Source organism: Lissotriton vulgaris, chromosome 4_1, assembly GCF_964263255.1.
Source record: "Lissotriton vulgaris chromosome 4_1, aLisVul1.2, whole genome shotgun sequence".
NCBI classification, from domain to species: domain Eukaryota; kingdom Metazoa; phylum Chordata; class Amphibia; order Caudata; family Salamandridae; genus Lissotriton; species Lissotriton vulgaris.
In genome coordinates, this window is record NC_141691.1 from 1,935,922,349 (window position 1) to 1,936,066,527 (window position 144,179).

The window sequence follows — 144,179 nt, forward strand, 5'->3', positions numbered from 1 at the left end:
TGGCACAGTGGGGTCCGAGAATTTTGCAAGTTCGAGTGCCTCAGTATCAGGATAACAGTTCAATGTCGGTCGGTCTTTGTTCAGGAGCTCTTCTTGAGTGTTGACGCTTTCTGTCGTGGCCAGGTGTGCAGAGACCTTCCCGCAGTGATGTGCGTGCAGCCAGTGCCTCTTCCCCTCCACTCGAAGCGCCGTCCGTGTGGTAATCAGCACTTGCCAGGGGCCCGTCCACCGGGGTTCCAAACTCTGGTCCGTTGGAAATTTCGTATTAGCACGAAATCTCCCGGTTGGATGTCGTGGCCGGGGCCCCTGGAAGCATCGGGGATGGCCTGCTGCACCTGTTGATGAATGACAGACAACGTTTTAGTTAACTTGCACAAATAATCAGATAGTAGGACGTCCGGGACGTCATGAATGGAGGTTGGCTTGGGAGCAGTCCAGAGGTTCATCAGTCGCCCGAATACAACCTCGTAGGGGGTCAAATGGTGTTTGGTGGGGGTAGAGCGCATCGATAGCAGGGCCAAAGGGAGAGCGTCTGGCCATTTAAGTCCGGTGGTTGCCACTATTTTTGACAATTTCAACTTCAGTGTGGCATTATGGCGTTCCACCAGGCCGGCAGATTGGGGGTGGAAGACTGCGTGGAATCTCTGTTTCACCCTCAACCCCTTTAAGATTAGTTGGATAACCTCAGCTATGAAGTGGGGGCCATTGTCGCTCCATAAAATTCGACAAAGGCCATAGCGAGGGAAGAATTCTTTCAGTAGTACTTTGGCAGTTGTCATGGCAGTGTTGTCACGGGTTGGATAGGCCTCTACCCATTTGCTGAAGGCACATACGATGACTAGTACATACTTCAAGCTTTGGCATCTCTCTAGTTGGATGTAGTCCATCTGAAGGACCTCAAAGGGGTGATTGGGGGTCCCAAACCCTCCCCGGGGTACCACAGTTCCTTTCCCGGGGTTGTGTTGCAGACAGATAAGGCACTGCTGGACTAGGCGTCTGGCTGAGTCGGGGATTTTGTCGTTGTGCCAGACTTTGGAAATGAGTTCGATCATGGGTGCAGATCCTATGTGTGCGGGGGAATGTGCCATTGTCAGTATGGGGATCAGGTATGAGTCGGGCAGCAACCATTTGTTTGCATCTTTTGTTCGCCAGCAGCCCTCCTCATCCTTCAAACCCACCCCTGCCCACTTAGTCAGTTCGTGAGGGGTGCTGGCCGACTGGATGTCTCTGATCATTTCCCTTGCGTCAGTCCATTTCTCTGCTTGTGACCTGGTCACATACATGCGTGTTACCGTCCTATTCTCAGCTGTGGTTCGTGCAGTGATGTCGGCCAGTGCATTCCCTTGTCCGACTAAGTCTGTCACCCTTTTGTGTGCCTGATCACCGCTAATCGTTTGGGGAGGAGAACTGCTTCAATCAGGGCGGAGACTAGATCTCCGTAGAGGATAGGGGTGCCGTGAGACGTCAGGAATCCCCTCTCCCTCCACAGGAGCCCAAAATGGTGGACCACCCCGAAGGCATACTGGCTGTCTGTATATACGTTCGCGGTGGTCCCTGTGGCTATGATGCATGCTCGTGTGAGGGCTATCAGCTCTGCTGCCTGGGCAGATCGTTGTGTGATGCAGGCTGTTTCAACTACTGTTCGGGCTGTCGTTACTGCATAGGCAGCTGAAGTGGTGCCATCTGGGAGCTTGATGCATGAGCCATCTACCCATAGCTCTCCATCGGGGTTAGTGAAAGCAGTGTCTCGGAGGTCAACTCTACTCCTAGTTTGTTCGTCTGTGAGGGTCACAGAGTCGTGTATGGGAGGAACGTCGGGGTCATTTTCAGGCAGGGGCAACAATGTGGCAGGATTCAAAGTCGTGCATCTCTTTAGTGTGATGTGGGGTGCAAGTAGCGTCAGTTCGTACCCTGTCAGTCGCGCACTAGTCAAATGTTGAGTCTTGGTTTGGTTCAGAAGGGTGTCGACAGCGTGGGGTACTAACACGGTCAGCGAGTTTGAAAGTACGATTCCTTCGCTCTGACGGATAGAGACGGCAGCGGCAGCTACCGCTCGAAGGCAGGCAGGCAAGGCTCTGGCTACAGGATCAAGAGTGGCGGAGAAGTAGGCACAAGGGCGCTGCTTAGGACCAATAGATTGAGTTAGGACAGACAATGCACATCCCTCCCTTTCGTGGGTGAAGAGGGAGAAGGGTTTAGAGTAATCCGGGGTTCCCAGGACGGGTGCTGAGCAGAGTGCATCTCGCAATTCTTTAAAGGATGCTTGACACTCAGCAGTCCAAGGGAGCGGGAAGGAGGCATCTTTGGTTAATAGGGCAAGTAGGGGTTTTACAATGAGGCTGAAATTAGGTAACCACTGTCTGCAAAAAGAGGTTAGGCCAACCAAAGAGCGGACTTGCTTTTGTGTTTTTGGGATGGGGGTGTCTAGGATGGTTTGGATTCGGTCGGGTGTAAGTTTCCTCCCTTCTTTGGACAGGAAATGGCCTAGGTATGTCACTTGTGGCTGGCAGAACTGTAACTTCTTTTTGGAAACTTTATGGCCATTTTCTGCAAGAAAGTGTAGGAGTTGGACAGTAGCTGTGATTGCAAGTGGGGTGGTGTCGGCCGCCAAAAGGATATCATCGACATATTGGATCAACACCACTCCATCTGGTAGCTGGAAGGCATCCAGCTGTCTTTTGAGGGCCTGGCTGTAAATGCTGGGGCTTTCGGTGTACCCCTGGGGGGCTCTACAAAATCGGTACGAGCGGGATTTTAAAGTGAAGCCGAAGAGATAACGGCTGTCTGGATGGATGGGGATAGAGAAAAACGCATTCTTAAGGTCGATAACAGTGAAGGTGGTGGCAGTGGACGGGATGAGGGTCAGAATGGTGGTGATATCGGAGACTATAGGGTATTGGGGTACAACCACTTTGTTAATTTCTCGCAGGTCGATGATGAAGCGGTATGCTTTCTCATCTCCTTCGCCTTGCTTCTTAACAATAGGTAGGATTGGACTGTTGCAGACGTTGCTAACCACCTCTTCATCCACTCCTGCATCCACCAGAGATTGAATAATCGCTACCAGTGCCTTCTCGCCCTCGGGGGATATCTGATATTGTGGGAGTTTCGGGAGCATAGCGTCCTGTCTTACGGTTATACGAATGGGGTCAATCATCATTCGTCCCACATCAGAGTCATTTTTGGCCCATAGGTATGGAGGCAGAGTATCAAGCAAGGACAGGTCAGCATCGATTATGGGGCACATGTGTCGTGCAGGGCAAGATTTAGGCATGTCTGGGTTGTCGTACAGGATGACTCGTATTCCATCTGGGGAACACCTAATGGTAGCTCGAAAATGTTTCAGTAAGTCAATGCCCATAATGGCGTCAGGGGAGTTGGAGGAGAGCAGAAATGTCGCGTCAGTGGTGTTGTTTTCTAGGTCAAAGGTGATAGGTACGGACAGGGGATTAGTGGAGGGCGTTCCATCGAAACCTATCGATGTAATGTGTGAGCCAGACAAGGGTGCCCTTGGAATCAGTCGTTTCGATAACACACTACGTGTCGCTCCAGTGTCTACCAAAAATGGAGACTCTGTACCCAGGACCTTAGCAGTGACGTAAGGACCTTGCTGGTCAACACAGAGCTCGACTGGATCCCTCCCTTGCCCCTGGCAGTCCTATGCAAAGTCGGGGGCATTCTCACCATCGGATAGTTGGTATTGGTTCTGTCGGGGGCGGTCAAATGTGTTTAATCTCCCTGATCTGTCATTGTTGGTGCCGTTTGTGTGCCCTCGTCCTTGTCCTCTATTGCTCGGACCACCTGCCACATCCCTGGTGTCCCTATTTCTATTCATCTCTAGCAGAACCGGACACTGGGATTTCCAATGGCCAAATCCTTTGCAGAAGGCGCATTGGTCAGTGCTAATGTCTCTACGTCCAGTGTGGGGTGTTGGGGTGTGATCTTTAGGAGGTAGATTTCTGGGGGTGGTCGATTGGTAGTTCCCCCTTTGGTGTTCCCGTCCCACTGCTATACCTTGTATCTGGGCTATCATCACCCTTTCTTTTAAATCTTTCTTCTTTTTCTCGGACGCCCTATCGTTCTCATTCTTTTGGTGCTCGTAATACTGAGCCATCTGAAGGATATCTGCGGGTTTGGAGGCCCCCCAACTACTCTCACTCGTCTGTAGTTTTTGGGAGACCTCTTGTGATAGGCCCTTTACATAATTTTGTACGAACAGGTGTTGTCCGGTTGCGGTGGTCATGTCTTGGCCACTGTAGTCGGAGAACACTGTCTCGAATCGGGAGAAGTATTCTGACACATCTTCCTGGGGTTTCTGTCGACAGGCCGTGACTATCGACCAGTCTACCTTTCTCTCTGGGATCAGTGTCTTTAACTTCTGAACTAATTTGTCTGGGAGTTCTAGTATGTCCTTTACTGGTTTCCTTCCAGGCTCTCGTTGTCTATCTAGTTTACCGAGTTGGTCCCTGGTATGTCCAAACAGATCCGCGTGGTCAGCCTTCCGGATTTGCTTCCACACGTCAGCTGGCAGGCATAACCCGAAGAACAAGTCAATGTCCGTTAAAGTCATTATCGTCGAACCCAAAGCTGTGCCTAATTCGGTATAGAATGCTGTCGGGTTCTTTCTTAAATCGGGCAGAGTTTGTTTAAAGGTTAGGATATCTTGTCGGTCCCATGGTTGGTAAACCCAATTGTACACAACCCTCCCTTTTGCATCTGCATGATTAATATCATCGCTCGTTCCCTGGCCACGTGGCGGGATCCAGTAAGGGGCCGCCTCTCTGATGGGCATCATAGTATTGGCTACTTCTACTGAGGTTGTTTCAGGGACCGTAACCTTGGCTTCTGGTTTTTGTTCCGTGAGGTGGCGGAGGACCTCAAGCATCTGCATGAAGAGCTCCGTCGCCTCACATTCAGTCCCATCTCCAACATCAATCTTCCATTACAGCGTTGTTAGTTTAGCGGGGCCCTTACTTTGATACCTATCTTCATATGCGTTCAGGGTGTGGTAGCTGAATCGCAAAATGAAATGCCGTCTGTGGCTGTTGGCATGCAAATTATATATGTTCATTGTGTATTCTTCGCTCTCCCTTCGTTCTACTAATGCCTTCGCTATTTTGTCGATCCCATCCCGCTCATCTTTGCTCAACCTATTTAGTCTGGCTGGTGGTTGTTTGCTAGCCTCGGGGTCGTCTGATGATGTTGTCAATGTGGCTGGTGCAGAGGCCGTGAGGGCTGGTGCACTAGCGCTAAGGTCACTTTCACTCGCACTCGGGGCTGGCAAGCTTTGTTGGCTGGGAGCATATGGAAGGGGCATGTAGATGATTGGGGGACCTAGCAGTAACTCATCGTTTGCCCGTTGTTTGGAGGGCAATTCAGGGTAGAGCGCAGAGGGGGTCCTAATAGGGCATTGACCTGTCGACCCGGATTCTTGGTTTTGTGCTGCTTCTTTTCTTTCTTGTATTTCTTCTTCTAGTTGCTTAGCGGCTAGGTGGGCTGCCTTTCGTAATTCTTTCCCTATTTTTGCTTCTTCTCTTTTCTTTCGTTGTTCCGTTTCTTTGCGCCACATGCCTATACTATCGAGCATAGTGGGCGTGGTCTTATTTTTCTGGAGCGCTATTTCCAATGTTTTTATTTTGTTTTCATCAAAGGAACCTATCAGTGGCCACTGACTTTCAGGGTTCTTCTTTGTATATTTATGCCATAGTTTAGTATAAGCTATAGCTACTAGTCCATGCTTAGTGAACATGTCCTTATTAGGGGTGCCCTCCAGTGGAGCTGGATGGTTCATCTCTAATAAGCGGTCCGGGCTGTACAGGCTACCAATCAGTGGGGAGAAGATAGGCATGACGGGTTACAACGGGGACAAAGGTCTGCACTACCTATCTTATCACGGCGGGCAAAGACTAGACAGAATATTTCTATTCTCCGTTGTTTGCCGGCGGTGAATACCTCAAAAGAACCTATACCGAACAATCAATGTTCGGTCAATCAAACAATCAGTGGGGAGAATAAGTGGGTGCGAAAAAGGTTTGCGTTACCCACTCTTTCTCTACCTGCAAAGAGAGACCTTGTTCTTCCCTGTTTGCGGACAAAGAATCTCCAGACAATAATCCACGAACGATAGTTCGGGAAAACAGTGGGGGAGGAAGATAGGCACGACGGATTACAATGGGGACAAAAGTCTGCGTTACCTATCCTTCACTGCTTGCAAAGAGAGAGCCTGTTGTTTTCTCTATTTGCAGACGGTGAATCTCCAGAGGTTTCAACAAAGCGTAATACTAGTATTATCCAAACCAAACAATCATTTCTCAGTTTGTCGTGTCTACACAACCTTACCCGGACCGCATGGACGGTTTCCTGTCTTCTGAATCCAGCGCCCGATCGTCCTCTCTTCTTCGTGACGTTCGTGGCACTCCTGATGGTTCCCAGTCAGGACCGTAGATCACTCGAGAGAGGTCTGTTCGGAACTAGTGAAGGTCGGATGATCGGCTGTCAGACGAGGGTCTATCGGACACGAGCTCTCCCGATCGTTGCAGTCGTTCACTCTGTCGTCAGGACCTCTCCCACTGGATCCACGTGTCACTGATGGGCCCCACGCTTTGGGACGCCAATTGTGGAAAAAGGTAGGGCTATGACCTTTTTCAGGATTTGCCCGGCGCTAACCGCCTCTGTACCATTCAAATTACCAAGCAATGAGGCAGGCGCCGGAGACCAGAAGGCAGGAAACAGAAGTTTTATTCCGACGGAGCAGAACACATCAGATCGGACAACAAGGTATCGTCTAGAGGTGCTCTAACAGCCTCTCGGAGGCCTGGCCTCTTATACACTGGTTTATGGCATGTGACCTTTCTTTATTACAATCAGAACATTGTGAAGTAAGGAAAATGACATCCCCGTAATCCTCGTGTCAATCCCACCCCCATATACCTTCACAATAGAGGTCCTCAACCTGCTGATAAGGGGAGGGGGTCATCATGCAGCTGAGTGTTTCGCCAAGTCTTAGAATGTGTGCGCCTGATCATATCCCAGGGGGTGGGGAGGCCCTGATCAACAGTGTGTCCTTTGAAGAGGGGCGATTCCATACAATGAGGGGCAGTAAATGGTATCTCCCGGCTTAGGCAATGGCCTCGGACCTGTGTGGACAGTCGGACACGGGGTAAGGGGTCATCAAAGGAGTGGTATTCATGCCGCGTGGACAATTGAGCGCGGAGGGAAGGTTTATCAACAGAGGGGCATTCATGGGAGGAGAGGAGGTGCTGGTCAGGCGCAGGCGTGACTCCCAAGGACAGGGTCATGCAGAAGGGTTAGGCTCATTAGAGGGAGGGAGGGGGAGCCAGGATGCGCGGAGGATGCTTGCTGGGTCAGAGGGGCGCGCTGGCGATCGATCGTGGACAGGGAGACCATGATACCTAAAATGGCTGCCGTGCACGTCGTACGTGGGTGACAAGCTGGCGCAGATGATGTTCAGCCCGTAAACCAAAATTCCACACTGCTTCTACATAACCAAACTGTATGATCCTAGGCAAATATTATTTCGGGCCTACTTCCTTTATGTTCATTATCCCATACATGAGAGCACCTGGGAATACATGAGTTTAGGATGTACGCTGCACAACCTTCTCTATCGTGTTTCTTTAACAGACTATAGTCTTGCTCCATGTAGCTGAAGAATCCAGGAAATAAGTAGAGTGTTCATTTTTAGTTCACTAGTAGCATTGCCATCAAGGCAAGGGAGCAAGAATGTTTATAAATTCATATTTTTCAAAATTAGCACGTTTAATACATCGTAATTCAGTGATCCTATATGATGTACAAAAGTGAATCTATGAGGCATGTTACTGAAATACGCTTTTTTCCATTTTAAGGACGCGTCATATTTTTAGATGATGTGTTTTTTTCATGATTTACATGTAAATGTTATTTGCTCGGCTTGTGCAATGCCTCTTAGAGTGAAGCCAGACCCTTGGCTCTCCCGGTTAAATTGTTGGTTGACCCACCTATACCTATCCTTAGTAGCAGTGTGAAGATGTTATCTATCAATCGAGAGCTAGTAGTGAGGTGCATTCCACCCAGAGGCGCTGTCAACCACCACTTTAGCTGCTACAGAGGGATGGGGTTCCTTAAGGGCCACCTCTGTCTGCAACTTGGCAAATACAATCTCATAATTAAAGCAACATGTAAGAAAAACTGATGGTTGGAAAGATTGATAAATGAGTGGGTAAAAGGATGGGTGGGTGAAAGAACGGTGAATGAGTGCTTCGGGGGGAAAGGATTGTAGAGTACAAGGATATCTGTTGGGGGGTGGATAGATGGCAGCGTACATTGAAATCTGAGAGGATGTGCGGATGGCAGACTAACTGGGCATGTGAAAGGATCAGTGAATAGACAAGAAGGTCAATTGATGGAAGGGTAGGTCAAATTATGGATGTACAGGTGGATGAATGCATAGTTGATGGATATGTGAATGATTGATGGACTGGTCAGTTCATGGATGGAACAGTGAAAAAGTGAATGATGGATGGATGAAAGAATGAATGAATAAAGAACGACAGCATGTAAAGGTGAAATGGACATGAGTGGGTGAATGGAAAAGTGAAAAGATGACTGAATAGATGCTTGGATAGAAGAGACAAGGGAGCTCTTCTGGGGCGGTTCGGGCTCACTTACTTGGTGCCCTTGCAGGAACCATTTGTTTCAAAGTGGGGGGTATATTCTTTTTCTGACTACTTGCTTGATTCTGCCACTCCCCTCTGCTCCAAGAACAAGCAGCAAGTTAACTACACAATACCTTTTAATAATCTCTTTCTTGATGGTGGCACTGTCAGACTTCAGTTCCCATCCCTCAGCATACACAGAAGTGCAAGTGTTCTGGTTGCACAGATCTTTTAAAAACTAAGGTGTGAGACTGCAGTCAAATCAATCAAGATATAGAGATCATTTATGATCAGGTCTTAGGCGAGCTGTCCGTAAGGGTACCTACATCTTAACTGGGATCATAAATGGGAGCAGCACAGATCATATATGGGAGTATTTGCTAGCAGGCCTTGGTTGATGCCGCTGTTTGTAGTAGCTCGTTCTCACGCCAGATGAAGCTGCCAGTGTATTGCACCGCTTTCTTCACTAATTTTCATAAGTCTCAAGGGCCCTCCTCTGTTGCTTTAGAATGCAGTGCCACATATTATTGTCTGTATTGTAATGTGTGTGTAGAATAGTGGCCACCATGCTCAGAATACTAACACAGTGTGCAACCTGCATTTTCTTTTTAAATGGTAAAATATTCAAATATTTAAATATTTAAATATTTAAAATATGTATTTATTATAATATTTATTTATTTAGTTGCCAGTGTAATAATGGTGATATATTAGGTTAATAACGCTTACACAATTGCAGTTTCTAGCATTTATGTTGCAATGCATGAATTGTGCTTTGGGTGCTAGGTTTAGTCTCCCTAGCTTGTCGCATCTTGATATGGTCTAGTAATTCCTTTAAACAGCGAACTTGAGTCACAGGTTTAACTACTGATCAGCTTTAACTTGTAAAATTCCTCATTGTGCTAAATCTGATGTCACTTTCAGTGATGTCACACGCTGTGAACTCACATGCCATGATGTCACACTCCATTATGTCACTTGCATACTGCCCAACATGGTGAGTCTCCAACTTTTTTTTTTAGGACTTGTTATGTTATGTTAAATAAACTTATAATGTGCATGAAACCACCCCATATGGGGTATATCAGCGCAGTAGACACCATAAGTGGGCGGCCGTAGTGTTAGAACAGTTCAGTTTTAAGAAGTTTCCTGAAGCTACGGTGAACAGTACATTCTTGTATGTGAGTAGGAAGTTTATTCCAGTAATGAGGGGCCAGAAATGAGAAAACTCAGCCTCCAGAACGAGATTTGTGGTATCATAAGCAGCGACTTGCTCATTGAACTTAAAGGCCATCCTGGCCGATAAGGAATGTGTTTCTCCACAAGGTATCATAATTATAATTATTATAATTATAATTATTTCACATACCGGAAGCCAATGGAGTGACTGCAACTGGGGAATTGAGGCAGATCTAGCCTGCAGATTTTGATTTAAGCGAGCAGCTGTGTTTTGTACTACTTGGAGTTTATCCAAAAGGGATTTGTTAACAACCTCAAGAAGAGCATTTCCATAGTCCAGGTGACTAATCACCAAAGCTTGCACTAAGGTCCTGGGCACTGAAAATGGGAGCAAGGGAATGACTCTGTGCAGCACACTCATTGTGTGAAAGAAAGCAGGTGCCAGTGGTAGCCATTGCATGATCTTCCATAGCAAGAGACTGGTCCAGGCGATCGCCCTGGTTTTTTACTGAAGATTTGGGGGAAGGTGCTGCTCCTAGTTCTGAAGGCCGCCAGTCACGGACCACAGCTGCAGCGCAGTGCAGAAAAGCATATTATCTGTTTTGCAATTGTATAACTGGAGGAAATTCTCCATCATCCAAGCCGAGATGGCTTTCATCCCATTAGTAAAGCGCTCTCTTATTGCGGAAAGGTCTTTATCAAATGAGATCAAATCGTGAGTATCATCCGCATATGAGAGAAGTGTAAATCCAGAGGCTCTTATAGTTTGTGCCAGGGGGGCTACATGTATATTAAATAGTGTGTGGCTGACACAAGAGCCCTGAGGTACCCTTTCTTAATCTCCATGGTACATGATCTGAAAGGACCCAGATTTATGGTCTGAGTTCGATGAGACAGGAAATGTGTAAATCATTGCAGAGCTGTGTCCAGAATGCCTATCTCCTCCAGTCTCTGTATCAGTCTGGAGTGAGATATTGTATCAAAGCAGCTAATAAATCTCGCCGTACTAGCATAGAAGGCTGGTTTTTATCCTGGCAGCATACATTATGGTCCAAAGCTGCTATAAGCACAGTTTCTGTGCTGTGCATTGGTCTACAACGGACTGGGATGAGTGTAAAATCCTGTTGGACTCAAGGTACTTCACACGTTGCTTGCTGATATGAATTTCCATTATTTTACTTGACATGGGGAGAAGCGAAATGGGATGATATTTAGATATATCTGATGCGGGAAGGTTTGTCAACTTCCGAATTGGGATGACTTGAGCAACTTTCCAGTCTGTTGGAATTTCACCTGTACTCAACAAAAGATTTAGGGGTCTCTTACGATGGCGGGCGGACAAAGTCCACCCGCCACCGCAATAAACCCCTAAATAGGTGTGGTGGTCCCACCATACAAATTAGGATGCGCACCCCACACTGGTGGGCACATCCCGCATTTTATACATTGCTGTAGGCGGTGCTGTAAGCAGCACCTGCCGCAATATAAAAACTGCATGTTGTGCATTTGCATGCACAATGTGACAGGTACCGCGCAGGGCCTGCCACCTTGTGCATGCAAATGATACCCCCATGTGCAACCCCCCACATCCTAAACATCCTGGGGGCCCGCAACGGGCCCCCTAAAGCTAAGACTGCATGTCTTTCCATGGCTACAACGCCGCCATGGAAAGGCTGATCTCCGCCATCAACATAATATTGATGGCGGTGTCTTGCAGATACCGCCACCATGTTATGCCCCTTTTCCGCCCGGTCGACGAGTCGACCGGCGGGAAAGTAGCGGACAGTCTTTCCGTCTGCCGCGGACCACCCAGCCATGCAGATATGGCGGGGGGGTCAATCAGGCATAGATAGTGGGCGGATCATCCCCACTGGGCCAGCGGTGGCTACCGCCGGCCCGGTGGAAGCGATCCACCCACCATCATAATAGACCCCTTAGAAGGGAGCTAAAGGTGATCCGGTTTTTGCAGCCTTCAAGTCTATGCAAACAGAATTGGGCTGAGTGGAGCCAACTCCTCTAAGATACAAATGTTGGAGGCCTTTACTGGAGAGCATTTAAAATCAGAGCTTACAAAGTTCGACAGGCTTGGCAGATAGTTGTAGATCTGATTTAATTTGTCGTCCAGGTGGTCTGCGATGGCATTACATAGAATTTGTGAAGGTGGGATATCTGTTAAATAGGCCTGAGGGTTGATGAAGGAATTGAGGATTTTATATAATTCCAGCCTGTTCAAGTTGCAGTGAAATATACGTTTTATATGCTTTCCTGATATTTCCATGATAGTGTACTAAGGATTTTTTATAGACCTCGCTATCTATTGGGTTAATGGCTGATTGCCTACCTCTCTTCAGTTTTTTACCTGGGGTTCATTCACTGCGTAATCCAGGAGTATACCATGGTACACAGGGACCATGTCTAGATGAAGAGTAGTTTTTCATTGGAGCTAGGTTGTTATTAGCTGTGTTTAAAGAAGTGTGACATTATATGAGTGCCTTCTCCACATCTTCTTCCTCCTCTATGTCTGAAGTGGGGTGAACAACACTTACAACTCAACTTTTACATCGCAGAGCCTTTACAACGTAACCATTACAACGCAAACTATTACAACGCATTGCTCTGGAGGGCGCTCTAGGATAGGGAATAGGTTAATTTACTATCCAATAACCTTCTCTAGTGTCCACGGGGACTGGAGTTGGAATAGTAAATTAAACTATTCACTATCCAGCGCCCCAAAGCACTATGCGTTGTAATGGACTGCGTTGTAATAGTTGCGTTGTAAAGGCATGCGATGTAAATGCATGCGTTGTAACGTCATACATTCCTGAAGTGGTGAATTCATTGGGGAAAGCGTCTCGTGTAACTTTGTATAATTGTCTACTGTGATTTGGCTTGGCTTTTTTTTTTTGGACGTTAAGATATATGAACCAACGGGATACGAAAATCAATTTGTTAGTGATCAGTCCACAGGAGGGGGCAGGGGAACTCACAAGATAATAAAGGGGAGTTAGTAAAAATCACATCCAAGGTGCGACTTGCAATATGGGTTTCTACTGAATGCAGTCCAAAGTTCTCTTGAGATATGCAGTAATCGGGCTGTGTTGTCAGTGATAGTCAGTCCATCTTGATACAATGATTTTGCACGGTACATCCAGGAGATTTCAATGGAGTTTCAATGGAGTTCAGTAGTTCTTCCTTTAAGATATGTTCCCCGGGGATTTACGTCTAATCAGATAGCAAATGGTTCCCAAGGTAAAAATGATTGGATACAGACTGGTCAAGATACTTATTAATGATTGATGATTTGTGGTTCCTGGATCTTGTGCGGAGGTCATTCACTGTTTGGCCTACATATTATTTTGTACAGATTTCATGCTAGCACTGAATCACAAAAATAATGCATGTTGAGTGACATGTAAGAATCTTTAATATGCCATAAGTCGTGCTTGTAGCAGAACTCATTACGGATGATGTTTGTAAAATGCATGTGATGCACCTATTAGAATCACAGCAATAAACCCATGCTTTTGTAACAGCTTGCTTGAGTCCAGCTTTCACTATAAAGCTCTTCAAATGGAACACACATTACATACAGTGATTAATCAGAAGCTAGAAGGAACCCCTGGTCCCTCCCTAACCAATAGGGAAACAGTTTACAAGGTAACCATACCCACTTTTACAGCAGTTCCTGGGCGCCCCACAACACACAAACCCAAAGTGTCCCTGTCTGCCCAAATTCAACATTGCAGAACCTTTCTTACACTGTGCAGAGCCCTGTGCCTCCCTTAGGATACAGCTCCTTCTCTGCGTTCCCTCAAAAACCAGTTCAGTGGTGACTTGTCTACCACTGGGATGGGTGTGTAGCTGGCTAGGAGAGCAAAGGAGGGGCAAGCCCATGTGTTAGCTATATCTGCCTGTAGAAGTGTAGGCTTCCTTTAAGTTAATTAAGTTCCTGGAGGCGGCCCAGATGGGCTCCCTGCCAGAGGAAAAGAACACCCGCCCCTAAGCCCTTTGTGTCAACTATGGGAGCAAGTTCACACCTATAGAAGGAGTTTTTCAACCCTTGGATGGCAGTTGGAAGTTCATACAAATGGGTTTCTGGGGGCTTGAAGCAGATTCAAGGTGAGTTTCTTGAAAATACATTTTGTAAGATATTTATTACCTTACCAGTGAAGAGAACTTATAAAATATATTGTAAACAGCCCTAAACTTAGTTTCATAGATAACGTAATTAATGTTATTATTATATGCCAAAGCTTTGTTATGCAACAGCTACACCTGCTACAGTGAAATAGCTTTTGGGTCTGTGTTAATGTGAGCACATTTTTTACATTAAATCTTTACATGTCCAATTTTTAAATGCAATGCACCCTGTCTTATTTGACATTAACACTTTATAAAGCAACAAGTGCAACCCATAAACCCATTAGACCTGGGTATAACAATTGAAGAAAAACATTAGTACTGGTAGGCATTATTTACAGGGTCTCCAACCTTTTCTGAATTGAGAGCTACTCATGTTCAATGAAACGCATAGACAGCTACAAATATAATTAGTGCTGTGTCGGTAATCAATAGAATATGAGAAGACTAATTAGTGTCAAGCATTTGATGCAAAATGATAAATTAACACACATAACCACCAAGATGCTTAAGAAAATATGTATTTACAATATCCATACAGTCATATACTGTCATGCTATGGGTATATTGATGTATAAAGGTGTGATGTCAAGTGACACCAATTGTTCAGTATCAGGCCAAAACTCATATCAAAATGTAATCAACAACAAACAATGTGGCACCCCTTTGAGGCTGCCGAACTACTTTTGCTAATCGTATGTGGTTGTTTGTTATGTGTAACACACATGTAAATTTATATTGCAGAAGGTTACCTATACTTTTTCCCTGTGGTTCTGCTGCACTGGGAACACTATGAATCTTATATAGTTGTCTTTAGTAATTTTGTATAATTCTGTATGTTAATGGATATTGAAAATTCATATTTTTTTTAATCATCTTTAACCCCTTCCATGCGGGGCGTATTTTCCGCCTGTGCTGACTCCGCCTTGCGCGGGCGGAGTCATGACGGAACGGTTCCGTCATCAGCACAGCTCAACTGATGCTGATGACGGAACCGTTCTGTCATCAGCATGGAAGGGGTTAATCGTCTTGATGGTTTTGTTAATGAATGTATCACTTTGCATCACATGTGGGGGGATATTTAGCCTACTGATAGTCTATTGATATTGATAAATATTGGCAATGAGAATTATTGGGCATTAAGGCCTACTTAGGGATGAACTATTAATATATAAAAGGAGGATTCAGGCATGTCATAAGGACTTATTGTGACATGATGACACTCTACTGGTGGCTCAATATGTGCTATATTCTACTACCGACACATAACTTACAGGCCCTGGGTACACTTTGTACAACATTCAAGGAACTTACAGGTAAATTAAATACACCAGTTAGAAGTATAACAAGTTTTGGCATGTTTAAACCAGCAGAAATCAGTCCAAAAATAGAAATGGAGGTGATCATGCAAAAAGGGGCATTCTCCTACAGATGAAAGTTGAGGAGCAATTCAGCCAATCCCTGGGCAGTTTTCATCTTCTAAGTGGAAGAACATTGAAAGGCCCTCTATATTGGCATTGTCACTGTAGGAAAATGGCTATGTATACACTACACCAGAGCGAGGTGAAGGGTGAAGGGTGCGCAAAGTCCAGTGGATCTCCAGAGGTATAACAGAGGCTAAAGTAGATATTACTAACAGCTGTGATAGTGTGGTCGAGCAGTAAGGCTTATCAGAGGGCGGTGTACAGCATTATTGTGCACACTCAAGCAGTAAATGTTATCACACACTCCAAGACTGAATCCAGACCAATTGTAAGTAAAACAAGTTGTACTTTGTATATTAAGGACCAAAGGTTAATGCAGGTAAGTTGTAATGCTTTCAAAATTTCAAAACTTTTAAGGTAGAATGATTTGTAGATTTTCAAGCAATACTTTTGAGTTGTAAAGAAAATACTTTGTATTCAGGATATTCGGTTAGAGCAATACAGAGAGAAACCTATGCCATCCTGTGAAGGGAATGACAGGTGATGGGCTTACAAGTAAGTGCCAGGCTTAGATTTTCATTATTCGGGTGGTCTCAGGCCAACACTGTGGGCAATGTTGGTCGCGGGGTACTGGGGCACCCATAGGTGCAGGATCCAGTATCTACGCTACGGCAGCTGATACCCGCCATGAGATTTACTATTGCAGTTCACGGAGAGTAATGTAGCAGGTTGGTCTTTAGCAGACCGCCAACAGGGTTACCATTGTGTTCACTGGTGGCTGGCTGCTGTTAATCAGATGGAGAAATTCTGCCTTTGTCGGACTGTCACATGCGGTCACGGTCAGGAAGGTGGGACAGGAGGCACTGGAGGAAGATGACAGGGCCACTTGCTGTAAGGTACAGGCTCTCGGGTATCAGCTCAGGAACAGCTGGCGGTCATGTGGCCGAGGATCCCTGGAGGTCATAGAGACCGTCCTGCTGGGAGGCTTTTCTTCTAGCATGACAGAGTCATGGCAAAACTAGTGTTGGTCCTCATTGTGATGGTTCTTGTAGCGGTGGATGCCCGGGATTAGAGCCTCTAGTCCAAAGGCAGATTCTTGGTGTTTTGTGGGGGTTTCAAGGCCTCCGGGGTTTCTTGGAGACCAGGCAGGGTTTCTGGAAGGGCAGCAGATTCAATGGTTGAACCGTGTGCAGGTGGCAGGGTTCTTTCCGGGTTTGGTATGCAGCGGTTCAGTTCCTGGTCTGGCAGCAGCCGTCTTTTTCTTTGGTTTGTCGAATCTGAAGAGGTAAGGTTCAGGGGTGCCACTAAATACTAGATTAAGGGGAATTACAGGTCTGGACCAATTGGTCCTTTCCTTAGGGTGTCTACACCCCTTAGTATGCCAACCTCCAGTGGGAGGGGGGCATGATCCTCTTCCTAATTGGCTGAGTCCCTTCATCTTCAAGATGGAGGGGACTGAGATGTGTGCTTCACCTCGCATCCCCTACCAAAGGAATGAGGTCGGCAAAGGTGGACACATCTCTCTTCCTGGCTAGGTTTTCCCACCTGTTCTCGTGCCCAAATGGGGTCAGACCCAGTGGAAGCCAGTTTGCTGACACCAGCAAAAGGATGGTGTAGCTAACAAAGGTGTCGACCCTTGAAGCTCTCTCTTCATTGATGCTGCCCATCCAGGGGGAGGAGGCATGATGCTTCTGCTCAGGATGTGCTTTGTTTCCAGACCCAGAGAGTGGAGGGCTCGCTACCCAGGGGTTCTGAAACATGTATGGTGGTGGCAGATGGCTGGTGGCCAGTCAGGCTCCATGCCAGAACAGGTCGTGTATCAGGGGGCACCTCTAAGATGCCCTCTGGGTGCATTTTACATTAAGTCTGACACAGGCATCAGTGCGGGTATAATGTGGTGATACCAAACTTCCCAGTCTTCAGTAAACCCATCATGGAGCAGGGTAGTTCGTGATGACAAACTTTCAGCCCATGTACTCAAAATGGCATAACTGCAGTTATAATGTCCGGGAATGGCACAGACACTGTTGGGGCACAGGGCTCGAGCCACTGTGCCCTCACCTGTGGTATAGTGCACCCTGCTAGACGGGTGACTTGTCTATGCTACAGGCAGTGTTTGTTAGGCATGGCACCCAGGGACAGGTGCAATGTCGACTTTTGGGTTTGGGGTCCGACTTTGACACACAATGCTGTGGTAGGGCCTGGTTAGCTGGACCCCAGCACACACTTTAGTCAGCTTGGTACCCGTTCTAGGCAAACAGTTAGGGGGTAACAATGCAAAAAGGGGCAACGTCTTCATAGACCAACCACAGCAGAGGCTTCCCTTTCAATGGCAGTTCGATGTTTGGGAGTAGTCGCCTAGTGTAAAGGCAAATGGGTGATCCTGACCCTTACCATTTAGCTGTCAAAACACTGCCACAATGTCATGTTCTGAAACATCTGTTTCTATTTTACAAACTCATTGCTGAAAGCAGATGCCTTCAGCATAAGTGCTGAACACAGCACCCAATTCAGGGTGTCAAATGCCTCTGATACTCCTCAGTCCATATGATCCTCTTTACCTGCTTCTGTGAAGTCAGCCTTGTCAGGTGGACAACCATAGAGCAATACTCATTGACACACCTTCTGCAGTAACCCGTAGTAGAATTAGTGATCTAGTTTATACATTCAAGCATGCCGCTCTGATATCATTCATATATGGTGGGATGTATGGTCACAAATGTTTTCATACAAGCAAGCAAGCCAAAAGTCCTGCAACTTACTCAGTTTTCTAATCCTGCATGCACATAGCCTTTACAAAATCTGAAATTTTATGTTTAAAACTTTTGAGTGTGTGTTATTTTACAGACTTTCCTAAATTCTGTAGCTATATTCTCCTTATAATGCACAATACAGATTGAATTCAAATTCATAGTCGGCCTTTGGTGGCTGCCTCTGTCCCATCCCTGATTGAGCTTTCACAATTTTTTTTTACTGGTACTTACTTTTCCTCTGCTACTTTCCTGTTTATTATTTGGTAACTCAACCCATCGATATCTATGGTGTACATTAAAGTTCTACTTTCCCAAAAATCCTGGGGCATATTTATGAGATGATGACACAGTGCAGCACTGCAAGCCATTTTGCCGTGCTGAGCTGCATCATTAGGAAAGCGCAGTGATGCAACATATTTACAGGAACATAACACATACCTGTGATTTCCTCTGCGTTAGTGTACAATAGGCAGCCTAGCTCCAACACAGGCACGCTTGCACCCCGGTGCAAGGGTGCCTGCTCTGCAAGGATGATTCTTATTCTGCAGGAAATTGCACCTTCCTGCACAAAAACAATCATTGATTGCACTTTCCTCGTTCTATGTGTGCTCGAGAATACCTCCCCTTACAGCCAGAGGGACGCTGGAAGTACCGACGGACAGAGCGGTGCTTCAATTACCTGAGCTGTTTGCCAGGTGAGGTGAGGCAGTACTCTCCTGCGTAATATGCTGGGAGAAGGATCCTTCACTAATACCCAGTTGATACCTTTTCCTTTTTTATATTTCTTACACTACACTAGCAGTAGCGACACAGGTCCTGAGGAATGCAGTGGATACCTGTGTGATCCGAAATCCTGCTGAAACATGTCGACCAACCTGTTGGTAGCTATTAGTTGAAACTACCAATTTCGCTATTTTTAATTCTTAGAAACTCTGAGGTCTGCAATAAATAATTTTTCCCCAGAGCTATCTAATTTTACATACCACTACCTTGCACTTGTTGCACTTTTTCACACCCCCTCGCACTGCTTTTCAGTAGCCCCCTGCGACCCTGATATATCATCACTGGTCCTTATGCTGTCAGTTTTGACCAAACTAATATACCATCCTTCATGGTTAGAAGGAACCCACATGATGAAAAGGGCGCCTAGGAAGAGCTACTGATGGGTATTTTTCAAAAACCACGAATGATGTACCCTGTCTAGTGGACTATTGCTACTAGTTCCATCACATAGTCGTCTCTTGTGAATTCCATATCTTCTGACCCTCCACTATTATTTGTATTTTGTCCAGTTACCTTCGGGGAGTGTAGTGCTGAGTGGTCATTAAAAATAATCCCTGAGACCTAAATCTACTCTTATTTATTTGATGCTCGAGAATGCAACATACATAGAAAGAGCAAACACTAGGAGAAATAAAGGTATTCCTCCTCCTTTTGCCACTTTTATGCCTCCTCTGGGGAGGCGTTGGAACCTGACGTATTCCCAGGTTTACAAAACCTTGTAAATCTGGAAATGTATCAGAATCTGTGGGTGTTGCATGGGAACGACCTTAGCAACACCCATTGAACGGCCCTTTCATGCAGAGTAATGCATGAAAGGGGGCCATATTTTCAAGGCCCTGAAAAGCCCTGCAGGGTAACCCTGTGTGGTCTTGTAAATATGGATCAGCACACTGTGCCACAGGAGCATCAATGGAGCAAGGGGCTTGTAAATATACCCACTTATCTGTTTGTGGCATCTATCTAAGCAAAATAATTCTGCTTCTGTAATCTGGGCTTCATTTGTCCTCTGGAGTAAGGTCAAAACTAGACTCTTTAATTGCTTCAGTCTTCCGAATTATAAATGCACTCTCTATTACTGTATCTTTGATACTCTATCAATATACTGTTTCAACTGCAGTTGCTTTATATTTTACTTCTTTTAATTTCCCTTCTTTAATATCTTCTTCATTACTCTCTTTTTCAATAATATGGCTTTCATTTGAGTATTTTACACTTTTCCCATGATTTTGAAAAAAAAGCAGTTGTTATTTGTTTCTTGATGCTCTTCTACATATTAGTTGATTGTGCTTTTCATTTATTTAAATCTGCATTGCCCATCATAGTAATTATTCCTTCCTTGTTCTTGAATATTGGTTATTGTGATAGGGAGGTGTTTAGGGATGGTAAAGAGGAGATTAAGAAGGGACGTAATAATATAAACATCAAAGCATGAAAAAGTATGATCATTGCAATACAATGAGAAACCTGCAGAAAAGGTACTCCAGCCCAGTTTAGGATTAAGTCTAGCAACACAAAAGGCTACTCATACGAACGGAAACACACTCTCATAGAAAATAATCAATTCAGGGGCGTAGTAGTGCACACTAGAGGAAATATTCTTAAAATAATTCTGACTTTTTTTTACTTTCAAATTAAATGCATATACATTTTGTTTGTTATAAAAATCATACAAAATGAGTAGCTATTTTTTTAGTCTAGAAATGAATATTCAACTTTTATTTAATATTAAAATGTAATTTGCAATAAATAAACACAACTTTTAATAAAAGTTTTTAAATATTATTTAAAAATGAAACTGTGAGGTACAGTGTTTTACTTCATTATGTTTACAAATATTATTTAAAAGATCAGATTGACCGGACTTCACGCAAACAGTACAGCGACAAAGGAGATCTTTTCTTACGATCAAGAAAAAACTGAGGGACAAAGGGCTCAAGTACACCATGTTGTTTCCAGCTCGCCTTCGGGTGGAGGCGAGGGGACGGCATGATTTTTGGCGCAACCAGAGGTGGCCGCTGACTGGCTGGAGAGCCAAAGGGATCAAAACTCTTGCTCTGATGAACATGAGGGTGATTTGGACACGCAGCAGAAGGGGTGACCCACAGCAGTGAATCTTGCATTAGCTCAAACTCAGAGGTTAGCTGGGTTTCAGGTACAAGGTACCCACAATTATCCAGGCCTGACCAGAAACTTCCTCCTGTGACCAGCCTCAGACCACTGGGTTCTCTCTTGCTTTCGGTCCTAGGACATTTAGTCCGGGATGGGGGAGATGGAAAGACGGAGAGAAGTGCTCACTCCCAATTTCTTCCTTTAGTTCTCTGTTTGGGCGACAGGCACTCTGCTAGTTTCACATGGGAAGTTTCATGCCCAGAGGGCAGGGTAGCAGGGAGGGGGGCTATTGGGTGGGGAATTCTCGTTCGATGTTTGTTACGATTTTATCATCAACTAGTCGTATTCACTTGGTTACAGAGGGTGCAAGAAACTATTACCACCTAGATGAGTGTGCACTGGGATAAAAGTGTCAAAATAATTAGCTGGAATGTGAATGGGCTAGGGGACAAGATTAAACGTAGTGTTGTCTTACAGTACGTTAAACGCCAAGCCCTTGACATTATCCTGCTTCAGGAAACACACTTAATAGGGAGCTCCTGCAAGGCGTTACATAGATGGGGATTCAAAATGTTGGCCCACGCGGGATTCACAACCAGTTTACAGAGGGTTGTAATCCTGATGAGAAACTCCTTTCTCCTTACTGAATGCTCCACATGGTTGGATGACCGCAGACGGTATATAGGAATAACGGGTTAATGGGAGGGACACACCGTAACAATTTCGTCAGTATATATGTCACCTTGTTTGCAACACACCACTTTTGCCGACCTGGGCACAATCTTGCTCTCTTTACCAGAAGGACTTCTAGTGCTCAGTGGCGACTTCAAATCATTGGTCTTGGGATCACTGGACCATCACCACAGTGAGATATAGGTCCAGCCGCAAGATGGTTGCCCAATTTCCTAGAGGCCCTGGGACTGGTTGATGGGTGGAGGACATTTCAACCAGACACAATACAACACACTTTCCACTCTGGAGTCCATCATAGCCTAACCCGCATAGACTATGTCCTAGTCCCTGCGTCCCAGGCCATACACATTCACCACATTAAACACTTAGCTACGAGCAACCCCGGTTTGGGTTCAGTTGACTCTTGGCCAACCGGGAGTGGGGAAAATTGCCCCCATTAACCCTGTCATATGGATACTTCGTTACATATATTGCGTTAAGTTAGCATGAGTGCATTACATGTTTAAACAGCCTTTTTTCCTTCGGCTTCAGTTTTGCACACGACACATACTTGTTGTTGTCGCCTTCACCCTAGAAGCGGTGAGGTGGTTTATTTGAGAATAATATGTTATTTCTATGCTATCAGCTTTGCCTGGTACACTTGGTACAACTGTCTGCACACTGAGAGCTGCACACTCTAAAATTAACCTAACACAAGGTTGCTGGGAGGCTTGATCCTCGCACCACATTAGACATAACACAAATAATGTTGATGCCAACATTTTGGGCTCTACGCGGGTTTAAGATAGAGTTACACGGAATGAACGTAGACACTTGGTGCTGCGCATGAAGAGAGCTGGTAGCTGTTGATGTGATCTGCTCCTACTGACATTGAGAGGTATGGGGCCGCCCTGCTAAAGCCCGAATGAGACCTTCTTAGATATAAAATAATATGCTAGATAGGGTGCGCGAAATATAGGTGATATAGATTTCTATAGAAATTGCATTATAACATGCTAGCACCTTTTGCTTACTATGGATTAGTGACTATGCTGCTGACTCTGATTTTTATAATCTGCATTTTGGTATTATACAAGATACTGCGTTTGAGAACTTTGCATTGAATAATAAATATTTCAAACTTGCACTTGTGTTCTTTGACTCTCAGTTTTGGTTTGAAATGATTATATAACGAAAGAGTGTTCATGTGTTCCACGACTCCTGAGGTATTCTAAAGATCATGTTCTGGTTTGTCTAAGACATGGATCATTCCATAATGATCCATGAGACACTGTAGCTAGCTAGGTAAGGAGATTTCTGACACTGAGATGAGTTTTTGGATCATCCTAACTCACTGAGGTTCTAGATCTCTATGCACAGTTCTGTGGGAGAACGGAAACCCTGCTACATGGCGCCCAACGGTTTGGTTGGCCTTATTTCATGACACTCGAGTAGTATATCATTCAAACCTTTACACCTTCATTCCCGTTTCCGGTAAACGGTGGTGTCGGAAAAACCTACCTATTTTTGAAATAGGTCTTTTCAAGCTTGAATTCTTCTGAAAACGGTTTCTTTGAATTACTACCCAGTTGTGCTACAAACTGTTCTTTGTCTCTTTTCACTTCCTGTGCTAACATGGCCGTGGACATAGCGCAGCATAGCCGCGTCGCGGTTCGTGACCACTTGCGGGGTTATAATGTACCTGCGGAAGGCTTAGCTGTGGTTCTAGTGGTGAGTGCGGAACATGCGTACCCGTACGAATTGTTTTATTCCTGGGTAACATTTCCGGCTTTGGACGCTAATTCGGGTGTCTTCCATTCATACACTGCCACGGATGTACCGGCGGCTTATGCTCCGTACAGGGCACTGGAAGTACCTATCGACGCTTGGCAGCACGGAGTTTGGTTTGGTGGCGCCCTACCCCATTCTTTAACGGCTCCGAGGTTAGGTCCTTTGTCCATTCCGGGCACAAATTGGCCCGCTTTGGGTGGATTTACTCCTCATCCTAATCGCGCCACTTGTAACGTGGGTGACCTGCGGCGTCTTCATGAGGTCGCGGTTGGAGTGATTAGAGCGCTTGTTCATTACATTGGTCGTAATATTCATGGCGCAGCCCCCGCAGGTGCGCAGCTTCGGGCAGAACAGGCTGGTTTGAAAATCAGTCCTGTCTTGGTGAATTCCGTTATGGGCAGAAAGCCAGAGAATAAGGATGATTTTCCTTACTGGCTTGCCGAGAAATTCGACCAGCTGGAGGCTGTGTTTCCTAATACGACTCCGGGTGAAAAACACCGGATTCTTACGCTTAGTTTACCGAAAGATTTAGCCCCTGAACTTGCTGACTGTGAAACATGGGGTAAGACTTTTGCAGCGGTTTACTCGAGGTGCTATGGCACCCCGTCTGTGTCAAACCTTTCTGAGGTCCTTAAACGTGTTCAGGATGATCACGGACCTGAGTCGGCGGTTGAATTGGGTATGCGCCTGAGCGGCTCGTTTGAGACAGTTTGCGGTCTTATCCTTGCAAATGTCAAGGGGGATGCAGTGAACTTTCAGGTGGCCAATGCTCTGGCGTTAATTCCCGAGGCTGAGAAACCCCGTCAGCTGGCAAGAATTATTGTGGCGGCTTATAAAATGGTTGGCCGCACTTCTAAGGGTTTGAAAGCTTTTTCTGAAAAAGAGAGGAAGCAGCCCCAGGGACAGTCTTCGGAAACGGGTGGACAACCCAAGTCCAAAAAACAAAATTGGCCTAAAAAGCAGAAGCAGGGTAAGCAACAACAACAGCAGACACAGGGTTCTGGTCCTGCGCCTTCGCAGCCTGCGCAGTCAGATCGAGTTTATGATTTGCGCGATCGCGCGATGATTAAAACGCCAGAGAAATATCAGGCTTCTGACCAACGCTCTCCTCGTTCCTTTCAGGACTCATCGGCTCCGTCAACCGGTGGTGGAGGGGGCGGCAGGGGCAGGGGTGGCCAGCAAGGACGTGGCCAGCCCCGCACGCGAAGCGAAGGGGATCAGCGGGACGACTCTACGCCAAAGAGACCGCAGTTTGCCAAGAAGAAAGTCGCAGCCTTAACAGCGCATCGATATGCCCCAGATAGTGAGAACGCGGCTTCGGAATCTGACGTGGGCTCTGACCTTGCTGGACAGCGCGGCGGAGATTACCATAGTGAGAGAGGCCCTCCGTCCACTGTTGAAGGTGACAGCGACTGAGACTTTTATTGTGATTGAAACAGCAGATACGCATGTTGCTCCCCCTGAAAGACTTTTTGAAATTGTCCTGTTAATTGAAGGTGACATGCAGCGAACTGTAAAAGGGGTATTTTGGGAGAATCTTTCGGATACGTATGACATTTTGCTTTCGGAGGCTGACTGGCCCCCACCTTTTGTTCTCGCAGCTCCGCGAGGGGAGGAGGTAATCCTCCCCAGTTTCGCGCACACTGTACCGAGAGTGGAAGCGCTGCATTTTGCAGAAGAGTGGGCTCTGGCGCTTGCGCCGGCTGTGTACCGAAATCAGTGTGGCTGGGATAAATTGTCACCTAGCCATGAGATTCCTTTACGGTCACAGCCGCAGCCACAACCCCAGTATCCCATACGGCGTGAAGCTAAAGCTTCGGTCGCGGCTATCCTTGAACAATTGGAATATCAAGGTGTAATTGAAACATGTGTGTCACCAATGAATAATCCCCTTTTTACTGTTAACAAGCCGGACGGCTCGTATCGTCTAGTTTTGGATTACCGGCATTTGAACTCGCATTGCCGTAACTGTGCAGTACAGAATACTCACGGCTCTGCCCTGGTAAATAGTCTTGAGCGTAAACGGTTCAAAACCACGCTTGACATTTCCAATGGTTTTTATGCACATAGATTAGATGGTCTAAGTTCCCAATGGACCAGTTTTACGTGCGGCGGCGTACAAAAAATGTTTAAACGACTCCCAATGGGATATAAAAATAGTCCTGGAGTGTTTTCCGCCCGCATAGTCTCTCTTTTGGAGAGTTTCGATCCAGTTGCATGTTCGTATGTGGATGACATTTATCTCACAGACGACGAGCTTTGGGTGCATCTGTGTCGAGTAAACAGCATAATTTGTAACTTTGCAGACATGGGTTACAAGTTTAACTTTGCAAAATCACACATTGCGGAGTACACAGTGTTGTTTCTAGGTTATGAACTTAACCATGAAGGAAAGGGATTGGCTCCTCACTTCCTGGAGAAGTGCGCGCAGTTGCGCTCTCCGACAACGCTGAAAAAATTACAGTCTTTACTGGGTTTTTTAAATTTCGGGAGGACATACATTCCGGAATATGCCCAGCGTATCAAGCCTTTATATGCTTTGGTACAACCATCTTTTTCCAAATCATGCTGGCTGCCTGAGCATTCAGCCATTCTGCAGTCTTTGCAGGCTGATTTGCTCTCTTCTGACTACTTACAGACCCGTGATAACCAGACCAACCTGGTGATAAGAATTATCCCTGGGACGGTGGGTTTCACGTACCTTACTTTTAATGAGGGGGATACTGTACCTATTGCTTACAAGTCACACTTGTACACTTCGGCTGAACTGCGTTTTTCCACTGTGGAGAAAGTTTTAACGGCTGTGCAGATGGCAATTCTTAAAGAACGTGCCCTGTCGCAGGGAAAGCTCATGTTGGTTGTTACCCCGTGTCCTGCCTTGGAGGCGGTCACGAAAGCCAGTGTACCGAATTCTAAAGCTTTGCACCCTCGGTGGATTCAGTGGGCTACATCCTTGACATCTCAGGATGTCACGTTTATTTTTGACGCCGCTTTACGGTCGCAGGAGTATTTACAGTATGAATTTGTTCATCCTGCTCCTTTAGCAATGCGGCCGTTGGAGGATTTCCATTGTATCATTTACACGGATGGTTCGGCGCAGGTTGCGCATGGCTCTAAACATGCCTACGTTTCCGCATGCGCCATTGTGGTCGGTGCCATGGTGAACGATGAGTTCAAGTCCAGTGTCGTGCACACGCAGACGCTTGGGGACTGCACCGCACAATTAGCTGAGCTGCGTGCTCTGATGCTTGCATTGGAGTACGCTGATCCTTGTGTGACGACTTTAATCGTAAGTGATTCTTACTACTGTGTCCAGTCTTACAATGAGAACTTGTTCTTTTGGATTCAGAATGATTTTCATGATTCCAAGGGTAGCACAATAAAACATAAAATGATCTGGGTCCGAGTGGCAGAACTTAAAGAGAAACTGCCGCTCGTGTTTGTGATTCATACTCTCGGCCACCAGCGCGTGGGGGTCCACGCTGTTGGCAACTCGCTTGCTGATGAAGCAGCGAAGTCAGCGGTATCAAAATACTTAGTTGCAGCAGTCACGAGGTCCAAAAGCAAAATAGATGATGACATCTTGGCAGCTGTGGCTGCCACGGAGAAGGGAGGTAAATATCCTGCGGGGTTCCCTTCGAAGTACACATACCACTTAAGTCCCGATAAGGTTCCTTATGTGAAAATTCCTGAAGTTGGAGAGCGTTTAGTTCCCAACTCGGATCGCAGAGCGTCTCTGATTACAGCGGCTCATGAAGGTGTGGCGTCTGCGCATGCGGGCGTCTCAGCCACTGTATCTCAGCTACAACAGAGGTTCTGGTGGCGGGGACTGTACAAACAGACGCGCGATTATGTCCTTATGTGTGACATTTGTCAGCAGATTAAGCCTTCTACTGCTGCGCGTCCGCCTCAGACACAGTTGTACATCTCTAATAAACCACTTGGTTGTGTTTATTTGGATCACTGCGGTCCTTTTTCTTCTGATACTGCGTATAAATACATCTTAGTAGCAGTTGACTCATGCACACGCTTTGTATGGGTATGGCCGCATCGAAGCGCTGATTCGCGAACTGTCATTAAGGATTTGCGTGTCTTTGTGGGAATCTTTGCTTGTGGTGCTTTCCATTCGGACCAGGGTCCGGCTTTCGCCTCTAAGGCGTATAAGGATGCTATGGTTTCGTTGGGAGTACAGGTGAAGTTTTCAAGTCCTTACAGGCCTGAGGGCAATTCTGTAGTAGAAAGAATGAACCGCGACTTAAAGCAATCTTTGACAGCCCGTGTTATAGGCACTGGTAGAAACTGGCTGACCCACCTCTATGGCGTGCAGCGTGCGCTTAATAATCTCCCTAGAAGGTCTCTGGGTGGGCGGACCCCATACGAAATGCTCTTTGGTATCAAGATGTACGTCCCTGACCTTGATGGTGCAGACTGCCAGGCCCAGGCCGCGGCCTTTGACGTAGATGAACATTGCAATGTTTTACAGGATCTACAAAAGACCAGAGACAGTCTTGCAAAGGAACACTTGCCCTCCACGTCGGATGATGCGTTGCAGATCCCGGTAGTTGGCTGGCTACCCCAAGTTGGAGAACTGGTTCGAGAGAAGATCGATAACAAGAAAGAGTTTGGTCCCTCGTATCGAGCGCCGGTTCGAGTCCTTGGAGTGAAGGGCACAAGAACAGTCATTTTACCACCACTTCCAGGTCGTAAGGAAAACAGATTTATTTCTATTGACAATGTCAAGACACACAGGGTGGCCGATTCTTCATAGCATGACACCGGCTTTATCCTGTCCTTCCATGGTGAGGCACTCTGTGCTGGATATTACATCTGGTGCAGATCAGGAGGTGTCCCTCGAGATGCCTGCCATATCCAGTCCTTTATTAAATACTATTCCTGTTACTAACATTGATGAAGTGACATATGCAGATCCTGCTGATTTATCTATGTCCGATTTACATGCTCGTTTGGCTAACCAGTCCAGATTCTCTTTTGACTCTGATTCGGAACTTTCAAAGAAACCATCGACTATTGCAAAATATGCCACGTTGTTTAAAAAACATTTTTTTATTCCACCTTGGACATACATTTGGCTGATACTATTTTCATTTTATCTTTTTATGTCAATTGGTTTTGTGTTTTATTTTTTCCGCCTGATCGATGGCCATTATGTGAAAGAAAGAACAGGAATTCAGTACCTTAATGGAACATTGGCCCCTCTTTCCTCCTCACATTCAGCACACAGACTAAAGAGAGACTTACATTCAGTAGAGATTACTGCTTGGCCTGTCCTTGACGGGATTGTGTGGGATGCGGTTAGGTTTTAAATACATGGCCCCACAGAAGTTATTAATGTTCCTAATGTGCTTAGAGTAAACATGGGGGATGTGATTAAGCAAAATATTCGTTCTGATGATTGGGATCTTCAGGCCGTAGAAGCATTGTTCTCTGATCTGAAATATTATGCGGCCTTTGATGATGAGGATTTGTATTTAGATTCTGTCAATTATGGTGATTTGTTTTGTTACCAACATTATGGAAATCATTTCTTGCACAAGACAAGTTCCAGGAGGGTTCCTGTGAATTACACTCAGTGGGAACATTGCCCTACTCCTTTACAGGGGAGCTCAAGTACATTTCTGGGAAAATACTCTTACTTTACAGATTTTAATCAATCAAATCCTGAGTCGTTTTATTTTAAAGTGAACCAGAAATTCATGCCCAAAGTTAGACTAACTGATACAAAATTGCTGTATTCAAAGTCCTTTCTAGAAAGGTTATCTGTGGATGGCTATGAGTCATGGAAGGATGCTATTGACCTTAAATCGGTTTGGGGTACCAAAGATTGGCAGGTACAAGGCACTGAGGCTTTGCATCGTGCATGTCTCATCCCCAATCACATGTTGTTTTTAAATTCTACTATTTCCCAAACAACATGTTTTGGATTGGCTACATCTAAAAAATTAAATACCCCTACTATCCCTGATTTGGAAGAATATTCAGGTTGGAGTAATTTCACTACATTATCCATCAGTGGGATACAAGCACATTTGCAGAATTCCTCCTTTAATATTTCCAGTTTTGATCCAGATGGGTGGCTTTTGTGGCAAAGAAGCTCTGATTCTTGCCAACGTCGTTTTTTGGGTTTGTCTGAAGGTTTTACACACATCAGGCCAGATCCCAGGTTTGAAACAGATCACACTGTTACAACTTATTCAGTAGGCAAATTGTGTCAGAACTGGTTACAACATTCCACTTTAGCTGCAGTTAAACTGCATCTGTCCCAGTTGAATGAGAATATAGAGCTAAATGATTTTATAAAAGGCCCGACTAGGGGTAGGTCTAAACGCTTTATTTATGCTGTTTACAATGAAATTTGGAAATTTTCACAAGTTGAAGCAGCTAAACGCCTGAGGGCTATTGATCAAGCAAATTTGGAAAAAGTGCTTGCAGTGGTCGATAACAGTATTAACATGCTTTCTTCCAGAATTTACACATTGGATAATATTGTTTCTTCTGTTGTTGATATTGTACATGATGAAGTGTCCACGTTATACCATGGTCAAAATCAATTGCGTTCTGTAATGCAGTTTGCCTGGACTCTACAGACGATTAAGGCTGGTCGAGTTCCCTGGACCTCATTGAACGTTTCATCCCTTTTCGCCCCTTTTAATCTTACTGAAAAACAGCGCATGCTTTCAATGCGTGATGCATCATTTTCTATGTTACATATTGAGAAGCTAGAATCCTTGCCTTTTTCTGTTGCTGAAACCACTACTGCCACGTGGCTTATTCATGGTTTAATTACATTACCATTTCCTTTATATAAATTTACTAACTGTATGCGGTATATTGCTATAGGACGATATGAACCACTAGGCAATGCATTCCTACATGAGGCATGGTCATTACCATACACATACAGATGTCTGAAGGATGGGAAAGAAGTGAATCTTAATGGTGAGGAATGCACACAGTCACCTGACCATTCATTAATATGCAGACACATTCAGTTACACGGTTCTTGTAATCAGGACCGCCCAAATTTAGCATGTGTTTTAAAAGGCACTCCAGTTCCAGCAGTGGTTCCCACATTCACATTATTAGCTAATGGTAGTTATTTGCTTTTAAACAACGAATTATGTTGTGGTTTATTAATTGGTGTGGCTTATGTGGTAACTGTATCAGAGCGTGTGGTGTGCTGCAAGAATGTTCTATACCCACCCACGCATGGGTCTTTAGATGTCTCCATCTGGCCACGGATTCCAACCTTGGAAGCAAAATTCAATGGTTTAAGCAGAATAAGGGCCCTTTTGTCTCAAAAACAAGTGACCCTGAGTTCGGCCCGGGAAACTTATGTCCTTCACATAGCTAACACCCGCACGGAGGTGCAGGCGCTTTTAAATACTGATTTGCCGTTTCATTTCTGCGAGCTGGTACACCAGATTTTTAATGCTTCTTCAACGACTGGGCTTGCACATTTTTTCAAGTTAGTAAGCAGTGGCCTCGTGACTACGTTTGAAAAAGTTTTTGGTATCATTCCCACGTTTTTCCACACTATTTTTTCGAGTTTGTTTGGTGGACTACCTGTGTTGCTGGCTGTAGCCGCAGGCATTCTGTTGGTGTTTTTCTTCATAAAACATGGATGCCCATCCTGCGCAAGACGCCGTTCAACGCCTCCTGACACTGTGCCGTAATCGGATGCTCAATTACTATGGAACATTGCCGCTTGCAGCATTAAGCACGGCCTATAGATTGTCATTTCGGTTCACCGACTTCACGTGTGTCCAACCTGTGTTTCACTGCCTGAGCTGCGAGTTCGATTGGGCCATTGATTTGTGCCTATGCTTGAGGACTGCTCCTGACGTCGATTTTGATCAACTAATGCGTCCCGTGGTGGCTCATGAGCTGATCTGTTCTGGCGAAAGAGTTATGGCCTTGGCAGCGATAAATGGAGTTTTGGGCCAATGGGAGATCTCTGCAGCGGCGGATGCCTTTCTGACACACAGCGATCTGGTGAACCCACCGAGTTGTCCTCTGGCGTTACAGGAGGATCCGATGCTGGAGGAGCACGTATGTTCTTTCCCATTGCTGAATTGGATTGCTGAACTATTTTCGGATGATGGCAGTGATTTCATACTGGAGGCTGTTGCAACTTTCTTTGCATATACTTTCCATTCATGACATGCCTGGGAGGAGTGCTTTGTTGTGAAATATGACTTTCCCCTCGCTGACTTGGAGAAATGGAGTGTGTTCAGCTGATGGAGAATTCAATCACGTGATGTCGCTGAGGATAACGTCATTGTGGCACATGCCTTTGGATATCGGATAAGTGCCTTGTTTTTTCTCTTACAGACATTTGGATTGATGCGGCCTGGTCCTACTTTCATATTTTTGAGACCTGGCGAATAACTTTTGGTTCGAAAGTTTTGTTTTTATTTTTAGACTTGAGGCCACTGTAGGCATTCATACATATTCATTCATACATATTTTTAGCTTATTTTAGCTCAAGATTATTGAACTTTGCTTTCAATTTTTGTATCTGATTTAGTATTGCCTTTTCCCTTATGTTTGACGGTGCTCGGACCAATGGGGGGGTGTCATATGGATACTTCGTTACATATATTGCGTTAAGTTAGCATGAGTGCATTACATGTTTAAACAGCCTTTTTTCCTTCGGCTTCAGTTTTGCACACAACACATACTTGTTGTTGTCGCCTTCACCCTAGAAGCGGTGAGGTGGTTTATTTGAGAATAATATGTTATTTCTATGCTATCAGCTTTGCCTGGTACACTTGGTACAACTGTCTGCACACTGAGAGCTGCACACTCTAAAATTAACCTAACACAAGGTTGCTGGGAGGCTTGATCCTCGCACCACATTAGACATAACACAAATAATGTTGATGCCAACATTTTGGGCTCTACGCGGGTTTAAGATAGAGTTACACGGAATGAACGTAGACACTTGGTGCTGCGCATGAAGAGAGCTGGTAGCTGTTGATGTGATCTGCTCCTACTGACATTGAGAGGTATGGGGCCGCCCTGCTAAAGCCCGAATGAGACCTTCTTAGATATAAAATAATATGCTAGATAGGGTGCGCGAAATATAGGTGATATAGATTTCTATAAAAATTGCATTATAACATGCTAGCACCTTTTGCTTACTATGGATTAGTGACTATGCTGCTGACTCTGATTTTTATAATCTGCATTTTGGTATTATACAAGATACTGCGTTTGAGAACTTTGCATTGAATAATAAATATTTCAAACTTGCACTTGTGTTCTTTGACTCTCAGTTTTGGTTTGAAATGATTATATAACGAAAGAGTGTTCATGTGTTCCACGACTCCTGAGGTATTCTAAAGATCATGTTCTGGTTTGTCTAAGACATGGATCATTCCATAATGATCCATGAGACACTGTAGCTAGCTAGGTAAGGAGATTTCTGACACTGAGATGAGTTTTTGGATCATCCTAACTCACTGAGGTTCTAGATCTCTATGCACAGTTCTGTGGGAGAACGGAAACCCTGCTACAACCCATGGTACCTTCGAGACCCCCTTATTAAAAAGAACTTAGCAAGGGCATGGACCATTACTTCCAAGAAAATGAGGGTACAGTCGACTCTTCCTAGACCCTGTGGGAAGCCTTTAAATCTTTCATAAGGGGTCAAGCCTTGTCCTTGATAGCTGGGTGGAAAAAAGACAGACAGAAAGAAATCTCACAAATTGAGGAGGAGGTCAGCCAGCTGGAGCAGGAGTTGGATACCGGGATTACACCTGAGAAACTACACCTATTACACCTCAAACAAACTGAATTTAGAGCCCTAGCAATAGACAAAGCCAAATATATGGGAAAAGAAAAACTGGGCAGAATTTACGACCTGGGTGACAAAGCTGGGAAGCTGATTGCTTGATTCGACAGAAAGGAGTGGGCTAGCCGCCTGCTCCTGAACTATGGGGTGAAGGGAATAGCTGCATAACTAACCCACATGACATCATAACTCAGTTTGAACACCACTTTCGAGCAGTCTACACGACCGCGGCAGCCTACACCGAGGGAGAATCCCATGAACTTTTTCACGACATACCACTCTCCACGCTGTCTGACGAAGATCACAACTTCCTAGACAGCGACTTACCTGCTGATGAGGTAGCTCAGCCCATTAGATCACTGCACTCTGAGAAGGCCCTTGGCCCTAACGGGATCCCAATCAAATTGTACAAACTTAGGCCCGATAAATGAGCTCACTACTTGAAGGCCATGTACGAAGAGAGTAAGGAGATTGGAAGATTACCAGCGGACCAGAGGGTGACTACTATAGTTACGATCCACAAGGAAGGAAAGCCTAGGACTGACTGCACATCCTACAGGCCGATTTCAATATTAAACGCGGAGCCTAAAATCCTAGCAAAACTTCTGGCAAATAGGCTAAGCAAGGCTATTTAGAACCTAGTGCACCCTGACCAGTCAGGCTCCATGCCACACAGAAACACAGCTCTGAATCTGCGTAGGTTGCACGGAGTCCTGGGTAGAGTGGTCACCATTCTGGAACCTGTGATAGTGGTGTCGCTAGAGGAGACTATGGACTTTGATAAGGTTGAGTGGCCATACCTATAAGCAGTACTTACCAAACTAGGTTTTGGGCCGGGTTTTGTTCAATGGATGCGCCTTCTATACTCAGAGCCCATGGCACAAGTTGTTGTAAATAACAAAAAGTCCAACACGCTCACTTTGAGTAGGGGCACCCGTCAGGGTTGTCCCCTTTCCCCCTTCTATTTGCTTTAGCGTTGGAACCTTTAGCGGCATGGATCAGGAAGGACCCAGTAGTGCGAGGTCTGAGCTGATCCCCGGACTGGGAGGACCGCATCTCGCTATACGCAGATGATATATTATTGGACCTAGCCTCCCCTAGAAAATCGTTGGCGGCAGTCCTGGACATTCTGGCAATATTTGGTAGGTACTCAGGATTCTCCATCAACTGTGATAAATACTCGGTTCACTGTTGGCACACAGCCACCAAAGCGCTTGGCTGGGGGCAAAAACTGACACTGGCAACCCCCCTATTGGATTCTGAAACACTGGGTGGTCTATGGAGGTCGAAGGGATTTGATAAATGGGATTTAATTGGGTTATCCAAGATTATAGATTTCTGGGAGAAAGGTAACATAACGTCATTTGCATCTCTACAGCAACAACACGCGTTGGCTGACTCACAGCACTTCAGATATCTACAAGTCCGCCATGCACTTCAATCACACATCGCTAGAGGCACCTCTACCCCTGATTCTTCTCCGTTGGAAGACAGGCTATTAGATGGCCATCTGCCTGAAAAAATTATATCACTAACATATAAAAAACTAATCAATAATATGGACGACCCCCTTCGGGCAATGCGGGACAAATGGGTAAGGGATGGCATTGAGCTGGATGATGAAGAGTGGAGGGAAGTGGTCTCCTCCCCCGGAGTTGTAGTGATTCCAGCTAGACTCCGTCTAGTGCAGCTTAAAATTCTTCATTGAGTATACCTGACAGGGCCTCGCCTGGTGCAAATGGTTAGGGTAGAGAGGGCAATGTAGAAGAGGGTGCGGCCAAATAGCCACATTTATGCAATAATATGGGAATGCGAATACACACAGCCCTACTGGTGTCAAATACATGACACTTTGAGCGAAGACTCACAGCGGTTCTCTGCCCAGAAGCACACCGATGTCTCCTAAATATTTGGCAACTCACTGATTTAAATAGCTGCCACATACAATGGGTCACATTGTGACTAATGGTGGCAAAGAGGAATATTGCACAATTATGGGGATCTACACATCCGCCCTCTCTGGAGGCTTGGGAGAGGGACCTTGACTGGTGCATGTTTAGGGAAACGACTGTTTACGTGGCTATGGGATGCCCCCGCAAATGGTCCCAAATCTGGGGCCCATGGAAATCCTACAGAGGTAAAATCTGCATTCCACCACACAGATTGAATCATGATGATCCTCCCCACGCCATAATTGATTTTATTCTATACCAGTATACCAAAACGTAACAAGCTGCATTCGTCAGCTCTGTAACCTTTCTTTTTATATCCTGTGTACTGTGATTTACTATTGTTGATGACCGTTAAATAAAAATAGAACTATTAAAAAAAAGAAAAAGAAAATTGACATTTAAATTACTAATTAAAAATATGTTTTTGAAGAGGTAATCAATCAATCAAACAGGGGTTTGTACAGCTCGCTTCTCACCTGTGAGGGTCTTAAGGCACTGAGGGGGGGAGGGGGGGGTAAAGCTAAAGATCAGTTGAAGAGCCAGGTCTTGAGGCACTTCCTGAAAGTGTGCAGAGTGGCTGACCGTCTGTTGTTGACTGGGAGCTTGTTCCATGTCTTTGCTGCCATGTGGGAGAAGGCTCTTCCGCCTGTCCTGGTTCTACGGATGCATGGGGTCTCTGCCAGGGTGAGGTTATCGGAGCGGAGGTTCCTTGTGGGTAAGTGGAAGGAGACTCTTTCGTTGAGGTATTTGGGTCTAATGTTATGGAGGGATTTGTAGACATGGGTGAGTAGCTTGGAAGTCACTCTCTTCTCGATGGGGAGCCAGTGGAGGTCTCGTAGGTGCTGGGTCATGTGCTCATGTCGTGGGGTTCCAAGGACGAGTCTGGCTGCGGTGTTCTGGATGGATTTGAGCTTGTGTAGCAGGGTGTTGTTGATTCCGGCACAGAGGGCCTTCCCTTAGTCCAATTTGCTGGGTATGAGTGCGTGGGTGACAGTCTCTCTGTATTCCGGGGGATCCACTTGAAAGTCTTGCAGAGGAGGTGGAGGGAGTTGAAACAGGTGGAGGCAACAGCATTGATCTGGCGGGTCAAGGTGAGGGAGTAGTCTAGAATGATGCCAAGGTTCTGGGCGTGGTCCGTAGGGGTGGGTGGGTTTCTGAGGGCAGGGGTACACCAGGAGCTGTCCCACACAGGGGGGCGGGTCCGAGGACGAGGTAATGTACTCTAACATTTTATTCCATTAGTTCTAAAGTAGAAAAACTATTCTATTTCATGTTACATTTATATTCTATAAGAATATAAATCAATTATAGTTTTATTATTTATCTATTTATTCCAGAATTGGTAAAGATCTTTACCACTATAGTGAAGCTCTCTGTCTATATAGTACCTTTACACGCATAAAATCGCCCCAATTGCCCCCTGGTTTCAGAGTGTGGCAGAGTCTGAACTTTGGAGTAAATTTGCACTCGAAAATGGGGAATAGCCAAAAGTTGTACATTTACTCCAAAGTGTAAGTGAAAATCTACCCACATGCAAATTTACCTGTGAGAATAGGCCTCACTGTTTTACATTTATTATATTGAATGAGGGAAAGAGAGAGAGAAACAGAGAGAGAGAGAGAGAGACAGAGAGAGAGAGATGGATGGGCAGGCTTGTAGTATGGCATACTTGTAATGAAGGGTGAAGAAGGGTATGAAATAAATTGAGAGAAAGTTATTCTGTGTAAACTGAGGGGATGAAGAATGACAAACTATAAAGGTAGGAGGTGAATAAGAGTAAGTGGAAAAGGGAGAGTAAATAAAGAGGCAGAAAAGGAAGCAGAAAGAGAGAGACAGAAAGGGAGATAATGAGAGGGGCAAGGGAGGGAATTCAGAAAGAGGGTGTGAGAAACAGAGAGAGAATATGAAGAAAAAAAAAAAGAGATCATAAACAAACAGATTGAAGAGGGGGTCATTGAAACAGACAGTGAGTAGCAGAGAGGAATGTTAACAGAAACGGAGGGAAAGAGAAAGGGAAAGGGAAGCATTGAAAAACAGAAGAAGAGTGAGAGAAAGAGAAGGAGGAAGAATGGGAGGGTGAGAAAGAGCATCCAGAAATTAGCATGGAAGGGAATGGAATGGATATATTGAATAAGAGGAATGGTGAGTGAGGAAATGAAAGCGGCATAGAAGAAGAGAGCGACAGAGAGAGAAAGAGATGGAAACTAAGGAATGAGGGAGGAATAAAAAAGTGAGATAGAGACAGAGACAGGAATAGTAAGGGAGATTAGAAAGAGAAAAACACGAAGACAGAAAGAGAAACAGGGGTATGAGAGAGAAATGGACAGATAGGGAAGGAGAGAAAGAGAGAGTTAGAAGGAGAGAAGAAGTTAATAAATGAGACGCATAGAAAGAGTAAGAGGGAGACAGAAAAAGAGATATAGACTAGAGAGCAAGATTTAAGGGGGAAGGGAAGGAGATAGGTATGAAAATGGAAAAGGAGAGCTGAAGAGAGTGAGGGTAGAAGGAAAGACAAGGAAGAACAAAGGGATGAAGACTCATTTATGGAAAATGAAATGATGCAGGGAGGGAAAGTGAAAGGAAGACAACAATAGAGAAAGAAAAAGACTGAGGCCACTTAAGTGTATTTCAGGCAGAAACCTAACTATTGCACAAAGTACAGGTGTACATTGTTCGGTGAGAGTGAAAGTAGTGCAAGCAGTATGGTACAATGAAGGCCTAGACACAAAGAGAAAAAGCAGCGGAGGACAGCTGTAGGACACGGTTGACACGATGAGTATGAAGTGGAGAACAAGGAATGAAGGAGCAAAAGGACAGAGTGAGAGCAGAGGGCACGTTCGGCCGTTCACTTCGCCACCCAGTTGAGATAAAGCAGAGGACGTCAGGTTAACGGAAAGTAGTAAAAACTGGGGGTCCTCATGCTTCCTGCCAGTCCTAAGGCCTGTAGTTAGCTGGAGAATTTTTGTGGTGAATATCTATAGCCGCTTCCACTATCTCTGCCTTTTTTCATCCTTGGTCTCTGCCTCCTGCCCCTAAATCCTAGCACCCATAGGTTGTACCTAAAAATGGAAGTAATTCCCAAGCTAATTTTCATCAAGACCCTCTAGTGTCTGTCATGTCGTGAGGCAGTCTAGTAGTTGGGGGGCGGAGCCGGGAACGGGGAACAGGAATGGGAGGGACAAGAGATCAAGGGGGCAGTTAGGAACCGAGCATGAAGGAATAAAGATGTGTGCAATCATAATCTCCGGCTCCTGTGATGATTGAGGGGAAGGCACGACAATGGCGACGAGGGTGGGATGGCAACAGAAGCCCCACACTGCCTAAGACCCCTGCAGCCCGGACGGCCAAGAAAACAGAGATCCTGCAGCCCGTGTCAGCGCAACGCGTGAGGAGCGCGAAGCTGAAATGCTCCACACGCCGCGCCTGAATGCTGCCTGGTGAACAACCAATAACTAAAAGAAAAGAAAGGAGCTGCCCGCCGGACACGGTGAGTCTGCAGCCTGCGTCGGCATAGCCTGCGGGGGACTCGGAACCAGGATCACATCTGCCAGTAAGCGCGAATGCCGCCCAAAGCGCGAAGAGCTGCGCAGCTCTACAGAAACTGCTGATCGACATAGCGGAAGCATTGCCCGCCTACCTGTGTGCCTCCAGAGGGTGATTACCCGCTTACCCGTGTGCCCCCAGAGGGTGAGAGCCTGCAGGGGTCCCGACGCGACGCTCAGAAAGAGCGCGAAAAGAGAAAGCGAGGACCGGACTCGAGACTGCCTGCCGACAGCACCAGAGGAGCCTGGGGTGAGTCCTGAGCATTTGCGCTCTCACATAACGACTTGCGCTCCCACACAACGAGCCAAAATAGATAAAATCAGAGACCTTAAACCCAGCACCTACACGAAGAAATCCCAAGAAAATACAAGCAGAGTCTGTCTCAAGCGGCGGCCATCTTAGAGTCAGGCGCCAGCCTTAGGCCCCATTAATCTATATGTGTCGGCCATGTTAGAGTCAGGCAGTCGTGAAATCTGCCACCAAGTGTGAGAAATACAACTCATAAAGTTAACAGAAAACACAAGCAAAGACTAGAGGCCCAACAAAGAAACAAGCAAAGGCAAGTGCAAGAAGGAAAACAAGCGAAAATACAATCCTTGAAGTCAACAGAAAACATAAGCAAAGGCAAGAGGCTTAACATGGAAACAAGCACACGCACGTGCAAGAAGGAAACAAGCAAGATGCAAGTGACAAAATAAGACTGACATGCGATAAACAAATAAACAAAACAAGACTGCGTAGACACAAGAGATAGAAGAGTGAACAAGCACAAGTGACCGCAAGAAACAATCAGTGGCGAAGACTAAGGGAACAAGAAAGGAGTACCATCAGAGATAGCTTCGATAAAGCGGTCTGTATGGAATGAATGAGAAAAAGAAGAGAGTTCTTCCTTTTTAAGAAACCCCTCACTCACCGACCTAGTCGGTGACATGCTTCATCATCGGGGTCCACCCTGACAGCTGAGTGCCATCAGGGTGTGCTGCGACACCTGGACTACAGTGGAGCGGGTATTTTGTGTGTGAAGTGAAAAAAAGTGTTAAAAATTGTCCTGGTATTCTTGTGTGAAAAGTTTATTCTCAAGGAACTCGACAATATTAAAATTAAGTGTGTGGATACGTTTAGGTGTTATGACCGTGTGTATCACTTATGTGTGAGGTCTACATGTTTCATCCCGTAAGGTGGAAGGTACCGGGTTTTCGTCGGGACCAGAAGGAAAATGGGTGGTCAGGACACACTAACGCCCTGCCGGTCCCTAGATTCCTGTACACAGCTGACAAATAGTCAGAGTGAAAAAAAGCTCAGAAACAACAATGGTTGAGCTAAAAGCAAAAAGGACCTGGAGGAGAAAACGTAAAAGGTTACAAGTATGATTAATACAAGCCTGTTAAATCTCCTACAGGAAATCACTGTGGACAACAATACCATCCTATTAAGCTTTGATATAGAGAGTCTATATACAAGCATACCGCAAGATGACACACTAAGAGTGTTGGAGAAGACACTAGGTAACATAGACTGGACGTACAACACATCTAGAGCCTTCATCATTGAATGTGCCAGGCTAGCACTCAAATGCAATTACTTTGAGTTTGAGGGGACCCTTTTTCTCCAAACAGGGGGTACCTCTATGGGCAGTGTTTTTGCCCCCAGTGTGGCCGGTCTCTATGTCTATGATTTTGAACTCAAGTTCATTCTCAGCAACCTCAACCCTTTTAGAGACAACCTAAAATTCTGGAAACGCTACATTGACGACGTCCTTGCCATTTGGCAAGGACCTTTAGACCAACTGATCGAGTTCATTACCTGGATCAATACATGCGACCAGAACTTGAAATTCACCCACTGTTTCAGCGAAAAAGAAATAGTTTTTCTTGATGTGGTGATTTCCAAAGAGAATGACCATCTAGAAACTAGAACATTCTACAAACCCACTGCTAAAAATAACTTGCTCAAGTTTGAAAGCTTCCATCCGTGCCCTCTCAAAGAAAATCTTCCCTACGGTCAATTTTTGAGACTTAGGCGCAACTGTAGCAAGCTCACTGAGTATAAAAAACAAGCATCTGATCTAACAGAAAAACTTCGAGTTCGTGGGTATCCAGCTAAGATCATAAACACCTGCCAAAAAAGAGCCAGAAACCAACCAAGAGAGGCTCTCCTAGAACCAAAATCAGTTCCAGCTAATGAAATACCACTTACCTGTGTCACCACCTTTAACAGTGTCTCCAACCAAGTGTCTAAAAGTATCAAAAAACATTGGTCCATTCTCAGCACTGGTACCCTTCACTGGGATAAGCCCCTTTTTTCCTACAAAAAATCAGCAAGCCTAAAAGACTCACTGGTCAATACCAGACCCAAGGCCAAAGAACCTTCAGACAACCAATCTTTCACAAAAACTTGGGGCTTACCTGATATCACAGGGCATTTTCGCTGCGGAAACTGCAGCGTTTGTCATCTCACGAGCAACACAAAAACTCTGAACATTGAAACTGGCAAAACATGGCGGCAGCTATCACACACAAACTGCAATAGCTGCAACGTGGTTTATCTGATTGAATGCACATGCAACAAACGCTACGTAGGAATGACTACAAGAAAAGTAAAGCAAAGAATATGCGAACATCGCAGCACCATTCGCTGCAGAAAAAATGCTACAAAACTAACAGATCATTTTCTTGAATCTAACCACACACCCAATGACATGAGGTGGACTGTCATTGAACAGGTCAAGGCTGGTCCCAACATGCAGAAACGACTTTTCGAGAAAGAACAAAGATGGATATATAGATTATCCACACATATCACAGGACTGAACGATAACATTCCTTGGGCCAATATTATCTAATTCCACCAGAGACAGTATGATCCGCTTACTAATTGTGTGGAGCCACCAGGTACCTGGCCATCGCTTGTAAAACGTAGCATACCCCCGTGGTTTGTAAACTCTACCATAATAGGTACTTTTTATAACTCTGTTCCAATCTAGTTATTTCAATTCTTAGCGTTGCTTTAACCTTTTCTCCTTGTCTTTCTATACAAACCATATCCGACTTATGAGTCCGATATTGCCTAGCAACGCTAGGGACGCTCTCGCCCCCGTCCTTTATTTCCAATCTGAACGCTAATGCGTCATCACACATTGCGCGACCACGACCTTCCCGGAAGCACAGCCACGGCTATATCCACCCCGGCGGCTTCTGTATCAGTTACGGGGAGGCACGGAGAGGCGAGTAGGTACTCAGATCCCGTTACCCAACTGAACTGTAAGTAACTTTAATGCTCTGAGCCCGATCCTGGCCGCTTGGACTTGGTTTCCTTTTAACATAACCTGTGATAGCCTTTTGACCTTCTCCCCTTTTGCAGAATATGGCAGCTTGGGTTTTTACCTTCCCTCCACCCCGTGAAGCCTAAAAGACTCTAAATAGGAGTAAGCCTTATTTTCCCCTTTGTGAGCCAATGTATATGAGTTTTTTGTGTGTTTGCATAGTGTGAATGTGTGTTTGTTGGGACAATTATATTGCGCCGATTTTTACTCACCCATAAATGTGAGTAACTGTGTCATGCACCCGGAAGTGCTGAGTGATATTGATTGCGCCTAATAATCATTTAAACAACCACTCGACCACCGAGCACACCAATATCACTGGAGTGTGCCAGTCTGAGCCAAAGGTGAAACACGTATAATTCACATCGTTGTTCCCTCACTTTAACGGTATTGTGAGAAAATAATTTTTCCACGCACTATTAAGTGCTAAACATGACTGAATGCCTATATTAAGTATATAGTGATCACTGAGCACAACACTATTGATAGAGTGTGCTAGCCTTAGTGATAGCCAGTCACTACCGATCACTATAAGCCCTGAATGGAAAGCACGATACAGCAGAAGACACATGAGAACCAGCATGGCACTTCGTAACAGGCTTGTATTAATCATACTTGTAACCTTTTACGTTTTCTCCTCCAGGTCCTTTTTTGCTTTTAGCTGAGCCATTGTTGTTTCTGAGCTTTTTTTCACTCTGACTATTTGTCAGCTGTGTACAGGAATCTAGGGACCGGCAGGGCGTTAGTGTGTCCTGACCACCCATTTTCCTTCTGGTCCTGATGAAAACCCGGTACCTTCCACCTTACGGGTTGAAACATGTAGACCTCACACATAAGTGATAAACACGGTCATAACACCTAAACGTATCCACACACTTAATTTTAATATTGTCCAGTTCCTTGAGAATAAACTTTTCACACAAGTATACCAGGACAATTTTTAACACTTTTTTTCACTTCACACACAAAATACCCGCTCCACTGTAGTCCAGGTGTCGCAGCACACCCTGATGGCACTCGGCTGTCAGGGTGGACCCCGATGATGAAGCATGTCACCGACTAGGTCGGTGAGTGAGGGGTTTCTTAAAAAGGAAGGACTCTCTTCTTTTTCTCATTCATTCCATTCAGACCGCTTTATCGAAGCTATCTCTGATGGTACTCCTTTCTTGTTTTGTTACTGATACCCAGGGGACCAGGAGTACTCTCCGTTCACTTTTGTGAATTAATTCCCTTACTCTCTCCTTTGTTTAACTGTGAAGACTAAGGGAAACCACAACGTGCATTGGCAAGTACAAGAGAACAAGCCCTAATGAGCACACACGACCAGTGCAAGCAAACACAACAACCACGAACAAAGGATCTTACCGCCAACGACCAAGTGGCGACCAAGCTGATCTCAAGAAATCAAGTCCGTCTACCTGAAGACTGTGTACTACACCATCATGCCTATGAGGAAAGATGCACATAAACCCAATCCCTGTATTAGAATACCTCCTCCAGTGACACAGACCAGCACTCACTGTTTAGGTCCTGAATCGTCCAAGTGGCTGGAGTCGGTGGACGAATTTGTCACAACGATCGGTGAGTGGAGGGATAGCAGACGTCGATTACTACTGCTTCAGTTGGTGGGTCACGAAGGCCGACGTTTAATCAAAACATTCCCAGCAAAAGACACAGAGACATATAAGGGACTCAGAGAGACGCTGCTCGCTTATTTCTACGCGAAGGAAGACGTGGATCATGCACGCATTGCTTTCAACGAAGCACGGCAGGAACCATTAGAACCCTTGCCAAGCTTCATTACCCGACTGCAATGCCTAGTGACATGCTGTCACTTCGACACCTTCACAAATGAAGATGCAATACGACTGCGGGTGATTGAAGGCTGTTCAAAACCCGACACCAAGCGCAAGATCATTCAAGGGGGGTTCTTGCTAAAAGAGATCATCAGGAGAGCTGAAATTGGAGAGCAGGTCACAGCGAGGGAAGCGCCCAAAGAATTCCATCAAGAAGCAGGAAACAAAAGGAGAAGGAAGGAGACATTCCCCATGTCCACGAGGAAAGTTCAGGAGTCAAACAAAACCCGAGAGAGGGAGAGTGAAAGCGGACTAGAAGCAAGATACCGTGAGAGACAAAGTGACAGGGAAGCAGGAATCAAAAAGAGAAGAAAGGAGACATTCCCCATGTCCACGAGGAAAGCCCAGGAGTCAAACAAGACCCGAGAGAGGGAGAGCGAAAGCGGACTAGAAGTAAGATACCGTGAGAGACAAAGTGACAGGGAAGCAGGAATCAAAAAGAGAAGAAAGGAGACATTCCCCATGTCCACGAGGAAAGCCCAGGAGTCAAACAAGACCCGAGAGAGGGAAGGTGAAAACGGACTAGAAGTAAGACATCACGAAAGACAAAGCGACAGGAAACCCCCTGAGTCACCAACACAAAGGACCAGGAATCGTGACAACCGGTGTGACATAATGCCGAGAAGTCACTCACCACACTATTCTGGAGACAAATCAAGCAGTGACACAGACCACACAGAGGAGGCCGAAGACAGTCTACTCAACGGTCTCAACGAAAATTACAAACACCGGCAAGGGGACAAGTCACGTCATATTCGGAAACTAACATACTACCCCCGAGAACCATCAAGCAGAGACACAGACTGCACAGAGGAGACCGACGACAGTCGACTCAACAAGTATGTAGAAAGGACCAAACACCGGCGAGGGGATAAGCCACGTCATCCCCAGAAACCGATACACACATACACTAGAACAACCAGAAGAGGTCTAGGTAGCCCGTGCCACAATCCAATCATCAATTGCAGCCACTATCCCTTTAAAGGTGCAGCTAGGTCCTTACACAGGGAGCTTGTGCCTCCCTGCTCTTCTTCACTCTCTGCATTGGGTAGCCCCATATTACAGTAGCTGAGGCTGCTGATAAGTGCGGGCGGTGCGAGGAGGGGGCATTGTGTAGCCCAAGCACCGCAGTGGGGGGTGCAATTCTGTAAGTGGCAAAAAAGTGAGTGTGCTGACTGAATTGGATCGGTTTCGCTGGCAGCCCTGGGTCGGATTGTTGTCCCGTCTGCAGTTGAACACCACTATCCTTACCTCGGTCTACAAAGATCTCCTGTGTCTATACTCCCTATGCGCTGGCTATTGCTGCGTCCTTTAGATCTTAAAAATCTCTTCATTACAGCTCTGCTACATGTTTGTGGACATTTAGAGTGTACTCTCCTAATTTGGAGACTTGGCTCCTCATTGTTGCATATAATAATCCTTGGAGTAAGCCGAAATTGTCCAACAGTCTTCTTCGAGCAATTGAATTTATGGTTAGCTCTAGGGACAAGTGCACACCTTTTTTGAAAGGGTTTAACACGTTTTGGTTTAAGATATGGGTGTTCCTGGTTGTTCAAGTTTCTCTCTAGCTTATTCTAGATTTATTATGAATCAGATGGGAAAGAGACTATGCTCTTGAGGATTCATTCATGTTCGTGCGTGCGAGAAAATGAGATTAAATGCAAAGAGAAATAAAGCCCTGCACTTCAATCCTTTGACGGTCTGACTTCAAAAGAATTAACTACTGGGGCAGTATCAGAATCCAAATTTGCACACACCTATTGTTCTCTGAATCCACCAGTTCCTAATTCTGAGGGTGTTTGTACGCAGAGTTCACTGACCATAGAGAATGCTCTCCATTGAAGATTCACCCTTCCTTATTTGGACATCGATCAATTGCATCTCCTATTGCATCCTTCCTGACTGGCAAAGGCTCCACTTTGGTGTCATCCCCCACCCTAGGATCCAACTTTTCAACAGCACTCCACCCAAGAATCTTTCTTCTTTTTCTAGGACAGCTGCTACTGCAGAATTGCACTTCAATCTTCGGTCTTCATGTAATTTCCCTGAGAAGTATGTACAACACTCAATCTCTACAGTGCCTAGTGCAAATTCTGTCTTCCGTACTGGCTCTTTTGGAAGATTCAACAGTTCAGACCACAACTTAGATTTTAAACTTTGGTCCTATATGCGTGGATATGGAAGAGCTACCCACTACGGACAGCGACCATAACCCTCTATTACTGATCCTGAACACTTTGTGGTCGGCATCAAAAGGCCTGCAGGAACCATCTGTGCAGCGCACAACTGGGGAAGTACATCCCGCAAATTGCGGGAGGCGTCTGAAATGGCGCAAGGTTGCCCTGGATGAGTGGAAGGTTCAGACTATAGGGGTACTTTTGGCAAATGCTGTAACCAGGTTGGAGAGCGCCAACTTGCACCCTCCGGAGGTATCCCTGCTGTTTTGTGACACCATCAATGCCCTGGGAGAGTTAATTTTAATTCGCAGCCGGGGTCTTCCAGTGAGAGAGTGCCAGAAATACGAGGGCATTCCTGGCTGGTACTCAACGAAATGTCAGCAGTCAAAAAGGGCTCTGTTGGAAGCAGTAAAACTTAAGGGACCAGAGCTGATTCAGGTTGCAAGAAAGGAGTATAAGCACGCTGTTAGCGTAGCCAAGAATGAGTGGGAGGACTTGTTCTGGCGTAACCTGAAGGAGGCTAGTGCAGGGAGGGACTCTAAGGGCTTTTGGGACCTAGTAAGAGCCAGGAATAGGCCACTCGATACCCTTATAACATGTAATATACCAGAGGAGGCATGGTTTAGACACTTTTCCCTCCTCTACTCTACCAACCTGGATCCAAGGGCAGGGCAGACCAATTTTTTTCCTTTGGGCCCATCTGGGTTGCCTGAGGATCTCACCTTTACTGGTAAGGAAGTGGAGAGTGTGATCAAATCCCTAATCCCAAATAAAGAAGCAGGCCCAGACGGGCTATTGGGGATTTGCTTCGCCTCAACCTCGTGGAGTGGGGGAGGCTCATTTCATCATTGGTAAATGCAACTTTCCTAGGTGCGGATATCCCAGACTCCTGGATGGGAGCTGAGGTCGTCCCTGTCTTCAAAAAGGGGAGTCGGGGCGACCCAGCAAACTACCGCCTGATTAGCCTAATCGACTCCACCCAGAAGGTGGTAGGAAAGGTGGTTCTGGGGAGAATACTCCAGTGGGTTGATGACAACAAAATCCTCTCTGACTACCAAGCAGGTTTTAGGACCGGTATGGGGACTATTGAGCAGTCATTTAGATTGCTGCTCCTCTACTGGAAGGTAGTTGTACTTGGCAAAGGCAGTCTTTATCTCGCTTTTATCGACTTAAAGACTGCCTTTGACTTGTTGCCCCGGGATCCTCTGTGGAAGGTTCTGACCGATATGGGGATGCCTGCTTATATAGTGTCCCTATTGGTGAAGCTCCATTCTGGAAACTTTGCACAGGTGAGATGGGGTAGGCAGGGTCAGAAGACAGCCAGAGTGCCAGTGAACAGGGGTGTCCCCCAGGGTTGTGTTCTTGCCCCCACTCTGCTCTCATTGTATGTGAACGGAGTGGTGGAGCACCTTTTGGAAATTCCATCTGACTCACCAACCCTGGCAGGCAAGAGAATACCAACTCTCCTGTTCGCTGACGACACCCTTTTAATCTCCAAATCCCCCGTGGGTCTACAGAGGCTTTTGGACAGTTTCCAATCTTTCAGTGTAAGCAGAGGGTTATTGATTAACACAGAAAAGACCAAGTACTTGATAATGAACCCCCTCAAAAGGCTTGGCCGGGCACCTGTACTCAACCTGGTTCCCCTGGAAAGGGTAAAGGAATTCGATTATCTGGGCATAGTTTAACCGATACTATGCTGTGGAACTCCCACCTTCAGAAGATGTTATTAAGTCACAAACGGGTGGTGGGGGCTCTTCTTAAAGAACAGCATTCGTCCTCTTTTAAACCCATTGCCCCTGTGCTAGATATATATAAGGCAAGAGGTGTCAGTGCGGCACTTTACGGGGCAGAGCTCTGGGGAACCCATAAGGTTGACAAGCTTTCTTGCTCAGAGAACACATTTTTTAGGAACCTAATGGTTCTCCCTCAGAGTACCCCAACGCTTCCTCTGCTTTTAGATTTGGGATGCCGTTTTATTAAAGATCAGGCATTGCTCTGTCCCCTATTACTATGGGCCCGCCTGTGGAGGGTGCCAGAACTCTCCAATTATGCAGAAGGCTTGAAGGAGGTATCGTCATTGTCTGGTTGGTCTAAAATCGGGTGGCTTAGGGACGTAAAATTCTTACTTGGGGAGCTGGGGCTGGGGGAGTGAGAGATGACAGAGGGGTAAGATAAAAAGTTGGAGAGAAGGATATAGTAATGCAGACCCCAAAAGAAGGACAGAGTCAGCAAGTAAGTGGCAGGCAGACAGGAAACAAAGCAGAGAGGAATGGAAAAAGAGAGGAAGGAAGAGAACGAGGAGGCAAAAAGGAAGCGTGCAATGAGAAAGGGAGGAGGAGAGCAAAATAGGATGTGACTAAAGTGGAGAAAAAGGGAGGCAATGATAGTCAGACAAGAAAGGACTGAAATTGCAGAAAGAAGACAGGATGGCATACAAAGGATCGGGGGAGGGAGGTTAAACGAAAGGGTTGGGGAGGAGGAAGAAGAGAATGGAAGGCAGAAAAGGATTTTAAGTATGTAAGAGGAATGAATAAATAGAATGCAGGGAATGACGAAGAACATGAGAGTCAGGTAAGGGGAAAGGGAGGAAGACAGCTAGAGAAAAGGCAGACATGGAAGTAGGAAAAAGGAAGCTGGAAAGGAGACAAAGGAGGACAGAAAGAAGAAGAGAATAAAGAGAGGATGGGAAATAGGGTGGGTGAAAAAGAAGCTAAGGAAGGTCCAAAAAGAAAATGATTGTGCTAGAACAGGAGAGAATTTAATTCAGGGAATGAGTGTTGAAAATAAACAGAGAACCAGAGAGGAAAGGAGACAAAAAGCGAGGAGAAGATAAAGGTGAGAGACAAAATAAGGCAGGGAAGGAGATATGGAGAGATGCAGGTCGTAAGAAAAATAGAACCAGATGTGAGAAATGGATTTAGGGAAGAAGAGGTGAGATGAGGAGACACAATAGAAAATAGAGAGGGAGGAAGAGAAAAGAGAGAAGAGAAATGGAAGGTGATCGAAAATAAAGGCAAAAAGGCGATTGTGACAGAGGGAGATAAGAAGAAGGAAGGAAAGGAGAGCGGAAGGGGAAGAGTGGGGGAAAGAAGACTTTAGAGGAAGAATAAAAGTAAGGAAAAAAGAGAGAGCGAGATTCTGAAACCATGAGTTGATGAGTACATGGACACTGACGCTTTCTGAGATGCGACCCTAATCCTGGGTAGGGACACCCTCGATGGTACTTGATACTTTCATAATTACATCGCTGTAGATTGTGGGTTGTTACAGTCATGAAACCAAGCCGGCTGTGATGAAGTTTCCGGGATTGATTGTTCTGGAATGAAGCACATGTTGTCAGGAAGCATTTTAATTGTAAACACAGATTTGGAAATGAAATAAAAGAATTCAAGATCGGTACAAGGAAATACAAAAGGCTTTTTAATCCAACTGGAATGCTGAATGAATTGCAACCACCCATCTCACCCTTCGTGCCGGGACAGTCGTGAGTATCCGTGCGCGCTACAAATTAAAATAACATAACATAACAAGGCTCTGATTATGACTTTGGCGGTGCAGCACCAGATCGGCCCCACCGCTACACAACCAACGCATTGATCAAACCGCCTGCCAGATTAGAAGTTTGCTACTTTCTGGTGGGCGCATTTTTTGCGGTTTGCCGACGGTAGTGCCTCGAAAATGGGCACTCCAGGGAACTGCTAAAACAGTTCCTGCTTGGCATGGACTGCAAAGTCTATGACGACTAGGAACTGGGTGCATGCACAGGGGAGGGGGCACATGTTGTGCCCCCCTGAATGCATCCCCATGCGGAGGAGGTACAGAGTACCCTGCACGCCCCCCTTTATTTCCTCTCCCCCAAGGTGTCCATGGAGTAGAAACCTCCTTGGCATCACCGGTGGAGAGGAAACTCGTAATGTGCTTGGCGGGTCTGCGACAGTCCTGCCAAGCATATTGCGTCGTTCTGACTGCCGCAACACCACCAGGGAGTGGTGGTTCCCAGGCAGCTGCGGCGGGGGTGTAGTGGTCCGACCGCCTGAATCATAATATGGAGGCCGGGATACTGCCACACCCCCCACACGTCTGGCAGTGCGTGGACCACCGCATTTGTAATTGGTCCTTAAGAGCAGAGGCACTGCCATAAATACTTTGGACGGCGCGATTTCCGGTAGAAAGGTAGGAAGAGAAAAAGACGAGGCAGTGAGGCAGGGAATAAAAGCATAAGGCAGAGAGAAAGAGGGGGGGGGGGGGGAAGGAAGGAGCATCAAACATTGTTTGGAAGGATGGAGGGAGGGAATGAGGGCTAACGTGAAAGCAGAGAGAGAAGAGACGTCTTTTATAAACTACAAGTAATGGAGTCAATGCACGTTTTATTTACTTCAATTAGTGTGATAGTCTTCGTTGAAGTTATATCATTGACTGGCACTTGAGCATTTACAGTCATTTGCAGTGTCATGCCGCATCTCATTTTGCCAACTAGTGCCAACTACAGTAAAGCTGGACTGCTTCACTTTGCTACCCTTCTGCAGTCAAACCTCAAAAATGAACAAATGCTTGTTGATAATCATCTTGTGCCAGACCCCCTCTCCCTCCAACCCGGAGAGCGCGCTTCTCTTATGTCTATGATGGTAAACTGCATGGAGTCTATGAATCTGAATCTCGTCATACTGCAGTCAAATCCTTTCAGTCTTCATAGCAGTGTCCATAAGTAGCACATGAGAACAGCAGGAGCACATTGTTTACTTGTCCATTTGTGCTCTGCTTGAGTACGGTTGACGAGCTTGTCTGTTCAATGGAGCACAGTAACAATGGTGTTAGTAAAAATGACTATTATGTTAAAAAAGAACAGAAAAAAAACAAGACCTCAGAGAAATTGTTTAGACATCTGTTCAAGTTACTCTCTGTTCCGTTAAGTGAATATGGCTTGTCTATGGGCATAACATCAGTCATTGCATGGGATGTCGGTGATACAACTGTGAGTCTTATTGCAAACCCCACGAAAGTTAAGGGCGAATATTTGAAATAAGCATCGGCAAAGCCAAAAAGCAAATGTTTACCTATTAAAATGTGAAAACCTTTGAAAATACTTGATTGCATTGGCACACTGTGTTTTGTGTTTTTTTTTAACGTTATTTTAAACGTACAAGTCAAAGATGGCTGTTGGCCCATTTTGGAAGGGTAAAGAAAAAAAAAATCCCAAATGGATTCTGGTAATCCATGTGTATGGATCAATCAATCAATCAATCACTGAACTTGTAAAGCGCACTACTTACCCGTGATGGTCTCAAGGCGCTGAGGGAGGGGGGGGAGGGGGAATGGCTGCTGCTACTGCTTGAAGAGCCAGGTCTTGAGGAGCTTCCGGAATGTGAGCAGGTCCTGGGTCTGCCGCAGTTGGGTGGGGAGGGTGTTCCAGGTCTTGGCAGCGAGGAAGGAGAAGGATCTGCCTCCGGAAGTGGTACGCTGAATTTGTGGGGCGAGGGCGAGGCTGATGGAGCGGAGCTGGAGGGCGGGGGTATAGAAGTTGAGTCTGTTGTTCAGGTAGGCTGGTCCGGAGTTGTGGAGTGCTTTGTGAGTGTGGGTGAGGAGCTTGAAGGTGATCCGTGGGTGAGGATCCTGAAGGTGGATGAGTAACAATGCATATGAGTGCATGCATCACAACAAGTTTGCATGCATGGGCCCATATGGCGACCATCTTGGAAAAGTATAGAGCAGTCTGCACGTTTGCACATGTGTGCACTATGTGCATTTCAGGGCACATTCACATATGCGTTGAGAAACGGTTCCTGACATTTGCCTTTTTTTATTTTGCAGTTCCAAAATGGCCGAAAGCAATGATGAAATGGAAAATTAAAATGAAAATATGTGTATGCAAATGCGTGGGAGCGCTCAAAAGTGAAACAAGAAGCCCTTAACACTTTGCAGTTGCTCAGCTGAATATTTTTATTGGCCCTAGGACTCTGATCACTTCACCAGCGCTACTCAGTGCTAAAGTGCATGTGCTTCTACCATAATCATGTGTGTATTTGAGGTATACCTGATTGACCTATTTATTTTATTTGTAAGTCCCTTGTAAGGCGGTATACCAAATACCCAGGGCCAGTAAAACAAATGCTACTGTTGGGCTGCAGTACTAATTGTGTCTCCCACAAAAGTAGCCTTTCAAAAGAGTGTAAAGTCTACCACTGCAGTGCCTGTGTGTGCAGGTTACTGTCTCATTGACTTGGCATTTAAAACATGTTTGCCAAGATTATACCCTCCTTTTATTACAAACAAGTCACACCTAAGGTAGGGCCTAGGTACCCCTAATGGCATGGTGCTATGTAAGCATATGGTAGGACATATACTTTTATGTTTTGTATGTCACAGTAGTGACAGACAGCCTATTTCATTTGTCACTACTGTGAGGCCTACTCCTCTCACAGTTTACCATTGGGAATTCCTTAATACACAGTTAGGCTAATAATTCCTGAGTAGAGCGGAGTAGCTGTTTCATGTTTCATATGTTTGGAATGGTAATGTTGGATTTAACACTACTGTCATATAAATGTCATTTTTAGAAAGTAGAGATATCTCTGCACTTACTGCTCTGTGTGCCTGACAGCCTGTCTCCAATACACGTCTGAGGCGGTTGACAGTTGCACTTTGTGCATTCACTCTAGACAACCAGAACAGGAAAGATAGGTGTGTCTGAGTAACCCATCTACATATATCTACATTCTTACAGCTTGACTGGGCAGGATGGAGGAGGGGCTAACACTTCGCTTGAATAGGTAGTGTCCTGTCCCCACACAAAGGGCTGATTTGCCCCCCATAGATAGCCCTGAACATAGGACAGGGCAGAAGGGGAGCCTGTGCACTTCAGAGATCTGTTTTTTTAAGTCACCCCCCTCCACATCAAAGGCACTTTTGGATATAAGTACTATGTCTCTGTCTTCTTAAAATCAGACACTTCTGCATCCTGTCAGAAGGACTGCTGTGCTGCTTAAAGGACTCAATTGGACTGCTGATCTGGAAAGCATGCTTTTCTGTTGGTTGCCTTACTGTCTGCTGCTCTCTGACTCTGCTGAATGAGAGCTGGACTCTGCTTCCCTTAAAGTGATCTCAATGGGCTTGTTGCCTTGCCTCCTTTTGCCTGAGACTAGGACATCAATGTTTCTACCCCTGCCAGTTTGCCTGGCTCACTGGAAGTAACCCAGATACTTGCAACAAGTATTTTGATGCTTCTCCTGTCTGTGTAAAACACAACTAGTGCATAGACCCGGTTGCAGGAGTAAAATTGGTGTATCGCATCTCAACCAGAGCTTGCTTTCAGAGATCGAAGCATCGGACTGCGTATTGCCACTGTAGCATCTTGATAAGATCGATAGAAGCCCTAGACCGCATGGCAGAACCAGGCGCATCGCTTACCGCCTTTCGACTCTGGCACCTGTCTTCGGAACTGATACATTGCCTTTACTGCATGGAGAGGATCGAGACATTTTGTTGCTTGCGATCAGCAAAGGTACTTTGTACACCAGTGCCTGCATGGGTCCTGCAGCCGGCCTGTGCTTCTATGAGGTCACCCCGAACTTTGACTTTGCAACCATTTCAACATGACTTAAAGTACTTGCTTATGAGCGCTTTACATTATTTATTCCTTTTAAAATTCAATATTGCAACTTTTATACATTGGATTTTTGTTATTTTTTATAATATAATAATCTATTTTTATAAACCTGTGTGGAGTATTTTTGTGGTGGATTCATTGTGTTACTGTGTGTGCTGCACAAATACTTTACATATTGCCTCTTTATATAAGCCTGACCTCTCTTTGCCCAGCTACCAGAGGGTGAGCACAGATTATCTTTTAATATGTATCTAGCTTACTCTGGCAAGGATTGTGGCTTCTCCTTGGACAGGGTGCATTCATTTGCCACCCCGAAATCCAATTGCTAACACTTGTTCAATATTGAGAACTCAGGTGTAAATAGTGGGCCCAAATAACCATTGATTTAAAAGTGGAATGCAATATAATCCTGCTTAATAGTGATAAGTTACGCAGTTGAATCATTGATGTATTTAGCATGCAGGAAGAGAAGGCCAGCAGAATGTCCTTTTCCAATGTGATCGGGGGAAGTGCATTGACCTTTGAGAACCCCAGCCCTGCATTCTAAGTCAAATGAGAATTCAACACATCTGTGGATATCCCTGGGAAGGGGTGCAGGAGGGTTTCTCTGCATGGCAGAACTGAGAAAGGGAATTCTTCTGATTTAGATGAAGAGCCTGGGAGTTGGAGTTGGGCAGCTGTTGTCCTCAACTCTACGGACACTTCTTTGTTTAACAGCAATAACAGCTACAAGTAACAGCCTTCTTGCCTTGCTCACAGTGATGATCTTTAAGTGGTTGAAGCGCATACTTGGCTTCAGAGATGAACAGGGTGTTGACGTCCAGGCAGGCTATCTTCGAGTGGTGTTGAAGGCGGAATGAGGGATTGTCAATGTAGAGGCACATGAGGGATGCAATCTCATCCTTCAGGCTTGGCAAAGTCCACGTCTATCATGAGCTGGCTGCTGATAGTTGCTTTAGCGCATAAGACCCATTGGGACGTGATAAACCCCTATTAAATTCCATATTGGTGGAAACATGGGATTGGAGCTGCGATCTGCCTTGGGGAGTATGCTAGAGCAAGATGTTTTAATGCCACAGCTTGAGGAAAGTCCCAGGTTCAGGGAAAGCAGGATTGGGGAATTGTCAGAAAGCATGCTCTCCTGGAATCAGAGTCCCGGGAGAGGGCCACCAAATTCTGGGAGACCAAAAACTACTCCATGTTGGACTGAGTGTCATGCACTGGTAAAAAAAAAGTCTACTCCCGGCGCTCTGGGTGTGAGAGTCAGCAGAGATCCACAAGGCCATGGTCAAAAGTAACATCTCTTATAAGTGCCCGATACGTGTTATTACCTAAATCCAGTGGACCTGTTTGGTTGAGTACCGAATCCCATGCCAGGTGTCAATCACCTTCTATGAGTTTTTGAGATGCCCGAGTTTCTGTGTGGAGCTGGTTAATCTGGAGAAAGAATTGGTGCTTGAATCCTGTAGTGAGGTGGGCGGTAGAGTAATGTTGGCCCTCACGGTAAGTGGGCACCTGGGAGGTGAGGGGACAGAAAGAAGGGGCAGAACAGAGCAGGATTAGAAATAGAAGAGAAAAGTGAAAAGGAAAAAATAAATTGAGAAATGGGAAAAGAAAACAGAAAAAGAAAAAATAGGAAACCCTGAACCATGTGGTGGTGCAGGTGCCCAAATTATTGGCATGTACTAAACACTGGGAAGGAGAAGATGAGGAAAAGACCAAGAGTAAGGGGCGGGCATGAGAAAGGGGGAAAGGAAAGGTCAAATAAACCAGAAAGGAACCGAGGGCAGAAGCCTCTGGGAAGCCAGTTGGCGATGTAGCGATCGCAAGTTAAATAGTTTTATTTATTTATTTGCTTACTTTCCTCCTGGCCGCCGTATGTCCGACCCCACTACCCCCACCCAGCCCTCCCTGTCCTGCATCACTCCCTCTGTGAGCCGCCACTGTCAACAACTAACTACTCAATTATCACTTGATGGTTGCTTGGACAGCCACTGATGTCTAGGGCCCGTACAAGTCTGTGGTACTCACTTAGTGCCTCTAGATTCCTCCAGGCATGGTGATATGTACTATTTGTTCTATTTTTTGTGGCTCTCATCTGAGTTCCAAACCTTGAATAACATGTAAATTGAATTTTAAATTTGAATTGAGACCAAGATCTACCAAAAAGGAGTGTTAGAAAGAAAAAATGGAGAGTTGGGGGAGAGAGCCATAGAAAGACATTTGTTCGGTGAGGGACAAAGAACCATAAACAATGACAGTTAGAGTTAGAAAGTTGTAGAAATAGACCTTTTCTGGAAAGGAGAGAAATATTTAAAGAAAGGGAGAGTAGAGAGAGAGTGGGAGAGAGTGCGAGAGGAAAATAGAGAAAGTCATAGTCAGAGACATAGGTGTGGGCCAGTTATCTCTTATATGTTATTTTACAGATTTATGCTTCAGTAGCTTCTATGGCCTATAGTAATTGCTGTTGGACCTCTCCCCAACTTATATGTCCCTTCCTCATGTAAGGGTTTTCATGAGTGGTAATGGGAAGGCCTTGTACAACTAGTACAATGTGGTGCAGAAGGACTTTATTGGTACTCGAACATTTCTTCCTTTAAGTCTAGGATGTTTTAAAATATGGCTGATAAAACAGAAAAACTAGCAGTACATACCATCCAATAATGACGGACTGTTATTCCTGTGAAAGGACCATCAACATTTCAATCTTCTTACATCCACTCTTTGCCATACTTTGTCTTTTAACTAGCATTATTCTCTGCTGCATTCATTTCTATGAAACCAGTTTAGTATTCTGTTTTGTTATGCTTTTCTTAGTTTCTATTCATTGCTACTTAGGATTGTATTTGCAACTTTATAAATGCTTATTCTATTATCCTTTCCATTTTAATGTCTGAAAATCAAAAGTACTGAGAGGATTAGAGAAAAACAAATACAAAGTGAAAGTCAGTTTGGAAGTAATGCTTTATTTTAGGTGAAATGAGGCCAGATATACAAAGCTTAGTGTTTGCGATTACCAAACCGCTAATTTTTGCTATTAACTATTTGGAAATTGCAAACAAAAATGTGCAAACATGTGTATTTTATGTTCTGCGATTTCCAGGGAGTTGTAAATATACGTACCTCATGAATATTAATGAGGTAGGTCTCAGTTTGTGACCCATTGGGAATCAAACAAATCACAGGAATGGTGGACTGCTGGGGACAGTAGACCACCATATCTGTAGTTGCCTTAAAATAAATGTGGTAAAGTAGATTATTAGTAGCGGTAAATATATATCTACCACTGGTAATAAGGCCACTAGCAGTCTAGGGCTCAGAACATGTCTCAGAAAATTATTCTCATGGTCAAACCCTTGGTATCTTTGCTCCGAGCAGGCAGGCTTAACTTCAGACTGTGTGTATATTATAGCATCAACATATCAAGCAAAACGAAGGGTGACTATGTGAAGGAACGACAGAAATAATTCAATATATAAAACTCAATTTCATTTAATAAATGTTCACATTAAAAACAAAATGCACATCACTTTCAATATTACATAAAATTCAATAAAAATTACACAAAATAACAAATTACATAGGAAATGACAAAAAATAATCATATATTAAGAAAGATCAAAAAAGTGGCAGTCAATGTTTTCCGACGCGTGTTTCGGCGTTTCAAAGACGCCTTCCTCAGGAGCCACACATTTTATTTAATAAAAACGAGAGATAGATCCATGTAGCATGCAGTGTCCGAAGTCAGAAGGATAACATTCTCTATTTCATATATCGCTTCGGGACTACAGTAGTGATGTAGCAATCTTTTCTTAAAGAGCCAAGTGAATAATGAATATAGATAGGGATGTTCCTCATCGATTTCACTGGTACATGTGAATCACATTCGACTGATATCGTTACAAAAGTAGGAAACGCTATGTCCGCAATTATTCTGTTCAAGCAAGGCAAATAGGCAAATACTTCAAAGAGTGTTCTTCTTTCGAAGGGACCAAGTCCGTTGTGGATATAAATAGAATTCTTTTGTGCCGATTTCACCGGTAAATGTGAATCGCGCTCGCTAGATGTCCATGAACCAATGTAAGAAGCTATCAACAAAAGCCGACGACGCTATCATGAGATGGCCGATACTTTCACCTTAGCATCCCGAATAAATTAGGCGAGAATCGTTAAGGATAGATGAAGCCTGGCGAAGCGGACCGGGCGCTGCACTTGATAGCCGCTGGCGTCCTGTGACTGTTGAAAATCGTAGAGGGTCCTTCTTGTTCACATTATAGCCTTAACTTCAGGGACAGGTATGTAAAGCATCTAAAAACACCAATTCAGTACATATTAAAGACTCACCACACAATGAAAGTCCAACAAAAATTAATAAAAATAGGAAATATTTTTATCTTTAAAATGGCACCAACACTAAAAATATCCAATGTAGGGAACCAGAGATTGTATTTAAGATTTGGCATTATATAGCACATAGAAACCTAAAGCTCCTGTCGGGACATCTGGTTGCGAGAGACCAGAACAAAGTCAAAGTTCAGGCTGACCTCAATGAAGACCTGCGCAGCTACCTCTTATGGTAGGTGTCGGTCAAAGTTTTTACTTTCTGACTTAAAAAACTTTTTTGTAACTTTTTTTGCTGGGGTTCCTCGAAGCTCTCCTCCAGTCCGGATTCGGAGAGGGTTCACCGGCGTGCCTTGCAACAAGTTCCTGGTCAAACTTCTGGAAGTCAGACTTCTGGAGCTTTCCTTTGGGGCAAACTGGGTATCCAGGCGGCTCACGGTTGAAGGTGGGCGGCTTGACTCCCGTAGTTGGTCCCAGTCAAGTCTGTTACCTTCGGAATTAGAATCTTTTACATAGCTTTTCCTCTCAGGGTCCTGCTATGCTCTTCACCAGGCCAGATTCTGTGAGGCTTGACCAGCTCCCAGTCAAACCCTGAAGATGGACCTCCTGAGCTTTTCAGCCAGACGTGCATGGTGGGCAGGCCAGCTCGCGGTTGTGGATCGTCGGCTTGGCTGGCTAGGTGGAGTCGCTCCACTAATAGAGCTTTTTTCCAAAGTTGCTCCAAATTTCTGGAACTTCTTTCTGAAGTTCCTCTGAGGGTCCCAAAGTGTCTGAAACTTATTCCAAGGGACCACTGCCTACTCTTAGTGGCATATCAGTGTGAAAGAAAAAGTTACATTTAAAATACCTAGAGAGAAGAGAGAAGAGAGGAGAGAGTCAGATTATGAGAGAATTGAAGATGCACTTAGAAACTGCAATTATGAAGTAGTTAAAAACACATACAAAAAGTGATTTAGAGAAAGAGTGTTTTACACTAAGTATTAGAGACTTGCCTACTTGCTTACTTGAATGTGCACACCAGCAAATGTTCATATTGTTTACCCTGCTTGTGGAATTCTTTATCTGTGAGAATTCTATAATATGTTTTTGCGCATGCAGTGTAGTCGTCTTTGGCACATAATGGTTGTACCTTTTTAAATGTCACTTTAACTCTTCCACTTCTTGCAGTGATTAAGGGGATAAAATAAATGAGAGATGACAGAGGGGTAAGATAAAAAGTTGAAGAGAAGGATATAGTAATGCACTCCTAAAAAGAGGGACAGAGTGGGCAAGTAAGTAGCAGGCAGACAGGAAACAAAGCAGAGAGGAATGGAAAAAGAGAGGAAGGAGGAGAACGGGGAGGCAAAAAGGAAGCGTGCAAAGAGAAAGGGAGGAGGAGAGCAAAATAGGACGTGACTAAAGTGGAGAAAAAGGGAGCCAATGATTGTCAGACAAGAAATGACTGAAATTGCAAAAAGAAGACAGGGTGGCATACAAAGAATCGAGGGAGGGATGTTAAACGAAAGGTTCGGGGAGGAGGAAGAAGAGAATGGGAGGCAGAAAAGGATTTTAAGTATGTAGGCGGAATGGATAAATAGAATGCAGGGAATGACAAAGAACATGAGAGTCAGGTAAGGAGAAAGGGAGGAAGACAGCTAGAGGAAAGACAGAAATAGAAGTAGAGAAAAGGAAGCTGGAAAAGAGACAAAGGAGGACAGAAAGAAGAAGAGAATAAAGAGAGGAAGGGACATAGGGAGGGTGAAAAAGAAGCTAAGGAAGGGCCTGCTAGAACAGGAGAGAATTTAAGTCAGGGAATGAGTGTTGAAAATAAACAGAGAAGCAGAGAGGAAAGGAGACAAAAAGGGAGGAGAAGGAAAAAGTGAGAGAGATAATAAGGCAGGGAAGGAGATATGGAGAGATGCAGGTCGTAAGAAAAATAGAACCAGATGTGAGAAATGGATTTAGGGAAGAAGAGGTGAGATGAGGAGACACAATAGAAAATAGAGAGGGAGGAAGAGAAAAGAGAAAAGAGAAATGGAAGGTGATCGAAAATAAAGGCAAAAAGGCGATTGTGACAGAGGGAGATAAGAAGAAGGAAGAAAAGGAGAGCGGAAGGGGAAGAGTGGGGGAAAGAAGACTTTAGAGGAAGAAGAAAAGTGAGGAAAAAAGAGAGAAAGAGAGAGCGAGATTCTGACACCATGCGTTGCTGAGTACATGGACACTGACGCTTTCTGAGATGCTACCCTAATCCTGGGTAGGGATACCCTCGATGGTATTTGATACTTTCATAATTACATCGCTGTAGATTGTGGGTTGTTACAGTCATGAAACCAAGCCAAAAGGCTGTGATGAAGTTTCCAGGATTGATTGTTCTGGAATGAAGCACTTGTTGTCAGGAAGCATTTTAAAATGTAAACACAGATTTGGAAATGAAATAAATATGCAAATAATTCAAGATCTGTACAAGGAAATGCATAAGGATTTTTAATCCAACTGGAATGCTGAATGAATTGCAACCACCCATCTCACCCCTCTTGCAGGCTTCGTGCCGGGACAGTCGTGAGTATCCGTGCGCCCTACAAATTAAAATAACATAACAAGGCTCTGATTATGACTTTGGCGGTGCAGCACTAGATCGGCCCCACGGCTACACAACCAACGCATTGATGAAACCGCCTGCCAGATTAGGAGTTTGCTACTTTCTGGTGGGCGCATTTTTTGCGGTTTGCCGACGGTAGTGCCTCGAAAATGGGCACTCCAGGGACCTGCAAAAACAGTTCCTGCTCGGCATGGACTGCAAAGTCTATGACGACTAGGAACTGGGTGCATGCACAGGGGAGGGGGCACATGTTGTGCCCCCCTGAATGCATCCCCATGCGGAGGAGTACCCTGCACGCCCCCCTTTATTTCCTCTCCCCCAAGGTGTCCATGGAGTAGAAACCTCCTTGGCATCACCGGTGGAGAGGAAACTCGTAATGTGCTTGGCGGGTCTGCGACAGTCCTGCCAAGCATATTGCGTCGTTCTGACTGCCACAACACCACCAGGGAGTGGTGGTTCCCAGGCAGCTGCGGCGGGGGTGTAGTGGTCCGACCGCCTGAATCATAATATGGAGGCCGGGATACTGCCACACCCCCACACGTCTGGCAGTGCGTGGACCACCGCATTTGTAATTGGTCCCCGCATCGCTGCTGCGGTGATTTTTGTGCTGTGCTGCATTTTTGTAAGTACCGCAATATATGACGAGCTCAGCTCGTCATCAGCACACGCCACCCGTGGCTGATGACGAGCTGAGCTCGTCATCAGCATCAAAAGGGAGCAGCGGCACTGCCATAAATACTTTGGACGGCGCGATTTAAGGTAGAAAGGTAGGAAAAGAAAAAGACGAGGCAGTGAGGCAGGGAATAAAAGCATAAGGCAGAGAGAAAGAGGGGGAGGGAAGGAAGGAGCATCAAACATTGTTTGGAAGGATGGAGGGAACGAATGAGGGCTAACGTGAAAGCAGAGAGAGAAGAGACGTCTTTTATAAACTACAAATAATGGAGTCAATGCACGTTTTATTTACTTCAATTAGTGTGATAGTCTTCGTTGAAGTTATATCATTGACTGGCACTTGAGCATTTACAGTCATTTGCAGTGTCATGCCGCATCTCATTTTGCCAACTAGTGCCAACTACAGTAAAACTGGACTGCTTCACTTTGCTACTCTTGTGCAGTCAAACCTCAAAAATGAACAATGCTTTTTGATAATCATCTTGTGCCAGACCCCCTCTCCCTCCAACCCGGAGAGCGCGCTTCTCTTATGTCTATGATGGTAAACTGCATGGAGTCTATGAATCTGAATCTCATCATACTGCAGTCAAATCCTTTCAGTCTTCATAGCAGTGTCCATAAGTAGCACATGAGAACAGCAGGAGCACAGTGTTTACTTGTCCATTTGTGCTCTGCTTGAGTACGGTTGACGAGCTTGTCTGTTCAATGGAGCACAGTAACAATGGTGTTAGTAAAAATGACTATTATGTTAAAAAAGAACAGAAAAAAAACAAGACCTCAGAGAAATTGTTTAGACATCTGTTCAAGTTACTCTCTGTTCCGTTAAGTGAATATGGCTTGTCTATGGGCATAACATCAGTCATTGCATGGGATGTCAGTGATACAACTGTGAGTCTTATTGCAAACCCCACGAAAGTTAAGGGCGAATATTTGAAATAAGCATCGGCAAAGCCCACAAGCAAATGTTTACCTATTAAAATGTGAAAACCTTTGAAAATACTTGATTGCATTGGCACACTGTGTTTTGTGTTTTTTTAATGTTATTTTAAACGTACAGGTCAAAGATGGCTGTTGGCCCATTTTCGAAGGGTAAAGAAAAAAAAAGCCCAAATGGATTCTGGCAATCGATATGTATGGATCAATCAAACAATCAATCACTGAACTTGTAAAGCGCACTACTTACCAGTGAGGGTCTCAAGGCGCTGAGGGAGGGGGTGAGGGGGGTGGCTGCTGCTACTGCTCGAAGAGCCAGGTCTTGAGGAGCTTCCAGAATGAGAGCAAGTCCTGGGTCTGCCGCAGGTGGGTGGGTAGGGTGTTCCAGGTCTTGGCAGCTAGGAAGGAGAAGGATCTGCCTCCGGAGGTGGTAGCTGAATACGTGGGACGTCAGCGAGGGCGAGGCTGGCGGAGCGGAGCTGGCGAGCGGGGGTGTAGAAGTTAAGTCTGTTGTTCAGGTAGGCTGGTCCGGAGTTGTGGAGTGCTTTGTGAGGGTGGGTGAGGATCCTGAAGGTGGATGAGTAACAATGCATATGACTGCATGCATCACAACGAGTTTGCATGCATGGGCGCATATGGCGACCATCTTGGAAAAGTTTAGAGCAGTCTGCATGTGTGCACATGTGTGCACTATGTGCATCTCAGGGCACATTCACATATGCGTTGAGAAACGGTTCCTGACATTTGCCTTTTTTTATTTTGCAGTTCTAAAATGGCCGAAAGCAATGATGAATTGGAAAATTAAAATGAAAATATGTGTATGCAAATGTGTGGGAGCGCTCAAAAGTGAAACCAGAAGCCGTTAACACTTTGCAGTTGCTCAGCCGTCTGAAGAATACTTTTTAAAAGAAATAGCAAAAAAACGAGAGGGGACGCGCCTGAGAGGGAAGGATGGACGAAGGGGGAACAATTTGGAAGTAGGGCCCTATTGAAAAAAAATAATTAATAAAGAAATTCAGGACAGTATGTAAGTGTGATCTTCTCTTTATATATATATATATAAAAATCCTAACTATATATTATACATATATATATATATATATATATATATATATTATATATAGTATATATAATATATATATATATATATATATTCACAGAAAAAACCATAGGTTATAGTGGATATATAGTTAGGAATTTGCATTTACAAAACCTTGAAAATTCAATGAAAAAACCATAGGTTATAGGCCATATATAGTTAGGAATTAGCATTTACAAAACCTTATTTTACTCGCATAAAACCATTGAAATTCCATATATAGTTAGCTAACTATAAGCGCTAACTATATATCGCGCACCCGCAATCCACTGCTGATGATGTCACATATTACATCATTCATGACATGGTCAGTGACATCACTGATGACATCACTGATTACAACATCCAGTGACTGTATGTTTCTGTAAAGTTAAAATATGTTTCACATATTGAAGAATGAGTGGATGTATAAGTGTCTGGATGAAGAATTTAGTAGGTGCATGACTGACTGTATGAGTGAGTGATTAAATGTGTCTCACTGAGTGCATGGGTTAGTGACTAAACTGTCTTAATTCGTGCATCAGTATGTTTGTTGTTGTGTAAACTGCTGCTTGTGTTGATCAGTAGCTATAAGAGTAGCCATATGGGTTATTGATTGGTTGCCCAAATATTTGAATGGGAGGCTGAGTGTGTGTGTGGGTGGCTGGGAGGTGCGTGACTCTGTGCATAGATGTGTAAGCAGTTGATTCACTAGGAGTATGAGTTCAAGAGTGCATGTGGAAACAGCTATATGAGCGGTTGACTGTGCATGGGTGTGTTGGTGAGTGAATGGATTTCTCATTGCTACATGTGCAAGTAAGTACGTATGTAAAACACAATACATGTGAGAGTTGAGATATATAAATAACTGAACATAAGAGCCAGTGAATGTGTGAGTGGCTGTATCGATCACTGTGAGCTTGTATCAGGGATTATATAAGAGAGTAAATATGTGTTATTATATGTTTGAATAAGTAAGATGTGTATAACTGTATAGTTGAGGAAATGGAGGTGTGATTGATTCTTTGCATGACTGACTAGGTGTGTGAGTAACTCCATGGATGAGTGACAGTCTGTGAGTGTCTGTTTATACTGAGTGTATGTAAGGTTATATTAGAGTCTGAAGAGGTTCATTGTATTATCACATGAGTGATGTGATCAGTGATGACAAATGAGATGTCATCAGTGATGTCATTTGAGTTGTCATCAGTGATGTCATCAGTGATGTCATTTGAGATGTCATCATTGATATCATTTGAGTTGTCATCAGTGATGTCATTTGAGATGTCATCAGTGATGTCATCAGTGATGTCACTGACCATGTCATGAATGATGTAATATGTGACATCATCAGCAGTGGATTGCGGGTGCGCGATATATAGTTAGCGCTTATAGTTAGCTAACTATATATGGAATTTCAATGGTTTTATGCGAGTAAAATAAGGTTTTGTAAATGCTAATTCCTAACTATATATGGCCTATAACCTATGGTTTTTTCATTGAATTTTCAAGGTTTTGTAAATGCAAATTCCTAACTATATATCCACTATAACCTATGGTTTTTTCTGTGAATTTCATTGGTTTTTTAATAGCAAATATGAAAAGCTTTAAAATGTCAAGTACGTGATAGATAAAAACATTTTCGTATTTATGCACGCTGATGTGCTTTGAACGCTGCCCCCCCCCCCTCCCCTCTTTTGCCTTAGTAGTACTCTCTCTTTGCAGATACAGAAGGGTAGTTAACGCAGGCCTTTACCCCCGTTGTAATCCGTCGTACCTCCTTGTCTCTCCATTTGATTGATTGTTGTCCAAGCATTTACGGTTTTAGAATTGGTTCTCTTTGGATCATTCTCTATTTACAAACAAGCACAAAGTCGCAATACTCTGTTTAGTCTTTGCAGATAGTGAAAAATCGTGTAAAAAAATAAAAGTAATCGAGCAAAATCAGTAGGCCACTAATTGGATCTCTTTTTGACCTCGCTAAAATAGAAATATTAGGAACAACCCTTCTTGAGAAATACGAAAATAGTGAGATGAACTGAGCTCCACACCATGAGGGCTGCAAGACAGCTCGGCTCCATCACCCATCCCGCACAAAATAATGACAAACCCTATGCAAATATTAAAAATATAGACAACACACCAGCAAAGAAACAGGGTAAAACATTTTATTAAAAAACTATTTACATAACGTTGGTTTATAAGATGATGTCAGTAGTGGACCGATGTGTGAATAGATCGAAAACAGCACAAGGCTCCAAGATCCGGATAGCAAGCTCCTGGATGTTGGGTGCCATAGTTTAGAGTTCTAAATTTCAGCCTTTTTCAATGCCTGTGCTTTGTTGAATCAAAATGGCGGCTTGACACAAAGCTGACTCAAGCGTTGTTACTGATGCAATGCAGACCAAAACTGGTTTTCAGTTTGTACATTTTTCTAGATTTTTCAATCCAAGTTTGGTTGACTTTGTAGAACGATGGCTTCAGATTTTCAACATACGGTGTGGTGGCGCTGACTGGGAGGGGGCGCTTCGCTCCTGCCCCCTCCCCAAGTAAGATTTTCATACGTGAAAGTACGTTAATGGTTTTGGTCCCTGAGATGCTTCGATGTCACTACCATTCTCAAATAGCATAAGTTCTGGATGTTGGGTGCCATAGTTAAGAGTTCTGAGCAGCGCTTGTAACACTGTCTGAAGCTTATTTCCACCTACTGCAGCTTCACTATTCTCAAAGTAAGTGAGTGTCGTTTGTGGACCTGACTGCATTAGAAAACAATGTCATATGTTACCTTCCTAAACAGCTTGACGGAGGCCCCTGAGGGGCGCTGTGATGGCCATGGACTCGGAGAAGACGCTTGGCTCCGACACCCTCCCCAAGTCTTATAGCACTGGTGTAGCCTGAGATCGCCCCCGACATAGGCGGCCGGCTCCCGGGGTCCGGCGGTACTTTTTGCCTTTTGATGACTCTTCAATTCTGGACCTTGTCCCACAATCCGTTTGACCTGAAGACAAGCTGTAGTGAGGCGCCCCTTTATCGTTTTAGTTGCCATTCCGCCCGCTTTTGCTACACTGTGCCTCTTCCGCCATTCAGCTGTTTTCCGCCCGCTCTTGCGACTACAGCGTCTCGCTCACCATGTAGTTGAGATGCGCCCGCTCTTGCGGTGCAGCGATAGGCGGCTGCCACAGGACTCTCAAAATGGCGGCCGGCTCTTCGGTTTTGGGCCTGGTCCACTAAAATGGCCCTGGGACACCTTGGAACTCGGACGCTTGTCTGCTAGGGCTTGGGTCCCATTCTCGAAAAGCGTCCCTTCAGCCGTGAAGATTCTACAAAAGTCTTGGGGTCCTCCGACTCCCCCAGGCTTCTGGTGGGGAGCGGCTGCCATGATTGCTCGTGGAATGGCCACGACGGAGCTACGAGATGGTAGTGGTCTCATGCTGACGCCAGCTTTAGTCTGAAACATCCAGAAACACTGTAGACTACCAATTCGATCAGTTCCGGTAGCGCCCCAACATGACCCGGAAGAGAAGAACTTGCCCTCCCCTCTTTGACTGATGGTTCTTGTTGCCTGTCCCCTCTGTTGTCATTTAACAGAACTTTTTGGACTGCTGAAAGGGGTTGTGTTCTGAACGCTGGTTGGTGGAGACATTTAGACTATATTCTTGACCTACGTTGTCGCGTAATGCGTTTTATGACACGCTGCGTTAGCGCACCCGGAAGTGATCCGAGGCGCGGCGCGCAGCGCGTAACGTAAGCATAACAGGTCATGTGACTTGTTAATAAAACTTTTCATTGGTTCATTTTACTTTTGTTAATTTAATGATGAAAAGCTTGGTCATATGACCTAAAAATTACGCTTTTTATTTTTTTCGAACAATATTTTTTTTTCAAACATATGTTATAATATTCCAGGCTAATGTACTTTCCCGGAAAATTTACAACTGTCTTGCAAGTAAAATATATTCCTTTTTCGAGAAAAAGGGCGTTTCTTCCTTCCATGACGGAGCCGTTGAGTAAAAGAGATTCGGCCTGCTGTCTTAGTCGCCGATACGCCTGATTATCAGATTCTTATCGATCACTTTATGTTGCAGACATGAAAAACACAACTGCCCTTGACCATTTATCTTTACTGCGTTCCTACATATTATACCTTTTATCCGTCATGTAATTGGACTGCTTTATTTCACTTGCCTTTTACTGATTCGAAAACAGTCACTAAAAGTAAAAACTTTACAAATGAAAATACTACTACCGTGTTTTGTTTTAAAAACCTTTATTGTGAAAATGTCAGTATACAAATACGGGCCTATAACCACGTGGGCCGGCCACGGAGCAAACTCAAATCGTATATGATGAGGAGACATTTACACTGTAGAGGAACGTAACGAGCGGGCCATTAGGTGACAAGAACAAAGGTGTCTAACAGTTGCGGAATCGGTGGACGTACATTTTGTAATTAAAATACGACACAGCCACTTACAATAACATTTTCTAGATATACATTTGCGGGCAAGGAGTTACGAGTCCCATTTATACCGGCGCCATTTTGGGCGAGGCCGGGCAGGTCCAAGATATAGTCAAAATGTCTCCACCAACCATCGGCCAGACCAGAACCCCTTTCGGCCCTTTATGTTACAAGATGGTGTCTTCCATTCAGAAAATATTGTTGGCAGCATTTTGAAAGGAAACAGAAACAGCCGTTCTCCTAGTGAGTTTCACATTGTTACATTTAGGAAGAATGTTGAAGAGTAGTATGTGGAAAATCTGAAGCCATTTTTCTACAAACTCTCAATCAGACTTGGATGGAAAAAAAAACCTGAAGAATGTACAAACTGAAAACCAATTTTTGTCTGTATAGCACCAACAGTAACGCTTGAGTCAGCTTTGTGTCAAGCCGCCATTTTCATTCAATCAATAGCGTCCCCCTGCACACATTCAGGGACCTGGTCGTGTCTTCAGATGAAACGCATTGTAGGAAAAGAAGCAGAAAGGAAAAGGAAAAAAGTTCCGCCGGACCTAGTGAAGCTGCAGCAGGTGCAAATAAGCTTCAGACAGTCTTACAAGCACTGCTCAGAACTCTCAACTGAGGCACTCAACATCCAGGACTTGCCATTCGGATCTTGGCGCCTTATATTTTTGTTTTGTTTTTGATGGAGGGGAAAGAACAAAAAACAGACATTGAAAAAGGCTCAACAGTGCAGGGCGCCTTGTGCTGGTTCCGACCTATTCACACATCGGTCCGCTACTGACATCACCTCTTAAACCAACGGGGCACCCCACGCCGACTTTCGGCGCAGCATTGTAGGATGGCCACACCAGTGCGGCAATTTGCTGGACACCACCTCGGTGCCATCCAGATCTCGGCGCGTTCATTCATTCAATAGCGTCCCCCTGCACACATTCAGGGACCTGGTCGTGTCTTCAGAAGAAACGCATTGTAGGAAAAGAAGCAGAAAGGAAAAGGCAACAAGTTCCGCCGGACCTAGTGAAGCTGCAGCAGGTGCAAATAAGCTTCAGACAGTTCTACAAGCACTGCTCAGAAATCTCAACTGAGGCACTCAACATCCAGGACTTGCCATTCGGATCTTGGCGCCTTGTGCTGGTTCCGACCTATTCACACATCAGTCCACTACTGACATCACCTCATAAGCCAACGGGGCACCCCACGCCGACTTCCGGCGCAGCATTGTAGGATGGCCACACCAGTGCAGCCACTTGCTGGACACCACCTCGGTGCCATCCGGATCTCAGCGCGTTCGAGTCACTGTGCCGGAAGAGTGACCGGAACTCAGCTGAACACGCCGTCTTTCGGCGCAGCATTGTAGGATGGCCACACCAGTACGACAATTTGCTGGACACCACCTCGGCGCCATCCGGATCTCGGCGCGTTCGAGTCACTGTACCGCAACAGTGACCGCAATTCAGCTGGACACGCCGTCTTTCGGCGCAGCATTGTAGGATGGCCACACCAGTGCGGCAATTTGCTGGACACCACCTCGGTGCCATCCGGATCTCGGCGCGTTGTGCTGCCTTCGGCCTATTCGCACATCGGTCCGCTACTGACGCCGCCTCACGTGCCAACGGATTTTCTACGCTTTTTGTAGCCCTATGTCGCATAACAGGTCATGTGACTTGTTTATAAAACTTTTCATTGGTTCATTTTACTTTTGGTTTCCTAAAGATGGAAGGCTTGGTCATATGACCTAAAAATAACACTTTTCATTGGTTTAGAACATTTTTTTTTCCCAAACGATGAAAGCCCCACCTTGTTTCTGGATCATTCAGACTGAAGCTGGCGTCAGCATGAGAGCACCACCATCTCGTGGCTCCGTCGTGGTCATTCCGCGAGCAATCATGGCAGCCGCTCCCCACCGGAAGCCTGCGGGAGTCGGGGGCCCCCCAAGACTTTTATACAATCTTCACGGCTGAGGGGACGCTTTTCGAGAATGGAGCCCAAGCCCTAGCAGGCAAGCGTCCGAGTTCCAAAGTGTCCCAGGGCCATTTCAGTGGACCAGGCCTAAAACCGAGGAGCTGTCCGCCATTTTAAGAGCCATGTGGCAGCCGCCTATCGCTGCACTGCAAGAGTGGGAGCAACTCAACAACATGGTGAGCGAGACGCTGTGGCCGCAAGAGCGAGCGCAACTCAGCTAGATGGCCGCCACCTGGGGAGGCCCGTTCACGCCGGCTCCCCCACGCCCCCCCCCCGGGCCGCCGCACACCAATTTTCGGAGCAGCATTGTAGGATACCAAAACCAGTGCGGCAGTTTACTGGACATCACCTGGGTGCCTGTCGTACATGTTGTGTCAGCCATGTGACACTGGACACAGACCGCTACTGACGAGGCCTCCCCCCGCACCACCCGGGACGCCCCACGCTGTTTTTCTGTGCTGCATTGTAGGATCCCTAAACCAGTGCGGCACCCAGGCGACATCACCTGGGTGCCGTCCAGAACTCTGCACGTTGTGCTGCCTTGGGACTATTCGCACAACAGACCGCTACTGACGAGGCCTCCCCCCGCCCCACCCGGGACGCCCCACGCCAATTTTCGGAGCAGCATTGTAGGATCCCTAAACCAGTGCGGCACCCAGGCGACATCACCTGGGTGCCGTCCAGAACTCTGCACGTTGTGCTGCCTTGGAACTATTCGCACAAAAGACAGCTTCTAACCATTGTTGCTTTTTGTGTTGAGAAATGTTTAAATGTTTTTAGTTTTTGTTCCGTTCGTTAAAGTTAGTAGTTAATAAAGTTTTATAACCTTACTTTCTTGGAGTGTTATCTATTGTTTTTTAAAAACGGGTGAATGGGGCCTTGAATCGGGTTATTGTCATGTGTGGGCTTTGGAAGTGTGCTGCTGCAGGATCGGACATTTCAAACTCAAATGCACGTTCTTTTTCTTACCTTTCCGAAGCATGGAGCGCAATAGCAGGCAGAGAAAGGGTGATGCAAGTGTTGAACACTACCTGACCTGGCAAGTTGCTGGCAGTGCCCCCCCGCCCGCTCCTGAAAGAGGGCACACACACACCGCCGCCCCGAGTACTTCACAAATCTTTAAAAGACCATGCGCTTGTTCATGAGGCTTAAATGGTTTATCACCTCTTCTAGAACCCCTGCATCGACCCTCTGACGTTTCATGGAAAAATTACCATGTAACACAATACCAAGCCCTGTCAGCTGAAACCCCCAAGGAATCGTGGGGCATATTATCAAGGGGGTTTATCTCCGCTTTTTTGGCTTTAAAAGCCATGAAAGCGGAGATAAAATTATTTCCCTATTACCAAGCTGTCGCTAACACCAGTTAGTGACAGCTAAAAGGAGATAGCGACCATCTTGGGCCCCGCTTTGCATGTCAGTGATACTTATCACTAATGACATGCAAAGTGGCGTGCCAAGATGTTAGCGACTAGAAACAGTCCCTAACATCGCTACCTTCTATTACCAACTTTTGGAGATATTCGCGCTAAGCGCGAATATCTCCAAAATCTAACACCTGCCCTGAGCAGTTCTTAGCCATGTTATCCAATGGGAGGTGGATAACATGGCTAAGAGCATTAGGTCGATAATACATGAATATCGCTGACTTTTCTGCGATAATAGCAAGGTTTATCTGCGATAAAAATCGCCGATGTGCGGCGATAATTTTTGTCTCTAAACAAGTTAGAGACAAAAATTATCGCTAGTTGTTCGTAATATGCCCCCGGGTTTTTGCTTGCAGAAATCGGGAGGCGGGAGACTAGCACTGAAATCAGTACTCACACGCCTGAATCAGGAGGATTGCCATGTCTGAATTCTCTACAGCTGGGGCCATAAACTACATCCGCAGGGTTAGGTGATAGCCTGGGACCAGCCTGGCATCTAAAATGGCTGCCGTGCACGACAAAATTGTGGCATTCGAAAAAAGGCAAGATGGCGCAGCCGCTGGAAGAGATGTATCAACATATATCAGCCTCCTCAGCCACCCTCAGGAAACATAGGGGATTAGGATACGTCTCCCGCACCCCCTTATACCTAGTACTTTAATTAACGAAGCACAAAATGGCGAATTCCCGTTTCGCTACCAGTTTGCGGCCCAGTTCGCGGCCCGTGAAGCGCTTCTACCGTGAAAAATCATTTTTTTTTTATTTTCCCCACGGGACCCTTTAATAACCCCAACAACATTCCTAGGGGGTCAAGAGGGGGATACCTTGCCCCCTTTCATTAAATTCCCCCTTAGTTTTTCACCTTTTCTTCTCTCTCGATCCTACCGAGAGACAAGATGGCGGCCGCTCCGGACTGTCACGCAGCAAATAAAAAAAAAAGCTCACGCACAGCCGCTGGAAGAGATGTATCAACATATATCAGCCTCCTCAGCCACCCTCAGGAAACATAGGGGATTAGGATACGTCTCCCGCACCCACTTATAACTAGTAATTTAATTAACGAAGCACAAAATGGCGAATTCCCGTTTCGCTACCAGTTCGCGGCCGCGCTTCTACCGTGAAAAATCATTTTTTTTTTATTTTCCCCACGGGACCCTTTAATAACCCCAACAACATTCCTAGGGGGTCAAGAGGGGGATACCTTGCCCCCTTTCATTAAATTCCCCTTTCGTTTTCCACCTCTTCTTCTCTCTCGATCCTACCGAGAGACAAGATGGCGGCCGCTCCGGACTGTTTAGAATGTTGACAGACACCGGAGAGCCAATCAGCTTTCTGCGCGCAAAGTTCCGTTTCGCGAAAAGTAAGCGGACCGGATCGCTGCCCGGAGCGCTGTTACAGATATATATCTTGATTTAAACGTTAATTTCTCAAAATCCACTGAAGCACATATATTGAGACCTAGCAAAGGCACATCGGGCTAACAGTCCCTACAATTTTGCCAAGTTTCGTGCAAATCCATTCAGCCGTTCGAGCTAAAAGTGAGTCCAACCGCCCTATGGAAAAATGAATGGGAAAAACGCGTTTTGGGACCCCCCTTTTTTCTCAGCCCCCCCTTGACGAAACCCCACCAAATTTTTAGGGGCTGCTCAGAAACAAAATGTGCCATTTTCCTGAAAATTTCAGGCGATTCCGTCCACAAACGCCAAAGTTATTAGACATAGAATTTTCAGAAATCCCATAGGGAATTAATCCTAACTATATATACCTACTGGCGATAGCCAGTAGGTAATATATATATATATATATATATATATATATATATATATATATATATATATATATATATATATATATATATATATATATATATATATATATATATATATATATATATATATATATATATATATATATATATATATAGTTAGGATTTTTTCCCTATGGGATTTCTGAAAATTCTATGTCTAATAACTTTGGCGTTTGTGGACGGAATTGGCTGAAATTTTCAGGAAAATGGCACATTTTGTTTCTGAGCAGCCCCTGAGGGTGTTCGGCAAGGGGGGGCCGAGAAAAAAGGGGGGTCCCAAAACACGTTTTTCCCATGTTAATTTCCATAGGGCGGTTGGCCTCACTTTTAGCTCGAACGGCTGAATGGATTTGCACGAAACTTGGCAAAATTGTAGGGACTGTTAGCCCGATGTGCCTTTGCTAGGTCTCAATATATGTACTCCAGTGGATTTTGAGAAATTAACGTTCAAAGTAAGATATATATCTGTAACAGCGCTCCGGGTAGCGATCCGGTCCGCGTACTTTTCGCATAACGGAACTTTGCGATGCGAAGCTGATTGGCTTTCCGGTGTCTGTCAACATTCTAAACAGTCCGGAGCGGCCGCCATCTTGTCTCTCGGTAGGATCGAGAGACAAGAGGAGGCCAAAACAAAGGGGGAAATTACCATAAGGGGGCATAGTAGATCCTCGTTGACCCCCTAGGTTTTATGTGGAGGTTTTAAAAGGTCCCAGCAGGGCAAAAAAAAAAAATATTTTTTTTTTTTGCGTGGTGAGCTCCTAGTACGCGAACCGGAAAGCGTTCTGGGCAGCGTACTATAAGGATAAAAGAATGATAGACTTTTCTAATACTATATGTTAATTGTTTGTTGTTTTTCCTGAATCAATCATTTAATCTATCACATTTAACATCTATTAGTTCTACTGCTTCATTTCTTTAATCCTTACTTTCCTGCGTTTGCTACTTCCCTCATTCCTTTCTCTAGTGGAGAAGCGTGGCTCAGTGGTTAGAGGCGGCAGACCCGGAAGCTGAGATCGACCGTGGACCAGGGTTCGATTCCCCGCCTCGGCGGGTCTCGGGCTCAAAATTCCACGGACTCGAAAATTCTCGCTCTGGTGCCTACTCAACTCACGGGGTCACACTCTGCGACTCTGGGCAATAGCTTGCTTAATCTCCACTACGGCCCCTCGCGGCGGGATGCCTGGCTTTCACCTTGTGGACACCCTGCCGTGGTTTCTCACAGGGGAATACCAGGACGGGTTCCCTAAGCAAGCGCCGGGACGCTTACGGGCAGCTGTGCGCTTTACAAGTCCAGCACATTTACATTTACATTTATTACTTAATTATTCTACTCCTTCCAGTATTTTTCTCAGTCCCTCTCTTCTCATACTTCTTCATTCTTATTCACTCATTCTGTCTCTATTAATGTTACTGTTTCTGAATGATCTCAAAATTTTTTTTAAAACAAGAGCAGTAAGTATAAGGGTAGGAAACTGACATTTATGTTACAAGAAAGACAGCTATAGGAAGTAAACAAAAGATACTGTTACTCGCAATCCACTGCTGATGATGTCACTGACCATGTCAAGAATGATGTAATATGTGACATGATCAGAAGTGGATTGCGGGTAACAGTATCTTTTCTTTACTCCCTATAGCTGTCTTTCTTGTAACAAAACTGTCTGTTTCCTTCCCTTATACTTACTGTTCTTTTTTTAAAAAAATTTTTTTGGTTCGCTCCTGGTTCGCGTACCGGAGTGCGAACTGGGAGCTAACTAAAAGAAATAGAGGTTGGCAGAGTTTCAAAAATTCTACCAATTTTTTTTATAATGGGGAGGTAGTTCTGAAAAGAACTTTTTTTTTGGTTTTTGTTGTTTTAAATTTTTTTAATTATTTTTCTGAACATTTTTTATATTTTTTTTGTTTTTTCTGAACATTTTGTAATTTTTTTGTTTTTTGGGGGGGGTGGGGGGAAACAAAAATGATTCATTGAAAAGGGCTCAACAGGAGCAATGAAAAAAAGAAGAATTTATTTTTTGGGGCGTTTCGGGCAAACATGATTATTGATAGCTTTCACTATAAGAGTAATGCTACTTTCTCGGTAGCATATTAATTGGTTGCACCGCACGCACACTAGCTTTACTTCCCCCATGTCCATTTGAATGTTCGGGACCACCTCCCTCGCCTCTGGTCCCGATACTTCTTGGACGACAGATCTTCTCGCCATTGCCGGGGGATTTTGCTGTTCATCGCGAAGCTGGGCAGCACTATAATTGTTTGGGTGCCACCTACTCATATGCCTGTGCATCGTGTAATTTCCGAAGCTATATTTCTTGTCAGTCCCCCTTGAAAGTCGATCGTCGCAAATACGGCAAAAGACATATCTGGCATTGACTTTTTTTTGGCCTTCTGGAAATTTGAAAAATTGCCAGATGTAGTTTTCTTTTCTATTGTATCTCCTGGGCTCCTCTGGCAAAAACTCAGGCTCTTCCTGCTCTTCCTCCTCTTCTTGATCTTCCTCTTCTTCAAAGATTGCTTGAGCAGGTGGTCCTCTCTTCCCATGAGGAGGTGGAGGTGGTGGTGGGGGAACACTAGCTGAAGCAACTATTGAAGCCATTGCTCAACAATGAAAAAGGGTCTTTCTCTCACCAAGATGAAAGTCAGAGTGAGGAAAGAAGGAAGGGTTTTCATCATTTGGGAAAAGCAAAAGTTCTAAACCAATGAAAAGTGTTAATTTTAGATCACATGGCCTAGTATTACATCATTAGGAAACCAAAAGTGAAATGAACCAATGAAAAGTGTTATTACCGAGTCACATGACCTGCTGTGTTTACGTTTCGCGCTTTGCGCCGCTTTCCGGTCCGCTTCTGGGTCCGCTAACTTGGCGCGTCCAATGACGTATTACGCGACAACGCAAAACGTCATGCTAACGTAACAGTTACGCTAAAGGAACGTTTACCGGTTCGCGGACCGAGCCGCGGCTTTAAATTGAGCTAACGGGAAGCTGACCGGTTCGCGGACTGGGAGCGAAACATAAAAAAATGTTTTTAAAAAAAATTGTCTAAAAAACATGTAAAATATATTTTAAGATTTAAAGAAGAATACATTTTACAGCTACAGATATTAGCTTTTAAAAAACCATTGAAATTCAATGAAAAAACCATAGGTTAAAGACCATATATAGTTAGGAATTTGCATTTACAAAACCTTGAAAATTCACTGAAAAAACCATAGGTTATAGACCATATATAGTTAGGGATTAGCATTTACAAAACCTTATTTTATTCGCACAAAACCATTGAAATTCCATATATAGTTAGTTGCACTAACTATATATTGCGCACCCGCAATCCACTGCTGATGATGTCACATATTACATCATTCATGACATGGTCAGTGACATCACTGATGACATCACTGATGACATCTCAAATGACATCACTGATGACATCTCAAATGATATCACTGATGACATCACTGATGACATCTCATTTGACATTACTGATCACATCACTGATGATATCATTTATGTGATAATACAATGAACATCTTCAGACTCTAATATAACCTTAGATACAATCGGTGTAAACAGACACTCACAGACTGTCACTTATCCATGGAGTTACTCACACACCTAGTCAGTCATGCAAAGAATCAATCACACCTCCATTTTCTCAACTATACAGTTATACACTCCTTACTTATTCAAACATATACTAACACATATTTACTCTCTTATACAATCCCTGATACAAGTTCACAATGATCCACACAGCCACTCACACATTCACTGGCTCTTATGCACAGTTATTTATATATGTCAACTCTCACATGTACTGTGTTTTACATATGTACTTACTTTGACATGTAGCACTGAGAAATCCATTCACTCACCAATACACTCAGGCAGACAGTCAACCGCCCATACAGCTGTTTCCACATGCACTTTTGAACCCATACATATAATGAATCAACTGCTCACACATCTATGCACAGAGTCACACACCTCCCAGCCACCCACACACACATTCAGTCTCCCATACAAATACTTGGGCAACCATTCAATAACCCATATAGTTACTGATATAGCTACTGATTTGAACATGCAGCAGTTTACAGAACAACATATATAATGATTGCCATATTAAGACACTTTAGTCACTAACCCATGCACTCAGTGAGACACATTTAATCATTCTCTCATACAGTCAGTCATGCACCTACTAAATCCTTCATCCAGACACTTATACATCTACTCATTCTTCAATATGTAAGACATATTTTAACTTTACAGAAACATATAGTCACTGGGTGTTGTCATCAGTGATGTCATCAGTGATGTCATTTGAGATGTCATCAGTGATGTCATTTGAGATGTCATCAGTGATGTCATCAGTGATGTCACTGACCATGTCATGAATGATGTAATATGTGACATCATCAGCAGTGGATTGCGGGTGCGCAATATATAGTTAGTGCAACTAACTATATATGGAATTTCAATGGTTTTGTGCGAATAAAATAAGGTTTTGTAAATGCTAATCCCTAACTATATATGGTCTATAACCTATGTTTTTTTCAGTGAATATATATATATATATGTGTGTGTGTTGTGTGGGTGCATGGCGAGTGATGACAAGAGCTCTTGACACACAACTAAAGCTTTCAGTAGGCAAGACCTAATAAAACGGCAACTTGATGATAAACACGAACATTTCAAACAAATTACTCATAAAACCGAACTCACTGCAGAAAGTGATTGGAAATCCCATGCTGATGAAAGCAGCCACCTCCGGCAATCATAACATAAATAGAAAATTTGCAGATGAGACTGTGCTAAAAGTACAAAAGTAAATGGTATGCAAGCTATTACTGGAAACTAACCACTCAACAAATTTGATCCGATACACAATTACAGTGGAAGCAGTAGTTCACCCAAAATTGCAGAAAACAAAGTTAAATCACTGTACTACGGAAACGAAAACATCACATGCTAACTACAGAAATTGAAAACCGACAATATAATCAACCCTACATTCAATATTTTATAATCAAATAAATATGGCAGTCAAGAATGAAAACTCAACTTTAGTTCCCCAGGTCAGAGCAAGCAAAGCAAACTATATGGTTTTGTGATATGCCTATAGCAGCAGAAATCTTCGCAGATAATCAAAACATTAAAATAACAAGCATTATCAAATCCAATAGAGTTAGACAATCTGAGAGCTATTTGTGTTGTCAATGTCAATGCCCTTTAGCCATTTTAAAAGTCTTGTAAAAATCCTACGCATTTGGTGACTACTTCAGTTTTGTCCTGGAAGTAACACGAGTGTGCACACATACATGCCAACTCTCGATTCTTGCATGCAGAAACCTGATTCTTCAACAGGTTTCTGTCAACTCTGAGTATGCACTGCCAGTAACTTGCTCCCACAGGCAACTGCATAACATTTTTGTCACAGTCTCTCTGCCTGCTATGGCGCTTCCTCTTTGTTGTTGACAGGTAAGAAAAAAAAAATTGTTTGCTTCTGATATCCGATATTGCAGCAGCACACTTTTAAGTCCACTACATGACAATAGACCCAATAAAGGCCTCGTGATCAATAGAAGACTATGGAGGAAATACATTCTCTGGAATTTTCTTTTTAAATCTCCTTCTTTCTTTTTATAAAATGTTGGCATGTATGGACTATCAATTTCAGGGCTAGTCTTCTCTCACCCTATTCCTGGATTCAAAAAACCTAATTCCTGGGGGGCGTGGCTACGGCGCTGATGAAGATGGCCGCCTAGCGTGGGACAGACATTTGACATTCTGTCTGCTTCCCGCTTCTTACTGTCGACTCTGGACGTTGTGACGGCCGCCGGAATGTAAACGGCATTTGCAGAGGCCTTTTTTGTACTTTTTCCACATGGTATCGCTGTTTTAAGGCCGCGACCCGTTCTCCTCACAGCGGAGCGGGCCGCCGCCATTTCACGCGCTCACCTTCCGCTTGATGTTGCCGCCTCACACCGCGCTTCAGAGCTGCTTGCTGTGCTGGTGAGCATGGCATTTCTTATTTACTGCCAGGGTTTTCATGCTGTTCTGCCCCTTATATGTGTGTGCTGGAGTGCTATTACAGCCCCTGCGCATCTTTAAAGAGCTACTTCAAGTGTTTTTTTTAATGTATTTTTCTGTGGATGCCTGTTCATCCTGATTTCATAGACTCTGTTGACATCCTATATGCGAATCTTCAGGCACGTTTGCTGTTAGTATGCTGTGCAGCTATCCTTATCTTCCTCTTATGTCGGTGCGCTTGACTGCCTCCTCACAGACCCTCTCTGCTGTCAGTCGGCGCTTTATGCTCTAACCCTATTTATTTAGTCTGCTATTTGCTGTTACATGAATCTGTAGCTGCTTATAGTGGGTGGCTCCTCCTCCAAGTGGCATTACTCCTGCTCCTCCTATTTTTGCCTCATGTGACCAGTTGCCCTAAACGTCTTATTTTTGTTCAAATTGTAATATTGGCTCTGTCAGCTCTACAAAGGAATATTCTTCCAACCAGAATAACTTCTAATTTCATGGTTACTGAGCCCTTTTCATAAGCAGAGGTCTCTAGGAGAGTTTTCCCATAAGCCTTCTTCATTACTGCACTTATCTCTGGCTTGGATCATTATACCACCTCTTTAGTAATTTTTTGCTGCATTTGTATCCTTGCAGTTGTTCTAGGTGTCTACCCTGCGTGCTTTTCGAATACATTTTGATCATATTTTACTCTCATGGTCAAGCTTCGCACACCAACATTTATTTTTGTTCCCTCCACGAGTCCTTCAGAACGTTCCTCTACGGATTTGTGTACGTCCATCTCAGCACCAATTATGGCTGGTTCTGTTCCTCATCATTCTTCTGTTGCGCAGACCGCTTCAAATAAATCTTCACCTCCTGCGTCCTCTTCCAAGCGACTAAAGCAGGATCCTTCCTCCCCTGTCAAGTCTTCCTCCTCCATGGATTTGATTCTAGAAGAAATTCGCACATTGCACCCTTTTATTAAGGAAACGAATAAGGACATGCAACTCTTGAAAGAAAGGCGGTCGGTCATGGATGCCCGGATCACTTCAGTTGTGCAGCAAATTCCTGACATACAATCCAACTCACAACGTATTTCCTCTCTGGAAAAGACTGTTCTTTCTCTCCGACAGCATACGGAGGACTTGGAAAATAGGAACAGGAGGAACAATCTTCATATTTATGGCCTGCCAGAGTCCCTTGAAGGGGATGACCCGGTCACCTTCTTCACCTCCTTTCTTCCAAAGCTCTTGGACATGCCACTATCCACTTCCATTAGAATTCAAAGAGCTCACAGACTTGGTCCGCGCACAAATGCCTCTACGAAGTCTCATGGAGTTATCATTCTTTTTCTGAAATTTACTGATCTCCTTTTGGTCCTCGCCGCAGCTAGAGCCAAGCGTTATGTTTCCGGGTTGGGTCAACGTGTATTTCTGGCTCAAGATGTTTCTAATGCTACTGCCTCTAGAAGAAAAGAATTCCTATCTCTTTGCCCCTCTTTGCGCTCCGTTGGGGCGCGTTATGGCTTGTTCCACACCTGCATTTTTAAAGTTCCTCACCAAAATAAGACTTGGACTTTTCAAGATCCTGGCGAACTTAGGAATTTCATCCAGACCAATGGCAGCATGGAGACCTCCTCTTCTTCTAGTGGCTGAACAGTTTTTGGATGTTCATTGATTTTGTTGTATCTATTTTCCTGTTTATCTTTCTTCTTTGTTTTATTGCTCTTCTTTGTATGTTCTATTCGCGCTTACTATATCGAACTGGATTGTATTTTGTTCTATTCGCCTTTTGTTTAGTGTTTTGTTGTAGTGTTTTATTTGCAGTCATTTGTAATTTGCATATTGTATTTTACTGTTTTATCTATGGTTCTAATTACTTTTCTTCCCTCCCACTGATTTGTATTCGTTTGTTCCCTTCTCCTTGTGACCTTCCTTTTGTGGTTCTATGATGTCCCGGTGCGGTTGTGTCCCTGCTCCTCGGCTGGTTGACCATGTTAAGCATTGCCATTTCCCTATCTTCCTTTTGTACTCCGCTCTCAGGTATGTTTTTTGCAGTCATCCTTCTGGATTTGTACTGTCTCTTCTGTCTATCTCCTCCCTATTTTTCCTCTAACTCTCTTTCCCTTCCTCTTTCCCATGCCTTCCTTATGCCCCCTTGTCCTCATTTTTCCTTTCTCCTCTTTTTCAATTTTTCAAACTTCTGCTCGTTATTGTTTGCTTGTTCTTTTGCACTTTTCAAAGTTATTAGGTTTGCAACGTTTATACATTTAGAGTTGTTTCCTGGAATATGAAAGGTGTTAATAGTCCTATTAAACATCAGATAGTACTTTCTCATTTATCCTCCTATAATCCTGATATTGCCCTTCTACAAGAAACCCATCTTTCTGACCTTGAATCTTTAAAATTGAAAAGGAATTGGGTTGGAACTGTTTTATTTTCCCCTTCCATTAACAAAAAAAAGATGTTGATGGCCGATTGATTTTAGCTAAGTTGCTTATCAATGTAATTCCCATCACTGTGTTTAATGTTTATGGTCCTACTCAATTTGATTTTACTTTTTGGCTATCAATCACCAGTAAATATATCCAATGTAATGATGATTTTTTCTTTTTAGGAGGCGATTGTAATCAGATAGTTGACCCTTTTTTAGATTGTAAATCCTCTGTTTGTTTTACTCCTCATAAACCCACAAGCACATCTCTCCGATTCTTGGAGACTCACTCACCCTGACACCCTAGACTTTTCCTTTTTCTCTCCTCCCCATGCCTCTTTTTCTCGCTTAGATTATATCTTCCACTCCTCATCCCTATCTCAAAACTTACTGTCTTCCTCTATTGAACCTATTGTAATTTCGGATCATGCTCCCAATATTACAGACTTTGACTTGCTTCCTCCTATTCCAAAATCTTCCGGTTGGCATTTTAATTGTTCACTGCTCACTGATCCTAATTTCTCCTCTTCTTTCCGTTCCTTCATCAATTAATTTTTTCAATTCAACTCTGACCCTCATATTTCTCTTCACGTCCTTTGGGACTCTTTTAAGGCTGCGGCACGCGGATTCATCATTGATTTTGTCTCTAAGAAAAAGAAAAAACGTACTCAGAAGCGTAAAGTCGCTTTAGCCCATATAAAATGCTTGGAGCATCAGTTCTATACTTCTTCTACCAATCATATGTCATCTGAGCTGCTCCATGCCAAAATTGCCTTCAATAAACTAACTACTGACTCGCCTTCTTCTTTTCTTCTTCACAGTTGTGCGCGTTATTATGGTGGGCGTAATAAATCTGGCAACCTCTTGGCCAACTATTTCAAATCCTGTAAAGAGCGTACTTTTATTGAATCCATCTATTCAATCAATCAATCAATCAAGGCATTTGTATAGCGCGCTACTCACCCGGAGGGTCTCAAGGCGCTTGGGATGGGGGGGGTTTGCTACTGCTCGAACAGCCAGGTCTTGAGTTGCTTCCTGAAGGCAAGGTGGTCTTGGGTCAGGCGGAGGTGGGTGGGGAGGGAGTTTCACTTCGGATGCGGGGGACGGCGGCAAGGGCGTGACTGGTTGATCGGAGCTGGCGTGTGGGAGTGTAGAAGTTGAGGCGGTCGCTGAGGTATCTTGCGCCTTGGTTGTGGAGGGCTTTGTGTGCGTGGGTGAGGAGTCGGAACGTGATCCTCTTGTTGACGGGGAGCCAGTGCAGGTTTCTTAGGTGTGCGGAGATGTGGCTGTGTCGGGGGATGTCCAGGATGAGTCGAGCTGAGGTGTTCTGAATCAGTTGGAGTCTTTTCTGGAGTTTTGCAGTAGTTCCGGCATAGAGGGAGTTGCCGTAGTCCAATCGGCTGGTGACGAGGGCCTGGGTGACCGTCTTCCTGGTTTCGGTGGGGATCCATCGGAAGATCTTCAGTAGCTTACGTAGGATGTTGAAGCATGACGAGGAGACGGCGTTGACTTGTCTGGTCATGGAGAGGGAGGAGTCCAGGATGAAGCCCAGGTTGCGTGCGTGGTCCGTCGGTTTGGGTGCGTTGCCCAGGGCAGGGGGCCACCAGGAGTCATCCCAGGCAGAGGGTGGCAATCCCAGGATGAGGATTCCATCTTATCTGAGTTCAGTTTCAGGCGGCTGTTCATCATCCACTCGCTACGTCTTTCATCCCTTCGTGTAGGTTGGCCTTGGCAGTGGCGGGGTCGTTGGTGAGGGAGAGGATCAGCTGGGTGTCGTCGGCGTAGGAGATGATGTTGAGGTTGTGTTGGCGTGTGATGGCTGCGAGGGGGCTCATGTAGATGTTGAAGAGGGAGGGGCTGAGCGATGATCCCTGTGGTACGCCGCAGATGACTTTGGTGGCCTCAGATCTGAACGGGGAGGCGGACTCTCTGTGTCCTTCCGGCGAGGGAGGAGATGATCCACTCCAGTGCCTTCTCTTGGATTCCGACGTTGCTGAGGCGCTGCACTAGGGTGTGGTGGCAGACAGTGTTGAACGCCGCGGAGAGGTCCAGTAGGATGAGGGCCGCTGTTTCCCCGTTGTTGAGCAGGGATCTGATGTCGTCGGTGGCTGCGATGAGGGCGGTCTCTGTGCTGTGGTTGGCTCGGAAACTGGACTGCGAGAGGTCGACGGAGCCATTTGTCTCGAGGAAGGCGGCCAGCTGTCTGTTGACGGTCTTCTCGATGACTTTAGCAGGAAACGGGAGGAGCGAGATGGGGCGGTAGTTTTTGAGGTCGGTGGGGTCGGCTGAAGGTTTCTTCAGGAGGGCGCTGAGTTCGGCATGCTTCCAGATCTCCGGGAAGGTTGCGGTGTCGAAGGAGGCGTTGATGATGTCTCGTAGATGGGGATCGATGACGGAGTCTGCCTTGTTGAAGACGTGGTGGGGGCAGGGGTCGTTTGGAGATCCGGAGTGGATGGAGTTCATCGTGCGTATGGTTTCTTCGGTGTTGGTCGGGGTCCAGGCTCGGAGGGTGGTGGTGGGGGGCACTGGTGTGCTCGTAGGGTGCGTAGGCTGTGTGCTGAAGCTGTTGTGTATGTCTGCGATCTTGTTGTGGAAGTACAAGGCGAGGGAGTTGCAGAGGTCTTGTGATGGGGTGATGTCGTTGTTTCCGGCGCTGGGGTTGGAGAGCTCTTTGACGATGTTGAAGAGTTCCTTGCTGTTGTGGGCGTTGTTGTCCAGCCGTTCCTTGAATGCTGTTTTCTTGCTGGTGTGGATCAGTTAGTGATGTTTTCGAGTGGCGAGCTTGAGGGTGGTCATATTATCTGGTGTCGGGTCTCTGCGACAGGCTCTCTCGAGGGCTCGGCAGTTCTTCTTGGAGCTCTTGAGTTCATCGGTAAACCAGGGTGCTTTCTTACAGCCGGGTCTGCTGGGTGGGGTCCTGAGAGGGGCGAGGTCGTCTGCGCAGTTGCTGATCCACTTTGTGAGGTTGTTGGCGGCATGGTTGGGGTTCGCTGAGCTGGCGACGTTCTCCTTCATACAGATAAGGACATTCTAAGCCAATTCCAGTCATTTTATACTACTTTGTATACCCCGGAAGGTCCTCCTATGTCCTCTCTTCTTCAGTCTTACTTTGATACCTTGCCTAAACCATCTACTCCTCCACTTAATTTTTCAGATATCGAAGTAGATTTTTCTTTACATGAACTTTCCACTGCTCTGACCTCTCTTACCAAAGGCAAAACTCCAGGCCCTGATAGCTTTCCGGTGGAATTTTACCTGCATTTTTCTGATCTTTTTTTACCTAAACTTCTTTCTCTTTTTCAATCTTTTTGTTCCTCTGGTGTGGCTGAGGGTTCCTTTCAAGACGCTACTATCTGTCTTATTCCCAAGGAGGGTCGTGATCCGAAGTTCTGTAAAAATTATCGCCCAATTTCGCTAGCTAATGTAGACTACAAACTCTTTGCTAAGTTGCTTGCGTTACGTTTGGATCCTTTCATGCGCCACCTAAATGGTAAAGAGCAATGCGGTTTTGTTAAGGGTCGTCTTACTTCTGATAACTCCAGACTCTTTCTAAAAGTCCTGAATAAAGCTTCTTCTCTTTCTATTCCTTTAGCTGCGATTTCTGTGGACCCCGAGAAGGCTTTCGATAGAGTTGATTGGTCTTTTTTATTTGCTTCCCTAAAGTGGCATGGTTTCGGTCCTAAATATATTTCTTTTATATCTTTGTTGTACTCTATGCCCAAGGCCTCAGTTCTTGTTAATGGTCAACTTTCCTCTTCTTTTACCCTTTGGCGTGGGGTTCGTCAGGGTTGTCCTCTCTCCCCTCTTCTTTTTGTGTTAGCCCTTGAACCCTTCCTCTCTTCTATTCGTAATAATCCTTCTATCTCTGTCTTTCGGTATGGAGAAAATCAATTAAAACTTTCTGCTTATGCTGATGACATTCTTTATTTATTTCAGACCCAGAAATATCTGTCCCCTCTTTATTGTCTGAATTTTGAAGCATTCTCTCTTGTCTCAGGATATAAAATCAACTCTGATAAAACAGAAATTCTCCCCTTAACCAAATTTTGTTTGCCTCATTACTTCTCCTCTACTGGTTTTGCTTGGAATAGCATTAAAATAAAATATCTTGGTCTTTTGTTCTCTAATTCTATCTCGTCCTCTATTAAGTTAAATATGCATACGGTTATTTCCCGGATTGAGCAACTGTTGTCCTCTTGGAATCCCCTATTTCTTTCTTGGTTGGGTTGTCTTGATTCCATTCCATTAAAATGATGATTGCCCCATTCTTATTTATTTACTCTCTATGCTTCCTGTTCATATTCCTGCTCTTTATTTTAATCGTATTGATTCGGCTTTGTCCAAATTTCTCTGGAAGCACAAAAGGGCTAGGATTGAACATTCCTTGTTGCTGCAAAGGGTGGGCGTAAAATCCGTTTTGCGGGCGAATTTGCGGATTTTCTGCGATTTCACGATCCGCGAATCTCGCGAAATCGCGGTAAAATCCGCGAATCAGCGGGGACGAACTTCCAACCAAGCAAGGGTTACAGCAGCAGGTGCAAAAGTTGAACCTAATTTCTTTGTAACCTTTTACAAAAGGGTTACAAACAAATTAACTTCAACTTGGACACCTGCTGCTAATTGCTTCCTGGCACCTCGTTGCCTACTTGCAACTATTCTCTGACCCTGCTCTAACCCTTGAAGCAGGGTCAGGGAATAGTTATAAGTAGGCAACGAGGCACCTGTCCAAGGAATTAAACCTCATCAGGAAGCCCTTACAGATATAAAAAACAGGAAGAAGGGAGAGGATGGCAAATACACCCATTTTGAGTTGTCAGGAGGGGTTGAACTAAAAGAGACCTATACAGCACAATTTTCATATGCATTTTGCTAAAAATAAAAAGCTGTATGTTCTCTAGGGGCAACTCAGGAATCTGGCCCTTCAGAGATCCGGCCTCTCTTTCTTTCTCTTGTTCTCTCTCTCCCTCTCTCTTTCCCTCTCTTTCTCTCTCTTTCTATCTATCTATCTATCTATCTATCTATCTATCTATCTATCTATCTATCTATCTCTCCCTCTCCCATAAACGACTGCATGGGTAACTTCGCTATGCAAGCGACTCGCGAAGAGGCAAAAAGCCCAGCGAACACGCAAAAAACCCTGCGAACACGCAAAAAACCCCGCGAACACGCAAAAAAACAAAAACCCGCAAATACGCACAAATTCGCGGATCGCGAATTCGCAAAATTCGCCCATACTTAGTTGCTGCCCTTTTCATTTCAGGACGTATCTCGTTTTACTACCAAGTCCCCCTATACCATCCTCCCTTTGTTTAGGCACACTTCTTCTCTCCTGAAACCATTATTGTCCCCATTGTCTATTTCTTGTGAATCTTTCTTGCTCTCACCTATTTATAATTCACTTATTTTGTTAAAAACCAGACCTATTTCTTGGACTTCTTGGAGATCAAAGGGGATTACTTCGGTTAATCAACTTTTCGATGGTCCTCGCCCTGTTCCTTTCCCCAATTTCGAACGCGTTTTTACTGCCCTCATTCTTTTTCTCAGAAATATCATATTCTCATGGAAATTATTCTTGACCGTTATTATTCTCTTCCTTCCTCAAACCCTCCCTTCTCTCCTTCTCCTCTTCTTGTAATACTACTCTTCCTAAAGCCTCTCTTATTTATCGCTTTTTCTCTGCCTCTAATCCTGAACGTGCCAAAACTAAACTGGAGACTTTGTGGGAACCAGATTTGGGTTGCTCGTGGCCTGTTCCTCTCTGGGACAAACTATGGGCAAAAACATTGAAAACCTCTCATTCTGCCTCCCTTACACAATCTCTATTTTTTCTTTATCATAGACTCTACCTTTCTCCTCTTTCTCTCTCTCGCTTTACCTCTTTCTCTAACTCAATTTGCTGGACATGTGATGCACCTGATGCTGATCTTCTTCGCCTCTTCTTTTTCTGTCCTTCTGTAACTGCATTCTGGAAGCAAGTCTGGACTTACATTTCCCGAATTTTTACACTCTCTGGGGCATATTATCAAGGGATTTATCTCCGCTTTTTTGGCTATAAAAGCCAAGAAAGCGGAGCTAAAATTATCTCCCTATTAGCAACAGGGTGCTAACACGCAAATTCGCAAGTTATCTCTGCGATAATTTCCGGCGATGCTTAGCGTTAAAAAATTCGTTGCTAAGCATCGTTAGCGGTAAATATCGCTAAACGTTGGTAATATGCCCCTCTGTTCCTTACTCCACTACCCTTGTGTTCTTGGGGAGTCTCTCTGATTCTTTAAATCTCCCCCCACACTCATATGGTCTTTTTGACCTCATGCTTGCCCTTGCGTTTCAACATATTGCCTCTAATTGGAAGTACCTCACTAAAGTTTCCATTCGTTGGTGGAATTCATTATGTAATTTTTATAGACTTGATGTTGCATTTGCCTCCTCCTGTAAACCCTCTCGTAATGTTGAACTTTATTGGTTACCCCTTTCCACATACTTAGCCCACTCCGTTCACCAGAGGCATGCTCCTCTCTCCTCAGAAAATGTTAAGCCTCCCTGAAGTATCTGTACTCTCTCCTACTTGTTCTATTTATTATCGTTCACAGTCTCATTTATAATATAAGATTTCTCAGATATTGTATAGTTTTATTTCCTACTTATTGTGCAAATTCTTGCTTGCTGATTGTCTTTTATAAGCATAAGCATAATTTTTTGTTATGACATGGTTTCTAATCCCTCCCCTCTCTTCCGTATACCTTTCCCTCAAAAATTAGAAAATGCTTGGTTACTTAGTGTTGTCATCACTAGGCTTTTGATTCTTTGTCATGTTTTGTTCTGCTTCTCACTATATCTGCTGATGTCACATTGTAGCTTGTACCTTTTCTTTTAATAAAGCTTTCAAACATAAAAAAAGCCTAATTCCTCAGTAGGCTTCAAATGAAAGGGACTGGTCTAGTGTGACCAGTAATATGCACTAACAATAACCTGCTACTGCTTACAAGTGCACAGCATTTTTGTCACGGTTTTCCTGCGCTTTCGACAGGTGTGGAAAAAACGTATATTTTAATTTTTGATATTCGATCCTGGAGGTATCATATGTTACGCACAAGAATCGATGATTAATTTGCAATGTGGCTGGCTGTGGATTTTGGGCCCTTACTCAGCCGCCACCCAGGGTACTCTACTACATCCAGACATTTCTGAAAACTAGACACCCATGTACGTTATGGCGTGTAAATATTTTGGTATTGGTGGTAGAGTTGCTGGCAATACAGTTCTCACATCTGAAATGGCCCTTGACCGGAGAAAGATTCATTAAGGATTGAATATATACTTATTTATTTAGTGTTTTCTAGAGTGCAAATGTGACCCGTTAGAGCATCAGAGCACTTTACAGGGATAACACGTTTATACAAGTATGAAATAGTCAAAGAAAAAAAATACATAAGCAAACAAATAACAGGGTGTATACAGTGTTCAGATCATAATTCAGAGAAATCCAGAAATTATACAAGGTCAGTACAAAATGGATAGCAGCCAGTCAGTCCAAATTCTAGCGTCAACAAAAATAAGCAAAGCCACTGACCGGTGTGTGCAATGCAGGATTTATGGGAGAAACTTGCCCATAAGAAAGGTATTGGCTTCCTTTTTAAATACTGACAGAGAGGGGATTCTTGTGATGAAAGACAGCAGCGAGTTCCAGATTCTTGGTGCGGCCCCAGAGAAAGCACAATTGTATGTTTTTTCCTTTTGGAAACAGGTTGACTGGAGCACAAGGGGGCATATTATCAAGGGGGTTTATCTCCGCTTTTTTGGCTTTAAAAGACAAGAAAGCGGAGATAAAATTATCTCCCTATTACCTAGCTGTCGCTAACACCAGTTAGCGACAGCTAGTAGGAGATAGCGACCATCTTGGGCCCCACTTTGCATGTCAGTGATATTTATCACTAATGACATGCAAAGGGGGCGTGCCAAGATGTTAGCGACTGGAAACAGTCGCTAACATCGCTATCTCCTATTACCAACACCTGCCCTGAGCAGTTCTCAGCCATGTTATCCAATGGGATGTGGATAACATGGCTAAGAGCATTAGCTCGCTAATGCATGAATATCCCTGACTTTTCAGCGATATTCATGCATTGCGGCCGAATTTTATCGCATTTGCGATAAACCTTGGTAATTCAAAGGTTTATCTGCGATAAAAATCGCCGCAGCTCAGCGATAATTTTTTCACGCTAAGCAAGCAATAGCGATAATTATCCCTATTGCTTGGTAATATGCCCCAAGGTCTCTAGCAGACCGGGAGTTTCTGGCTCCTCCAGAAACCATGATTTTCTGGACAAGATATGCAGAGGATTTAGTGTGTAGTGCCTTATGGGTGATACATGCCAGTTTGAGTTGGATTCTGTCTTCAAGAGGAAACAGGTAAAGCGCCTTCAGATGCTGTGAGATGTGGTCAAATTTGTATGAGCCTTTTAAGAGTCTGGCAACGGCGTTGAGGCAACCTTTGAAGGGGGTTGTGTAGATCTTGGACAGGCCTGAAAGGGTTGAGGATCCGTATTCGGTTCTGGAGATAACTAATGCCTGGACCGCTATTTTTAGGGCAGAGGCATCAAGGAAATGTTTAGTTTCCTCACGCAGCTCAGGTGAAACCTGGCAGTTTTAGTCATCGAGATGATGTGGTCTCGCATATTCAGGTTGCTGTCTAGGATTATTATGAGAGTTTCTGCTGATTCCACTATGGTCGGTGTGCAGTTTAGTGCTGTGATCGACTTGGTCCATTCCCGGATGTCAATGTTACTTTTAGGGGGGAGATTATTTTTTGTGCATTTAGTTTGAGCTGGTTGCAGGCTAGCCATTGAACAGTCAGCTTTAGGGCCTCATTTAAAGAGCAGATCTCCTCTAGAGATAAGATTTTTATGTAGATCTGGGTATCATCGGCATACATGTGGAAGGAGATGTTGGCGGTACGTAGTAATTCAGCTAACGGTTCAAGGTAGATTGAAGCGGGTTGGGAAAAGAGTTGATCCTTGGGGGACTCCGAACATTATTGGGGAAGGAGCAGCTAGATTACTGTTGACTAAGAATCTCAGAGTGCGGTTCCGGAGGAAAAATCTAAACCATTCGAGAACAGTTCCCCTTACTCCCATCCTGAATTTGAGGCATTCAAGTAGTTTCTCGTGGTTGACTGTGTCCAATGCAGAGGATAAATCCAGTAGAATTGGAAGACATGTCCTGCCTTGGTCAAGGGTTTGAAGAGCATCATCCACATTACATAGAATAATAGTTTCTGTGCTGTGCCCAGGTCTAAACCCGGATTGGAATTAGTCAAGCTGATTAAAATGGAGATATGTTGGCACAGTTGAAGTTGCACACATTTCTACAGAGCTTGCGCTAGAAGTCGGATATTGGATATTGGTCTGAAATTGTCCTGAGTAGCAGGAATCAAGGTGGGTTTTTTAAGATGGGGATGACCAGCTTTTAGAGAGTCAGTTATGTACCCTTGCAGTAGGGAAGCGTTGATTATTGCAGTCCAAGTGGGAATGATAAATTGGGAGGTTACGGCCATGCAGCTGAAGGGGAGTTGGTCATTAAAGTGGTTATTCGGATTTAAGGAGGATAGAATTTTCAAGATGGAATGCTCGTCATATAACTTGAAGGTGGACCAGTGCTCTTTGTTCTTGGGTGTTGTCTGGGGGAGAAGAGAGGAGAGATGTGACCCAACAGGAGGAGGTCAGATGTTGGTGGTGGAATTAGGTTCTTGTCCTAGGGAGGTAATTTTGGCTGTAAAGAAGGAGGAGAACTCCTCACAGGTTATTAGGGATTTCGAGGTTTCTTTGGAAGTTTTAGCCAGTTTGTTAGATTGGTGTTTGACCATTTCAAAGAGCTTACTAGGCCTGTTCTTTGCATTTTCCAGTTCCGATCTAAAAACCTCTTTTTTAAATTTCAGGATGTTTCTGTTGTAAGTATTTCTGGTCTTTTGGAGAAGTTTGGGAGGCTTAGGAGTGCTGTCTCCATGTTCTTTCTGTTAGCTGGAGGGTTCTCCTATCATTGTTGAGGGATCTGTTGAACCAGGGGTTTTTGTCTTTGAGTCCGGATCTTTTTAGCTTTAGTGGGGCAAAATCATCAATTATGGCATTCATACTCGAGTTGTAGTGCTCTGTAATGTTGACCTTTGGGAGATTTTGGGGGGAGGAGGTAATTCTCGCAACGTGCAGCCAACTTCTCAAGATCTAGGTTCTTTGAGTCTCTGATCCAGAATTTCAGTTTCACAGGTTGCACTGGCCTTGTCTTGTGGGTGCCGGGGAAAAGGAACGTAATAGCATGGTGGACAGAGCAGTCACATGGATCTATTGAGTTAACCCTGACCACTGTTGCCTTAGCAATGATCCAATCCAGCGTTGTACGTTTCATATGAGTTTGTAATGTGCAGGCTTGAGTAAGTGATTGGTCAGCAAGGAAGTCTGTGAGGGTGTTAACCTAAGAGTCATTGTGATCATTCCAGTGCAGACGAAAGTCTCTGAGGAAAATTTCACTGGAGTGGGAGAACCCTTAGCTGTAATTATTTCTACATGTTGGTCAATGAAGTTGTCATTCTTGCCTGGAGGGATGGTAGAAGATGTGCAGTTTGCACAACTGGGTAGCGTTGTTACATATGGAGAGTGCAAGATATTTGCCAGAATCTGTGGGGTAAGGGTGAAGTTAAGTGATGAGGAGGTCGGAGAGGTAAATGCAAGCAATGCCTCCCCCTTTTTTTAATAGCCTGTAACGCCATTCAATGCTATAATTTGAAGCGGCCAATAAATCTAGGTAAGTTGTCGATGATTCATTGAGCCATGATTCGGTAAGGATTGCTGCATCAGATACTTGGCTCAGGATGAGAGCAGTGATGTCGGAGGCATGCTTTGCTGCTGATCGGCAGTTAATTGGGAGGCCGGAGAGAGTAGGGTCGGTGCATGTCTTGTGAGTTAGGGAGGATAAGGTTGCTTGCGCTACGTTGTTGCTGTTTACTTCTCTGTTATGGAGAGTTGATGGTCTATTATAGTTGATTGCAACTTTGTGAGTTAAGTACATGAGTTGAATCCATCATTGTCCCGATTTTCAAAAAGGGGGACCGTCAGGAGCCGAAGTGCTATAGGCCCACTTCTTTGCTAGATGCAATGACTAAAATAGCTGGGCATATAATATTGGAATGGCTACAAGATTGGGCAGAAGAAAATAATGTCCTGTCTGACATTCAATATGGCTTCCGCGAGGGATTGGGGACCGTGGAACAAAGTTTAAATTTAGCCATTCTGGTCGGGAAGTACACACGAGTGAAAAGAGGCAAACTGTTTTTAGCTTTCATAGATCTCACTGCTGCCTTTGATTCAGTGAGACACTAGGAGATGTTGGCTATCCTTGAGCAAATAGGGGTGGGCATGCAAATAATGAACTTACTCAGACGCCTATACTGCGAACCGAAGGCGCGAGTGCGCTTTGGCCTGGCCTGCGAGCGCACCAACCCTTTCCCCATCAGAAGAGGGGTTAGGCAAGGATGTTTCCTGGCCCCTTTTCTTTTTATCATTTTCATCAATGGTTTATATGAGGCACTGGTCAAGGATAACCAGGACTGCCCACAAATGGCCACACGTCCCATTCCCGCTCTTCTCCATGCAGATGACGCTCTCCTAATGCCCCACTCTCAAGTACGTTTACAACGGGTCCTAAATAGTTTTGCCAAGATTGTGGGTCATTTGGATCTAACAGTGAACACTACAAAAACATACAAAATGAGGTGTGGACTGGGGAGCATCAAATGCAGGAACATTTTTTTGGAAGGACAGCAAATAGAGCACACTAATAGCTTTGCTTACTTTGGCATTATCTTTGACTGTAATGATTCATGGACACAAGCTATCATGGCAAAAAAACGTGCTTTTGCCAGATCAACAATGGCACTCGCTAATTTTTAGAGGAAACTTGGGCAAAGACCACCACTGGAATTAGTACAGATTTACAAAGCTAAATGCGTTTCTGCAGCCGTGTATGGAGAAACTGTATGGGGTTTTTGTGGACAAACAACCACTGCAAACAGTGGAGAACATTTTCTTAAGATACAGCTTAGCTGTCCCCAGCAGCCTATCTGCTTACATTTGCCATTCAGAGTTGGGGCTCCCTTACATTACAGATCTAATAAAGATGGAGCCCATCCTCCTATGGCCCCGGATATGGACAGAACCAGAGACAAAATTAAACCAGGACATTCTAGCAGATAGTCTTCAACTTGAAGGAGCATTATTGATTCCATGGCTAAACTTTATTAGAAACTTTATGTCCGATCTCGGCCATTCGGAATATTACATTAACCCAAAAAACATGCAATCTATTAGTGGAAAGGAGTTAAAAAGAGAAGGCCTATTACTCCTGCATTCTATATTATTGTCATCTGAAAGCCAAAAGCCCACTGTCATGCAGACTGTACTGAGACTTTGCCCATGTGATAATTGCTTAGAACAATCAGCATTACAGATTACTCTTTTTTTTTAGATTCGATAGTAATTTAAGGAAAGTTTGGATTGTCCCATTTTTAAAGGCACTGAGGCTGATACAATGCCTCCCAGCACTACTCGTGCCACAGTTTCTTGACGATGTACACAGGGAATGGAGGGTAGGCATGTTTTAAAAAAAAATGTTTAGCCACAGGAAATCTATTATTTTGTAATTATAGAGATTATTACGATTGCTTGTATGTTCAAACATTTGAATGTATATATGGATTTTCATTGGAATTTAACTGCGCTTTACCGAATAACTTGTTTTATATGTACTTTTATGATTGTCTTAAAAAGCAATCGAATAAAGTCTTTTTTAATTTGATTTGATTTGAAGTGAAGGGGAGTGATTCCTTAAAGTGGTTATTCAGATTAAGGATTGAATAAGTGATTGGTCTGCAATGAAGTCTTTGAGGGCGTTAACCTGAGAGTCATTGAGGTCATTCCAGTGCAGATTAGTCTCAGAGGAAAATGTCATTGGAGTGGGGGCAACCCTTAGCTGTAATTATTTCCACGAGTTGGTCGATGAAGGTGTCATTCTTGCCTGGGGGGGGTGGTAGAAGATGTTCAGTTTGCACAGCAGGGTAATATTGTTACATATAGTGAGTGCAAGATATTTGCCGTACTCGGTGGGGTCAGCATGAAGTTCAGTGACGAGGAGGTCTGAGTGGTAAATGCAAGCAGTGCCTCCCCCTTTTTTTAATTGCCTGTCAAGATATACGATGCTATAATATGAAGGGACCAATACATCTAGATAAGTTCTTGATGATTCATTGACCCATGATTCAGTAAGGATTGCTGCATCAGATATTTGGCTCAGGATGAGAGTGTGATGTCGGAGGCATGCTTTGCTGCTGATCGGCAGTTAATTGGGAGGCCGGAGACAGTAGGGTCGGTACACGTCTTGTGAGTTAGGGAGGATAAGGCTACTTGTGCTACGTTCTTGCTGTTTACTTCTCTGTTATGGAGAGTTGTTGGTCTATTAGAGTTGATTGCAACTTTGTGAGTTAAGTATTCATCTTTCTTCTCTGGAGGACTGGTGGTGTCTGGAGAGGACTTATAGGATTAGAGGAGGGCTTGAATGTAATCCTCTGAGTGGTAGTTGGGATGCTTGCAAGGGGGAAGGTGTCTAAAGGCTAGCAGCAAGTGTTGAAGGAAGGGCTTGGTGAGTGGGGGAAGAACTGAGTTTTGGGAGAGCTTGACATTCGAGATAGATTTTTTCTGTGAGGTTAAGGATGCTTTTCAGTTGGAGAACGGAGTTATGGATGCTCTGAGCTTTGTTGCCTGCTATGAGGTTCAGAATTTCAAGGTCCATGAGTGAAGATTGAACTTGCAGAAGGGCGACCAATGGTTCAGGACTTGTTCTGCTGGTGTGGTCGGGTAACATGATAGTGGAGCACGACCAATATGCATCTATGTTTCTGAGAGGAGGGGTGTGCAAAGGGCTAGGCATGCTCAGCCGGGTGGAAATGGGGCTATTGGGGGCGGGTGTCTGCTGCGCTGTGAGTGACTGATGTGTTAGTCACTATGAGTGATGGAGAGGAGCGAGGATTGGATGAGGCCGGCAGCAGCGTCTTATTGTGAGATGATGGAGGTCTGGGGGAGTGGAGGGAGGTTCCCTAGTAGATATAGGGGAGCTGTTGCCCAGAGTGTCTTGCATGGAAAACATCATGGGTAGAGTTAGGTCACTCTGAACCTTAGGAGAGGGGGTGCAAGTGGAGTGGATGTAGCTTTGCTGGACATTAACGGGAAGCCCTTAGCTTTGTCCTTAGAGCTGCATTGACCGGAGCTATGAGTAGAGTCATATTGTGACAGCAGGTGCTGTGGGAGCATAGAGTGATAGGAGTCATGCACATGTTTTTTAAGGAAGGTGAAAAGTCAGCGAATTTGTTGAGATCTGTGTTTTTAGTGCTTGGATCAGAACAGTGCTGGTTTTGTATAGGTTAATAGTAAGGTCAGCTCTTAGATTATGGGAGGGCAAGATGGTGAGTTTGGCGACGTATGGAATGTTCCTGGATTAATGTACCTTAAGTAGGTTAGATATGGCTGAGCACCATAGTGCTGTTTTTCTCGAGTGGAAAATAAGGTAATTGATAAGTGTGCCCTTGTCAGCGTTAAAGTACAGGTCAGAGATCAGAGTCTCAGGGTGTCTTCCCAGGAGGGTATGTCTGAAAGTTTTATAGGCGGTCCTGGAAAACCTAGGAGGGTATACAAAGGTGTAGGTGTTGTCCCCTGTTGCATTCAGGCAGAAGCCTGCCATACTGGTGAGAAAAGAGGATCGGTGAGGCAGGAGGGCGAACTTTGATAGGCTGCAGGAGTGGCCCAAGCTTTAATTCGGAAATATCCCTACTTTGGGGCACAGTCAGGGATGGCTGCTAAGTTGTAGGGCATCAGGAAGAGGGAGAACTTACATTAGATTCTGATCCCAGGTAGCATGGACAATACCCATTCATGGTGCTGGTAGAATAGTATTGTCTGCAGGTTTAGATTTCTATTCCCTAACCAGGTGGTCTATAAGATTGAGTCGTTGTTTAAATGAGAGCAATGGTAACTTTAATAGGAGGTTGGTGATGGTAAGTACATTCTGATTTTTTTTAAACTCAAGTTTGTTACTTGTGGGGCAAAAGGTGGTGACACAGGTAATTTTGTTGCCAGTTATTTTAATTTTAGGTTGGAGTAGTACTTCCCTGTGTGAGTACTGAGCTCTGTTTAAGGAACATCTCACCAATCTTTTAGGGTACCCCCATTTTACAAGTTTGCAAGCTAGAGTATCAGCCTCTCTGAAGAAATCTGTTTTACATTTACAACTATGACAAGTGCATAAGAATTGCCCATAGGGAAGGCCATGTTTGAGGTCACAAGGGTGAAACTGGAATATTTAAGTAATGGGTTTCTTTCCATGGGCTTGCAAAACAAGGCGGCGCACAACTGATCGTCTAAACCTTTTACTTGACATCCAGGTAGTCAATTTGTATTGTTACCATAATAGTGGGAACATTTTAAATCAGATTTGCCTTTATTAAGCCAGACCATAAACTGTTCAAGGGCAATCTCATTACATGACCCAATCAGGAAAACATCACCTATGTATCTCTTCCACAGACGGATCCTAGGCAAAAAAGGATTTATATTGTTTAGAATGTGCCTTGACTCTAGGTCGTCCACATGCATAATTGCAAAATTAGAGGGCAAACACTGCCCCCATAGAAGTGCCCTTACATTGTAGGTAGTATTTGTCATCAAAAAGAAACTAGTTTTTAGTGAGCACAATCTCTAAGAGAGAAATTATAAATTCAGAGGGGATGTGCACCTCCACCAGTGCTGGTTTATGGTTTAGAAGGTCACAGATAACACAAATTCCCTCAATCTAGGTTATATTTGTGAATAGGGATTCTATATATAATGTGACCAAAGGTTTAGTGGTAGGGTAAAAAAAATCATTTTTTCGATAAGGTAATGAAATGTTTATTGTCCTTCACATACGTGGTAGTAAGTGGGACCATGTGCTTGATAAACAAACTTGATGTATCTGGAAGAGGGTTCCATAATGGAACCTCATTCGCAGAGGATAAGTCTACTAGGGGGTGATTCAAGGCTTTATGAATCTTAGGTAATGTATGAAAGACCAAGGTACAGGAGTTCTTAATATTAAGGAAGAGGTCCTCATTGTGGCTTAGAAAACCCTAGTGTTCAACTTCCATAATAAGTTCTTTTATCATGGGTTGAATTTCGGATTGTGGTTTAAGGGTTCATAATGATTGATGTTACTTAGTTGTCTGTAGATATCATTATCAGACTTTTTTTTGTCCTGGATGACTACTCCACCCCCTTTATCACAAGGTTTAATGACAACTGCTATTGTGTTTGGGTCAGTGGGTGTTGAGAGCAATGTTACAATCCCTGTCAGCTATGCTGTTTCTGTTTCTGCTGGCTCGTCTGGCAGTGGGGCATGTGTGTTTGACCAGCATGGGATGCTGGACTTGATGAGAGCTTTTCAGGGAACTGGTGCAGGCTCATTGACTCAGATGTTGCAGACATTGGTGAAAATAGGGTCTAGGAGGTGTCCGGCAATGTTAGTAGGTCCCCTTACTTATTGGGTGAAGTCAAGGCTTTCAAGGTCTTCGGTGAGTGCTCTTGAGGTGCCCTGTGGTACAATCGGAACCCCAATCCTACTCAATACCAAGGGGAAATAATGACCAGGAAGAACACTTACTGCTGCTATATCGACCCCCAGGGAATAAAGGAGACTTCGCCAACACCTTATTGGAAACTATAGCCCCTCATGTATTGACAGCGGACTATTTCTTATTATTGGGCGATTTCAATTATCACGCTGACGACCCGTCAAATACTGATACAGAAAAATTAATCTCTTCTATAAACACCCTCATTTTGACTAAAAAGATCACAGGTCCCACCCATCAAGCTGGCCACACGCTTGATCTCCTATTCACTAATTCTCCTAACGTCTCGACGGCCACCCCCATTCCACTACTGTGAACTGACCACTATCTGGGGAAATTCGCCATAAACAGCTACAGACCAGAAATGACAAGTAATAAAGACAAAAAATCTTGCAGAAATATGAAAAAGATTACTTTAGCTGCCTTCTCAGAGAAATTTGTGGCAGATCAAACAGATCCGAAGGAAAGTGTTAATCTTGCAGCTGTGCATCTGGAGTCTGCCGTTGGCAAGGCACTGGACAAGATCGCCCCTCTACGAATGGTCCATTGTAGGGAGAAAATTTCGCCCTGGTTCACTGACCAACTAAAAAACCTTAAAACCTTAACACGAAATGCTGAGAAAACCTGGCGGAAAAGTAAAAATCTAAAACATATCAAACCCTACATACTAAATATATGAGGGAAATAAAAACAGCAAAAAGAACACACTTAGCCAAACAAATAGCCAAAGTTGAGAACTCGTCTAAGGAGCTTCACCACATCTTAAAGGAATTTACCTTCTTTAAAAGTCCACAATCAACACCAAAAACTGAAGAATGGACGGAAGTCCTTTCTAAATTCCTAGATGATAAAATCATAAACATATGCAAATCCTTTAAACTGGATAACACACCCCTTCAATATTCAGAACAGGACCCATACACGAAAGAATCTGTATATACAAATGATTCTTTCCCGAGATGGGCTACTTTTGATCTGTTGGACAATGAAAAAACTATGCTAGTAGGACGGAAAATTAAATCAGGCTCCTCTAGTGACCAACTAACTTCCAAACTATTTGCCATCCTTGCCCCAGTGCTAGTAGACTCTCTTTCTGGCCTTTTAAACAAATCCCTGAAAGAAGCAGGGTTCCCAAAAATTTGGAAGGCGGCAAGAGTTAAACCCATACTAAAAAAGCCTGGCGCTGATGCAAATGCTTTTTTAAACTATCGCCCTATTTCCTTGTTGCCATACTCAGGGAAAGTGTTGGAAGCATTTGTAAATGAGCAACTGGTAAACTACTTGGAGACAAACAACTTACTCGATCCCTCACAGTCAGGTTTCTGTGCTGCCCACAGCACGGAAACAGCACTGATCGAAGTTGCCGACAACATTAGGCTTGCCGTGGACAAACGCCAATCCTCTATTCTTGTCCTTTTAGAACTATCGGCTGCCTTTGACACCATCTCCCACCAGATCTTGATCGGAAGACTGTGGGAGTGTGGTGTCAGAGGGCAGGTTTTAAAATGGTTTGTCAGTTACTTGATGAAGCGAACAACCACAGTACAAGTAGACAATACTCTTGCCAGTACCCGGCCCGTCATAAGAGGTGTGCCTCAGGGCTCTATTTTGAGCCCTTCGCTTTTTAATGTTTATATGGCCCCCCTCAAAGTGATCAGGGCTTGCGGGTCTGACATGTTATCATACGCGGATGATACACAAATACTGGTCACACTTGGCCCGGACGCAAACGACACCAAAAGGCGTTTTAGAATGTGTATGGTAGAGGTAAAAAACTGGATGGGCAAAAACCATCTCCAGCGAATGGCACCAAATCTGAAGTCATGCTATTTGGGCGAGCAAGTGAGCACTGGACCCAAGATTGGTGGCCTTCGGAAATAGGGGAGTGTCCCGTCCCAAAAGAATCTGTCCACAACTTAGGGTTCCACATGGACAACAAGCTATCCATGAAGGACCAAGTAAATCATATGATGGGCACCTGCTTCGGAATCATGCGGAGTCTACGCAAGGTCTTTAAATGGATACCAACCGAAGCACGCAGAATTCTGGTTCAGGGCCTCATCGTAAATAGGCTAGATTATGGCAATTCACTCCTACTTGCCATAAACGAGTGCCATATCAGGAAACTGCAAGTTGTACAAAATACGGCTGCTCCTCTGATTCTAGGCCTACCCAGACAATCCCCCTCATTGCCATGCTTGAGAATCCTACATTGGCTCCCTGTAAAAAAAAGAACTATTTTCAAGACCCTGCGTCTGATTTACAAACACATGTACGGCCGAGGACCAAAATACTGGACTTAGAAATTGACATGGTACCTGCCTGGTCGACAGCTGAGATCAAGCACAGAGTCACAGCTCACGCCACTCAGAGTTCAAACTGCCAGAAATGGTGGTTGTGCCTTTTCTTTCATGGCACCATCCCTATGGAACGAACTTCCTCTAAGCCTACGTACAACCACTGAACTTATGAGCTTCCGCAAAAAATTGAATCTGCTAGTTCCATCTTCTGGCTCATTCTTCCACCTCAGTATTGTCCGAATGCGCCATGAGACTCCCTTGGGATGTGATATGTGCGCAATACAAGTATCCAGACTAGACTAAACTAGACATGGTAATAAACACAGTAAGCCCGATTCACAACCTTGTGAAATTTCAACTAAGTGCTACAGAAGTTCAGGTATTGAATAAAGAATTATCTTTTATTCCAACTACTAAACCTGATATAAGCTGGACGAAACTGGAAATGATTACATTTTTCCACAAGATGAGATTAAAGGCGTTCTTTGCGGATAAACCTTGGAACCCAGATAATAGTTATTCTGGCTTGAAAGACCATTCCACCTTTTTTCCTCCAACATGTGCTTCCCCTGTGGAACTGGCTGTCTTTGAATAGAACGACTTGAAAGAATTAGATAATCTAGAGAATAAAGGAAAATATGTCTGATGGAATATCAATAAGGAAGAACAAAAGGCATTGGAATCTCTAAAAAACAACTAAGAGATAATAATCAAGCCTGCCGATAAAGGCGGTGCAGTTGTGCTATTGGAAAGAACAAAATAAAAACTTGAAATTCATCATCAACTGGTCAATGTGGATCATTACCGCAAAATCGATCAAGATCTTTCTAAAACTGTTTTAGAAAAAATAGTTACTCTAAAACAAACCAGGCAAAGAAAATGGATGGTTGTCACAAAAGGAAGCCACATTTTTGCTTAATTCACATTCAAGAACACCAATGATGTATATACTTCCAAAAATCCACAAGGATGCTAAAACTCCTCTGGGTCGCCCCATAGATTTGTGAGTTAATTCCCTTTTGGAGAGACAGGCGAAGTACATAGATGTCTTCTTGAAGCCATTGGCAAGCTCGACCACCAGCTACATCAAAGATACCATGCAAGCCATAAATATGCTAGAAGGTCCGACTTTTGATCAAGAAAATTAACTGCTCGTCACCTTAGATATCGTGAGCCTATTCACGAATATACCACAAGATGAGGGACTTGAAGCCATGTATCATTTTCTGGAGCAACGTCCTAGGCCACACTCAATCCGGTCATCATTTTTTGTTGATATGGGTAAACTGTGTCTAAAGTACAACTTTTTGAATTCAATGAGGAGCAAAATCTACAGATTTAGGGTTCAGCAATGGGCTGTCCATTTGCCCCGTAAATGGACATCACGTTTATGGCATTGTACGAGGAACAATGGATTTATCACAACAACCCTTTTGATGGCCACATAAAAATCTGGCAAATATATATTGATGATGTTTTTATGCTGTGGAAGGGTCCTAAAGACAAACTAGAAGATTTTGGCTTTTGGCTTAATCAGAGGAATCCAAATATTCAATTTACATTTCATTCGAGCAACTTTGAAATAAACTTTTCGGATCTAACAGTAAAAAGCATAAAAATCCAAATGTTTACTACCCTATTTTCAGAACCAACGGATCGCAACACGTTACTACACTTCTCGAGTTTCCACTGGAGAAATTTGAAGGATAATCTACTGTTCAGCCAGTTTCTAAGAATACAATGGAATTGTAAACGGAGGGTAGATTATTTCTTCAATGCAAAAATACTCCTGGAAAAACTAGTCCTACTACAGTATCCTAGAAGATTAGCAAAACGAGCAATGAAGAGGGTGTGGTATACACCCAGGGAGGCCTTATGAACACCAAAAGAAAAAACAAAAGAAATGCCCCTTGTGTGTGTTACCACTTTCTCAGGATGCGTCAATGAGGTTAAGAAGATTGTAAAACGTAACTGGCAATGCATTAATGGACTGGATACCTTCAAAGAATTTCCAATATTTGCACTAAAAATAACAGAAGTATCAAGGATCACTTAGTAAGGGCAAATTTGAAGGTTTCTAAAACACTAACAACTTGACAGTCACTGCTATCCTTATCCCCTGTTCGAGGACATTGTCGCTGTGGAAATTGTAACGCACGCAGCAGCACCATCGAAGGCAGTGACTTTGGATACCAAAACAGAAACATTAGACACAAAGAATTTATCAACTGTAATACTTCCAATGTAGTGTATTGCATGATTTGCCCCTGCCAACTAGCTTATGTATGGAAGACAACTCAACAAAACAAAACACGCATGACACAGCACAGATCCCGTATAAAATGTAGAGTTCTAACAGCTTCCATGGTAAAACATTGTATTGAGAAAAAACACGGACCCCAAGAAATGAAATGGACAGCATTAAAACACATTAAAAGCTGCATGATTGATACACTTCTAGCCAATTATGAAGCTAAATACATCTTAAACTAGGAACAACAGACCATGGATTAAATGAACTTTCTGAAATTATGAATTGAATTAAGCTGATCCTCACTGTGTTACTAGAAGCTGAGATATTACTCCTAAGGATTCCCCTTGATTTATGTTCCATTTATTTGAAACTAGAGTGTGCTATTTTAATAATGGCAGCCCCTTTGCCTGGATACATTAACAGGACATGTTTTCTATAAAGTTTTCTATAGTCACGATTTTCAAGAGAACAAGGTTATAACCCTGTCAGGAAGTCAGGCATGCTGAATAGGAGGAACAATACCAGAAGATAGGCAACCGGAAGTGATGCTCGGCCGCCACCGCCTACTTAGGACGCTGAGAAAATGCGCAATCAATTTAAAAAGAAGATGACAAACACATAAACTGGCCAACGGTATTGACAGCCTGCTCACAATAATGGATTTAAACTCGCCTGCCTAAATAGAGTAGATTGCTGCTTGCATCTAAGCACAAGAAAACACAACTTGCGGGACGATGATTTTAGATGACGCAAGGTAAAGAACCTGCCATAGTGAGTCCGCCCTGCAATGTTAGGTATCAACACGCGATTGAAAAAACTAAAGTTTTCTATTGATGTTTAACAAGTCAATCACTAGTTTGAAGTTTGAAGTTTATTTTATTATGCTTGATCAAATAAAACCATTGCATACAAAAGATAAGCATTTCTTGTGTTAAAATTGTTATATAATAAATGGTTTTACATCGTGTTAAAATAACACAAATTATTAAAACATTCTGTACATTAGCCTTGCTCATTGCTAATATTATTTTCAGTATGGCTATTCTTATTATGTTCCAGTTAGTTCATATGAAGATTAGTCTTTTTGCAGCTCTTTACCGTATTTTATTCTTTTTGCGGTTATGTCGAGGAATTTAATTAGCCGGCAGTTTAGCTGAACCAGATCGGGGTTGAAGCACAACATTAGCGCTTGTCTACATGTTCTGGCTCCATACTGTTTGAGTGCTGGTTTTAACAGGGTAACCCTTATATCTTTTAACGTGTTGCAGATGCATATAACATGAATTGCGTCCACAACACAGCTGCCGCATAAACGACACAGCTGGGCTCCTTCCTCTCTCTCCCAAGGCGGCAGGAATTGTTTAAAGGGGCCGAAACCCCAGTCGGAGTCTTAGGAATTTTTTCTTGATGTTAAATTTTAATCCCATTTTCAGGTGAAACTGGGGTTTTCATTTGTTGTATGTCTGTAGGACCATCCAGCCGTGTGATCATTTAGCTAATGTTTTCTTGACCTCAATTGCGGATAGTAAACAAGTTACCCTTTCTCACAGTTTATTTGAATGTTAGATGGTTTGCCTGAACGTCCCACAGCTCTCTTAAACCTAGATGTTTAATAGATTCCTCAAGGTAAACGCTTGCTGGTGTTTTCCTGGATGGGGCAGCTCCATCCAAAGTTGGTCGTTCAGGGTTCCCTCTTCATCTCCTTTAATTTTGTGCCAGCATTTCACAAACGCTCCCATGCGTTCAAGGGACGGTTTTTAGAGCCCAAATTCCTTTTTTTTTTTAAAGTATTTTTATTGAAAAAATGTTCCCCCATTTTTTTCCCCCTTACAATATGAGCAGGGCACAATGGAATTCACAAGTATAAAACATTAAGTCAAATATAGGACCGAAATATAAAACCATATAACCATATATCACATAATCATACGTAATAATTCCAGTATAAACAATATTTAGTATTTACATTCCCCATTTCTTCATTAATCAGTTCCTAACTTCCACTGAATAAAAGAATCCCAAATTTGCATACCTAATTTTTTACCCTTCTTTCCCCTCCTAGCATAGATAGCAGTTTCCAATTTTTGTATTGATAATACCTTACCAAGCCATTGATGAAATGTGGGAGGATTAGGATCCAGCCATGCCGAAGCTACTAACAGTCTAAATATAGCCATTGCTACAAAAATTTTTTTTTTACAATTTAGCTGTCCGTCAGGACTAACCCCCAATAACATAACTGCTGGATTTAGTTCTATTATAGTTGAGAGTGCATTCTGGAAAAAGTTTCCAATATCCTGTTTTACCCTATCTAGTTGTGGACAGAGTGAGAACATGTGTATCAGATCCGCCTCTGCACTATTACACCTGAAACATGTAGTTCCCGACACCCCCCCCCCCATTGAGCAATTTTCCCAGGCGTAAAATACAAATGATATAGAGTCTTATAATGTTGATCCTGCAGGGATGCGGAACACAACAAATTTTCTCCCATTTCTAATGACTCTGTAAAGATATCCCTAGCTATATCCAGATCTGTAATCCATTTATCTATCCATTTATTTAAATCATCTTTCTTTAGTTTTGTCATTTCCAAATAGAATCTCTTTATAGTACAGTCAGAGCCATCTTCTATAAGATCCATCATTATGCTTCTTTCAAAACCCAATGATCCCCCTTTTTTATTTGATATACAACTCCTTATTTGAAGGTATTTGTAAAACTGTTTGGAGTTCAAAGTGTATCTGTTTTGTAAATCGGTAAATTGCAGTATGCCATAGCCTCCCATCATATCTCCAATCTTGCTTATCCCTCGTCTTTCCCAATCTTGAAATACAGCTCCTGAAAATACCATACTAGGTAAGGAGGGGTTATTTTTGAATCTAGTGTATGCATTGTATTTCCCAATTCCAAGCTTTTTGGATATTCCTTTCCATATATTATAAGCAGCTATAATTGTCTTAAATCGTGTTCTTTTGTAGTAACTTTCCTCCGTGAATCTCAAAAAGATATTTTCTGCGTTCCTACCCAAAATCAAACCATAAATAACTAGCGAGCCAATATTGTCCCAGGCATCCACCTCAGCCCCCCAACTAGTCCCAACATATTTTGTAGTGCTGCAGCCCAATAATACACCTTTAAATCTGGTAACGACCAGCCCCCTCTCTCCCTAGGTAGCGACATAAACCTCAGGGCCCTGCGTGCCTTACCTTTGGCCCAGATAAAACGATTAATCATTTGTTCACAAATTTTGAACCATTTGTTGTCGACTAAAAGTGGTACTGCCCTAAAAATATACAAAAATTTTGGCAACACCATCATTTTAATAATGTTGACCCGACCTACTAACGAGAGGTGTAGGTTCTCATAACGATCCAGGTCTTTCTTTGTTTTATTTATTATTGGGACTATATTTTTTTCCACCAAGGTGTTTATATCTGCTGAAATAATAATTCCTAGATAGGCCCCTGCCTCAACCACTCGATTATCATTGCAAACAGTCACCGAGTTTTTAATAATTTTAGTCTTTGAGACATTTAAGGCATAGCCCGAGACTTGTCCAAACCTAGGAGCTTCTACCTCTATTGATTCAATCGCTTCCATGGGGTTTGGTGTCATTACCGCCACGTCATCAGCGTATGCAAATACTTTACAAGGTCCCAGTAATGTATGCAATGGATTAATCTCTAGACACAATTCTAGCCTACGAATCAGTGGATCCATGTACATAGCAAATAAAAGCGGGGAACATGGACATCCCTGCCGTGTACCTCTTTTAATCGTAAATTGTCCCGTAATACCCCCATTCACTCTTAAAGCTGCAGCCGGTTCCTTGTACAGGGTCTGTAAAGCTTTAATGAAACCACCCTGAAACCCAGCTCTTACTAAAATGTGCCACAGATAGTCCCAGGAGACCCGATCGAATGCTTTTTCAGCATCCAGCAACATTACTGCCATCTGGTCTCCTGTGACCTCAGCAGCATCGAACAAAGTTATAACTTTTCTAGTGTGGTGTGTCGTTCCTCTTCCGGGAATAAATCCATGTTGATTCCTGCTAACTAAGGCAGTTATCACTCCCGCAAATCTTATTGCCAAGGCTTTTGAATATATTTTGGTGTCGTTGTTCATCAGCGTAATGGGGCGATATGATCCTTGCTCAGTTGCCGGGTTCCCCTTTTTTAATATTAAAACTATATCATCACCCCCCCATGACTTTGGGATAGACTCACCCAGCTGAGCAGCTTGAAAGGTTTTACATAGATCTTGACCCAGACTTCCCCAGAAAGTTTTATAAAATTCTAAAGGTATCTGGTCCGGACCAGCTGCCTTTCCTGAAGGGAGACTACACATAGCCTCTTTAATCTCCAAATTATCTAACGAGTTTTCTAATACTTCTGCATCTTCATTGGAGACTCTTTCAACTGGGATATTCTGGAGGTACTCCCCTATCTCTTCCTTATTACATGAAAGTTGGGTATCATATAATAACTGGTAGAATTTCCTAAACACTTCCCTGATTTCTATAGAGTCTGAATGCAATTTGCCATTTTCATCCCTAATTTCCTTAACCGTTCCATCTGCAGCTATCTGCCTAGTGCGCATGGCAAGGATATGGCCAACTTTTTCATTATATTCATAACACTTCTCCCTTCTGATAGTATAATATTGTGCTGCCTTTTTCGCCAGATCTTCTTCAGCTTCACTTTTTGCTTTCATTAAGTCTACAATATATTGTTCAGTTGGTTCACCTCTGACAACACAGTTGTTAAGTTGTTGTTCTGCCTCTGACACAGCCCTTTCTACCTCCCTTTGATGGAGCCCTTCTACTTTTCGTTTATATGCACTATAACTACATGTTTCTCCACGCACGCCCGCCTTAAAAGCATCCCAGATCACCCCCACTGAAGCACTCCCTCTATTGTTTTAAAAAAACTCAGTTATCCATTTTGACATATGCAAGAGATAATCATCCTCCAACAATAACTTTCTTTCAAATGTCCATACCCGATTTGTTCTAATTCCTCCTTCTAACTTCATTGTTAATACTAATGGGTTGTGATCACTAAAAATTCTTGGGAGTCTGTCAATTTTAACTCTAGTCGTTAGATCCTTGGATGTCATAAAATAATCTAACCTAACACAGATTTGGTGTGGTGCTGAATAATATGTGTATCCCTTTTGTTCTGATCTAGTTGTGCCCCAGACATCTTGCAGATTATTATTTTCCATGAGTTCCACAAGAGCCTTATGCACTCTTTTCTTCCGACCTTCATAACTTCCAAATCCCAATCCCTCAGCCCCGTTAATATTCAAGTCCCCCCCTATAATAACCTGTGGGGACCAGTGCATTATTTCTGGGTCGTCCTGAGTTGAGCCATATACCGCCACTAAAGTTATCCATACTCCTTCAATCAAGATCTCCGTCAAGGCCCATCTACCCCATTTATCTTCTAACTTCTTCCCTGTTTTCACATTTTTACTCCTCGACAAAATTGCTACCCCTCTATTTTTTGTTTCTTGTTTGGATTTTACTAATAGGTGGAACCCCAATTGATTAAGACAAAACTCGTGGGAGCTCATTATATGTGTCTCTTGCAGGAATACAAAATCCACATTCATCTGACGCAGGCGAATTCCTATTTTCTGTCTTTTTTGAATATCATTTAAGCCACATACATTCCATGTTACAAATCTAAGAGACATAATTTAGTTTTTTTTTTTTGGGGGGGGGGGACCGTCAGATACCTGCTCACTTTTGTTAAACAGATTATCAGGTTTACTCGTTACTACATCTATTGGACAATTAACGCAGCCTATATTTTCCTTCTTCCCTTTCTTGCAGTCAACATGGTTATACATCTGATTCAGAGCACACTCTACATAGTCCCAGTATATTTCCGTATTTTTGTACCCTTTGTACCATTTGTGCCCCTTGTGCCCTGCCCATGCCCTTGTGCCTTCCCACCCCCACCCCAGAGAACCCTCCCACAGACCCCCTCCCCCTCCCCCCCTACAGGCAAATAGGTCCGAAGGACCTATATCTGGCCGACGTTTGCCAACAGGATGACACACCCTCTCTCCCCCGATTTTCCCACCCTGTATATGCTACTAGAAGTGCTCAACACAACATAATCTTAATCCCTGTTCACCAGTCTTTAACAGCTAGTGCCCGTCACAGTATTAATATATCAACAGATCAACAACAGATCAAAAAAGACCCGAGCCATATAACTCTATAGCTCTAGAACTTCCACAAATAACACATGAAAGATATACCCTCAGAACACTCAGAACACTCTGAATTTCAGCACTCTAGTTCATAATTCATTCTATTTTTTCCCCCATACCTATGTTACAATAATACACTCTCCCTTTATTTTTTCCCGGGGATATTTCTGATAGCAACAGTTTGTGTATCTCGTCTCTCAGGGGCTTTATGATGAGTCTTATTTTGTCCTCTATTTTCGCGCAATGAGCTGAGATATTCTTGTGCCATGATTTCAGAAAAAAAAAACTCTCAAATTACCATTTAACCCAATTTTTAACCGTGCGGGAAACATAAGATAAGCTTCACACCCCAAATTTTGAAAAGGAGTAATGAGTTGTCTCATCCGCCACCGTCTTTCCACCGAAGTGTGGCAAAAATCAGGTCGGGCAAAAAATTCAATATCTTTATAAGTACATTTAGCCTGAGGTTTTGCCTTGGTGATTATCTCCTCACGCAAAAGGAAGTTCCCAACATACAACAATATTGCTCGAGGCTTACTCTGTGTTTCTTTTCGCGTAAGCGGGAAACGATGTACTCTTTGGATCTCATGCTCCCAGTCCCATGAGGACAGCTCTGGAAGTGCACCTTTTAACAATTCAACGACGAAACCCCGCACATCCCCTCCCTCCTTTCCCTCCTAATTCCAAGCAGTCTGACGTTGTTTCGCCTTTGCCTATTTTCAAAATCCTCTAACTTCCAGAGCATATCCGCCGTTGTTTTATCTTGATCCCTGCTAGCATCTTGCATTTTATTAAAATCATCTTCCAATTTTCCCATTCTTGCCTCTACCTCAGTTACTCTTCCTTCCATTTCTTCATACATTTTGTTAACTTTATGCAAAGAAGATTGTATTTTTTTATTTGCATTTCCGGCCTGTCTACTTGCTCTCTGGCTCTCTGCGCGAGCCTCACTTTGCATCTGTTTTAGGGTAGAAAGCAAAAGCTCAAAGTTAGAAGCGCCCCCCTCAGATCCTTGAGATGCAGCCCCATGCGTGGCTATATCTGTGCTCATAAGTTCTCCCATGGGTGGCACACCACTCTCCAAAGTATTATCCCAGTCAAGTTTCTTTACCACCGTTTTCACGGGCGCTTTACGGTGTGCTCTAACTTGATCCTTACTCCTGAGATTATATTTTATTTTGCTCTTACCCTTATGTTTGGGTTTATTGCTCACAGATTTATTCATTCCTTTGGTGGTAGCTTTTGATTTTATTATTTTTTGCACAGTCTCCTGTGCTGACTCAATAGGTTCCGTATCGCTGCCTGAAGAGACTGAGATACTATCAGATTTGGACAAATTAGTTTCTGAGCCTGTCCCCGCTACAGAATCTACTGAAGTGGTTATTTCCAAATCCGAGTCTGAATCTGTACAGGACTCCTGGGCCGAACTATTGCTCTCACTTTCATCCTCTTCATTATCCAGCTCATCATTTCCAGTGAAGAAGACCTCCTCACTAGGAGATGCCAATATAGATTTAGAAACGATTTGTATGTTCCTGTCGATTCTGCAGTCAATAAGTATATTGGCATTCATATTTCCGCTGCCAGAGTTATTAGACTCTTGTTGTTGAATTGGTTGCGCAGGTAGAGCAGGTTGAGCTGGTTGCACTGGTTGCACTGGTTGAGCTGATTCGAGCGCTCTCTCCTTATCCTTATCCAATACGTTTCCCGATGATTGCTCTATCAACACATTATTATTCTCCTTAATTCTTCCATTATTGTCAATATGCTCATCCAATACATTCGCTTCAATGTCTACAGCGAGGTCTGCAGCGGAGTCTAAAGATGCACTTATCTCGTTTACAGCAGGGGAAACATCAGGTATCTCCTTCCCCTTTAAGCTCTCAGCCCCGCCCCTTACCGTGGCTGTAGAAAAGGAAGTTACTTCGGCAGGCTCTGTAACTTCAGTCTGTATCAGCGCCTCCGCCATGCTACCTGCGCTCTCGCTAGCTCCAGCCTCCACCACGTGTGCAGCACGCTGCATCTCCTCACACAAAAACACCAACGAAGGGACAGGAAAGACCCTCTGTGCTGCATAGTGAGTACTCGCTACATTACACATTGCAGGTGAAAATGTCTCTACTATTGTAGTCTGCCATAGTGAACCAACCATTTCCCCGGCAGTAGATTTCATCTCAGCATTTCTTTTTTTTTGTAAAGCCGATGCCACAGTTTTCTTCTTTTCAACCTCCTTCTCCCGTAACTTCCGTGCTTTAACCTCCTTGGCAGCTTCCCGCCTCAGCTGTGCCTTTGTCCTTAGTTTACCTCTCACATTAGAGGCTGGAGCGCCAGATTCTTCTGAACATACTTCCTCTTCCTCATTTCCAGACGCCTCCTGAACGTTGGTTTTCTTAGACGATCGCATTAGTTTAGGGGCCATTTTTTTGGCGAAGCACCTCCAAGAATCTCGCCCTGACTGATAAGAACGTGTGATAAAATCTGCAACAGTCCCAAAGAAAGTCGCCTTGATCTTGATCTTGATCTTAGTGCGAGTCCTGAGTTGAGGCAGACCCTCTATCAATGCAGGTGTAAAAAACAACGCTCCAAACATCACAATCAGTAATTTCTGATATTACTGATATTCAACAGCCGTCAGCTCATCAATGGCTCATCTTACACTGCAATGCACAGTATGCCCGCTGTAATCTATTGCTCAGGACATATAGCAGCATAAACAAAAAAAGTGAGCACTGCATATTCAATCATCCATCCATCAGGAGGAGAAGAGCTTAGGTGCGTCTACCCCTCAAGGCGTCCCGGCGGCCATCTTGCCCCGCAAAAGGCGACAGTCCATGAGCCCAAATTCCAATCGTATTTGGGCCGGGGAGACCATCTTCGGGAGTTGGAAAATTGTGCGGTATGATTTAGATATTATATTATCGAGAGTTGTTGCATCTTTTCCCTTCAGCGCTTCGCTCCCATAAATAATCGTTGGCTGGAATTTTGCTTGCAAGATCCTTAATAGAGGGTCGAATGTCACAACCGGTAAAACCTTCTTTAAGGGCTTTATAGCTTGGTAGGTTGTTACCCCCTTTCTCCGCAGGGCTTCTAATTGTGGTTTTGATGAATTGTTTTGGTCCAACATTACCCCTAGGTATTTATAGCTTACTCCTTGTTCCAAGCGATGACTATCAATGAACCACCTCAGATGTTTCTTTTTGCGGTAATTAACTCCCATTATTTTTGTTTCATTGTAGTTTATTTTTAATGCATTTTCTTGTGAGTATGTCTGAGTGACATTCAGTAGGTGATGGTGACCTATTGGGGTCCTGCTTATCAGAACTAGATCGTCCGCGTAAAGCAGGTTTGACAAAATGGAGTACCCTAGTTTTGGTGCGTGAACTGCACAACTATTCAGCTTCACTGGTAAGTCCGCTAGAAAGAGGTTGAAAAGCATATGGGCTAAGACGCACATTTGTTTAGGTCCTTTAGAGGTGGGAATTTTTTTTTACATTTGTCGACCGTCTCCGAGCTTTATCCTGACCCATGTTTTTGTGTGTAAGTTCCTTAAGAAGTAGGAGGTTTGAAGGAATCCCCCAGCCATCTAGTTTTTGCCAGAGTTTATTTTGATCTACGTGGTCAAATGCTGCAACAAATTCCATAAAGCGGAGGAAGAGCAGATATTTCCCCTGTTTAGCTGCGTCCATGAGGAGGATCAGGGCCATTATATTGGTTATAGATCCTTGCCCTTTCCGAAATCCAGTTTGTGTTAATGGTATTCTTTGATTCTTTTCAGCCAAGATGGTTATGTCGTTTAGGAGGAGTCCTGCAAAGTATTTAGCCTCGATGTCGATCAGAGCTATTAGGCGGTAGTTTTTCGGCTCAGCCTTTGTTCCTTGTTTATAAATTGGACTAATAATAGAACCTCTCCACAATTCTGGAATTGTGGATTTTCTAATTGCATACTTGAAAACAGGTTCAAGTGCGTTGCTCCAGTAGTTCGGATTATTTTTAAACAGCATAGGTGGAATTCCATTAGGACCCGGGGCTCCTGCCAGTCGGCCCCTTGCTATTTGTTTCTTTATCTGCTTGGTTGATTGGGTAGTGTACCCCTCCTTTAATCTCCGATCGGCATTTAGTGCTTGGGAATCTGTTGGTACTCGTTGTTCTTGGATTAGTACTGAACTGTTGTTATCTTCAGTAGGAGATTGGCAGGGAGGTACTGGCGCTTTTGCGTCGCTATTGCAGGTCTCAGGGTCTAGATTTTTGGGGTGTAAAACTGTTTCTTCTTTGTTAATAAAATGATTAAAGAGGAACGCTGTCCAAATCTCTTCGGAGATGTGGGAGTTAATTCCGTGATGGTTCGACAATGTACTCTATTTACTGTTTGCCAAACTTTTGTGCTGTTTTTCTGTTCCCCGGAAGCTTGTCTCCTTTCCGGTGAAGAATTGGCTTGGTAGTTTGGTCTGCCCTGTTCCCATGATGCACTGGGCCAGGGACGGACTAATTTGCATATAGCCAGGTTCTGAGCTGGGATGGTGCAGTGAGCTAAATAACGGTGATGGATCAAGCCCTGATCTTTGGACTGGGTAAGAGTGGTCTGCTTAATTCAGACACTTTGTTCATCACCACCCCCTTTTTGAATCGTTTTTGGCCACTACAGGTGTGGCAGGGTATACTCAGACCTGGAGTCCCTTGCTCACTGCACCATCAGGATTCAAGCAAGCCGGGCCGACGACGGCTGAAGTGCCAGAAACCGGTCCCCGGAAGCTTGTCTCCTTTCCGGTGAAGAATTGGCTTGGTAGTTTGGTCTGCCCTGTTCCCATGATGCACTGGGCCAGGGACAGACTAATATGCATATAGCCAGGTTCTGAGCTGGGATGGTGCAGTGAGCTAAATAACGGTGATGGATCAAGCCCTGATCTTTGGACTGTATAAGAGTGGTCTGCTTAATTCAGACACCCCCTTTTTTGAATCGTTTTTCTGTTTGGGATCGTGATACAGTTTAGCCCAAAATTTGTTGTTCTCTGTCATTTTCCTGGTCCATCTTCTTCTCTTAAGAAGAGCCTTAGAGGTTCGTAGACACTGCTGCAAATTTTGATTTCCAGGTGACCTCCGAAGTTGCCGTAGTAATTGGTTTGTTGATGTTTTCAGTTTCTTGGAGGGTGGGCTCATTGCTATCAAATTTGGAGGGTTGTTTGCACTCTTTCATTTTGGACCTTTGCTGATGGGAAATTTGTTGCCAAATGCGACGATTAATTTTTCCAGGTTTCCAACGGGTGGCCTAAGTGGTCGTGTGCTTCCTTAAGCACTTCTTTTGCTGTTACTGCTACTGTTTCTATGTTTATTGAATTGCACCTAATATGATGAAGGTTGGTTGCTCCTACTGTGACAATGGATTTTTCGGCCTCCTGAAATATTGTTGCTGTAGTATAAAGTGTCATTTCTTGTGGCATGTGGTCGCTAAATGTACTGTTCCCAATTTGAAATGAGGTTATCTTGTCGAACATAGATAGTGTTGTAAAAGTGAAATCAAGGTAGGAGGATACTTTAGATGAATGAAATGTGGGTGCTGGGGCGTTATCTTCCTTAAAGCATCCGTTAACTGCCCTCAGATTCAGATGTTCTAGTTCTGAGAGTAGGTAGTTTGAGCTCTTTGTTGTTTTTACTACCGTTGTGCGGCCCTTGGTCGGGATATCCCATATATCATTTAGATCCTGCGGGAAGTCATCTTCTATGTTATTCCCTAAAAGATGCATGTTAAAGTCCCTTGCCAAGATGGCTTTGTCTGTATCGGCCTCTTCTGTAATTCTTGTTACTTCTTTAATTGCTTCTTTTGAAGCTTGTAGTTTATGTTTTGGATGGAGGTAGATGTTTATCAAGATTATCTTCTGTGCTGTCTGATTGAAGAACAGCGTGATCGTTGAAGCCTGAATACAGCTTGTGGTGGTGATATGTGTTTTAATAGGATGCATCTCACCAATTTTTGGTTTAGAGGAGAGAAGGAGTAAACCCCCCGATCGGCGTCCAAGTATAGAGTGTTTATTAGCAGTGGTAAAGCTAGAGGTGTATCCCTGTAGATCGAAGGGTTTATCTTCCCACGTCTCCTGGAATAGTATAATGTCAAAGGTTTTGAGATAATTCAAGAAGTCATAGTTGTTCAGCTTCGAATTTAAGCCATTAATGTTCCAGATGCAGATTTTGACTTTGTTGAGGCCCAAGCGGAGTGTTGGTGTTGGTAACTTCCTTTGTCAATTTGAGTGTGTTAAAATGGAGCCCTTGCTGTCCATTAGTAACCAAGGATTCCTTTGGGGGGGAATGACTTGCTGTTGGAGTCCGACCCCTTGCTCCCCTTAGGACTGAAGTCACGGGTCGGAGAAGACTGTCTGTGGTTAGAAATGGAGCTGGCTATTGTGGTTTAGGGACTGATTTTAATGTGATCCCCCAGTTTTGAATTTTTTTGTTTTCTTGGGTGTTTCTACTGGCGTTCTCTGGTGTTTTCCATCTAGTTTTGGAGGGGTCTGAGTTTGGCTGGCCATTGTTCGGTAAGAATTCAACACTCAGTAGATATGAGCTTTGAATGTTAGCTAGCTTGGGGATGGCTTGCAGGAGCCTTAATATGTTCCCTCTGTTTAGGGTATCTATTCAGCCTCACGACTTGTATAGAGGAACGAAAATGATCGTTTCGGACTCCTCCTCTTGGGCGAAGTCCTGGGTCGGATGCGCAGGGTTGTGGCTTGCCGCGCCTCCAACCTGATGTAAACTGGAGGTGTCTGGGACAAGGGAAATCCTTCCGATAATTTTGCTACTTGTTGTTAATTTGATTTGCCGATCCCAAGCATTTGCTTCTGGGCCTCCACTTAGGGGTATGTCTTTCGGTGGTTCTTGACATAATTCTCTAGTCGTGAGTTCTGATGTAACTAGACTCTCATTTTCCGTTTTTAGGTTTTGAGCCGGGGATAGCTTGACTGGGGCTTTTATCACGTGTGGGAACTCCTGAATTTTGAGTGTTGGTGATATTTCTAATTGGCTGCTTGGATTAACTTTTTCCTTTCCTACCCCGCTTGCCTCCATTTGCTTTACTTTTGATAAAGAGTATGAATCGCCTTGTGGCCTTTTAGGCAATTGCGTAAGGTCCCCTGTGGTGCCTTATTTTGATAATGATGCTGGAGAGTTTTGATTACTTGTGGCTTTGGGGTTCGTATCTCTTGGTCACTAGTTTTTATCAAGCGTGCAAGACGTTTGTTTATTTAACTTTCCTAGTGCCTATAATACCTGCACAGACTCCCTGCTCAGGAATGTCCAACAGCACCACATTAGGCATGTTTTTATTAACTAAAATAATCCATATTGCGACAACATGCTAATAGCTTCTTGTCTATAGATAGCTATACACAAAGAGTATTTAAGATCTACACTTCCCAATAAGAAGCTGCAATGAAGCAACCTAAGGGATAAGTACGAGTTTGCCACAACTTAAGAAGTTGTATTTCCTTCAATTCACAGAGAGCAAGTATACACAGGTAGCAGCTGCTGCCCATCATTGAAATAATAATTTCCTGGTAGCCTTCAAAAGTGATTTACTTTACCACATCTTACAGGTATGACAACAAGGGTGCTTCCCTCTCTCTTTTATTTGATAAAACTAGAAGTAGTTCACATGTCACTAGATTAATTTTACCCCATTTTTTCCCCTTCAGTGTCCTACACTAAATACCACAGCCCTGAGGAAGACCTTACATGAATTCATCTGCTCCCCACCTTAAGGTCGAAACGCCTCGGCAAAATCCTCCCTTTATTCACCTTTTCTCCATAGCACGAGGTCAAGAGTTTCAACATGTCGCAATGGATTGATCAAATGTTTAGTCAAACCCATTGATTGAGATTTACTACGATAAATGTTGTATCAATGTGAACTCAGTCCCTCTTTCTTTTTTGGACCATGTATTTATTGATGATTGAGGAATAATGCAGTAATATTTTCCCGTCATAAGCTATTGCACTTTTTAAATAATATTTTGGACCAAGAAGATGTATAAAAGTGTTTTAGTGTACAGACTAGAAGCCATTCTGAATGTGTATAGTCTGTAAGCTCATAAACACTGTACATAAATTGTAATAGGACTTTTTGATGATGAAATGTCTTTTACAAAACCAGAAAAACAAAAAAGAGAGTGCAAATATATATATTAAAAATATTAGTGAATTAAAGTAAATTCACTTTTTTTTTAAAAGTATCATCTTGGTAACAACCATCTTTTTGCTCACGGAGTCACAATATTAGAACTGTTTGAATGTAATGTTGTTCATTTTTGAAAAGTGATTCAGGTAAAGATGTGTACCTGGATAGAAATTGAATGTATTGAGTTTGTTATCTTAGGGGTAATCTTGCCTATGTAACTTGAGTTGGGACTGGCATGGTCTTCCAATTGTTCAATGTTGGAGGATAATGTGTCAATGAATATGGTGCAGTGATGATGTTCTTGTGAATGACAGTGATTCCTCTTTTGAATTTGTGATGTCTGCCTTCCTGGCAATTTAGTAGTCAGATGATATGGCTCTGGTGGCATAAGGTGCTGATGCAAAATTCAGCCAGTTTTCAGTGAGAATAAGTAGGTATGGGGCATTGTCATGAGGTCACAGATCTCTGTGGCATATTTGGTAAGTGAGTGGGTGTTGAGGAGCAGGGACTGGAGTGTAGAGTGTTGTATGGGTGGTTATGTGAGTGTCAGAAAGTGGGGTGTTGGGTGCTGTTGGTGCAGTGAGTATTGCATGTGGATACATCCATGAAAACCTTTAGGAAACACGGAAGGATAGAGCAGCATATGGAACAGAGGCCATGATTGAGGGCGTAAGGTTGAGTGGTAGCGGCCGGAGGACCAGGGTTCCTGGTTCTGGGCACGGTCTAGACACAGACAGTCTTGCATTTGGAACACGTCCATGCTATGGCAGCCATTACAGGCTGTTTCTTACTCCATGGGCCCGTCGGCAAACCAGCCGGAGTGACCGGCCGGTTTCAATTCCGACCGGGTGAATCAAAGTCATAAGGTCTCTAATTTAAGGCCCTAATGTTTTATTATTTGCAACATATTGGTTGTATGTTTATGTCAAAAATGGCAATAAAAACTATTTGTTTTTAAAAGACCAAATCCATGGAAATTCCATTCATTACAAGTGGTTGCCAATTGCGCACAGACATTTTTGTCACTGGATGAGAATTTAGTGAACCTAGCTTGGTTAGAAAAATTCCCATTCAAAGTAGGTTGTTATCTGACATACTTCATCATTATGCAGAAGCTAGGGAGCAATTGTGACTCACTCCAACTAGTGGCCATCAAAGGCTGGGTGCCCTGCATGGTTTGTGAATGCCGTCTCAGTTTTATTTTTGTATTAAATCAAACCTGTTTTCCTCAACCACTTCACTGCTGGCAAAATTCCCCTGCTGTGCTGGGGCTGGTGGGGTGTGCACAGTGCCCCTGTGCTCATGATGAGCTCAGCTCGTCATGAGCCATGGTGGTCGTGTGCTCATGACAAGCTGAGCTCATCATGACCACACCCGTTTCTTTAGAAAGCTCGCACAGCAGGGGAATTTGCCCAGCATGTGAGCGTTCTAACGGTCATGACGAGCTCAGCTCGATGAGGAGCTGAGCTCGTCATGAGACTCGAAGGTGTTAAAAGAAATGGAGCTGCATTAAAAAAAAGAGAACACTTTTCAAATAGTTTCATCTGGACCACGGCCCACTCCCAAGCAAACCTTTTTTTATATCGAAAAAGGACCCATTATTCATTACAACTGTGTTACCATCTCTTTCAAATAGTTAATAACCTGTCAATGGTTTGCGACTGAAATTGCACATCCAAACCATTGATACATAGCATTTTTATATCTTAGGGGCATAATGATCACTACCGCCGCGCCATCGTCGCGTGATTTACCCCCGCGATATTATGATGGCGGTGGGTATCGCGGCAGACAGAAAGTATGTCAGCTGCTTTTCCACTAGTGGCAATCGTCACGATTGCCTGCCGGGCGTAGCAGGGGCTCTAATATGGTGGCAGGTGCCTAGCAGACACCATCCTCCAAATTCGGATGTTGGGTTTGTAATGCCTTTCCATTGCGGCTAAAGGCTGGAGGGTGGGGCGGTGGCATCCTAATTTGTGGTGCGGGACCACCGCATGTCTGGTGGCTGGCCCAACACCATAGGGATGTCGGGCGGACTCAGATCAGCCTGCCATCCTAATGAGCCCCTAAAATTGGTAGGGACACACCAAACATGCCCTTCGTTATTCAGCATGCATGTTAAATATATTTTGTGATTCTGTAAGCACATAACATATTGCAAAATAGGTGTAGTACCAACTAAAGAGCCATTTAGCTGTTGCAACCCCTGTGATTTAGCAAATAGCGGTGTTAGGACAAAATATTGAGTTAAAAATATTGAGACCGAAATATCAGAAATTAAATATCTTGATATACCAATATTGCAATGCACAAATCTCATTGACAAGAATATTGTTTTTTGAGGTAACTTTCCCATTTTTAATAATATCAATTAATTAATATCATTTTCAGCACCATAGTCCTCAAAAATCCTTTTTGTTGATAATTTTGATCTGGTTTAGCTGATATATTATTTTATATGCTAGTACTGTTCATATAAATGTTGTACATTTTTCTAAAACATAGCTTGTAATTTTAGGTGATTTAGAAATGTTTATTTAATTTGTAATTTATAGCATTGTAGTATAATAAATAATGATTCATTTTTGGTATATGTTATAGGTATAGGTTGGGAAGTTAATTAGCTAATAATAAATAAACACAAATGTATCAATTGTTAATTAATTATTTCATTAATTCTTAATTATGTAATTTATGGTATATTTATTTACTTTACTTATATTTAAGTTGCAGGCTTCTATGTTGGTAGGAGTCTATGGTGGGGAGTTAATTAAGCAATAATTAATTAGCATTTTAATTTGTCAATTATTTTATGGATTTTTAATTATGCAAAATATGGAATACTACTTTATTTTACTTATATTTAAGTTGTATATTGCTAGATGTGTAGGGATATAGGTTAGGGACTTAATTAAGGAATACATAAATAACTAATAATTATTATTTGTAAATTAATTATTCAACAGAATTTTAAATATGTAAGTTATGGAGTACTTATTCATTTTCATTCTATTTTAGTTGCGAGCTGCTTGGTTTGTAGCAGTCGAGAGTGGTAAGTTAATTAATTGTCAATGAATTAACAATGAATCAATAATTATTAATTCATTATTTAATTGATTTTAAATATGTAAATCCCGAAATATTTTCTTTTTTACTTGTATTTTACCTCTAGGCTGCTAGGTTTGTAAGGTTACAGGGTGGGAAGTTAATGAATGATTGAATAACAATTATTCATTCATTGATAACTAAATATTTGATTGAATGGTGATTATGTGAATTGATTCATTGTTTTTAATTTTTTCATTAGATATATACATTATTCATTTTAAATATTATTATAAACGTGCTTAGTGTTTTTGCCACATTTATTGGTTTTGTGATATATGTCATGTGTTTAAAATTAAGTACTTTCCTTACTCTTTTTCAGACTGCTGTAGAAATAGTGAGTTAACCGATTTGCAGTTTCCAAACTGTGGGCTGTTTTGAATGGGAAGACAGTGCTAGAATACAATGCAATGCAACACAAGAAATGTATAAAGGTACATGGGTGCCTCTGAAGAGGTGTCATGGCACTAGTAGCATACAGGGAAGTGAGAGGTTAAACTTAAAAAGTAAGGGGCCCTATAAGCAAGAATCAAACAACAAGTTTTTAAGATTTTTTTCTGAAACAACCCAAGTGGGATGGGAACAGCGTTTTACTGCTTGACCAAGCATCTACCACCTCTTCTAGCCTTGTGAATGAAAGGTGGCTGAAAAAGCTTGCGTGTATTCGATCTGAAGGATCTGACTTGGCAAAGTGGCTTGAACTACTTCCAGAGATAGATGTAGGGGTGGCTCCTCCGTTAAGGTGGAGGAGTGTCGCCCCACTGCTCTTGAGCAGGGAAATCATTTTATTTTTCTCAAGATCAGGGCTGGGTTAGGGCGGGTTGGGGAGGGGCTGGGCTGGAAGCACTTCACGTGCGCATAACTGCCTGGCCATCCGTCTTAGCCGGACAAACAGGCACGCACACTTTGCATGTTTCCCACCAGGCTGAATTTACAGCCTGGTGGGGAGCATGCCCAGGTCCCCAGTCCCCAAATGAGTGCTGATCCACGGTTCTCAGACCAATCACAATGTTGTGTTGCAGCGTTGTGATTGGCCAAAGGGATCCAATCATAACGCTGCATGCAGCTGTGGGAATGGCTATGGGGAGCCTAGGTGCTTCCTGGTTCCGGACTCGTCAGGAAGCAGAGAAGAGACGCGGCCGACGGAAGAGGTAAGTGTTTTTTTTATTTTATTTTCCCTCCGCCACCCATCCATCCCTTCTCACCCCTCCACTCTCATTTCCTGCCAGCTGCTATTGGATAGAAGGAACGTTTTCGTATATAGGCCCTGAAATCAAATACAAGAGCCTTAATTTGGAATCTTTTGGTGACCAGGAGCCAGTGAAGTAAACAAAGATGTTCAGACACAGAGACTCGAAGGGGAATCTTTACGATTAAGCATGCAGCAGAGATATGCCCAGTTTGACGATACAGCATAGATGGGCAGGAAGGCCTGAGTACAGACTGTTTGCATAGTCAAGTTCGGCTGTGACCAATGCATGGCCAATTGTCCTACAAGACATCACCTGGATAAGGTGGAGCATCCTCCTAACTGGCTTCGGCATAGAAAAACATGAGGTGGGGATTGCCTTGATTTTGGGTTTAAACGAAAGGTTGGAGTCAAATGTCACTCCATAGTTTCTAACAGTAGGGGCAAGGCGAGGGGGAGCACCCAGTTCCAGTGGCCACCTGTGGCTAGGACACTGAGATATCTTGGTGCCACAGAAGAGGATTTCGCTTTTTTCCAAATTAGGATTGAAGCAGCTTTTGTGTATCCATTCGACTACCGTCTTCAGACAACTTAAAAGAACTCAACTCTACGAGTTTCACCAGTGGTTCAATGAAAATATTGAAAAGGGGACGAGTTCAGTGCAGACCTCTTAGGTATACCACAAAAAAATGGTTGAAAGGCGGAGGTGAAAGAGGGGAGGAAGACTGCCTGTGAAAAATCCCAATTAAAAGGCTTTAGTCAATGCAGGGCCTGATTTCTTATGCTGATTCACTAGAGTCTGTCAGGTATGGAGTGGGGTCACACTGTTGAATGCTGAAGATAGATCAAGAAGCATTACCACGACTGGTGAATTCACATCAAGGTTTTCTTTTACGATTTGAGAGACTTTGAGAAGGGCAGACTCAGTACTGTAACCCACCCGGAAGCCATACCCAATCGGAATACAGACCTTGTGAAGAGTGTGTTATTATTTAATATGGAACATAGTTTGCTTTGTATGTGGGTAGAAATACTACTTTTTATGAAAGCAAGTATTTTGTCTGGACATTCATTTACTGGAGTTGGTGAATGCCTGTTGATTTTTGAGCCTGGTCAGTCCTTGCATCTACCTCCTCTCTGAGAAGCCTTGGACTGCTGGACTTGCTCTACCACCGAAAGTAAAGCGCTGAAGGGGTACTTGGCCCAGGTACTCAGGGCAATTAACATCAGATGTAAACCACCTCAACCACCATGGCTGGGACCAGTAACTGCTTGCCTTGTTGACATCTGTAAAGGGTTCTGATTACCAAATAATTGTTTTTTTATAAAGGACTGCAAAGCTGAGGAAAAAAGAAGCACTTAAAAAAAGAGCAATATGGAGGACAGGGGAGAAGCAATTAAGCAAGCGGGAACAACACGAGGCACAGGAGTAGTGAAAGAAGAACACGGGCAACTGAGAGCAACATGAAGTGTGTATGGGGAAGCCAATGGGGAGACAGATGAAAATGGAGCTAAGCAGTGGAGAAGCACACAAGTACAACTGGAAAACATATGCACTCTCCTGGAGTACTTAAGCAAAAAGAAAAAGTAGCTCTCTAAAAGAGGGCAGTGGAAGAACACAATTAAGAGGTTATGCTCTAAGGGGGAGACTCATGAGGAACAAGGCATGTCGTCAAATAAGAATCAAGCAGATGATAGTGATGATGAAGTCAACCAACCGTAAGCTTTAAGCCATGTTTTTTTAACCCCCTCCCTGCTGATGATGGAACCACTCCGTCATCAGCCGCGATAGCGCTGTGCTGATGTCGGAGCAGTTCCGCCATGGCCTGCGCGATGCTGATTTCGCACCTGCGCGGCGCATTCTATTGAGCGGGCGGGGCCATGACGGAACCGCTCTGTCATGATCACAGCTCAACCAAGGCTGGTGACGGAGCGGTTCCGTCACCAGCATGGACGCGCCGCGCGGCCCCCGCCCCCTTAGCGCTGCGGCGGAATACCCGCCGCAGCGAAGGGGTTAATAAGCTGACAATGGGTCTTTTTAAACCAGACCTCTCTGCTGTCCAGTAGGTTCGACATAATTGTATATGTATACAATCTTTGACTATGGTAAAGCCTATTAAGTGCACTTACATTTGATGGCTGCTCATGTCATCATGTTCAAGTCTAATAAGCACAGCACTGTTTGCCAGGTGCATATTCAAGAAGGTCAGTCTCTACTTTAAATCCATGCATGCAGTTTGCTTGCCTATGGCTACTGAAAAACCTTACCACAGCAGAACAAAAGCATGGGTACTTGTTATACTACTTGTCCCTTTATTGTGATTAATGCGTTGAATCAGTGTCACTCAATGCCAACACCTTTGATAAATGGACTCCTGTCAAACTACGCCCTCCCTGACCCTCTTCCTCAATGAAATATCATTCTCAGCATGTTGTCACCCTCAATTAAGTGTGACATCTTTAGGACTGACATTGTAACCTTCAGCCTACTTGTTGTGGGTAGGGCATATATGAGTTTCTACTTCCATTGTTTCAAGTCCTTCTCAGCACAGTCTAAGTGTCTAACTTTGGTCCCAAATTAGAACATTCTGCCTTCAGGAAGTAATAGACATAAATGGGTAATTTGTCAACATTCATTTGTCATCGTGAAATCTCTGTTTGTTTCACTTTCTTCACTCTAATCAAATCCCACTGCAACACCTAGGAGACATAAATTTAATATAGAACAATGTCACAGCATGTTTTGTCATGTTGCTGATCCGAAGTAAACAATACCATGGCAGAACTGGCAAATAAATAAATTATTGTAATCTGTGAACGGGACTTCATCATTGGGAAGAAAAGCATAAGACTGTCAGAAGAATAAATGGTGCAAGAGAGAAAGATGTAAAAAACAAACAAACATGCACAGCAAATAGGTGTAGCCTTTGCAAACTATTGGCTATGTCACCGCCTATTATTCATACTGTAGGCCATACCGCATGAACAAAAGTAGGAAAAACAGGCTTGAATGATAAGTCCTTTTGTATGCAAGGGGAGCAGGTAGTGGAGGAGACAAGCATCCCATGAGGGACAGCAGCTTAGTGAACATGAAAGGAAGCACACAAATGAATGAGAACGCTCCCAGAGTGCTTCAGCAAAAAAGTATTTCCCTAAAAGTGAGCAGTAAAAGAGGCTATGTCATGGGGAGGGACAGACACAGTATTAGGCACAGTATTAGGCAAAGGAAACCACTGAATAATTAAGAAGCAATCACTTGAGAATGACAATAACAGCAAATAATGGGAAGCAATGGGCAGACTTTAGGTCTTTATGCATTGTAAAATCGTGTTAAGTTGCCACTAGCTAGCAGGCTCAACTCACAAATAAATGCTCTGCAATCAAGTCTTTTATTATCGAAATTCCAGAACACATCATTAAGACTATGGGAAGAGAAAAGAAAAGGGTGTCAAAATCTGATGGAATCTGAAAGCACACCTTAATTGGGAAAGTGGCTGGCATAAGCAATGACATTTACACTTAGATGAGATGGTATGCAACAGATCTGATGAATACTCAACCATAGGGGTGCATATGTTTAGTGGAAAGGGTCAAAAATACATGGGAAACAGGGCACATTATAGTTTTATAGGGTGCTCAAACCTGAGTAAAAGGGGAAGAGGACCTATAACAAAGAGAGATGATTTAACAACCATTACAGCTAGGGGCAGAAGGACTATAATGCTGTTCGAGCATTCCAACCAGTTAAGAACGAATGTTCTACATTAAGGGAGAAGCAGAAAGACAAACGTTGAAAAATTGGAGCATACATCCCATAACAGCTGTTAGTGGACCTGAAACAATCCATTGTCTTCAATGGCACTTTCGAAATTCCATTGCACTAACTAAGCATTGTCACCTGCTGTCGAGAGTAATGACAATTTTTTGATTTCAAGAAGATTTTATTAAGAGAGATAATGATACCAATAGTAAAAACCGAATACAATATAAGTGATACATTTTGACACAAGAGAAAATACAAACATGTGCTCGACTCTGGAAGTAACTAAAATAGCTGTAACTAAAATTAAAAAGCAATCGAAGACAGGTAGATGATCTGATCAAGTATAGGCCTTTAGCAAACAATAAACAAATGTATCACCTTCTGATTCAAGGATGGGGACATGGGAGGGAAACAGAAGAAAAGAAAGAAAGTAGGAAAGAAAAGAAAAAGCAATAGAAAAGATGAAAGGGAAGAGAGGACAGGAAAGAAGAAATAAGAAGAAGAAGGATTCCCACAGGACTGGCCCAATGTAGAACAAAAAATAGACAACAGTTAGACAGACAAATCAAAAGGGAACTGAGGGACCAACCCTTTCGAGGACAACTCCATATAATCGTCCAAGGCTGTCCAAACCCCTTTAGAAATGGAAGGCGAAAGGTGTGCTTGGTCAACCGAGGTGTGGGCACTGCGTAAAAAGGATACCCACGCCCACCACGTATGATAAGAGACAGACGAAAAGGATTTCCATTCCATAAAAATGATTTGGACCGCTACAGTCAAGAGAAGATCTAGTAACTGTAATTCCAACGGGTCTAAAGGGAGAGGAATAGGAGCAGCCAAGGGGCCTAATAAAACTAAAGGAAAGGAAAGTTGGAGCTCAATGTTAAAAATAAGAGATAAATGTTTCTGAATGAGGTCCCAAAAAGGATTAAGTAAGGAGCAATGATAAAACATATGAGGAAAATCACCAGCCACCAAACCGCAACTCCAGCAGAGATCATCGTCTTTAAGGTTGAGCGAATGAAGACGCACAGGCGTCCAATGGAGGAGATTGATCGAGAAAAACTTAGATTACATTAAGGAAGGAGCTATTTTATTACGGAGAGCTAATTTACCAATAGATTGCCAAGCTTCAGACGAAATATGGTCCGTGATGTTGTGCTCAAAATGTCGTGACCATTTTTGTTGCGCAAGCGTCTGCTCAGGAAGCGAAGCAGAGGACAGAAATTTATAGATTTTGGAGGCAACATGACCAGATTTGAGCCAAATGTGGAAAAGCGAGATGGTGGAGGAGGAGGGGTGAAGACGGACTTTAGAAACAGCTACCTTGATTTTAAGAAAGGTATAAAAGTCAAGATTTGTTAAAGAGTGTTTGTGAGCCAAGGTAAAGAAAGGTAATGGATCACCGGAATCATTATACAGATGCTGAACAAGAGAGATTCCTTTTTCTGCCCAGTATGACATGAGGGTGGGAGAAATATTAAGCTTAATTTTGGAGTTTCTCCAAATAGATGACCACCTAGTTTTATGCAGGGGAATAGCCACCTTCCTATCTAATTTCTTGACCGCAGCAATTGTATCAATAATGATAGAACGGGAGAACAGAATATGCAAAGTAGATGTAGTACAGAAAGAGGCAATAGGTAGAGGTGATGCTAATTCTTGTTCTATGAGCAGCCAAGAGGGAACATGACGAGTTGGAGGAGAAAACCAAAAAGCACCCTGAGAGGCCAAGAAGGCAGTTTGGTATTTTTCCCAATCAGGAAAGTTACAACCTCCCATATCACAAGGTCGATGCAAGTATTTATATGCTAATCGAGCCCGTTTGTTATTCCACAGAAATTTAGAAGTCAGACCATCAATTTCTCGAAAAAAGGAATCGGATAATTTAAGCGGAAGCATGGAGGAAACAAAATTAATAATCGGCGTGATCATCATTTTTAGAGTTTGTAAGCGACCCCACCATGAGATATGTTTCGGAGACCATGAATCCAAAAGACGACGCACTTTGAGGAGAGTCTGAGATTCATTATACGCAACGGTGGCATGAAGAGTAGAACATAAATAAATTCCTAGGTACTTCAGATGTTTAGATTGCCACTTAAAGCCAGCCGAGCCCATATGAGCAGGAAAACAATAGGCATTCACAGGGAACATCTCTGTCTTATCCTTATTTAGGGTATAGCCCGAGACCGTTGAAAACAAGGAGATGGTGTCAGAAATAGCAGGGATGGCCAAGGCGATATCATCCGAGAAATTAAGAACATCGTCCGCGTATGCGGCAGTTTTAAGACAGTGAGAACCAAAAGAAAAACCTTTAATATTAGGGTGTAGGTCAATCAAACGAAGAAGAGGATCAATAGATAATAAAAATAAAAGTGGGGATAAGGGACAGCCCTGTCTCGTGCCTTGGCAAAGATTAAAAAACGAAGACGTAGCACCATTGACTCTAATGTTAGCTTTAGGTTGGGAATATAAAGACATTACCATATTAATGAAAGAGTCTCCAAGGTTATGCGCGCATAAGACAGCTCGAAGGAATGGCCAAGAGACCTTGTCGAAGGCCTTTTCCGCATCAAGGGCCAAGGCCGCGGCAGGAAGTTGAGACCGCTTGGCAGCACCAATAATATGACAGAATGTGCGTATATTGTCCCTTGTAAGACGACCTTTTACAAAACCAGTTTGGGAAGGATGTACAAGATGGGGAATAAAGGATTCTAATCTTTTAGCCAGGATTTTAGCAAAAATCTTTGCTTCCATGTTAAGGAGAGAAATAGGTCGGAAGTTTTTAGGATCCAAATGATCTTTTCCCTCTTTCGGGAGCACAACTATGGTGGCTTCAGCAGCCGTACCAGAGACAGATCCATCCTTAACAAAAGAATCAAAGACCGATTGCAACTTAGGGACAAGCGAAGGGAGAAAAGTTTTTTAAAATAATATTGGATAGCCATCAGGGCCAAGAGCTTTACCAGAACGAGTAGCCTTGATCGCAGACACTATTTATTCGGGGGAAATAGGTTTATTTAGAAAAGAACGATCCTCCTCAGAGACCGACTGAGTCGGAACCGATTTCAAAAACTCTTGACACTGGTCAAAAGAGGATTGGTTAGAAGGGGTATATAAGTTATTATAAAAGTCGCGAAAAATTCAAGTATTTCCCCTGTTTGGAATCGTTTAGAGCCGGTGTGGTCCGTAATAGAAGAGATTTGCGAGGACTTAAAAGAGAAATCTTGAAATTTTAAGGTAGCGCCAGAAGTTTCCCAGCCCGATTCTTTAATAGCAACTTCTTGGACTTTTGTGCTTGGACACCAATATGAGCCCTTTTAGTGACAATGGTATTATATTTGTATTTTAGTAGCTTAATTTGTTGTAAGCAAGTCGGATCCTTAGAATGCCGAAAGGAAGCTTCCAGAGTCTTGATTTCAGTTGACAAATCTGTAAGTTCTTTCTTAATAGCTGAATTACGTCTGGACATACATTTAATGACCTGACCCCGGAAAGTGCATTTAAAGGAGTCCCACAGAACGATTGGGGAAGAGACAGAACCCTCGTTTTCACGGAAAAAAGTATCTATAGCCGTAGAAAATTCATCAACCTGAGAAGGGTCATGCAAGACTTCAGTATTTAATCTCCATGAACGAGCGCGTGATTTAGGGGCAAAGGATGATAGCGTAAAAGTGACCGCAGCATGATCAGAGACCAAAATAGGGTGTATAAGCGGAGAGGAAGTAGATGAAACAAGAGAAGAATGAACTAGGAGATAGTCAATACGAGAGAAGGAGGAATGAGGCGAAGAGAAGAAAGAAAAATCACTACCAGTGGGATTATGGAGACGCCAGATATCGTGAAGATGAGAGATGGAACACATGTTAAGCATTTGTTTGTGGGATTTAGGAGGGCGAAACTGAAACAAAGAATTCCTATCTAAGAGAGGGTCCATCGGTAAATTAAAATCGCCACCAACAATGAGATTACCAGCGTGTGGGGTGTTATTTAATTTTTTGGTAATGGCTTTCCAAAAAGCTGGATCATCAACATTCGGGGCATAGATATTCATAACATATAAATCGTGCTGTCCATCCGACAATTTAGAAAACAACCACCGACCATCAGAATCATGATCAGAAGAGAGTATTGATAAACTAGATTTCCTCGAGATTAAAGTAACAACCCCATTCCGTTTGCCAGAGGCATCAGAGCAAGAAACATCCGAAACCCATTCCTTCTTCAAAAACAACGCTTCTCTATTAGTGATCTTGGACTCTTGAAAAAGAACCAAATTTGCAGAGAGAGACTTACAGTAATCCAAAATTTTCGACCTCTTCACCGGGTGATTCAAACCCTTAACATTAAGGGATAACACATTTAAACCCGGCATGTAAAACAAGAGGGGTAAAAAGAAGACGACACTGATAACAGAAAAAGAACCAACGTCAGAAATACAAGGGAGCAATCATTAAACAAAAGAAACACTGAGGGAGCATCCATGTGGGAGGACCAGGAGAAAAGAAGAGAAAGAAGAGATGAAAAGAGAATAGAAAGAAGAGAGAAAAGAAGCAGGAGCGGAGGCCTAAAAAAGACCAACATCATGCAAGGGAGAACGTGGAAAAGGCGAGCAAGGGATCCGTACTAGGAGCATGAGTGGGTAATAGCAGTAGCCCAATACTAAAATATAGTAGCGGATAGCAGGAAGATCGGAACTGGTAACAAGGAATACATAGTACCGCAAAACATCATTATAATGTAAATAATAAAACTGATAATGAAAAGATTACTACACTCTAGTGTAGAATAACAACATCCTAGCGAGAGAAATATCTATAAAAAGCAACATTAGTAGAATAAATAAGAACAAAGTAAGTATGTGAGATAAAACCTAAACAGTAGATAACTGCGAAGCGAATACAATACATATTCTAAAAGCTAACAACCTAATTAAGGAACAAGCTATAACTGCATATGACAATACTATGAGAATGAATGACAGAAGCAAGAAAATAGAGATGTATGAGAAAAGAACTGTCAGAAAACAGCAAACTAGGTAGATAAAGAAAGAGAAAATAGAAATAAGAGATCATATAAAGCAAATATCAAAATTAATAATGAAGAGATTATTATACCCAAATGTAACATACCAAAACCCTAGCGAGAGATATATGTATACTAAGCAATACTAGTAAAATAATTACTAAGACACTAATTATATGAGGTAAATCCTAAACAGTAGATAAATGCAAGGCAGATAATATGCATATTTTAAAAGATAATAACATAATTAAAGAACAAGCTATAACTGTATATGACAAGAGTATGAAGCTGAGACACAGAAGGAAGAAAGTAGAGATGGAGGGGAAAAAAAATGTAGGAAAATAGGAGAGTAGGCATATAAAGAAAGAGAGAAAATTACCTGTAATATAAAAAGGAATATAAATGTTGAAGAAATACGCAGGAAGAACAGAGAAGGACGACATATAAGAAATAAAATAGCGAGAATGTGGGTAGGAAGCTCTGAAAAGAGGAGAAACAGGAAAACAAAAGGCATGATAAATAAAAGAGGAGAGCAAGACAAGTAAAAAACCAGGGAACGGAGTAGAATAGAAGAGTAAGAAAAAACAATGAAAAGACAAAAAAGTGTGATTATAGGACAAATACCATGAGTAAAATAGACAAGTACAATGCGAGGAAGAAAGATAAAATCGAGATTAGTATGGATAGAAGAAGAACAGAATTAGCACGTACATTCCCAGAAGGAAGACAGGTATAGAACTAACAAACACAATAGAAGCAATATAGAAAACAAGCAACCCACAGAAGAGTAGAGAAAATATTGAGAGAATATCTCAAACGTAGGAACGAGTGAAACAGAAGAAAGGGAGGAAGAGTAGAGAAAGTGAAGGAAGAGAACATATCGCACATTTAAGTGGCAACATCAAACAGAAAACATCAGAACACAGAGAAACATTAAGAACGGTGGACCATCATGCCACCACCCAGATCTAAAAAGACAAACTTAAGAGATCTGAGAGAGAACAAACACATTACAGGCATGGACATCCATCTCAAGTGCCTCGAGTACTAGGAGTACGCGAAGCATCCATTTGAAGCTCCATCTGATTGTCCAAAAAAGAGGCCAGGTCAGCAGGCTCATCGAAAACTCTAGAACGGCCTTTGAAGGTAATTCGAAACTTTGAAGGCCCAGAGAAGGAAAAGGGGATATTCATTTCAAATAATTGCTTCCGTAGGTTTAGAAAGCCCTTCCTTCTTATCACTGTGTCTCTGGCAAAGTCTTGAGAAATGGAAATACGATGGCCATTCCAGGAAACATTCTTAACCTTCCTCATGTGCGCCAAAATTTGCTCCGTATGTTGATGACGCAGTGGCTTAAAAATTATAGCCCTTGGTTGTGAGGCCGATTTGGAGCGGAAGGTGGGGACACGATGTGCCCGCTCTATCTCAAAATCTCTTTGGAAAGAAATTTGCAATGTAGCAGGAAGCCAATTGAATATAAAATCAATCATAGAAAGAGCCTCTTTCTCAACTTCCTCAGGAAGGCCAAAAATGCGTAGATTGGATCTACGATTGCGATCCTCTTGCTCAGTGAGGTCTCTCCTCAATGCCGCCATTGAACGCTCTAGTTGGCCCAGAGATCTAGATTGTTTCTGCACAACATCTTCTGCACCACTAATACGTTTCTCTGTGGCAGATACACGAAGGGAGAGAGCCTTAAATTCATTCCTGATGGCAGACACCTCAACTTGCAGCATATCCGTGTTTGTTTTGGTGGACTGAGCAATGTCGTGAACATCATTCAAGCGCGTCTCTAGCGTGGATGCAGTGTCCTTCTGAGAAGACTCAGGCGTGGGAGAAGGTTGTTTCAATCTCTTTAAAGATGTTTTAGTATCTTTGGCATTTGAGGGCAAGCCCATATTCTCAGCCATAAAGGTAACGCCCCAAAAAGCGACAAAGCAACAAACACTGCAGGTATTCAAGAACAGCAAAAGATTAAGGAGAGTGGGAGGGAGCCCACGACACGCGAATAAATACTCACTCAAAAACAATAGTAAAGCGCCTCACAACCAACAGGGCAGAGCAAAATATATTGCCAAACATATGCGAGGAAAAAACAAGATATAACAGAACTCCTCCAAAATTAGCCACTGCGTAGTAAAAATAAAGGGCTGTCACAATGTAGTATTGAAAAGGTAAAAAGTCATTGACGTGATGAGAAACATCGTAAAAATAACGAAAAGAGTCATGAATAACCAACCAGAACCTGTTCCGACGTATTCTGTCAAGTGTGTGACAAACGCGCTGTCAGCTGAGGAGAAATTCCGATCTCCGTCACAGGAATGCAAGATGGAGGCCACTCGTGAGAAATACCGAGCAGTGCAAACAGCCGGTGAAATACATCTTTCCACCAGCTGTCAAGAACGGAGAAAAACCGTAAATTACACACGACGTGTTCATGCAGGCAGAGACGTCTCTCTTGGGAGATGGGGCTCCTGGAATCAGCATAAAAAGCTCCGACGGACCCTGTTCGCCATGTCAACGCGGCGCGCAAGCCACGCCCCCCGAGTAATGACAATTTTTAAATGCACCAAGTCCAGTTTCAATGCCTAAGCTATAGGCTCAGATTTACAATGATTTTGCATGGTTTCTATTACCTTTAATGCACTGCAACCCAAAAACGATAGTCTTAATTAATTCCTCACTATTTCACCTGAAACTCAACTGAATGCCATGCACTGAAAGAGGCAAATGTCAGACCACTCAAAACCTTAATAACAATCAATGGCAAAGCTAATAGGTATCGCATCTTAGCATGCTGGGCAGAATAAACAAGTATTAACCACTGTGGGCAATTCACGGCATGGAAAAAAGACCAGAAATGCCATTGCACTAGGAAAAGCTTTGCCGCCTGCTGGCGAGGATAATTACAATTTTTGAATGCCCCAAGTCCAGTTTCTAGGCCTAAGCTGTAGGTTCAGATTTGCAATGATTTTGCATGGTTTCTATTCTCTTTAATACACTGCAACCCAAAAACAATAGTCTAAATTAATTTCTCACAATTTCATCTGAAACTCAACAGAATGCCATGCACAGAAAGAAGCAATTGTCAGACCGCACAAACATTAATAACAATGAATGATAAAGCTAATAGGTATCGCCTCCTAGCATGCTGGACAGAATAGAATAAGTATTAATCAAAGTGGGCAGTACACAGCATTGAAATAAGACCAGAAATGTTATACAGTTATCATATAAGAATGTAAACTTCTCACCATCATTTCTCCTTTAAAGATGGCATTAGGAGCGGTACTCTATACCAGCATATATATATATATATATCTATATCTATATATATATATATATCTCTATATCTCTCTCTCTCTCTCTCAATATATATATATATATATTTATATATATATATATATATATATATTTATATTTATTCTGTCCGATCTCCTGCACAAGCCGTGCGATGCGAAGGAATCACGAGCCACTCCAGCCGGGTAGGGTTCAAGGTATTTTTAATGGGCAAAAAATATACATATATATATATATATATATATATATATATATATATATATATATATATATATATATATATATATATATATATATATATATATATTTATATATATCTATATATATATATATATATATATATATAGATATATATATATATATATATGTATATATATATATGTATGTATGTATGTATGTATGTATATATATATATGTATATATATATATATATATATATATATATATATATATATATGTAGATATATACAGGAGCTGTTAAAGCTCCTACCAAGTCAGAGAACATTGTTATGTCCTGGGGTGGGGACTCTGGGACATAGGGAGATCACCCTGGGGGTTGAGGGTCCCTAGGGCCATATATGGCTCCAGGATGGGGGCCACATCCCACGCAGCCCTACTCCTGTGTTCTGCACAGTCTGACCCCGGGGAAGTGGTGGTCCCCTGGTCTGTATATGGCTCAGGAGAGGGGCTGCGTGGCCCCTGTCCAAGTTTACATTTTGTGTGTTGCCCTGGGGAGGTGGCTGTCCCTGGGGCATGGTAGGTCTGCGTGCCCCCAGCATATTTTCAAATGTTGCCTGGGGAGGTGGCTGTCCCCGTGGCATATCCAAGCCCCAAATGGGAAGCCCAGTTGCCCTCCCTCCATTGTTAGTAAAAAAGCCCCGGGAAGTGGTGGTCCCTGGGGCAAAAAACTGGCCAAGGAGAGGGGCCCGTGCTCCCCCTCCTTTTATGTTTAAATGCCCGCATCCCCTAGGACCTTATCCAGCAGGGGGCTATAATGTACACAAGCGCAAGAGACCATGCTTGTTTTTTTTTAAAACAATTGCCATGGATTCAAAGCTTTGTCGTAATTTTGCATCAAACCTTTTTCTTAAATGTGCTTTTTTATCCTGGTGGGGTCCCTCTGTTACCCCGGGATCTGGTCTAGGGGGTCAGAGTAGTCCTACCCTGCCCCCTTTACTTTCTTAAATTTTTTTTTCCAGGACTTGGTTGAAGCTGAAGCTGAGTCCCAAAATGGCTGCCAAATCTTCTTGGATGAAGAGTTGCCATCCAATCAGATCTCTGCACGAGTGCTCGCAGAGCCTTTGCATGCCTAGATATACAAACTTGGATTTCTTTAATAACTGTAAAATTACTAAATGGATTTGCAGTAAATAACAAAAAGCATGATATGCGGAATAAAAAATACCTTTCTTCCAAATTTAGTGTTATTCCGTCCAGCAGTTTGGGCTGTAGTTGTGTTCAAGACTCCTGTGGGAATAAATTAACATGAATAACACACTTTTTTGACCCCCCCTTTTTCTTGGGCCTGCTTGACGTATCACTCCATGCACAACTAGAATCACCTGCACTTTTTGGGAAAAATTTGTTAAGATTCATCAAACAGTGCCAAAGATATTGGCAAGTCAAAAAAAGCGTATCATATGGAAACTACCGACTGGCAACAGCCAGTAGGCAGTATATATATATATATATATATACTAGCAGCCCGTCCCGATGTTGTCCGGGAGCAATTAGGCTTCAGGGCCCCCGCCCGCCCCGACGTTGTCCGTGGGTGCCCTGGAGCCTTCCTCCATATATTGCAGTATTATACCTCTATGTTTACTTTGTACGCTTTTGTAATCTGCACACGTAACTTTTTCCTCCTATATTGCACCCTTTGGCTCACTTTTTTAATGCTCCGTATGCTTCCTCTTGCTACCTGCACACGTCACTTTTTCCTCCTATACCTCTATGTTTACTTTGTACGCTTTTGTAACCTGCACACGTTACTTTTTCCTCCTGTAATGCACCGTTTGGCTCACTTTTTTAATGCTCCATTTGCTTCCTCTTGCTACCTGCACACGTCATTTTTTCTTCCTATACCTCTATGTTTACTTTCTACGCTTTTGTAACCTGCACACGTTACTTTTTCCTCCTGTAATGCACCGTTTGGCTCACTTTTGTAATGCTCCGTTTGCTTCCTCTTTCTCACGATTTTCATTTTTGCTTCATTGTTCCGCCGCTCACTGCTCCTAAATAAATAAATAAATAACCTACCTCATCCGCCGCTCACCGCTCCTCCCCGCCTGTCCGACGCTCCTCACCGCCTGCCCGCCGCTCCTCACCGCCTGTCCGCCGCTACTCACCGCTCCTCCCCGCACCATGTCCGCCGGTCCTCCTCACGCTCCTGGACGCCGCTCCTCCCCACGCTCCTCACGTCGGGCACGCACGTCGCGGCCAGCGCTTCTTCCAATGGACTACTTTTTTTTCGGTACATTTTTTAAATAACGTATATTTATTATGTTTATATAGCCTAAGTCCATCTGCACACCCTGACGATTACAACGATGTATCGGGTGTGTGGATTGGCGCTGTGGTTCCCGAGTTTACCTGTCTCAAAGTTCTTCCTTTATAATAGTAGTATATATATATATATATATATATATATATATATATATATTTATATATATATATATATTTACTGAAAAACCATAGGGTTCAGTGGCGTTATAGTTAGCAGGACAACTTAAAATGCGCCACAGGGCGTGTTTGCAAGCGTCACCTCAGGACCCGTCCCCTCCCTTCCCCACTGTGTAAACACACCATGTGGCCGTTTTAAATTGGGAGATTAAGTCCTCTCGAATCCTGAGGGTCCCAAGGGTCAAACTAGCCCACCAGGTACCTCCATTAAGCACCACAGAGCTGCGTTGCAGAGAGGTGTAAAAAGGGTTGTGGCCTCTGAAGACCTCTCTGCAAGGCAGCTTCCTGGCACATACTGGAGGTTACTGGTGGACTAATTGGCCCCCAGAGACCCCCAGTATTCAAGGGCAATTAGTTTCCCATCTGCAAACGCGCCAGGTGGCGCGGTTGCAGAGTGCTGCAAGGAGGGGGCGGGCCTCCGGCACGATGCCAGACTTTTTTTTATTTATATTTTTAAGAAGGGAGCTATGTGGCCCCCCTTCTTTTCCTAATTTATTGACCATGGGGACCACATCCCCCAGGGCCTGACCCCTTTTTAAATGTTTTTTTAAAAAGAAAGTTAACTTTACTACTACTAAATTGAGAAAAATCGTAATTTTAGGACTTTCGGTATTCACAGAAGGCATTTAGGAGTCCTAAAGTTAGGAGTCCTAACTTTACTACTACTAAATTGAGAAAAATCCTAATTTTAAGACTTTCGGTATTCACAGAAGGCATTTAGGAGTCCTAAAGTTAGGAGTACTAACTTCTGTGAATACCGAAATGAGTAAGTTCATTCTGTGAATACCAAAAGTAGTAAGTGCATTCTGTGAATGCCAAAAGTAGTAAGTTCATTCTGTAAATACCAAAAGTAGTAAGTGCAATCTGTGAATCCAAAACAGGAGTAAGTTTAGGATTGAGTCTTAAGTTCATTCTGTGAATCGGGCCCAACATATTTAGAACTTTAACATTGTGCCTGATGATACCATTTTGTATATATTGTAACATATATATATATATATTTTCTACTTCTTTTTAGCATTATTTATACTGTTATGATGAATTTTAGAAAGTTATTTATATGATTTTAACAATATTGTCCTAGGGATCTGGGACATTTTAATATTATGAATATTAATGCACTTTTTGAATTATACGGCTTGCACTTTATATAATGCTTCTCTGCACAGTCTTGCACAGTTTTTGCACTTTGAACTAGTTACTGCTTTGTTATTTTGCACTATTATAACAATGGAGAATTTAATAGACTTTGTATAAATATATGCAGTTTTTAGAGTCATAAGAAATGAAATGTTATCATTAAGAAGCAAATTTGCTTTATGTATTAAAAACAACTATCGGAAAAACTTCAATGTTGTACAATATGATACATGGCGTGCCACTTATATGCAGATTAAGTGATGTATTTAAACTGTTAGCGTTAGCCATACACAGGCATATGCTTCTTCATGTTTTTGGATTATCCGCTAAAAAATTAGGTTCTATTTTGACAATGATTAATTTCATGCATAATACACAATATAAAATGTCATGATTTATTTTAAGTCTATTTTTGAGATTCAACTTGTGACATATGTTTTTTTCAGTACTAGTTACACGTATTGAATGTGGGCGTGCATTTAAAAACTAATTATGTTTATGGTGACTGCAGTGTGAACAAGGGCTTTTTGAGCTCGAAACGCATCGCTGCTGAACTTTTGGGTGAAATAATACAACATCTTACCTGATCTTTGTGGTCCGTCTCCTTCCTCGTCAGCGTTTCATCGGGTGATGTTATAGTTAGGTGACATGCCAATTGCGTCATTACAGTTTAAACTAAAAAAACATTGAAATACACCAGTTATAGCTAACTGTCTCTTCCCCTTCAGCCCCCACCCCTTGGCACATCCATTTGTGATGTCAGTTCAACTAATAGCTTGCTGATGTTGCAAGCTCACACCAGACAGAGGAACAAGCAGGTGATGGTTCTGCTCCCAAGTCCGGTGGTGTTTTTAGGACTCAGGATGCATGCCCATGTTTGAAGGAGGCATCATTGGAAAGGGAAGAGTCTCCCATTTGCAACAATGCCTCCCTAAAACTAAATTCCTGTTGAGGATCTTGGCATGCCCGATCTACAATCAGAAAGCTACTTGATACCAGGATTTTTTAGTGTTTTTTCTCAGGGGGGGTTACACTACTGACATATATTTTTCTATAAATGCTTGTTGTTGCCTAGGTGTGCAATTGCCATCCAAAGGGAAAAACAAAATGGTGTTCACAGGTTAGTGGGTCGCCCTCAGGGGGGCATTATACTTTTCAAAAATATTTGTCTTCCCTTGTGAGGTGTGATCACAACCCTAAGGAAGGTGAAATTGCATCTCCAGAAAGAAAGAAAATGTTATTGCCATGTTCTGGGGTCAGCCCTCTTAACACACAGGCTAACTTTCTGAAGGCAATAATTATTTTGAAAATTGTTAGTTTTCTCCTGGGGGCGAGAATTTCTTCACAAATAATGCATATTATGCTCCCTCAAGGTAAAACAAAATGGCCTTGTCCACTGACCCACCAGACAGTCTGTGGACTCATGTAATAGGATTTTTTGTAGAGTTTTTAGCTTTCACTGATATTACCACAAACACTAGCTGCAACAAGCTCAAACGCTAGTTGTCTTCTATGCTGTGCAAAACGCATAAACAGCTTGTCTTTTCAAATTCAAAACAGTGCCAATGTTGAAATATGGGCTACATTTAAGGTGTGTCCTTTGATTTAACTAAATTTAATGATAACCAATCTCTCAAAGATTTTGCATAGTATTTGCATGACTTTGTCACGCATGTCTGATTAAAAAATTCTTGTTGGAATTTTACAATGCATTACAAATGGCTATATGAGTTGCTTTGCAAAAAGAACAGTGCACTAGGCTGCCCTTGCATTACTTTATATCAGGGAGGTGTTCCACGGGTGATCCATAGATTGTTCCAGCATGTAGGCAGTTTAAGCATCAATATAGGGTACACCAGTAGACACCCACTTCACTTAGAAAGTTAGAATGTTTTTGGGCCTTATTTTCAAAATGGGGATAGTATACAAACCACCTGTCCAGTCCTACTTGTAAACTTGCCTGGTTTGGATAACGAATAGCTTAACACCGGCAATGAGCAGAGATCAATTTTTTCTATGGTATTGTGCACTGCATTTTAATTATAATTTTTCTGCATTGCCCCAGAAACATTTAGACCATGACAGGTTGTTTAAAATTCAGCCTGTAGTGGAACATTTGTCTGACAAGTTTCCAGAGATTTAGATTCCTGGAAAGAATACAACCATAAATTAGTAATTGATCCTGTATAAAGGTCATCTACTGTTTAGGCAGAACATACTGAGAAAATGAGCTCATTATGGCTTCAAAATGTACATTCTGTGTCAGAGTTCTGCTTGTTGTAGGTTCAGTAGGCGAGTATATTCTATAAAGGACTCAAATTTAAATCCTGTAGGTTTCTTTTCCACACTAGGAATCATGGTAAAGATTGTATGGGAGGTTGTCCAATCACTCCTTAATAAAGGTTATAACTTTTATTTGGACAACTTCTATATGGTAGTAGAGTTGGTCAGTGATCTGTACAAAGCAGATACTGTGGCTTGCAGTGCAGTTTGATGTTGGCACAAAGGATTCACAAAGGAGCTTTTCGGTAAAACATTCCAAAAGACCTGGGGCACTGCATTGCATTCCAAGGAACTTCTTGCTGTCAAATTCTCCATTAGGCGGGATGCGTATGTGCTCACTACAATCCATGACAACATCATCTCTCTGGTCATGATTTGGATTCAGTTTGCCGAAGCGCACAAACCCACTACCTGTTTACTTGATTGCAACATGTACATAGGTGGAGTGTAACTGAATTATGAGATATTTCAACCATATAACTCGAGTCACAAAAGTCACACATGGCAATAGAAACTGTTTACCCACCTGATCCAGTTAGCAATATACAATACATATGTTATTTACTTCAGACCACCACAGGAAGACCTATGTCTTCTCTGGATTTTCAGTTGACTGTCATTGAATATCTTAAAGCTGCAGAAGTGGTAGCCTCTACTTTAACTGCTGTGGAGGACTTTGCAAGGCTGCTGAATCTGCACTTTGCGAACCACATTTTAGCAAAAGAGAGAAAGACCCAACCATGTCACTCTTGCAGATTCTGACCTAAGGAAGTAAAGAGACTGGTAAGTCGGCATTACTGTCCCCGGTGCCAATCTCAGGCAGGCCTATGTTTTCCAACTTACTTTGTGTTTTACCATACAGAAGTGATATATTGGGAAAATGACTGAGGTGGAGCTACCCTAGTGCATACATTTCAATGGCTGTGCATGGACCTATACCTTCCTACTTCACTATGCAAGTAGCTTTTAAAATGGTTTCTTCTAGTTGAAAACATCTTGGACTAGCTAATGGCCTGCTTGATACCTTTATCCATCACCAAAATGTGGTACATTTTCAGTTCACCGTATGACAAGTGCTTTACATTCACCTCACTGCACACAATGGTGAATGGAACATAGGCCACATTGTCACAGAGTACTGTGTGCGGGAAGGCCTGAAGCCTTTAGCAGTTTTTGAAGTGCTCTTCAGAGAACGTAGGACAGTTTTCACTAGCATGATTACCTTAGTTTCCAAAATAGATAAGCTCACTCAGTTGAAGAAATGTAGACCTGAGGCATCCTCAGACCCCCCCTAACTTACATCCATAAACTGGAGAGTGTTGGATTTAGCACTGCAAATAAAAGATCAGCAAGTATCATTGATTAGTCAATACTTTTAAGGAGAGAGGGACATGAACAGGTAGGAAAAGCTTAAGCTAGGTATGTTGATAGGAATATCGCATAGGTAGAATATAGATAGTCAAGGTAGGTGAGATACACAGGCCCTCACTTCATCTTCACGAAAGAACTCTACTACATGTGTGCCACACTCACACTCTCCCTCACTCAACTAACCAGATGACTCCTAACCATATAAAATGCAGCAGCCCGGATCACCCTTAACCTCCCACCCAGCAAATACATCACCCTGCACCCCAAAGAGCTTCACTGGCCCTCTTCCATAAACAAGCTCTCTACAACTCCGCACACACATTTAAGCATTATACAACATCGATCAAGCATACCTCAACAACTTCATCAGCTTTCAGAAACCTTCTAAACACCTACGCACACTTATGCAGCACCAGGACCAGTGGCTGTACATCCTTTCTCCTAAAATCTGGAACAACCTGTCCCTAAATTAGAGCTACCTCCTAAATTCTTGAATTACTCAACTAGCTCAGCCCAGACTGTTCCTGTGGGATACCCTGCTGGGTGATAGAGTGCTTTACAAACACCCAACACTACACAACTGGGTCATATTTGTGGACTGCTTGCCACGTTCACCCGCTGGAAGAACATTGTAGATGTTTTGTATGGTGTATGACAAGTGCATTACAGTCACAGCACTGCACATAACAGTGGGCAGGTTATATGCCACATTGTCACAGACTATTCTGTGCTCCAAAATAATGCTTAGCAGTTTGGGAGGTGCTTTTAGCAAGCTTAGGAGGGGCTTCCCCAGCAAGTTTACATAACTTTCAAAGCTAGATGTGCTCATGCAGTTCAAGGAATGTGGGCCTGATGCATCTTTAGACAACCTCAACTCACGTCAACAAATAGGGAAAGAGTTGGATTTAGTACAGCGTGAATGATAAAGGCACATAATATAAACATCTTGCTGAAACTTATGTAGCTCTTGTGAAAGCCATTAGAAAAGGTTCAATTGGTACAAATTCTTTATTGCCCAGAACATCAAGAGAGATAGATAGTTGACAGGAAGCAAAACATTTATTTTGTACTTTATTTTTCAATGTTTGCAAGTAAGGTACCACACATACTTACTTACATAATAATAAATACATTCCATTCTCTTTTTCATGCAGATGTACAATGAGCAACAACAAGAGCATTTGTGTAGTCTGTTTAAGAGGCCAGGCTCCTTGACTAATGAGTGAGGGTGCAGCTGCTCATCAATGTATTTTTTCAATGTGTGTCGTTTTCCTACATCAACACCATGAGCATAGATAGCTTCCAGTATTAGGCAGGTTGTGGACTGGCATTGTACTCAAGAGTAAGGAGATAGGTAAGTAGTTGTTGCCATATGTCGCACGGTCTGGGTGATGGTGATTGTAGGTGTGAGTATAGTTCACTATTCGTTTTACTGTGTATTAAACTGTTAATCCACATATTTCACACAGGTGGGTGCCTGCAACCCCAGCATATACCATCCTCCCTCCTAGCCTGCAGGAGCGTGATAGCAGTGAAGTGGCGCAAGGTTTTAGGGACGTCATTGACAAACCCCATGAGTGTCATCAATGGTGTAGGTGTGAGTGCGACTTGGGTCATGTGTGACAGTTCAGCACATATGATTTGCCAGTATTGGGCTACGTTTTTACAGCTCCATCCCATATGGGGGAAGTCAGCAGAAGTGAATGACATTTGGGACGTGCATGACAATGGAAAGGATCCATCCAATGTACTTTAGTCAGTGGGGCATATGCTCACCATAGGAACTTAAACTGAAGTATTTTGTGATGATGATTGAGAGGTAGAAGACACGTTTGTGTACAGTAGTTGTGCCATTGGAAATCAGTCAGTATGTGTCCAAGATCTTGTTCCCAGGCATCTTGGACCTAGGCATCCCAGGTAGGGAGCAATGCCAGGCATGATTTGTACAGTTTTGATTTCAAATGTTCACCACCAGTGTCCGTGATAAGCAATGTCAAAAGAGTGAAGTCGTCCAGCTTAATGGGGTAGCTGGGGATCTTGGCTCTAAGTATCCCCTGCAACCGTGCAGGACAACCCGGTCCATTATTGGAGCATCCTGAAAATGGGGATCCTCTATTCGTGAGAACACATGTACATGAGGGAATAGGTCCCCAGTGGTGTCCAGGGAGAACCCAGATAGGGTTCATCGGACAAGGGCTTCCTGAGTGATGGGAAGCCAAGGATTTGCGGTTAGGGGGAGGGTAGATGAATATATTAAGTGACCTCTCATTTCAATCAGCCGCTTCCAGGCCTCTTCTGGATGTCAAGGAGGTTGTGTTGCAGCCCTGCCAGCAACAGCGCAGCCAGCAGTGTCAGATCGGTGAGCTCCGCTTCTGGCCTAGTGTATGGTGTCTGGGCATCGGGATATTACCAGTGACGAGGGAAACTACACTGGGCCACTAAATAGCACACATAAAAGTTAGGGACCCAAAGCTTCCTTGCTCGTACAGTAGAATCATTGTGTCCCAGCTTATTCTTAGTAGCTTGACTCTCCAAATAAAACGTATAACAGAGTACGAAGTGTTGCGAATGTTACACTGCACCAATGTCAAATGAAAATCAACTGCAAATAAAAGATCAGCAAGTATCATTGATTAGTCAATACTTTGAAGAAGAGAGGGACATGAACAGGTAGGAAAAGCTTAAGCTAGGTATGCTTCATAGGAATATCGCATAGGTAGAATGTAGATAATCAAGGTAGGTGAGATACACAGGCCCTCACTTCATCTTCACCAAAGGACTCGACTACAAGTGTGCCACACTCACACACTCCCTCACTCAACTAACCAGACGACTCCTAACCATATAAAATGCAGCAGCCCGGCTCACCCTTAACCTCCGACCCAGCAAATACATCACCCTGCACCCCAAAGAGCTTCACTGGCCCTCTTCCATAAACAAGCTCTCTACAACTCCGCACACACATATAAGCCTTATACAACATTGATCAAGCATACCTCAACAACTTCATCAGCTTTCAGAAACCTTCTAAACACCTTCCCACACTTATGCAGCACCTGGACAAGTGGCTGTACATCCTTTCTCCTAAAATCTGGAACAACCTGTCCCTAAATTAGAGCTACCTCCTAAATTCTTGAATTACTCAAGTAGCTCAGCCCAGACTGTTCCTGTGGGATACCC